This window comes from Kogia breviceps, chromosome 19 (genome assembly GCF_026419965.1).
Source record: "Kogia breviceps isolate mKogBre1 chromosome 19, mKogBre1 haplotype 1, whole genome shotgun sequence".
In the NCBI taxonomy this organism is placed as follows: domain Eukaryota; kingdom Metazoa; phylum Chordata; class Mammalia; order Artiodactyla; family Physeteridae; genus Kogia; species Kogia breviceps.
The window spans coordinates 9,965,701-10,108,371 of NC_081328.1; the positions used below are offsets into that span (position 1 = coordinate 9,965,701).

Sequence of the window (142,671 nt, forward strand, 5' to 3'; positions counted from 1 at the left end):
GGGGGGAGACGACAGAGAGCACGGGAACGCCCGGAGGGAGACCTATAGGCGGAGGGGCCAAGCAGTGTGAGAGGAGGATGGGAAGGGGTGGATGGGAACCTGGGCAAGGTAGGGGAGGGGCTACCATGTGACTGGGCTTCTAGGAGGTAAGGCTACTCAGGGCAGGGGAGAGGAGGGTGCTGGTGACAGCCTTGACCTTGAAGACAAACAAGCTCCCTGCTCTCGTGGAGCTAACCGTCTATACGTTCACACCTTCCTACTGAGCGCCTGCCCTCTGTCTGCCCACAACTCCTTATGTCCAGCTGCACACCCACAGCCCTTCCACCCACTTTCCACTTGTCCGCTTGCTTGCACACCCAACCTTCCAGAAGGCAGAAGCTCTAATAACTATGCAGGATTTTTAGAGTTCGTCTCACTTGGTTAGCAGACTTGGTTATTAGGACTTTGCTGATCCTAGGCTGGATATTGAGGGCTCACAATTTGGAGGAAAGACACCACATAAAAGGGCATAAGCGAGCAGGATTTGTTTTTGTACAAATAGACCTTATTTTTCTAACATGCGTCCAGAGGAAAGGGGGTCCTCCATTGGTTCAGACCCAGGCCTCTTCTGTCTTTCTGCTCTGTGCCACATAGAGGGCTGGCTTGTCATCTCACGGTCCCAAAGTGGCCACTCCACTTTCCAGCACAGCAGCACAGCTGTGTTTAAGGCGCTGTAGTAGAAGTCCCTACAAAGGGGAGGGAGAGGAAAGGGATCCGCAAGAACCAAACATGTTTCTCTTCCTTAAAAATACTTCCAAACAAAGGATTAATTTCCCCTGGTGACGATGTTTATGGAGGCTTTATGGTGTCCCCCGCCATCGGTGTGCTGTTTTCTATCAGGCTGAGGTGAGGGGAGAGAGCCAACTGTGTAAGCGGAGGAATCGGGGGCCCCACACAGGGTGGGGGGCGGAAGGGGTAGGGCTGCAGGTCGGAGTTCCGGGGGGAGCAGCGCTCCTTCCCCAGTGACCCTTCCCGTGTGGCCAGGGTACCTGGGATGAAGAGGAACACAGGTAATGAGCAGACCCTGCCTATCAGGTGTGCGCCTCTGGGAATCGACCATTATTACATTTGGAACTTGGAACTTGACATTATGTTTCCTCCAGAACTTCATTTCAGCCACTAGCCATCTGACAACCCCTGTGCTGTTGGAATTTCTTGCATGGTGGCCTCTCTTTCTTGTCTCCTTTCCTTGGGATGCTGACCAGGTCTCTCTTAATGGATCTCGGTCAGTAGGCTCACACACAGAGACAGCATCATTAGTCAATGATGTCACCAGGTTTAAAAACTCCTCTAGTCTGAGACATCTAGTTGTTTGAAATGAGCCGCCTGGACGTTCCACAGGATACCTGGCCAGTACTTCTCAGGAAAGGCAAGAAAGGAATGAGTAACTGTCACAGAGCAGAAGAGACTGGGGAGGTGGGATAACTAAATGCAGTGTGGTACCCTGGACCCTGGAGTGGATCCTGGAACAGAAAGAGGACGTGAATGGAAGAACTGGTGAAATACAAATGAAGTCTGGAATCTGGTCAAGCAGTGTGCCTATGTGAGTTTCTCGGCTTTGACAAAGGTTCCCATGTCATATAAAATGTTAACAACGGGGGGCTTCCCTGGTGGCGCAGTGGTTGAGAGTCCGCCTGCCAATGCAGGGGACGCGGGTTCGTGCCCCGGTCCGGGAAGATCCCACATGCCGCGGAGCGGCTGGGCCCGTGAGCCATGGCCGGTGAGCCTGCGCGTCCGGAGCCTGTGCTCCGCAACGGGAGAGGCCACGACAGTGAGAGGCCCGCGTACCACAAAAAAAAAAAAAAAAAAAATGTTAACAACGGGGAAAACTTGAGTGAGGGGTCCACACGAATGCTCTGCTATCTTTGCAACTTTTCTGGAAATCTAAAGTTATTCCAAAACGAGAAGCTTATTGAAGTGAACCCATCTCCTCTTTAATCACTGCCATCTGCTTGAGGTGCGCCAGCAGCTTCACTGAAATGACAACTTGCAAGTTCAAGGTCTTTGATGAATGACTTCCAGGGAAGTTCATAAAAAGGGAACAAAGATGAGGTGTTTCTTCTGCTAAGCACACACGTGCACGCCAGGCCGACAGGAGGAGCAGAGCAGGGGTCCACTCTGCCACCCTCTCCCCCAGAGCCTGCTTGCAGCCCCTGCACCCCTACACCTTCCAGCTGATGACTGAGCCCAGAAGCTCTGTGTCTAACCCGACATACTTCCGCACTCGTCCTGCAGCGCCTCAGGGCTTTCTGTCCCTCAGCCCCAGCTCGTTGCTGCCTCTGTGCAGATAGGAGGACTGGTGGGGTCGGGCAGTTCTCAACTGAGTCCCACAAACTCTTTGCCAGCACCTGCCACATCAGGCCCCACACCGGAGCCAGTTAGAGTCGTCGTCATAACTACCACCGGCTGGAAAAATCATCCTGGCGGTCACTTCCTGAATATATACCGTGTGCCAGAAACTCTGCACTGGAAGGGAGACCCTTTCCCCATTTTGCAGATTAAAAATAACTACTTCTGGGGAAAATGATTTAATTTGCGCAACTAGAGAAGCAGAACTGACCTCAAAGCACCCTCATTTCGTTCCCCTGCCTCTCTTAAAGAAAGGCCCTTGAATTTCAGTTAGACAACCTGCCCATTTTACAGAAAGGCAAACCAGGACACAGAGAGGTAGGTTTTGCATGATGCCACACAGCCTATTCTGGTCTGGTCAGAAAAGAAACTCAGCCTTCCTCCTCGTTCTAATCCCAGACTCTCTCTGCTACCTCTGAATTCCTGAAACTTTCAGGGCACCTCTGGTCCATGCCTAGGAAGTCCAGATGCTTCCAGACCAGACCAGGCCTTCCTCCCAGGAAGGTACAGATTCCCACCTTCCCCCAGCCTGGTCTACTATCTGCAGGCACAGCTCAGCAGGGGGTACAGTGACCATCTGTGTGGCTGGAGTCTTCACAAAGGCATATTTAAGTCTCTGCAGTACTCAGGGGAGAAAGCAACTAAATAGGCAGCACAGCAAAGTGCTGTAGCCGGCTGCAGGTCTGAGTGCATGGAGGGGGCACCAGTAAGTCCCAGCCCTACTACGGGGGAAGAAAGCAGAGGAAGAAAGCAGAAACTGCATCCCCTTCTTTTCAGATGTTGCCCGAGGTTCTCTCAGTCTCTGAACGATGCTTGCTCCAGTGATGCAGGGTTCCACCAGGAGTGAAAGGCAACCTTCACAGGCTACTCTGGGACAGTCAAGTCCGTGTCACCCTGCCAGGGTATTGATGGAGCAGCAGCCAGAGCTAGGTAGTCAAGGCAGGAGGATGCTCGGATGCAGGCACTCGCGGGTATCGGAGGGGCCCCTGGCAGGGGACGCGGTTCCATGAGCCCTCCACACTCTCCCTCCTGGTCTCCCTGATGGTCAGTAGAACCCGCTGGGCCATTGTAAGATGGCCAGACACAAACGTGGATCTGTCTGTGGACCCGAGCAGGAGGAAGCAGTCTCTGAGTTCTTGGGAAGACACATGGTGACCACTGGGAAACTGCTTGAGGTCATTAAAAATATGTCATGCTAGGCACATTGCGTTTTTTTTAAAAAAATAATTAATTATTTATTGAATAAATATTTAGTGGGCATGCCGATGTGCTCAGAATAAGGTAGGCACGAAGGAAACAGTTCTGAATGAGATAGAAATTTGCGTGGCTTTGTGGGGGCTGGGAAGAGGAGACAGACAATAAAATAAATCCACAAGGTGAGGATGGGGCAGTATGCTTTATGCAGCCTGGGAACTGGACAGGGTGGTGGGTGCTTCAGCTGGGACGTCTGGGCAGGCCTCCGGGGAGGTGACATTTGGAGGACAAGAAATCACCACAAGCCTGTGGATCGAGAGAGCATTGCACAGGTGGTATTTCTGGATTGTACCAGAGCCTTGGGAGAAAGCTCTCCGTATCATGTTTACTAAAAGGCGTTACTTGTGTACCCTGCGGCAGACAGTGTGCTATGAACTCACCAGGCATTTTATTTGATTGTCACAAAAGCCCAAGAATGGGTGTATTTTCTCTAATTTGCAGATAAAGATGGTGAAGGTACACACCACTTACTGTGAGTTTTAAGTGAGACCACGTGCATGAAAGAGTTAGGGCCAGCTTCACCAGCACAAGAACTGCAAGGCATGGGGCCCACGCTCAGAAGGGTTCCGCACTGGGTTTAATGTTCTCTTCTTGCTTCTTGAAGTTTACTCATTCTTTTTTTTTTTTTTTTTTTTGTGGTATGCGGGCCTCTCACTGTTGTGGCCTCTTCTACTGCGGAGCACAGGCTCTGGACACGCAGGCCCAGCGGCCATGGCTCACTGGCCCAGCCACTCTGCGGCATGTGGGATCCTCCCGGACCAGGGCACGAACCTGTGTCCCCTGCATCAGCAGGTGGACTCTCAACCACTGCGCCACCAGGGAAGCCCTACTCATTCTTGATCAAAGGGCTCACATTTTCATTTTGCATTGGGTCCCGCAAATTATGTATCTGGTCCTGGAGAGGACTTCAAAAATAAAAAATGTACAGTGGGTTATTGTTGTTGGTAATAATAGCAACACACCCATTCACACTCTGAAAGGGACGTGCATGGGGGCTTTTCTGCAAGCCAGGAACACCCCGCACGCCCTGTGCCCTCTCCCAGTCCCCCCAAGGACTCCAGAGCTCCCCACCTTCGTCCCACGGAGGGGGTCTGATTCTCCTAATTCCGGCACTTGGCCTGACAAACTTAAGCGCGTCCCTTTCCCTTCTGGGTGCCACTGGACTGACCTACATAAAGCGGGGCTCCAACTGGTCTCCAGGCTAATCCTCTCCCGGCCCACCCTCCACCTGTTGAACATGGGCTCCTCTGAGCCTTGCCAAGCTGCGCTGCCCCTAGCGGGAGTCGGAGGCATGAAACTCCCTTTCAGGAAGACCGGGTTTCGAGCCATGCCATCGCCTCCTGCTCCCGCAGCCTCTGCTGGTCCCCGGCCTCCCGAGCACCTCAGCAGCCAGCCCTGGGTGAGGACAGGGGCCACCGATGCACCTGGCAGGGCAGGGGTAGCACTGTGGCTTGGGGGCTTCCGAGGAGCAGGGGTGGGGCGTGGAGGGGAAATCCTTAAGGTTGGATCCAGCCCTTATTTTAAGAAGGGGATTGTGTACAACAGCATGGTTGTACACCCGTGTGTCTGTATCAGCGCCTGTCCGCCTCGGTGTGTGTGTGTCTGTGTGTGTGCCCGCAGGCCAATGCCCAGTATGACTCTCTGTACAACACTGGGTCTGCCGGTGGACTCCGGTGCGTGGGCGGCTATACCTCGGTGTGGGTTTGTCACCGTAGGTCTGTGTGGGGCAGTGTAGCCCTGGGGGTAGAGTCCTGAGTGTGTAGGCATAGGAGACAGTGTCCGTGTATTTGTCTGTGGGGTCGTGATTCTGTGGGTGACCGTCTCAGACAGCGGTGTGTGTGTGCGTTTGTGTGTGCGTGCAGAAGAATGTGGGTGTCAGTGTCTAGCTCTGCATGGGACAGTGATCCAATGTGTGTCTGCTTCTGTGAGTTGGTATCAGAGCGCTACAAACTGGGTGGCTGGAGGTACAGGTGTGCCTGTCACAGTGCCCCAGCAAGTCAGAGCCCAGTGTGTGTGTGTGTGTGTGTGTGTGTGTGTGTGTGTGTGTGTGTGAGACAGAGAGTGTCGTGTGAAGCAGTGATTCAGTGCGTTTGAATCAGTGTGCGTGTGTCCCCGAGGGTTTGAGCGAGTGTGGCGGCATGCTCCCCTGTGCGACAGTGCCCTGTGTGCTTGTGTAGACTCGTGTTGGTGTGAGCGCCAATGCATTCGCCCGGTGTGTGTATTTTACGAGAGCGAGGCTGTGTGTGTGTGTGTGTGTGTGTGTGTGTGTGTGTGTATGGGAGTGAGTGTCAGCGTCTCTGCTCCCCAGCAGCGCGAGTGGCAGCGCCAGGTGGGCTGGTCCCCAGGACCTGGGATGGGGGTGGGCGCCACCCCGCCCCGCCCCGCCCCGCCAGCCACGACCCCTCCCACGGGCGGCGGGCGGCGGTAGGACGGCCGCCTCTAGGACCCGGCGGCGGCCGGCCGCCGTCCTCGGGCCGCGCGAGTGAGCATGTGCAGAGTCTGGCGCCCGCTCGCCCGCCGCCCGCCGCCCGCCGCCCGCTTGGCGCCCGCTTGGCGCCCGCTTGCTCCGCCGCCGCGGCTCAGCCGGGACGTCCGCAGCCCAGGGAGCCAGGTGGCGGCGCCCTGTGCCCGGGGCGCGTCGGGCCGCTCCTCGCCGCGGGGCGCCCGGGGGCGTGCGGGCGCCGAGGGCGCCTAGGCTCCGGGCACTGCGGGGTTGCGGGCTCGGCGCCCCGGGGAGGCGGGCGCGTGGCCGCCGGAGCGGCCGCCCCAGCTGGCCGCTATCGCGAGGTGAGTGCGTTCTCCGGGTGCCCCAGCCGGGACCCCCGCGCGGGCTGCGGGCAGGGTTCCCCCAGACGCGGGCCAACAAGTTTGTGTAGACGCGGCCGGGAGCGCGGCGGGGCTGCACCTGCTCCGGCTCCGGGGCGCGCTGGCGGGGGGCGCCTCTCGCGGGGCCGCGGCGGCTTCGCCCGGGAGTGTGTTTGAGTGGAGCCGGGGTCGGGGGCCGCTTCGGCACGAGCGGGATGGGGCGGGGGTGCGCAAAGCAGTTTCCCGAGCCGCGTCCGCCTCCTGGAATCCTTAGAGACCGTCCGTTTCCCCGGAGGGAGCCGTGGATCCGGGGAGGGGGCGAGGACAGGCTTTGGGGTGCGCACTGCCTCTTCTAAGAGGAGACGTTTACCACAGGCAGCTCCCTCTCGTTCCGCCACCACGCCAGGCTTCCGGTCAGCGGAGGGTTTTCTCTGTTTCTTGGTGAACTTGAGGCACGGGCAAAGGCGAAACGCACGTATTTCGTCCAGAAAATTACTCCCAAGTAGAACTCTGCATTTTCCTAAGAGTAGACGGAAACTCACGACTGGAGGCTACTAATTGCGTTTTTCGTTTCTCATGGGAAGCCTCCAGGGGGTCTTCTGCCTCAGGGTAACCAACCTCCCGGGTGTCTGTTTTCCTGAGCATCTGTGCCCACGGCTGATGCCTGCTCGGTGCTGGCTCGCCCGTAGGGAGGCGGGGGCGGAGAGGGAGATCTCTGACCCTTCTCTGAGCAGTGGGAGGGCTGGTTGTAAGGGTTCCAGCCCCCCCCCCCCACCGTCCTGGCCTGGGGTCCCACAGCTGCCCACGCTCGCCTGCTCCCCCCCTGCCCCCAAGATGGACAGACTCGGAACTCCTCTCTACTTTTCTAACAGCGTTAGACGCTGTCCTCCCTCTTGCCGCTGGAAGGGCATGCTTCAGTTTATGGCGCACTCGGGTTATCCCAAGGAGCTGGGGCGGGGGGGCCTTTTCTTTTTCTCCTTTGCATAGCCTAGGTTATCGGGCACAGAGAGTGAGGGCTCGTGGCGAGTGGAATACAGGAGGCGGAACGCTGGCTGGCTCCGCTCTGTCTGCAGCCGACCCTGCCCGCTGGTTGCGGGGAGGTTTCCCTCGAGTATTCCCCTCACCGCCCCCAGCCCCACGCCATATCCTTAGCTCTGGCCTCACCAGTCCCTTGGAGAAGATGCCCCGATGGGCCATCAGAGCCCAGCAGTTCCATGGGGAGGGGCAGCCGTGTTCAGCCGTGATGCGCACCCCCTGAAGGAAGCGTGGCCGGTAACTGGGCTGGTGCGCTGAGCCCAGCAGCCTCATCTTCCCCCAGGAGAAGCCCCCTGGCCCTCACCTGCAGCTGCATCCCCGCCCCACCCGTCTTCAGCAGGACCATTGCCACAGCTCCTCTGGAAGAATGCCTTATTTTGGGGTGAGGGGATCCCTTATTCAGTGGGCGTTGGAGCCCTGTGGGGCACTGTCCTGTGGCCTACAGCATGTCTGGCCAGGAGTGAAGAGACGCTAGGATTAGGCACAAGGCCAGACCCCTGCCCCTTGCCTCCTGTTTGCCTAACCAGGCAGAAGTGGATATTGTGGGCCACCAGTTGGTCGGCTGCTAAAGCCTGAGCCTCTGAGCTCTGGGCAGTGAGTTGCAGAGCTGCTTCGCTGTAGAGTCTGCCTGAACAGGCAACCCAGAGCCTCTCGACCAGGACTGAACCATGTCTGAGCAGCGCCTCTCAGGAGGGCTTGTTTCTCTTTGTAGACACGCCCAGCTTGCGATCCTATCCGGCTCAGACTCAAGTCAGCCATAGTGAGACCAGTCTCCCGGACTCTCCCTCCGGAGCTACACTGAGGCCAGGGCAAAGCTCAGTGATTAGACCTTCGGGGTCTTTAGCCATAGGATGTGAGTGATGATCAGACCCACCAGCAGGGACAGAACTGGGTTGGAGGCAAGCCCTGCTCATCTGAGGAGTGAGTGCTTGAACGTGGCTTTGGACTACCTTCCCCCCCCGCCCCCCCGGGCCTCTTTTCACACTGTGGCTTTTAATCTCTCTTCCTCGTGGTTTTAATAAACAGCATGGTGACGTATCACCTGGAAAGTTGTTGGAAGGGTGGCACTTTTGGAGAACGTATTTAGGGAGGAACTCTATCTCCCAATGCGGACGTGAGGGTAGTTGGAAAAATGGGGTGAATTAATTGTGTACATCATAAAACACTGTGTGCCTCTTGGTAGCTGTTAAGCCTTTCCTCCTCCACTTTGATTCTCTTTTTCTTGCTCCTGGAAACTCATGAGGGGGCCAGGAGGGTGCTGAGGACAGGAGGGCCCAAGGTGTCTTGGCCTCCCCCACCCCCGGCATAAGTCCCCCATCCCAGTGACCTGAGGCACGGCGGGCACAGAGCCAGAGGAGGGCAGGGTCCGCTTTGGCTGGGTACTCCACCCACGTGCCCAGATTTATCCAAATCACTCAGTGGGGTTTGGACAAACCTCGAGAGTTTGCCACTCAATGGGAGAAACATACGAACACATGAACAAAATCGGGTTCTACTAAAGAGGTGGCCCAGAGATAGCCTAAAAGTGTCTGTGATTGGCTCTCGCAAGGATGGGCTGTGCTCCAGATCAACCAACTAAAAAGGCAAAATGCCTTTTAGTGCATTTGGTGGTATTCCTGTCTTTCTTTGCAGCCCTGGCCCCTAGAGGGCTGCCTGGAGGAATATCCATCCCTGGAGTTGAACAGTTGAAGACCATGTGATATGGTAGGTGATGCCCCAGACCTGGAATCCGAAAACTTGAGTTCAGTGTAGCAGTAGCTATTTGTCTTTGGTCAAGTTAATTTGCCCTCTGTCTTCCTCAAAGTCTGCATCTCCACGATGGAGATGATAATGATTTGACTTCACGAGTTTATGGGAAGATCAGTCATTCATTTGATGATCTGTTGATTCATTCAGCACACTTGAGAGTGTGTCAGAGTACCTTGCAATCTCTAATGTGGTACATAAAGATTTATTCTTATTTATATGAACCCCAGCACTGGGTTTGCTGGAGGATTCCCCCCTCCCCCCACCTCCTTTGCATTGAGTGGAGTTTCAGCCTTACTATTATGTTTTATACCTTTTTAGCGATATTTCTTATTTTGGACCTTTTAAGTTCTGAAGTTCAGAAGATCGAAAGATTTGCCTCCTCAAAGGCAGGGACCCCACCCCATTCCCATTTCCCAGACCTTGTCCCACCCCAGGGCCCAGCAGATCTATATTTAGTGGGCCCTTTGCTCTCTTTCTGAATCTCCAAGAGCCAGAGGCATGGGACCCTGGGATGAGGAGAGCATGGCCCTGAGCCTTGGAGGGTGGCCAGTGGGCACAGATTTCTGGGGTCTGCCCTGTGCCCCACCCAGAGGTGGCCAGAGGCACTGCCTCTGTGGCTATGAGGGGCTCATAGGCTGGGAGGAGAAGTGGGCTGCGTAGCCAGGACTCAAGGCAGGACATGTCGCCCAGAGCATCCAGCCTTGCCGTCGAGCGCTGGGGAGTGGCTCTGCTCCTGGGATCGGGAAAGCTTCTTGGAGTGGGTGGCATCAGAGCTGAGGCTTGGTAGCCACAAAGCCTTTCAGAGCCACAAGATGGGGCCCGCGTTGGCATATCTGGCCGACGGAAGAGTATGTGTAAGGGGGCACGAAGCATTGCACGCTGGCCAGTGGGGCGTCGAGTTCTGGAAGGAATATTGAAGGGAAGTTGTTGGGAGACTGAACCAGGAAGGGCCACTGAATGCCAGGCTGAGGCGCTTGAACTTGGTCGTCTGAGTCCTGGGGAGCCATTGCAGGCTATAGCATTGCTAGTTCTTGGTGTTAGAAAGATCTCTTTGTTAGGGTGCTGGGAGGGGACGGCGTCTCGGAGAGGGGGCGGGGTCCAGATGACAGGCACCGAGCCTGAGCAGGGCAGAGGCAGGGGTTGAGAGTGGGAAGAGACAGGGGAGGGCTAATTCAGAGCCCCGAGCCCAGCCGGAGGCTCCCCGGTGTGGCTTCGCTGAGGTCCTGAGGCTGAGACACCCACCTGCCCCGCCCCCCAGCTGCCGCTCATGCAGGCTGGGGCCCCGAACTGCTGGACCAGGAATGCCCGTCTCCTTGTCTGGGGAGCGACGTGTCGGCCCCCGTTCCTTGAGCTTAGGGCTCTCGCCCTGCTGAGAGCGCGCTGCTCTGGACCCCCAGAGGGTTGCTGCCCTCACTGCAGTGGCCGAGATGCTTCTGGGGCAGCTGGAGTGGTTCTCCCCTCACCTGCCTGTCCTCTCTGGCGGCAGGGGGGCGGGGGGTGAGGGATGACTGAGTCACATGACTGAACCCCAGTGGCCACTGGTCAGGCCCAGGCCATCCCCGACCTCTTTCTCCAGCCCCCGGGACCTAGGGTCCGCCTTCTCTCCTCTCCCGGCTGTCGCCACCCCTCTCCGGTTCAGTCCCTTGGAGACCCCAGCGTGGTGCCATCTGCCCAACCCTTGCCCCTTCAGGCTGGGCCACAGCTGCCCCCTGGGGCCCAGACGACAACAGAGTAACAGCCAAGGGCTCAAGTTGTCTTAAGTCCCCGCCTGAGACCCCCAGAAGCCCCTCTGTCCCAATATTCTCCTCTCATTCCTGGGAAGAAACTGAGGGGCTCCCTCCCCTGGGCCCCGGTCTCCTCTGGGGTGACACTTGGGCCCCTGGCAGGCCACCAGGCAGGACAGCTGGTGTCCACCGTGGTCCAGCCTGAGGCTCAGTGCCTCCCTGGTGCCTCCTCCCTCCCGACAAGGCCGGAGCCTCGGGTAGGGGTGGGCCCCCTGTCCCCCCATCGCTCCCCTGAAGCACTTTGCATGATTCCCAGACCGGCGGTGTCACGTGGGAAGCGCGCCTTGAGGAAGAATGGTCCAGACCTGCAGAGGAGGGGAGGGGCCCCGAGGCTGTGACCGCATGGCAGCATCTGGGAGGTCTGACAGGGGTGGGGCGAGGGGGTGTGACACCATAGGTGGTGATGGAGGCGCACTAAACCCCTTTCGGGAATCAGCCTTGCCTCGTGTGAAGCTGGTGTGGGGAGAGAGGCGGGAAGCTTAGTGGGCCTGGGGCGGGTTCCGGCAGCAGGCAGCCAGGTCTGAATTCCGGTCCTGGTTTGTCTGGCCTTGGCCAAGGCGCTTCACCCAGCTGAGCTTCAGAGCCCTGGGCTCTCAGATGGGGGTGATCAGGGCATCTGCCTCCGTGGGAGATGGGAGTAAATGACGTGGTGCAGGTGACATACACAACCCAGTCTAGCCGGATTATTCAACGCCGCAAGTGCTTCGTAAATGGTGGCATTGAAAAAGCAAGCAATTGCTAACAGCCGTCCTAGCGTGGGGGCAGCTTCAAGTAAGACTGGGATAGTGTGCCCACCCCAGGGAGTTGGAGGCTGAGAGGAGGTGTGGGTGGCTGAGTCCCCCCACCGCTCAGCTGCTGCAGGCCTCTCCTCCAGCGTCTGCATGTTTGCCTCTTTTGCATTTTTAAGCTGAAGGCTGTAGGTAACAGGTTTACTCCCTGATCCCATCCCAGGACAATGCCTATTTACCCCCATTTAACAGATGAGGAGCCTGAGGCTCTGCCCTGTGCCGGTGGCTTGCTCAAGGTGGCTTTGTTCTAATGGAGGGCCTCCTGGCTTTGGGGTACAGCAGGCACAGCTGATGGGTAGCGGCTACATACGCGCCCCAGGCGCTGGCTGCTGCTTCCGTGCAGCTGCCTTGTGGCTTAGCTGTGAGCCCTTGTGCAGGTGCTGCATGTAGCCCAGCCCCCCACCCCAGGCCTCTTTCAGGTTCAGTCACTCAACAAACATTTTTACGGGCACTGCCCTGCCGGATGTGTGCTGGGATCTGGGGATGTGGCGAGAATGGGAGATGGGGTGTCACCTGTGCCCTGGGGGAGAGGTGAGCGTGGCAGAGGGTGGGGGACGACTGACAAATGGAATATCAGTGGTAAGTGGGGTGGAAGCCTGGACAGGGGCACAGGTTCCTGATGTGGCAGGTGTTCTGGGCTGGGAATCGGCTTCGCGATGTTAGAAGTTCAGAGTGGCAGCCTGCCTTATAGGAGGCCAGGGTCATTGAGCGCTGGCGTGAAGGTAGCTCCCCCCTGCCCCCACGTCCAGTGCCCTCCTCCCCAGACCAGGGGAGGCCCCTCTGGGAAGGGTTGGCTCTAGAGAGGACTTGGTGTGTGGGGGGTGCCTTGGGGAAGCCGGGTGTGATCAGCCCTGACAGTGCCCCATCCCACTGTGCCCTTTGTAGCAGGCTCCCAGAGCCTGTATACAAATGCGTATGGAATTCTGGCCGGGTCTTGGCTTCAAAATTCTGAACTGCTGATCCATCGCCCACCTTTTGGCTCCATCGCATCAGAACCTTTCTTCCCAGGCCTCCTCTCTCCCCTTATATTTTCGTTCTATAGGATTTTTCACTGGTGGAATCCCAATCTTGTAACCAGAAGCCTTTTGCAAGCAGATCTGGAAACCTCTCTTCCTGGAATGACGACAGGAAGGATAACATGTAGAGCTCAGGCACCCTTATTAATTTCCATGTGTCTGTAAGACCTGAACTGGTGAAGCTGTGTCCTTTGTGCTTACGTATCACTCCATCTCCCGTGTTTGCAGCGAGGCCCCCGCAGCTCTGGATGACCAGAATTTGAGATTTCACTGCCCTGACCTCCACAGGAAGAGGTTTCTGATAGCATGATTCGCCCATCAATGCATCTTCCCGTTCATTTTTACAAAATGTATTCAGAAACAGATGGCTGAACATCTGTGCTGCTGGGGCTCACGCTGGGGGCCAGGGTTACTCAAATGACCTCTAGCCTTGAGTCAGTCACAGTCCTGCAAGGATGATTGACAAGTACAGGGACAATTAAAATCATCTCGGGGTGGTGAATGCTGGGATGGGGGTCAGCACAGGCTGTGGGAAGACAGAGAAATCTACACCAGTGGGTGGGTGGTGGTCAGGGAGAGCTTCTCGGAGGAGGTGGCACCTGGGCTGATTCTCGGAAGATACACAAGGATTCACCAGGCAAAGAGGGAGGAAAAGACATCAAATGCACTGTGTACAAAGGCACCAGGGCAGATGTGCTGTGTGGTCACTCTGCTGGACTCTGTGTGTGTGTGTGTGTGTGTGTGTGTGTGTGTGTGTGTGTGTGTGTGTACACACACATGTGCACACGTCACGGGGAAGCAGAAGGAAAGGGCCCTGCGAGAGGTGAGCTGGTTGGGCTGGATCAGGAAGGGGGCCTCGTATGCGATGCTAAGGAGCTTGGAGTTTATCCCAAAGCCGTGGGGAGCTACTGAGAAGGGTTTTAAGCAGGGTTTTAAGCCGTGATCAGATTTGTGTGTTAGTAGGATCACCCAGGCAGCCTTGCAGAGGATGGATTGGAGGGGCCAAAGCTAGAGGCAGGGAGAACAGTCAGGATTTCTTGGCATTTTCTCTGCGGTTCTACAAATGTGACGAGGCTGGCTGGGGTGGGCCTGGCACACACCAGCTTAGAAAGAAAAGAGAAGCTCTGGAGACCCGTCTGGAAGGGCTCCCAGACTCAGGGTTTAATTCCACCTTCATCTGCTGATTCCCTGGCCTGCCACCCCTGCCCCAGCCTAAAGGACCCACCGGACCCCCATATTCCCAGATCCTGCCCTCCCCAGAAAGCTCAGAACCTGGCAGCTCTCAGCATTGAGTCAGAAAGGGTCATGCTGGTCTGGGCCCCTCCTGGGCCCCTGGAGTACCAGGCCACAAGAGCCCAAACATTTGTCTTTCCTCTCACACCCAGCCGCCGTCTGTAGGGCACAGAGCAGCCATTGAGGGGCCGTGGGGCCCTGGCGGGGGTACCGGGCCTTGTTACAGGCAGCGGCTTAGTCACGCTCCTAGGACTCTTTCTCCCCGGGACAAGCCTGTCCTTGTGTTAAGGGCTGTCCTCACCCAGCAGCCCGGCTCACAGCAGCTGCAGGACCCTCTGCAAACCCCTGACAGTGCACTTCAGAGGCACCGCCAAAGGAAACCAAAGCCCAGCGTGAGAGCTGAGTCCTGGGGCGCAGAGGGGCACCCGGGAAGGCTGCTCTAAGAGCCCTCCCCGCTTCAGCTCACCAGGTGCCCAGCCCCGTTGGCAGGTGCGTGGCCTGGGGCACCCCTGCACTGGCCTCCTGCCTTCAGGAAGCCTGAAGCCCGCTCCCTCCCCGTGTGCCCTCTCGTGTGTTAGAACTTACCCACGTCTGCAGAAGCATCTCCAAACGACAGTTTGCAGCCCCAAGGCACCCGGGGAGTCAGCACGCGTGTATTGAGCACCTGCTGTATACTTGTGCCTTGGTCTGGGTGCACCCGTAGGTGGTGGGGGTCTCATTATAGGCTGGGGCCACATGTCAGTTCAGAGTCCAGGCTCCGAATACAGACTGTTCCAAACCTTGGCCCCTCTGCTCACCAGCTGTGTGACTTTGGGAAAGGTACGTTGCCTCCTTTTGCCCCAGTTTCCTCGTCTGTAAAATGCGGCTAGGACGGTACAGTATCTACCTCGCTGGGTTGGTGTGAGGGTTAAATGAGATGATACGTAAAGCGTTTAGCTCAGTGCCTGGCATGAAGTAAGGATTCAGTACAAAGACACAGCTGTGGGGTTTTTTTTTGATGGGAGTGGAAGGTGTTTCTTTCTTTCTTTTTTTCTCCCCCCACACTCCCCCCCGCCCCAGGCATCCAGGCTGCCATATAACATTGAGCAGAGTTCCCTGTGCTCTACAGTAGACCCTTGCTGGTTATCCTTTTTAAACATACCTCTGCTGCTGTTTTGCCTCCTTACTGCTGTCGTTATTGGATCTTTCTACCGCTCCGGGATAGAGTGTTAGCCCCCCTTTTACAGATGAGGAAGCTGAGGCCCAGTGAGGTGAAGTAACCCACCTGATATCACACAGCCATGCAGTGGCAGAGCTGGGACTGGAAGCCAGCTCTCTGTCCTGTGCTCTTGCAACACGGCTGTTCCCTTTGGTAAACAGAGCCCCGGAGTGCAGGGTGCCTGGCCCTGGGACAGTGGGAGAAGTGGACCCTCCTACTGCATCTAAGTGCCCTTTCTCTTCTTTTCCAGATTTATAAGCTGGAGATGAGGGTCGCTAGAGCCCAGGCATGGCAAAGTTTGTGACACTTGGGCAGAAGCTGCAGCTGCAGGGTCCGGGCCGGAGTTAAGTGGTGGTACCGTCTGAGCACCTGCTGAAAACCAGGCAGGAGGAACAGTAACCCCAGGAGAGCACAGGCTGGAGCCGGGGTGCAGGGATGACGCCTCCGCAGGCCCCAGCCTCCCTCCCGCCTGGGTGCTAGGAGCTGTCCCTGGGCTCCAGCCGGGAGCCCTGCCGCCCAGGGGCATGGCCAAACCTTTCTTCCGACTCCAGAAGTTTCTCCGCCGGACGCAGTTCCTGCTCTTCTTCCTCACAGCCGCCTACCTGATGACCGGCAGCCTGCTGCTGCTGCAACGGGCCCGCGTGGGCCTCCCGCCGGGCCCCCGGGCCCCCGGCCCCCTGCAGGCCCTGCCCGTGGCCGCCGTGGCGCTGGGCGTGGGCCTGCTGGACAGCAGAGCCCTGCACGACCCCCGGGTCAGCCCAGAACTGCTGCTCGGCGTGGACGTGCTGCGGGGCCCCCCAGCCCGGCCCCGGCCCGGCCCCCGCTGGCTCCGCAGCCGCAACTCAGAGCTGCGCCAGCTGCGGCGCCGCTGGTTCCACCACTTCATGGCGGACCCCCAGGGGCCGCCCGCCCTGGGCCCTGAGGCCCCCAGGCCAGCCGCCAGCAGCCAAGGTAGGTGCTCAGCCCTGGGTCTCCTTGCCTATATGGGAGCTACTCCCAGAGGCCCCATTCGGGGTCACAGGACTGGTGTCCCCTCTCCCTGGCCCCGGCGGCAGCCCAAGCAGTAGGCACCGAGAGCCCATGGCCTTCCCACACCGCCCCTTCCCCCGGCTCCGAGGCAGACAGGAGGGGCCTGGGAGGGGAAGCCCTTTGGAGTCTCGCTCGCTCCCCGGCTGGGCTCGCACGTGGCTGGAGGTTGAGACGTGTGAGCATCTTTGAGCTGAGACAGACCTCGGCTTGAATCCTGGCTCAGCCCCAAGTTTATCGGGTGACCACGTCTCTTCATTTCCCTGGGTTCCTCGGAAATGGAGATTGAGATACCCGCCCCAGGGTTACGGTGAGGATTAAATGCGATAACATAGAGCGGCGGTTTGCGAAGCAGAGTCCCAGACCAGCAGCCTCAGCGTCACCTGGGAGCTTGTTGCAAGTGCAGATTCTCAGCTTCTCTCAGACTTAGCAAGTCCCAAACTCTGGGGCGGGGGCCGGCAGTCTGGAGCAGCACCGTCTGCAGGTGGTTCTCATGTGTGCAAAGGCTGAGGCCCGCTGGGCTAGGGGTCCTGATGTATTCCCTGGCGCTCGGGAACTGGCAGCTATTATTCTTTAAATTCCCCAAAGGTCATTCTCTTGGTTTGGGTTCCCCGGAAGCAAACCCTGAAACCGGCATTCAGATGGACTTGGTTAATTTGGGCTGTGATCCCAGGAACACTGGGAGGGAGTGGGAAGTGAGACAGGGAAGAGAAGGTGGTCAGTAAAGGGCACGTTAGGGAACAGGTGGGGGCTTGGAGCGAGGGTAGAACATGCATCTCAGGGTGCAGCCTGGAGGCAGCAAGCCTGTGGGGACACGGGCGGGGCACTGATCAGACCGCCAGAGTCATGCAGCTGGGACTCCATCGTGGTGGGGTCAGCCGGGTTCCAGGTCGGGACTCTTTACACCAAGTTATCCAGACTATGCGGGGCCCAGTTAACTGAGCCTGTGTGAAGTGGGCACCCACGGAGTGTCACAGCTATTGTTGGGTGGAGACTGACCTCAGTCAGTGTCTCAGCATCCCTGGCACCAGCCTATTTGGTCCTGTACCACAGAGCACAGGAGAGCTGCTATCCTGAGTATAAGAAGTGCAGTTGGAGCTTAGAGTCCTCAGTGGCAGGATATAGAAGAAGATGAGGCAAGAGCCTTAGGAGGAAGAGTCCGGTGGCCCAGTACAATGAAGACTGGAGGACTCTGCCTTCTACAAGAAAGAAACTTCCTTGGAATGAAGTTTCATCTGAAATCCTCTAGGTCATAGCCCTTGTGTAGGATTCCTCAGCAAGGCTTCCACGTAAGAATGAGGGAGAATTGAGGAACTGGTTCTGTAGCTCATTTCACGCAGATACAATTTCTTTAAACTCTCCCCAACACATCTAGAAGCTGGGTCTCTATGCAGGCTACACCAGTGTAACTCATTTAGACTAAAGTGTAAGTGACTAAACAACGTTGCCATGGATTTCTTGGAAAGAAGGCATGGAAAGAGCACAAGTTTTGAAAACAGACCTGGGTTTCTCTCTTGGTCTTGCCAGTTATTGGCTCTATGACCTTGGGCAAATTAGCCATGATTCCTCTTTTTATTTCTCTCAGTCCACGCTTACTGGGGACCCACATATGAGTCTCCATGTGTGCTATTCACTGTGCACTTGAGGAGCTCAGTCTGGTGGTGGAATCAGATATGCACCCAAGTGATTACCCCACAGTGTGACTGAGGCATCATAGAGGCACGTGCAAAGGGCTTGGGGCTCATGAGACAGAATTGACAAGTTCTTTGTAACCTGGCTTCAGGGTGACTGGGCAGCAGAGGGGAGGACTCAGGGTGACCTGGTTATAGCCCTGTGTATAGAATACGTATATCCAGGAGAACCAGTGGGTACCCCCTAAGTCATCATTCAGAGAGGCGATGGAAGAGGCTGCAGTGAACGCTGAGGAGATCATGGTGAGATGTTAACAGGACCGCTCGTCACCCATTATACACCCCCAGTTTCTGCCCTGAGCCCCTGAGTGCCCTCCACGCTCTGATGCTCTGGCTGACCCTCCCTGGTGACCCCCAAACCTAGCAAGTGAAGGGTTAATGCCTGGTTCAGCAGGAACAGTCAGGTTCTGGTGTTGAATGGTGATAATTCTGACAGGTTGGTGTCCCCCCCCCGCCAATTGGTGGTTCGATATTTTGAATATCCCCCAGGATTGGAGGAAGAATTAGCCCTCTGGGAGAGGCCATGGTATCCTGGCTGGAGATCTTCAGAGAAAGTGGGGAGAGGCAGGCACTGGCCTGAAGACCCTCTGGGAGCCCCCTTCCCTTCTTGAGGCTCTGTGGGCCCCGCACAGCCAGGCGGGCCTCCCTGGTGGCGAGTAGATTGCAGGCCAGCCCTCGGGACAGCTGCTGGGGTTGCAGACAAAGAGAGCGTCTCTTTGCGGCCTGGGCAGCCCGCCATCCCCCTGTAAGGGGATCCGGCAGGCAAGCCTTGGAAGCTGCAGGAGGCCCCATCAATCACTGAGCATTTCATTATACCTTGGACAACATCCATAATGGAATAAAATGTCAGTAAGTTTACTAGGGGAAAAATAGTAACTTCTCCATAGCCAGTTTGTTTTTTATTGATAGTAATTTGCAAAGACATTGCAATATCTCCAAAGCCATCGTTAATAGCGTCACGGCATGTCCATTTTGATGTGCAAATGAGCAGATGCGGAGTCACAGACAATAATATATCGCCTCCGTTTCAGCCGAAGGTAATAAATCCGTCTCAGAATGTGTCCCAGTGCAACCCTGGGAAGTCCTTTCTTTTTGCACATTCTCTCTTTCTAACTCTGTCAGGGAGTTAGAAAAGCCATTCATTATTTTTCCAGGAGAAAGGGCTCCCCTCCTCCTCACAAGCAGAGGGGGAGGCGCCTGCGTCTCAGGCCTTTGCTACAAACTGAGATGGGACCAGCGGGGCGTGGGCGTCCCCTCCAGACCGGTCAGTTCCATCCGATGGCCACCTGGTAGCTGGTTAGCCTCTTCTTGTTTTTGAAGAACCCAAGCCTGACCTGCTCAAAACCATTCTTTCTCTCTTATCAATGTGTTCTGCTAATATTTACGGAGCCGGGACTTCCCTGGTGGCGCAGTGGTTAAGAATCTGCCTTCCGGACTTCCCTGGTGGCACAGTGGTTAAGAATCCGCCTGCCAATGCAGGGGACACGGGTTCGAGCCCTGGTCCGGGAAGATCCCACGTGCCGCGGAGCAACTATGCCCGTGCGCCACAACTACTGAGCCTTCACTCTAGAGCCCGGGAGCCACGACTACTGAAGCCCACATGCCTAGAGCCCGTGCTCTGCAGCAAGAGAAGCTACCGCAATAAGAAGCCCATGCACCGCAATGAAGAGTAGCCCCCGCTCGCCTCAACTAGAAAAAGCCCGCGCGCAGCAACAAAGACCCAACACAGCCAAAAAATATATAAATTAAAAAAAAAAATTCACGGAGCCATCGTCACGCTCGGCCCCCAGGTTAGAGTGAAGGATCAGAGTAATTACAGCTGTTACTTCTCCGAGCATCTGTGACGTGCCCAGATGTACATCTGTTATTTAATTTAATCTTTGACCAGCCTTATGATGTCAGCGGTGCTATCACCATTTTAATGACGAAGGATTTTGCATTTCAGGGAAGGAAAGTCATGTAAAAATGTTTATTGTTAATAATGACATATAAACAATAAAAACAGTCACCACTGAGCCCGTACTACATGCCACGCCTGCATTAGATACTTTCTATGTTATCTCGTGGAATTCTCACAACCACCCCATGAATTCCATGAGACCATATCCCCGTTTTACAGATGGGGAAGTGGAGGCTCAGGAAGGGGAAGCTGCTCATGCCAGGCCACGCAGTCAGAGAGTAGTGGAGCCTGGATTTGAATCTAAGGCAGCCCGTTCCCGAAGGCTGTTTGCCCACTCTCCCCACAAAATGTGTATGCCCCGGTCTCAGCCTTCAGGGCTCTTGAGCCCGGGCACCTTTAGAACCTTCTGGCTAATTTCCCATCAATGGTGACGAGTGTTTAGCAACCCCTGAGCTTGTTTTGGATGTTTACTTGAAAGCTATAATAGAATTTCTTCTTTGTTGAGCAACACACATCAGAAATGTCTTAAATACTAGGTTTTTTTTTTACTAAATAGGCAGGCTAAGGAGAGCGATTGATTCTCACTGACCTGGGTGAAGGCTTTCTGGTCTTGGTAGTCCTGAGATTTATATAAAGAGAGAGAAGCTTGTGGGGACTGGGTGCCTGGGGTCCCGAGGAGAGGAGTGGAGCCTGTGTCCACGGACAGACACTGGGTGTGGCCACGTGTGTGCTGGTGGCATCCGCGATGAAGGTGACCTCAAGAGGCTCCTAGCCTGGAAGGGGGAGAGACCCTTTGGCAGACATTGAGAAGGTGACTGTTGCTCTCTCCTCAGCCCCAGGTCCTCTAACCTGAGGTGTCTGGGTCTTTAACCATTCCTGGCATGGCGGAGAGTGCCATGTTCCACCATCTTGGTCATCTCCCTCTTGCCTTGCCTGTCTTAACCTGGGGCCCTGGGAGTCGCTCACTGGTGCAGCCAGTGGGACCAGCCCCTCCTTGCATTTGGGCTCTGTGCTCCCCCTCTCGCACCCTCACAGGATGTCAGTGTGGGTTTTAGGAGCTCTAACCCACTGTTGGCATCGTGCCTGACCCTGCCTGGTGAGTCACCAGCGAAGGGGAAGGTGTGGTCCCTGCCCGCAGTGAGCCTCAAGTCATGGTACAGAGACAGGACACACAGGTGTACGCGATTTTTAACAACAACAGTTAATGATAAGGATTTGGGTGACAGCAAGTTTTTCAGACACTCAATGTGACAATTCAGAGAAAGGAGAGACCAGAGTGGGCTGGAGTGGTCAGGGCTGTAAGTTGTCAAGGACAGGTAGGAAGTAAAGTGTGGACATGTGGGAGGGAGCAGGGACGTGACCAAATGTGGCGAGAGAGATGAGCTTGGGTGGGGTGGTGGGTTGCATTTATGCATTTGAAAGTTGAGGAAACTGAGGCACGGAACGTTGAAGTGATTTAGTCAAGGTCAGAGATGGATTTAGGTGTGGTGTCCACACCCAGGAAAATCACTCCCTGATTGGGGCCCTAGGAATGAAGGCTGGCAGACCCACTCCAAACCACTCAGCAGGCGGCCCTGAGCTTCTGCTTCGGGCCAGGTTCTTGGCAGCAGTAAAAACCGGGCTCGCCTGATCAGGGAGCTCCTGCACTGGTGGTGGATGAGATCGTTACTCCTCCCCGCAGAGCCGCTTGCCCAGCCGGCAGGCTGTTGGGAGGCCTTGGGCACGCTGCTTCCCAGAGACAGCCTGATTTCCGGAGGCTGCGGCGTATACTGCTCAGGCGCCACTTGAGACATCCTGGAACTGAGTGTAGACGTTCCCCTGGAGACGAGCAGCATCTTTGTCACGGGTGCCTGATCCAGATCTCGGCACAGCTATCGTGGGTGTGCAGTTCACAGCTCGGACTATGTGATGGCGTGTTTGCAAACTCCCAATGCACAGTTCCTTCAACGCACTGTGGTGCACGTGACATTTACACACCTGACACACTTGCTTAGTGCTCGAGTTCTCCAGGCTTTGATGTGCATTTCTGGGAGGCAGCTCCCTCTCTTGAGGTGACAGGTCAGGGCTGTTTCCCATTGACACGTGCACGGTTGGGTCAACACCGTCACTGCTTTGTGGAGTCTTGTCCCCTAGTGTCCCTTTGCAGGGATGTGCCAGAGATGCCCGGACCGGGGAGGGCTCAGCTGTCCCTTGGTGCTAGTGATTCCCACACAGGACAGCCCTCTTAACATGTTAACAGATGCTGCTTACACACCTGCAGTGATGGGGCCTTAACTCCCTCCCGGGGTGGCAGATTTTCTTCTTGAAATAACTCTCCCTGTTTGCAAGATCTTTGTGTTGGCTAAGGTCAGACTTTCCATAACTCATTTCTTCCCTCTGGACCACGAGGAGGTGACAGAACCTGCCTATCGAGACATTTTTGGAGGCAGAGAGGCCTTTTCCAGCCTAGGAAGGGTAGGGATGGAGAGGAGAGGGGTCCCCGGGAAGCAATTCAACCAGCCAGCCTCAGTGGGTGAGGGTCAGTGGAAGAGAGTTGTATTCTGGCTGATGCCAGGCTCCTGGCAGGGTGTCTGGAGGGACAGTAGGCCATTCACTGCGAACAGGGGGAGGAAGAGAGCGATGTGGAAGCGTCGGAGGCGCTGCGGGGAGGGTTGGTCCACAGCCTCATCCCCTGGGCTCCTCTGAGAAGAGCCTTAGCCAGGAAGGGCAATGCCAAGGGTGGAGCCAGGCCACCTTCCCTCTCCGGGGCCTCTGAGTCTCTGCCGTTCTTCCCCTCCTGCAGGCACATACATGGGGTGCTTCAGTGACGACGGCCAGGAGAGGACTCTCAAGGGGGCTGTGTTTTTTGACTTGAGAAAGATGACCGTCCCCCACTGCCAGAACGCGTGCGCTGAGCGGTAAGTGTGGGACCCTGACCATCAACTCCACTGGAAATAAGGTCCAGAAAGTGAAAGTGGTGTCCCTGAGGTGATGCGGGACGGCAGGGGGTTAGGGAGAGAGCTCTGGGCTCAGTGTCAGGAGACCCCGGGGTTCACTTCCTGCAGTGCCAGGACTCACCCTTAGCCTGGCCGCAGACCCAGCTGCCATTCCTGGATCCAGACCTCAGTGCCCTGGGCCAAGGTCGGGACTCACCCCAGGCCCCGCTCTGCCTGCAGGTCCTACGTCTATGCCGGCTTGGAGGCCGGGGCCGAATGCTACTGTGGAAACCGGCTCCCGGCGATGAGCACGGGGCCAGAGGAGTGTAACCACGAGTGCAAAGGGGAGAAGAGCTCCGTGTGCGGGGGTGTGGGCCGTCTCTCCGTGTACCGCGTGGAGCAGCTGCAGCCCGGCTCCAGGAAGCGTGAGTATGGCAGTCTGTCCCCGCTCTGCCACCACCCCCGCATCTGCAGCCCCTCGTCCAAACCACGTGGGACCGAACGTGTGCTCCCCCTTCCTCACCACCTTCCCCAGACAGGCTCGCGGCAGGGGTGTGGGGTTAGCCGGAGTTCGCTCGAGGTCATGACCGAGGCACATCTTTCCTTATCCTCTACAGGAGAGAGAAACCGATCAGGAGGCCCAGGGCCTAGGTCTAGGTGTGTCTCATACATGCTGTGTGGCCTCAGGCAGTTTGCTTCCCCTCTCTGGGTTCCAGTCTAGTTTGTGAAGTACAGAGACAGACTTTGATTTCTAGCAGTGGGGCAGACCAGGTAATCTGAATGTTTCCTAGCTGTGAAACACCTAGAAATGCTGGGTAAAATTGTTTTAAATGCACAGCTGAACTAACAGCCAAGTAAGGAAATCCCTGGCTCTAGGAAAGAAGTGGGAACTGGGAATCACAGTGGGGAGATGAAGGTAATCGGGGATGCTGTGCAGCCCTGGGTCTCCGCCAGGGGAAGTTGCTGATCTTGGTGATCACAGGGCTTAGGTTTTCCTGTCCACAGAGGACAGAAAAGGAGGCTTTGAGCCTGTCAGGGTAGGGAGTTGGATTGAAACTTCTGTATATAGTTGGATCCAATTTCACTGAAGTATAAATCAGTGAAATTTTAGATTAAAAAAAAACAAACACCTACCAGAAATAGAAAAACTTGTCTGTTTTGACCTGAGCTTCGGGTGAAAAAAAAAAATTCCTAAGAATTTATAACCTAAGAGTTTATTATTGCAGGCCTGCAATTATATGAGTTTTGAGGTTCAGATTTCTGCTTTCTGCCTGGTCCTGAAAGCTCCAACATGAAATTTGGCTCTGGGCCATCTGGAGGTACCGACAGAGGCAAATGCAGACTTCTGTCTTGGGAGCTGTGCCACCAACCCAGGTGTAAAGAGTTGCTGTAGATAAATTCTCACTGAAAATGAGTTTACAATACAATTCAAAATTATAGAACTCAGGAGGAGATAATCAACCACGAGGGAGAGTAAGCTGATGCATCAAGCAGCAAGACTGAACCTCCCAGAATTTCACCTGAAAGTGCTATCAAACAGAGAGGACATAACTGAGGGGGCCCCAGCTAGATGTTTGGGAAACTCAGATTTCTCCTCATTGCAAGACGAGCTGCAGATCCACTTGATGTAATTATAAAAGGCCCTTTTATAAAATAATATGGCTGTACATTTGCACATTTGGGGAGCCATCCTCTTCCTGACTGGGAGGGGCCAGGCTGGGAAGAAGTCAGAGCGTGAGAGACCTCCCCCCACCACTGGCAAGTGTGAGACTGCAGGTGATGGAGGCACAGCCCAGCGTCCAGGAACATCAGCTCATGAACTCAGCCACCTCTGGCCAGGGACCAGGGCTCCAGGAGAGCTGATGGATTAGTTCAAGAACTGGCCAGAGCTCAGAGAAAGGTGTCAGGTCAGAAGCGAAGACTGCAGAGGGGTTTCTGGGAGAGCTTTCCTAGTGACGAAGTAGTTTGCTAAGCAGTCCAGAAGCCCAGCTCAGAGAAGCATGGGTGAGCTTCCAAGCCAACACTGGCTACCATCTACGGGGTCAGAGTGATGGCGAGAGCGGCTCAGTGCTCAGACCCGGCCAGCTAGGCTATTCTGGTGCTTCCTATATTCAGACAGGATTATCTGGGAACCAGGGCTCCAGATGGGGGAATGGGGACAGGGGTGGAGACCCTGACAATACACTCTACAGATTCACCAGTGAGCCATTAACTCAACAGATATTCATTGACACCTACTCTGTGCCAGGCCCTGTCCTGGCTCAGCAGTTTGCCATGGTACCTGGATGTATCAAGTCCTGCCCTGTCATCTGGGCATCCACATGGGCTTCCTGAGGACCAGATTGCTCCAGGAGGGCTTCTTGGGCCTTTGCTTTTCGTGGGTTCAAACAACATTAGCCCCCCCTGACTCCTCAGCCCTGCCCGCCAGGAGGATGAGGTCTGTATGTGGGCTCTGGGCCGCCCTGGCAGCTTGTCCTGCCTGCTCAGCCACTGACCCTTAGAGATCAGTATTTGGCTCTAGGTTGCCCACTGGTTAAGGGTCAGATGGTCCAGTCACTCAAGCCAGCCTCAGATCCCAAGTCGGCTAGACTTGTTGTCATAGTTGACGTTGAAACGGTTTAACAGCCACCCCTTCTGGCAGGCTGTGGAGCCTGCATGGCTGACCTTTGCCTGCCTGTTCCCATCTCAAGGGCGGGAACCGACAGGATCTCTGTCAAGAGGTGACCAGGTGACTGGCCATCTGAAATTTCAGCTTCTCACTGGCGAGGAGCTCTCACAGGAGTAAGACCCACGAAGGTGTTCCCCGGGTTGGGCTCAGAGGGAGGTGCAGAGCAAGCCCTCCGCGGCCGCATCTTGGCTGTATCTTTCCGCGGCCGCATCTTGGCTGTATCTTTCCGCGGCCGCATCTTGGCGGTATCCTTCCGCCGCCGCATCTTGGCTGTATCCTTCCGCGGCCGCATCTTGGCAGTATCCTTCCGCGGCCGCATCTTGGCGGTATCCTTCCGTGGCCGCATCTTGGCGGTATCCTTCCGTGGCCGCATCTTGGAGGTATCCTTCTGCGGCCGCATCTTGGAGGTATCCTTCTGGCGTAAGTGCCCCCGGAGCTGTCACCTGGGGGGGGGGGGGGAGGGTGTGGGATGGACTGCCCAGGGTGACAGCCTCTTCCCCGACAGTCACAGCGGTGAAGCCTAGAGGCAGCTGATGCTGCGCTTCTAGCAGCCATCTTGTATCACTGACCTGTTACAGCTTATGCCGCGCCCTCACCTATCCTGTCGTGTCCAGTTCCTTTTTCCGTCAGCACGTACTGGGCACCTGCTGTGTGTCAGGGTCAGGGCTGGGTGTGGGGAGCGTTGGGGTGACCCAGATGCAGCCTCCTCCCAGGCCACAGGGAGGTCCTCACCGGGACACTGATCGCCCCACTCTCCCTGCCTGTCCTGCTCACCCTCCCTTGCCGCGTGGCCCGGAGCCTGTCTCCCTGGAGTCTGTCCCGCCCCAGGGCAGCTGGCCACGACCACCGCCCAGTCCGTCTAGATATTTTGTCCTTTGGAGAGCCGGTCATGCCACAGGACAGGACGGAGTTCTGTGGGTCCTGCACAAGTCATCCCCCCAGGCCCTTGCACCAAAATCCAGGGCAGGAAAGTGACTCTGGGAGATTGGCAGCCCCATGGGGGCTGGCATGCGGGTGCATGTCATTCCTCAGAACAACTCTAGCCCCCAGGCGTTACTTAGGTGAGAAAATGGAGAGTCTCTGAGTCCATGACACGCCCAGATTGCTGACTGAGGCCCTGGCAGTGCCAGGGCTTGATCCCAGGCCGTTAGCATGCTCCGCCTGGACTGTTTTCCCAGCACCAGGCTGCTTTCCTTCATTTGTGCCCTGATAGGTCCGTGCCCTGACGCCCAGACCACTGGTGCCACGGTCGAGAGGATGGGCTTCCAGACCCAGAGTTTGGTCCTGCTTTGCAGTTTTGCGTGGAGAGAGCCTCCCGGCATGGTGCCGGCTGGCTAGAGGGTTTCTGCTCTCTCCAAGAGGTGTGGCAGGCGGAGAGAACCGGGAGAGATGCTGGGGCCCAGGAGATGTTGTTAAAAGGAGCATGGGATGAGAATCAGGATGCCATCCAGAGAAGCTCTGAGGAGTCTGGAGGAAATAGGAACAGTTGGTGTCGGAACATTTCAGAAGGTTTGTCCCCACACCAAGGAAGCCAACTAGGGAGCTGAACTTCTGCACCAGAAGGTCTGTAGAACAACTTGGCAGCCTGTGTACCACGGGCTTGAGGAGGATTCCTAGAATTTGGCAGGAGTTCAAGGTCAGAGAGAAAGCAAAGCAGTGGTAGGACTCGACGGTACAGCAGGAGGGAGTGTGGCAGGGTTTCAGGTTTCCGATCGACTTTTCTTTTCGTGCGTGCGTGGGTAGGACAGAGTTTTCCAGAGTATCAATCTCTTGGGTCACCTAGTGCAGAATCTAGCACAGACTGGATGCACAATCCCGATTTGTGGAAGGAAGGAAGGGAGGGAGGGAGGGAGGAAGGAAGGAAGATAGGGAAGGAAGGAAGAGAGGGAAGGAGGAGGAGAGAGAGCACGCTGTCCCCCAAGGGCTGGCAGGAGAAGCAAGACATGAGTTCAGAAGCTTCAGCCAAATGGTCCCTTGTCGGTGACCCTGGCGACCAAGGCTAACGAAGGTTCTGGTGCCTGGTTTCTCTCAGGAGCTTGGCTTGACCACAGCCTCTAAGGGCAGTTTGCCCTCTCTGATTGGAAGTCTGCCTTTACTGAGTGTACTTCCACCTGTTGCGGCCTCTGAAGCCACCGTTTTCCTCTGTGACAGGCACCAAGAACTGTGGGCCCCATTTCTCACCGGAACCCTATTTCCCTCCCCGCAGGAAGGACCGTCACGTACCGGGGCTGCTTCCGACTGCTGGAGAACGTCACACACGCCTTCCCCGACTCCCTGGTACAGGCCAACGTGACCGTGGAGACCTGTTCAGGATTTTGTTCCCAGAAAGTAAGAGCAATTATGATCTCACAGCCCTGTCCTTTAACCATCCAGCCCGAGTGGTGGTCTCAGGGAGGGGCAGGTGCCCGTGCGGGGCCGCGGCTGTCCGTCCTCGGAGCTTGGGTGGGAGCCGAGGAGGGAGGTCCGGGAGGGCGATGATACAGCAGAGTCGCCGAGGATGCCCGCAGGGACCCCGCTAGCCAGGTGATCCGGGGCTGGGTGGGGAATTGTCAGAGAAGGCTGTAAAGCTGAAAGGATCGTGCCTTTCCCGACGTGAGCTCTTGGCACAAGTGTCAGGTGTTAAATTGACTTGGTTTGGAAACAGGAAGACGCTGGCTTGGGATTTGGGGAGTGCAGATTTTCTGTTACTTGCGCCGACAGCATTGGCCATGAATCTGACTTCAGGGCTGTAGTCACTCATGTACCTTTGGTTCAGCCTGGGCTGAGGAGTGGAGCGTGGCTCCGTGCAGGGGCCGGGCTGGGCACCAAAGGCCAGCGTCCCTGCGTTGCATGCCAGCTCCAGGGTAGGAGATGTCGATGAAGGCCACGTGGGGCTTGCACAGAGCAGGACCGGGGATGGAGTATGAAGCGAGGCTGGCGGGACCCGTGGGCCGCCCAAAGAGCTTTGAGAGCTGGGGCTGGAGACTCGTGGTCTCCAGATTGGGCTGGATGCTGTGGCCCTGGAAATAGCCCCGGGTGGCAGTAGGCTGGGATTTAGGGCTGCTCCGATGTGCTGGGGTTCAGTAGTCTTGATGGGGCTGTGCTACGTGGCAGTGTAACAGGGTAGGGCTGGGAGAGAGGAGGGCCTTGGCAACGATGATGATATTTATCAACAGAAGCTAACAGGTGTTGATCATTTACTGCAGGTTCTGTTCCAATTGTACAAGTGTTAACCCATTTAATCCTCTTGGCAACCACAGGTGCTCTGATTAACTGCATTTTGCAGGTGAGGGAACAGAGAGCTCAGGCATTCTGCCTGAGGTCACACAGCCAGGAAGGGGGAGATCCAGGATTTGAACTCTGCCCAGCTCCGTAGCCTGCTGGTTGTTAGAAGGGTATAGGGCGTGGGCCTCAGCAAAAGCACATGTAGTTGGACACAAAGAGGCACTCCCTCCATGGCGCCCCGACCCACAGGGAGCTGCCGTGCTCTCAGCCCTCTTGAGATGCTTCCCTTGGAGGTTGGGGGAGACAAAGCCTTTTTCCTTCTCGCTTCCCTCTTGCACAGTCGTGGCCTTTGAAGTGGCTCTCTGACATCTCCGGCATTTCCAAAGCCACTGCCAAGGATGTCTTAGGCGGCAGGGCTCATGAGACACAATTCCGGGAGCTGAAAAGACTGTTTGTTGATTCACAGACATCTGGCCTGGGGACCCCTTCCTCCCCTCTCCCCCTGGTGGGAGCAGAGCCAGTAGAGATGGCGGGGACACCCGCTTGCCCAGCAGGGAAGCAAGCCGCCCTCTCTGGGCTTCCTCCACACCTGCAGTTCAGAGCGGCTCCCTGGAGAGCCGCCCACTGGAATCAGAGGAGCTCAGCTGGTCTGGGCCTGCTGAAGGCCAGCCTCCCAGTCAGCAGACACAGAGGCATCTTCCTGTGTGCCGGGCGCTGGGTTGCAGCCTTCCCACGGGTGGTCGGCTCTGATCCTCCCAGAGCTCCGTGAGCAGGGATAGCCTGACCCCTGCTTGCTGCGGAGCCAGTGCAGGTTTGCAGGAGTGAGAGCTCTTACACGCAGGCACGGAGCGATGGGCTCTACATCCCACTCTCGACACCACGCCCCGTGCTTTTCATGCTGCTGCCTCTCGGTGTGACATCGGCGGGGGAAGGGGACAGGCGAGGTAGCCGGAGGAGACAGGAGACAGGAAAAGAAGCAAGAGGAAGGGGAGCAGGCAGCATCAGGGCTCTGCCTCTTCGATGTTTTAAGTTATTTTCAACAGATAACACGCTCACGTGGAACACAGTAAAAAGACACCAAAGGGGGTCGAGGGGAAAGTCCTCCTCTCACCCCTGTGTGTCGTCCACTCAGTGTCCTTCCTTGGACACAGCTGACGGACCTGACCTCGGCCAGCCAGTCTCAGAGAGAGTCTATGAATATTCAAGCGGTCGTTCCTTTACAGAGTCCTGATGCCTTTACAGACCCCACAGATAGTAACGAGCCAGACACGCTGCTCTGCCCCACAGCCCCCTCCTCTCTCGTAGAGATCGCTCCACGTTGGCACAGAAAGCGCTTTCCCATTCTTTTATTCGATTACGTGGATGTCCTATAACTTATTTAACCAACGCCCCGCTCTTAAGCATTTAGGTTGTTTCCAGTCTTTTGCGTTTACAAACAAGGCTGTGATGACTCTGCTTGTAGGTGGGTTGTTTTGTGTCGGTGGTGGACCTGCCAGATAAAACTCTTAGGAGGTGCCAGGTCAAAGGCCGTCTGTCCTTGTCCTGTGGGTGACCTTTGCCATGCTGCCCTCGGCAAAGGTTGTGTCAATTTTAGGCGCCACCGGAGCTCTGCGTGAGAGGGAAGCAAGGCGTCCCTGCGCCTCTTCTTTTGGAGAGGGTGACTTCAGGGCAGCATCCCTGGTAGGCGGCCCGGTATTCTGGGGATGCCTCCCCTGGGGCAGCCCTCAAGGGCCCAGAGAATTCTGCCTTGTGGTTACAGACACAGAACTTGACGATTTTAAACTCTTCAACTCCTATTTCCAGCCATTCTTCATATTTACTGACAGGAATCCAGGTCGCTGCAATCTCACATTGCAGCGTGTGCCAAAAGATACCTGAGGGGTGTTGATAGCTTATGCCGTTTTGCACCTTTGCATTTTGTACGTCTCCCCTCGAGATGCGTTTCAAGGACGGGTTACTTGCTTGGCTCTGGGCAGTGATGCTGCGAATCGCTGAGGTCAGAACAAGGATGAGAGGGCGTCCAGGGTCCTCAGAAATGGCCTTTGCCCTACAGGCGTCAGAATCTGTGCTGACAGCTTGGCTCATATCCTGGCCTCCCGTGTATTATCAGATGGGGCCGGGAGAGTGGCTGTTTCCTTGAGTCCCATTGTTTCGATCCACAGAATGTTGCAGCTGTGTGAGGATCAGAGTCACCATTTCCGGCTTTCAAGCTGTAAGCAGGTCTTGGCAGGACATACTTGTGGGACAGGGGCCAAATACGTACACTGACACTTATGGGGGGATGCCAGCTCCCCCACGAGATAGAGCTCACCCCTGAAGAAGGGCTAAGATAGGAACTGGGTGATTCTGACCTACAGCCGAGGAAGGTCAGTGCCTGGTGGGGGTGAAGGCGGCTTGGAGGGAGGCTGCGGTAGGAGGGCTGCAACTTTGGGGAAGGGTTAGAGCTGGAGGATGTGGGGCGGCGTCAGCGGGCAGAGGAGGGGCGTGAGGAGTGCATCATAAATCCAGGCAATGGCTGGGCGGGGGTGACGTAGTGGGAAGGCAGCCAGCCCGCCCAGAGTGCAGGGCTCCGTGGTGCCATGTGAAAGGTAGGGCGGGGACAAACTGCAACAGGCCTTGGATGCCCGCCTCCAAGTCCAGATGTTTTTCGGTGGGTAAGAGGGAGCTACTGATGGTGTGGCAGGGAGGGGGCTGTATGACTGGTGTGGGGCTTCGTAGCTGTGGGTAGGATGCTCTGGGGTGAGGGGTGTTCTCTGTGGTTCCCTTTGGGAGACAAGCAGTCCTCAGGGCCACCCCCAGAGATGCCTTGGCAAAACTGTGACCGAAGTCCACCTGCGACCTGGCTCTGGGATTAGGAATTCCAGGTAGGGCAAGGATGATGCCCCAGACGTCATGCTTGTAAGTGAAGCCGCCGTCTGCCTGACAGAGTGAGCCCTTGGTTCCCGGAATGTCTGTTCCCCCCTCCTCCCCCGTCCTGCTCTGCGGTTGTTGGTGTGACTTGGACTCCAGCCTTCTGGAGGATTGCATCAGCTCTCAGGTTCCCAGTGGGAGCCAGGCTGGGACCCTGATCTCACTCTAGGGCAGGGTTGCTCATCCTTGCAACTGCGGACATTTCGGGTTGGATCATTGTCTGCGGATCTGTCTGTACATTGTAGGATGTTTAACAGCATCCCTGGCCTCTAGCCACTACACGCCAGCAGTCCTCCCCACTTAGCTGTGACAACCCAGACTGTCTCCAGACAGAGCCAGGGGTCCCCTGCAGGGGAGCCACTGTCCCAGAGGGCCGCCTCGAATGTGCTGGCTCAGCCATCCTCAGGCCCGGGTCACGTTCCCCACGCGTCTGAATCCTGGTGATCGATTGTCTTTTACAACTATTTAGGGAGGATGGAGAAGCAAATTCCCCCTCCGGCGTTGAGGTCTGGTGGATCCAGGATCAGCTGCAAGTTCAGCTGACTCAGGCCTGCAGAGGCCAGGGATCTGTTTGCAGGAAGGGTCTTCTCTCTCCTCTCCTGGACGTTGAGGGTGAGTGAGAGAGGTGAATTTGGAGATTTCTGGCTCTACTTTCCTGACCGACACGCCAAGCACTTCCTCTCCGGAAAGGCTGGTGGCACCGAGACTGCAGAGACGTCCCAGTGGCAGCTTCGTCTCATCCTAATTTGGCTGCAAGACAAGCTCAGATGTCCCACGATGTGGGAATGCTTACATTATGCCCTGGCCATACAGTGGACTATAATACAGCCATTGAAAATGTTTTCAGTGACTTTTATGATGGAAAATGCTCACAGTGGGCTGTTAAATGGGGCAGGGCTAAACCTGAGGGTGCTTAATGAGGGCTGTCTGGGCAGGGGGGCCGGAAGCAGCAGATGCCAGAGGTGGAGCATATGCGAGCAGGAAAAGAGGGGGAGCCTTCTTTGTGCCGTGCCCCAATTTCGAGCACCATCTGAGATTTATTTGTGGCTCCCGATAAAAATCTCTACTGTTTTTTTGCTAGTTAGTTACAACGGATTGGGGGAGCTCCCAGAGTGTAGTTTGACAGGGAAAGAACATTTGGGGCCACACCAGCATCTTAATGATCTGCCTCTCCGCCAGCAAGGGCGACTTGACCTATGTCATGTGTTTTTAAACACGGGAAAATGATCTTGTCTAATTTTCTGCGATCGTGTTGGGGACGGAGGAAAACCTGCTCGTTCTCAGGCCTCTAGATGTGATCACCTCCTTCACTGGAACAGAAGGGGAAAAGGATCTTAGTTGTTTGCGTTGCTACCCATTCGGATGAGGGCTCGTTAATTCTGAAGCCCGGTGTTGGTGTTCGAGTAGATAGGCCGTTCGTGGGAGCGTGCCATTCCTGCGGTGGGACTGATGGGTGAAATCCGGCACCATCTGCAAATAGGTTACTAACGTGTGAAGCTTCGGCTATTACACCTTGTGATCTGAGGTTTGCTCTCGCAGCAACTGCTAGTGGTCCTACTGAGAAAGGCATCGCGGGGAGAGAGGTGTTGTCCTTTCTGCCTGCCCCCCTTTAGCCTCTTTGGGGTGTATAAGTTCTTCATACAGAATAGTTATCACCTGGACGGTTTCCCAACGACATTTCTTTTGAGGTTTTTCCTTTGTCCGTTTAAAGGAGGCGCTAACCCAGCTGCCTGTGGGATGGAAAGGCACGCATGAACGCAGGGCCGGCTTGTTCTCTGCGGGGCGGCGGCTCTGGCCACGTCCCCTTGGATCCCGATAGATGCAGTCCATCCTGCGTGGGTCTGGGTTTTGTGAATTAACGACCTCTGTCTGCTGTCTGGGGCTCCAGTCTGCGGGAGAGCCATCGCCCAGGGGGACATCCCCTAGGGGCCCCTGGAGACACTCTGACATTTAGCTCAAAGTTATCCTGAGGCAGCACCTTTGAGGCAGGACACGTGGAAGAGGGCTGGTGAGTTAGCTCTTCCTGTGGAGAAGGGTGAATACGGAGAGATGGCCTAATGCCCCCACCCCATGCCTTTGGCCTCCTCCGGACTCAGACCAGCCAACTTGGCTGAGAGTCTGCTCTCTGAAAGGCCCTGTAATAGTATAGCTGTTCCTTGAAGAACACAGGTTTGAACTGCACTTGTCCACTTACGTGTGGATTCTTTTTCAATAAATTCGTACCGCAGTATACAGCATCAGCCATTGGTTGAATCCACGAACACGGAACCACAGACTGGAGGACCCACGGATCTGGGCATCTGTGCCAGGTCCTGGAACCCATCCCCTGCAGATAGCAAGAGATGACCGTATCTCACTGCATCCTAAAATCCCCCTTACAGCTGGAGACATCAAGACTCAGGCCGTCTAAATTTAAACTCACACCAGAGCCCTTAATCATTAAGCTGTGCCCCTTTCACAGATGATAAAACCAAGGCTCACAGCTGCCCAGTAGCTTGTCGACAGCCACACGAATGAGATTCAAAGCCCGGGATTCCTGACGACAGGCCTCAAACTGGGTCCACCTCCCATAGCTGCCCCTCCACACCACACAGCCCCGCACCTGCAGTCAGATCAGAGGGAGACACGTTCTCAGTTACAGGATCAGTGAACGGGTTTGCATTCAGACTGACACTTGCCGGAAAGCAAGAGTCGGTCCTTTCATCCCCATCCCCACCTCCCCTTTCGTGGGCCTCTCCTCTCCTTTCTGTGTCTTGAATGTTCCCCAGTTCTGCCTCTGGAGGCAAGAGACTGGTCAGAGGCAACCTCCATGCCCGTTCCCGAATTGCATCCCAAACCCACCGCGTTCACGTTTTCGCCTCCCAGGGGCCGAGTGTGGGTGTGGCAAAGCTGCCGGCCTGGGAGTCCGGAAGGCTGGCTTCTGTTCCCACACACCCTGATGGTCCGAGGTCGTGGGCTGCTTGCCGCCGGCCTCCAAGCCTCAGCTTCGCCTTCTGAAACCAGGAGTTCTCATCTCTGAAGTTTTGGTAATTCTGTGTCATCCTGGAGATCCCGAGAAAGGTGCCCAAGGAGGAGCGAGGATGGAGAGGAGGAGATCCCAGTGGGGGTCCTTCTTGAGGCCTCACTCCTTGCCTGTTGGAATGTCCGCTCCTTGACCCCTTGGCCATGGCCAAGCCTTGGCTTGTGGATCCCCGCCGCCCGGAGAGCCCAGCCCTGGCTGTATCGTGACCCGGCTCCAGGCTGAATGCCCAGACATACTGCAGACCCGGTCCCCGCCTGAGACCCCATCCTGGACACCCAGGCTCAGGCTGTAGAGAAAGTACTGGGATCGGGGTGTGCACGCAGCCGGCCCTCAGAACTCCTCATCTGTTTGAAGCAGTATCACGTCTGTGTTCCTGTTTCTCTGCCTCGTCTTGGTTCACTTTCTCCTCTTCTCTCTCTCTGTGCTTTTGTTCCTGCTCTTGTTCTCTCTCTCTGTCTCTCTCTCCCTGCAGCTTGAGGTGGAGGTACCGGGGAGCAGCGAGGTTGGCAGAGAGATAAGATTTATCAATATTTAATTTTTATGGAAATCATGTCTTAGAAATCCCCAAGGGGCTGAAAATTATTCTGTGTTTTCAGAATCCAATGGTGTTGCTGAAGAGGTTATGTTGTAAATAAAACCACATTAGTGTCTGCAGCTCTCCTGTTGCTCTGCAGACCGCGGGAACTTGACAGTTTAATCCACTCAAGGGAGCAAAAAGGTTCGGGTCACGGGTGGGGGGCAGCCTAGCCCCAGCCCTGGGATACAGGATTGTGAGGCGTCGAAATCAGCCATTGCCGCCGGGGAGGGAGACAGACCCAGCCTGGCCTGAGCAGAGCTTTTTTTTTTTTTTTTTTTTTTTTTAAATTACTTATTTATTTATTTATGGCTTCGTTTCTGTGCGAGGGCTTTCTCTAGTTGCGGCAAGTGGGGGCCACTCTTCATCGCCGTGCGCGGGCCTCTCACTGTCGCGGCCTCTCTTGTTGCAGAGCACAGGCTTCAGACGCGCAGGCTCAGTAATTGCGGCTCACGGGCGTAGGTGCTCCGCGGCATGTGGGATCTTCCCAGACCGGGGCTCGAACCGGTGTCCGCTGCATTGGCAGGCAGATTCTCAACCACTGTGCCACCAGGGAAGCCCCCTTTTTTTTTTTTTAAACTGTGTTGGTGAAATGTTCTAGTCTGAACAGGAATCTCAAGATGGCAGAGTCTCCTGGGGTTCCTGTTGTCAGGGAGGGTTTGCTTAGATGGAGCGGGCTCTCCTGTTTACTCATGGCCGGGCACAAGTGGCCAACAGAAGGTTCATGTCCAAGTCTGTTGCCAACAACTCGGGGGCAGTCGGGGTCTGGAAAGGACATTCATTCATTCGTTCATTCGTTGGTTCATCCATCCAGCATTCATTAAGCATCCACCATGTTCTAGACTTTGTTCTAGGTACTGAGAATGCAGCAAAGCACACCAGACACACAAGAATCCCGGCTTATATTCTGTGGGTAAAGGTAGACAGTAAACCGGGTAAAATAAGTAAAATATATAGTATGTTGAATGGTGACAAGCACCGTGGAGAAAAATGAAGCAGGAACCTTACATATTTATCCATTGGAAATGAAGATGTGTATCCACTGAAAGTCTTGCCCAAGAATGTGCATAGCAGCATTACTCGTAATAGGTAAAAACTGAAAACAGCCCAGGAATCCATCAAGTGAAGGAGTCCACACGTTGTTATGTCCACACAGGGAATGATGCTCAGGGATAAAGAGCAACAATCCACTGCCAGATAAAAAACAACATGGGTGGACTTAACAAATATTTTGCTGAAAGAAACCAGACTCACAAAAATGTGTGCTGAGTGATTCTATTTATAGGCCATTCTAGAATAGACAAATCTCATCTGTGGTGATGGAAGTCAGACTGGGGATTGCTTTGGGGGAGGCGGGTATGACTGGGAAGGGACCGAGGAAACTGGTGTGAGGGAAACGCTGTGTACCCTGATAGGCATTCATCAAAACAGACTGGGTGGTACATTCAGGGTCAGAGTTTGCATCGAGGTAAGTTACACCACTGAAACAGAAGTAGAAAACACAGCAAGGGATTGGGTGTATCGGTGATATAGCAGGAGGGATGTTGCAACTCGAAATGGGGTGGCCAGGGAAGGCCTCACAGAAGAGGTCTTGCAGAAGGTGAGGGAGAAAACCATGAGGGTATCTGGGGGGCTTCCCTGGTGGCGCAGTGGTTAAGAATCCACCTGCCAATGCAGGGGACACGGGTTTGAGCCCTGGTCCAGGAAGATCCCACATGCCGTGGAGCAACTAAGCCCGTGCGCCACAACTGCTGAGCCTGTGTTCTAGAGCCCATGAGCCACAACTACGGAGCCCGTGTGCCTAGAGCCCGTGCTCCACAACAAGAGAAGCCACTACAATGAGAAGCCCACGCTCCGCAACAAAGAGTAGCCCCCGCTCGCCACAACTAGAGAAGGCCCGCGTGCAGCAATGAAGACCCAACGCAGCCCAAAATAAATAAATAAAATTAATTAATTTTAAAAAAGAAAGCCGTGAGGGTATCTGGGAAAGGACATTCCAGGCAGAGGGCACAGCAAGTGCAAAGGCCCTGAGGTGGGAATGAGACTGCAGTGGCCAAGGACTGGTAAGAAAGCTAGTGTTAGTTTGCTCAGCCTGTCATAACATAGTCCCACAGACTGCTGGGTGGCTTAAGCAATAGAACTTTATTTTCTCTCAGTTATGGAGGCTAGAAGTCCAAGATCAAAGTGTTGGCACAGTTGGTTTCTTCTGAGGCCTGTCTCTCTGGCTTGCCAGTGGCCTTCTCCTCCATCTCTGTGTGTCTGGGTCCTAATCTCTTCTCATAACGACACCGGTCAGATTCGATGGGGGCCCATCCTAATGGCCCCAGTTTAACTTAATTGCCTCTTTAAAGGCCCTGCCTCCAAAGACAGTCATATTCTGAAGTGCTGGGAGCTAAGGCATCAACATATGAATTTTAGGGGACACAATTCAGCCCATAACAGCCAGCGTGGATAGAAGTGTGGGAGTCACAGACGCAGACAGCTGCGTGCTCTCTGCTGCCGCCGTGGTACCCAGGCTGCTGGTTCCTGCTGCTTGCTGTGATGAAGGTATTGATCTGGGACGAGGCGGGATGAGGGCTTTTCGGGAGAGGATGGATAGCAGTGGAAGAGGCCAGAGGTTGCAGTTCTTGTGATGGCTTTTCACTAACTCACATCAGCAGGAGAACTTGCTTCCAGAAAGCCAACGACATTCTGATGCAGGGTCAGGACACAGATTCGCTTTCTGTTGAGAAATGACATGGGGGCCCCAGGGTGGGTGGAGTCTAGCCAGAGGTACTGATGGGGTTTGTCCAGCCTTTTGTCCCCTCACTCCTAGCCCAGAGGCCCCAGCTGCCCGTGATGGACGTCACTGCAGCTCTGACAGTGATGGCAGCTGTGGCTGAGTGGGTCCTGGTTCCAGGGTTAGGGCCCCATTGTGGCCACTGAGCCCTCAAAGCAATGCTTTTCTTTTTTAAAATATATTTTTTGGCTGCATTGGGTCTTCGTTGCTGTGCGCGGGCTTTCTCTAGTTGCGGTGCACGGGCTTCTCATTGCGGTGGCTTCTCTTGTTGCAGAGCACAGGCTCTAGGCGCGTGGACTTCAGTAGTTGTGGCTCACGGGCTCTAGAGCGCAGGTTCAGTAGTTGCGGCGCACGGGCTTAGTTGCTCCGCAGCATGTGGGATCTTCCCAGACGAGGGCTCGAACCTGTGTCCCCTGCATTGGCAGGCAGATTCTTAACCACTGCGCCACCAGGGAAGTCCCAGCGATTCTTTATGTGTCTGACTGAGATTAAGGATCACAAGGACTGCTTGGGGGAGGGACTTCCAACCTGTGCTTGATCCTGAGCTTTTGGGGCCTTGTTGGGGGAGCCAAAAAGAGGAATTTTAGGAACCAAACTCTCAGGTGCTCTGAGTGCCAGGAGGGTGGTCTGGGGCCCGCCTCTAGTACAATTCAAGGTCTTAAGAGTTAAGAGTAAGCGAGCCCTTACTATGTGCTGGGTCCTTTTCATGCATCATCCTCCCTTCATTCTCCTAGCACTCTATGGTGTGGAAGTTATTGCCCCCAGATGACAGATGAGACAGCCAAGACTTGCGGGGCAGGTAGTGATGGGTCCAAGGTCATTACAGATATTCACCTGTGGCCCTGGGATTCGAGTCCAGGTCTATTGGATTGTAAACCTGGTGCTTTTTCTCCTACCGGGTGCTTCCTCCCTGGTGCCTCTGGACATGAGCCCATGGACACCCAGAATGACTGCCTACTGCTAGCCCCCTGTCCTGGGAGACATTTGCAACTCAAGCCTCGTCCAGGAAAGACATGGGGTTAAATGTCCTAGTCTCACTGGCCCTGACACTGGATCAGAGGGAGAGAAATGAGATCCTCCGACTCTTCCAGGCAGGACAACTCAAGGAATATGTCCATTTTACAGATGGAGAAACTAAGGTTCCAAAAGGGGAGGTGATTTGCTTATGGTCCCATAAAATGTTTAAGGGCATTTCTAATGCCAAAGTGAGTGCTGAGCTCTGGAAGCAGATTTTGTGTGTGTGTGTTGGGGTGTGTGTGTGTGTGTAGTGTAAGAATAGTGAAAGCATCCTCTTTCCTGTCCCCACATGGCAGCTCAGCCCTGAGAGAGGGACACGGGGCTGGCAGAGGCAAAGCTGCCCCTGAGCCTTGATGAAGGAGGAGGAGGGTGGGGAGAGGCCTTCGTGGGGGCTGTGAGGCCTCTGAGAGAGCATCCCACCTAGGCTTAGGAGAACAGCCCTCCACTGGAGGCAGCCTCCCCTCCTACCTCCTAAGGGACCGCCCGGCCCCAGGCTCTGCATCGCCCTCCCCTGGCTGGGACACCATCCACTGTCTCTTCTGAGTGCCGAGATCCTGGGCTCTGCCAAGCCACGCTCAGAAGACGCTATTGATTTTCCTTTATTTATTTATTTATGAGATGTTTGCCGTGGGCAAAAAGTAAAAAGATTTGTTCAGCGTTTCCCTTAGCAGTGAGAAGTTTTCTCTGCCCACTGCTTCCCTCGCCCGCAAGCACACACTCGATCGACTCCTCTCCTCTCTCTGTGCTCCAGGAGGCCTCGCATCTCCTGTGTGCAAGGTGCACGGAGAGGCAGAGCGGGAATGGGGCTGAGTGTCCTACCTGGTGCCTGGTACACAGTAGGTGCTCAAGTAAAATGTGTGGGAGAGGTGAGTGGAGGAATTGCCCACCAGGGAAAGGAGGCCGAGGATGGCCCATTCCTCCGTGAAGAAAGCACCTACTGCGTGCTGGGCCCAGCGCTGGGCAATTTGGACCTTTCTCATCTAGTTTTCACAACCGATATGCAAGGTGGGTTTTATTCCCTTTGTTCAGTGGTGAAATTCAGAAAGGTTCAAGGTTACCCAGGCTGTGAACCTGAATTCACATTCGGGCCCTCCCAATGCCAGCACCCCAGCTCTCGCTGCAGTGCAGTGGGTGCAGCCTCCTCCCCAGAGGGAACCAAGAAAACATATGTAAAAAACTGCCAGGAGTTGGCTGGGCCTTTTTTTTTTTTTTTTTAACATCTTTATTGGAGTATAATTGTTTTACAATAGTGTGTTAGTTTTTCCTTTACAACAAACTGAATCAGTTATACATATGTTCCCATATCTCTTCCCTCTTGCATCACCCTCTCTCCCACCCTCCCTATCCCACCCCTCTAGGTGGTCACAAAGCACAGAGGTGATCTCCCTGTGCTATGCAGCAGCTTCCCACTAGCTATCTAATTTACATTTGATAGTGTATATATGTCCCTGCCACTCTCTCACTTCGTCACAGCCCACCCTGCCCCCTCCCCATATCCTCAAGTCCATGCTCAAGTAAGTCTGTGTTTTATTCCCGTCCTACCACTAATCTCTTCATGACATTTTTTTCCCTTAGAGTCCATATATATGTGTTAGCATACGGTATTTGTTTTTCTCCTTCTGACTTACTTCACTCTGTATGACAGACTCCAGGTCCATCCACCTCATTATAAATAACTCAGTTTCATTTCTTTTTATGGCTGAGTAATATTCCATTGTATATATGTGCCACATCTTCTTTATCCATTCATCTGTTGATGGACACTTAGGTTGCTTCCATGTCCTGGCTATTGTAAATAGAGCTGCAATGAACATTTTGGTACATGAGTCTTTCTGAATTATGGTTTTCTCAGGGTATATGCCCAGTAGTGGGATTGCTGGGTCGTATGGTAGTTCTATTTGTAGTTTTTTAAGGAACCTCCATACTGTTCTCCATAGCGGCTGTATCAATTTACATTCCCACCAGCAGTGCAAGAGGGTTCCCTTTTCTCCACACCCTCTCCAGCATTTATTGTTTCTAGAGTTTTTGATGATGGCCAATCTGACTGGTGTGAGATGATATCTCATTGTAGTTTTGATTTGCATTTCTCTAATGATTAATGAGGTTGAGCATTCTTTCATGTGTTTGTTAGCAATCTGTATATCTTCTTTGGAGAAATGTCTATTTAGTTCTTCTGCCCATTTTTGGATTGGGTTGTTTGTTTTTTTGTTATTGAGCTGCATGAGTTGCTTATAAATTTTGGAAATTAATCCTTTGTCAGTTGCTTCATTTGCAAATATTTTCTCCCATTCTGAGGGTTGTCTTTTGGTCTTGTTTATGGTATCCTTTGCTGTGCAAAAGCTTTTAAGTTTCATTAGGTCCCATTTGTTTATTTGTGTTTTTATTTCCATTTCTCTAGGAGATGGGTCAAAAAGGATCTTGCTGTGATTTATGTCGTATAGTGTTCTGCCTATGTTTTCCTCTAAGAGTTTGATAGTGTCTGGCCTTACATTTAGGTCTTTAACCCATTTTGAGTTTATTTTTGTGTGTGGTGTTAGGGATTGTTCTAATTTCATACTTTTACATGTAGCTGTCCAGTTTTCCCAGCACCACCTATTGAAGAGGCTGTCTTTTCTCCACTGTATATCCTTCCCTCCTTTATCAAAGATAAGGTGACCATATGTGTGTGGGTTTATCTCTGGGCTCTCTATCCTGTTCCATTGATCTATATTTCTGTTTTTGTGCCAGTACCATATTGTCTTGATTACTGTAGCCTTGTAGTAGAGTCTGAAGTCAAGGAGCCTAATTCCTCCAGCTCCATTTCTCGTTCTCAAGATTGCTTTGGCTATTCAGGGTCTTTTGTGTTTCCATACAAATTGTGAAATTTTTTGTTCTAGTTCTGTAAAAAATGCCAGTGGTAATTTGATAGGGATTGCATTGAATTGGTAGATTGCTTTGGGTAGTATAGTCATTTTCACAATGTTGATTCTTCCAATCCAAGAACATGGTATATTTCTCCACCTATTTGTATCATCTTTAATTTCTTTCATCAGTGTCTTATAGTTTTCTGCATACAAGTCTTTTGTCTCCTTAGGTAGGTTTATTCCTAGATATTTTATTCTTTTTGTTGCAATGGTAAATGGGAGTGTTTTCTTAATTTCACTCTCAGATTTTTCATCATTAGTGTATAAGAATGCCAGAGATTTCTGTGCATTAATTTTGTATCCTGCAACTTTACCAAATTCATTGATTAGCTCTAGTAGTTTTCTGGTAGCATCCTTAGGATTCTCTATGTATAGTATCATGTCATCTGCAAACAGTGACAGCTTTACTTCTTCTTTTCCTATTTGGATTCCTTTTCTTTCTTTTTCTTCTCTGATTGCTGTGGCTAGAACTTCCAAAACTATGTTGAATAAGAGTGGTGAGAGTGGGCAACCTTGTCTTGTTCCTGATCTTAGTGGAAATGGTTTCAGTTTTTCACCATTGAGAACGATGCTAGCTGTGGGTTTGTCATATATGGCCTTTATTATGTTGAGGAAAGTTCCCTCTATGCCTACTTTCTGCAAGGTTTTTATCATAAATGAGTGTTGAATTTTGTCAAAAGCTTTCTCTGCATCTATTGAGATGATCATATGGTTTTTCTCCTTCAGTTTGTTGATATGGTGTATCACGTTGATTGATTTGCGTATATTGAAGAATCCTTGCATTCCTGGGATAAACCCCACTTGATCATGGTGTATGATCCTTTTAATGTGCTGTTGGATTCTGTTTGTTAATATTTTGTTGAGGATTTTTGCATCTATGTTCATCAGTGATATTGGTCTGTAGTTTTCTTTCTTTGTGACTTCTTTGTCTGGTTTTGGTATCAGGGTGATGTTGGCCTCATAGAATGAGTTTGGGAGTGTTCCTCCCTCTGCTATCTGTTGGAAGAGTTTGAGAAGGATAGGTGTTAGCTCTTCTCTAAATGTTTTGATAGAATTCGCCTGTGAAGCCATCTGGTCCTGGGCTTTTGTTTGCTGGAAGATTTTTAATCACAGTTTCAATTTCAGTGCTTGTGATTGGTCTGTTCATATTTTCTATTTCTTCCTGGTTCAGTCTCGGCAGGTTGTGCATTTCTAAGAATTTGTCCATTTCTTCCAGGTTGTCCATTTTATTGGCATACAGTTGCTTGTAGTAATCTCTAATAATCTTTTGTATTTCTGTAGTGTCAGTTGTTACAGCTCCTTTTTCATTTCTAATTCTATTGATTTCAGTCTTCTCCCTTTTATTCTTGATGAGTCTGGCTAATGGTTTATCAATTTTATTTATCTTCTCAAAGAACCAGCTTTTAGTTTTATTGATCTTTGCTATTGTTTCCTTCACTTCTTTTTCATTTATTTCTGATCTGATCTTTATGATTTCTTTCCTTCTGCTAAATTTGGGGGTTTTTTGTTCTTCTTTCTCTAATTGCTTTAAGTGCAAAGTTAGGTTGTTTATTCGAGATGTTTCCTGTTTCTTAAGGTATGATTGTATTGCTATAAACTTGCCTCTTAGAACTGCTTTTGCTGTATCCCATAGGTTTTGGGTCGTTGTGTCTCCATTGTCATTTGTTTCCAAGTATTTTTTGATTTCCTCTTTGATTTCTTCAGTGATCACTTCGTTATTAAGTAGAGTATTGTTTAGCCTCCATGTGTTTGTATTTTTTACAGATCTTTTCCTGTAATTGATATCTAGTCTCATAGCGTTGTGGTCGGAAAAGATACTTGATACGATTTCAATTTTCTTAAATTTGCCAAGGCTAGATTTGTGACCCAATATATGATCAATCCTGGAGAATGTTCCATGAGCACTTGAGAAAAATGTGTATTCTGTTGTTTTTGGATGGAATGTCCTATAAATATCAATTAAGTCCATCTTGTGTAATGTATCATTTAAAGCTTGTGTTTCCTTATTTATTTTCATTTTGGATGATCTGTCCATTGGTGAAAGTGGGGTGTTAAAGTCCCCCATTATAATTGTGTTACTGTCGATTTCCCCTTTTAAGGCTGTTAGTATTTGCCTTATGTATTGAGGTGCTCCTATGTTGGGTGCATAAATATTTACAATTGTTATATCTTCTTCATGGATCGATCCCTTGATCATTATGTAGTGTCCTTCTTTGTCTCTTGTAATAGTCTTTATTTTAAAGTCTATTTTGTCTGATATGAGAATTGCTACTCCAGCTTTCTTCTGATTTCCATTGGCATGGAATATCTTTTTCCATCCCCTTACTTTCAGTCTGTATGTGTCCCTAGGTCTGAAGTGGGTCTCTTGTAGACAGCATATATATGGGTCTTGTTTTTGTATCCATTCAGCCAATCTGTGTCTTTTGGTGGGAGCATTTAATCCATTTACATTTAAGGTAATTATCGATATGTATGTTCCTATTACCATTTACTTAATTGTTTCGGATTGTTCTTGTAGGTCTTTTCCTTCTCTTGTGTTTCTTGCCTAGAGAAGTTCCTTTAGGATTTGTTGTAGAGCTGGTTTGGTGGTGCTGAACTCTCTCAGCTTTTGCTTGTCTGTAAAGGTTTTAATTTCTCCATCAAATCTGAATGAGATCCTTGCTGGGTAGAGTAATCTTGGTTGTAGGTTTTTTTCCTTCATCACTTTAAATATGTCCTGCCACTCCCTTCTGGCTTGTAGAGTTTCTGCTGAAAGATCAGATGTTAATCTTATGGGGATTCCCTTGTGTGTTATTTGTTGTTTTTCCCTTGCTGCTTTTAATATGTTTTCTTTGTATTTAATTTTTGACAGTTTGATTATTATGTGTCTCGGCGTGTTTATCCTTGGGTTTATCCTGTATGGGACTCTCTGTGCTTCCTGGACTTGATTGACTATTTCCTTACCCGTGCTAGGGAAGTTTTCAACTATAATCTCTTCAAATATTTTCTCAGTCCCTTTCTTTTTCTCTTCTTCTTCTGGGACCCCTATAATTCGAATGTTGGTGCATTTAATGTTGTCCCAGAGGTCTCTGATACTGTCCTCAGTTCTTTTCATTCTTTTTTCTTTCTTCTGCTCTGCAGTAGTTATTTCCACTATTTTATCTTCCAGGTCACTTATCCATCCTTCTGCCTCAGTTATTCTGCTATTGATCCCATCTAGAGTATTTTTCATTTCATTTATTGTGTTGCTCATCGTTTCTTGCTTCCTCTTTATTTCTTCTAGGTCCCTGTTAACTGTTTCTTGCAAATTGTCTATTCTATTTCCAAGATTTTGCATCATCTTCACCATCATTATTCTAAATTCTCTTTCAGGTAGATTGGCTATTACCTCTTCATCTGTTAGGTCTGGTGTGTTTTTATCTTGCTCCTTCATCTGTTGTGTGTTTTGCTGTCTTCTCATTTCGCTTATCTTACTGTGTTTGGGGTCTCCTTTTTTGCACGCTGCAGGTTCGTAGTTCCTGTTGTTTTTGGTGGCTGTCCCCAGTGGCTAAGGTTGGTTCAGTGGGTTGAGTAGATTCCCTGGTTGGGGGGACTAGTGCCTCTGTTCTGGTGGATGAGGCTGGATCTTGTCTTTCTGATGGGCAGGTCCTCGTCTGGTGGTGTGTTTGGGGATGTTGGTAACCTTATTATGATTTTAGGCAGCCTCTCTGCTAATGGATGGGGCTGTAGACCTGTCTTGCTCTTTGTTGGGGATAGGGTGTCCAGCACTGTTCTTTGCTGGTCCTTGAGTGAAGCTGGGTCTTGGTGTTGAGATGGAGATCTCTGGGAGATTTTCGCCGTCTGATATTACGTGGAGCTGGGAGGTCTCTTGTGGACTAGTGTCCTGAGGTTGGTTCTCCCACCTCAGGGACACCGCCCTGGTGCCTGGCTGGGGCGCCAAGAACCTTTAATCCACACGGCTCAAAATAAAAGGTAGAATAAATAGAAAGGAAAGAAAAGGAGGGAAGGAAGGAAGAAAGGAAGGAAGAAATGAAGGAAGGAAGCAAGAAAGGAAGGAAGGAAGGTGCAGAGGAAGAAAGGGAGGAAGGAAGAGAGGAAGGGAGGAAAGAAGGGGGGAAGGAAGGAAGAAAGGAGGGAAGGAGGGAAGAAAGGAAGGAAGAAAGGAAGAAAGAAAGGGAGAAGACAGAGTAGTATAAAGTATAGTTATTAAAATAAAAAATAATTATTAAGAAGAAAAATTTCCTTTAAAAAAAAAAAACAGAAAAATGGGTCGGTCTAACCCTAGGACAAATGGTGAAAGCAAAGCTATACAGACAAAATCTCACACAGCAGCACACACATACACACTCACAAAAAGAAAAAAAAGGGGAAAATAATAGTATATCTTGCTCCCAAAGTCCACCTCCTCAACTTGGGATGATTCGTTGTCTATTCAGGTTTTCAACAGATGCAGGGCACTTCAAGTTGATTGTGGAGCTTTAATCCGCCGCTTCTGAGGCTGCTGGGAGAGACCTTTGGACTTGGTCCCGCCTCTGCGTGTAGGTTGTCCGAGGGCAACTGCCCTTCGCTCAGACAGGACGATGTTAAAGGAGCAGTTGATTCGGGGGCTCCAGCTCACTCAGGCTGGGGGGAGGGAGTGGCACGGGGGCGGGGCGAGTCCGCGGCGGCAGAGGCCGACGTGACGCTGCACAGGCCCAAGGCGCGCCGTGCGTTCTCCCGGGGAAGCTGTCCCTGGATCCCGGGACCCCGGCAGTGGCGGATTGCACGGGCTCCCGGGAGGGCCGGTGTGGAGAGTGACCTGTGCTCACACACAGGCCTCTTGGTGGTGGCAGCAAGCAACCCTGGCAGGGCCCCTCCGATTTTAGGAAGCCCCCATCAGCCGAGCACCTCGGAGCGGTCAAGGCCTGACCTTGCCCACCCCTCCTGTCCTGGAGAAATGCTGGGTGGGAATCTGTCACCGGCCCTGCACCCCACCCTGCAGCAGGACTGCAGAAGCAGGGGTTAGGTCTGTCTCTTTCCAGGGAGGGCTGGCGGGAATTCCAGACCTCACTGGGGGCTCACGGTCTGTTGGTTAAAGATGTTGAATGCTGAGCGGCCCTGGGTGGGCCTTTCTGTCCCGTTCTAACCCAGACACATGTGGTTTCCCCACCTGGAGTGCTGTTCCCTCCCCGGTGCTCCTGACGACCCCCTAGATGTCTCCAAAATCCAGGTCCAGTCCCCCCAGTGGAGTCACCCCTCTGTAATAGCACCGGTGCTATTAACAGTGGGGTTTTCTGGACTTCCCTGGTGGTCCAGTGATTAAGACTCCACTGCAGGGGGCATGGGTTCGATCCCTGGTCGGGGAAGTTCTGCATGCCGTGTGGTGTGGGAAAAAAAAAAAAAAATTATATACACACACACACATATATATAAAGAATGGTTAATAGTAGAAGGTAGTTATAAATACCAGCTATGACTATGTGACCAGTTACATAAATACTGTAATTATCATAAAAAACAAAACCAAACAGACAAACAAAAAACAGTGGACTTGTCACCGGCCAGAGGTGAGCTGCTAGAGGGCAGAGGTCCCATCTCATTGACCTTTGTCTCCCCTGGGTTTGGGCCCAGAGCCCAGCGCCGGAAGGATGGACAGACACCCCTGTAGATCCCATGCAGCTGGCAGGACATCCCCCGTGCTCACCCTGGTCCCTGAGCAGTGAGGGCGTGGCCCCTGCATTCACCCAAGCTGCTTCTCTTTCTCTCCTTCCCTGGCAGGAGTTCCCCTTGGCCATCCTCAGGGGCTGGGAGTGCTACTGTGCTTACCCCACCCCCCAGTTCAACCTGCGGGATGCTGTGGACAGCTCACTGTGTGGCCAGGAGTCTGAGGCCCAGAGGCTAGCGGAGTACTGCGAGGTCTACCAGACACCCGTGCAGGGTGAGTTCTGCCCTGGAGGTGGACAGGCGTGCAGGGCCCTCCTCCTGTGTCAACCACTGGTTGTGGCACTTGGTCTGGGGGTTTGGACTGAGGATGCGGTCCTGGGGCGGGGAAGGCGTCTTGGTGGGTGGTCCTATCTTGGGAAAATGGGAACAGGAGGCCTCCACCATCCCTGGAGGCCGGACACAGGATGCGGGACTCGGTTTGAAGAGCACCTGACCTTTATCTGAGTCTCTCTGGGGATGCAGGTGGTTTGAGGACAAGCGGAGAGGCAGGGTCCAGAGGGATAGCAGTGGCAGGGTGGTGGGGCTGGGTGACATGGCAGCCCAGTGGCCACGGGGGTCTCCCTGAGCCAGTCCAGGACCTGGGGACCAGTAAGTCACCCAGGCTGTATGCCCAGGCTCCAGCATCTTCCTTGTGTGAGAAGCAGGTCTGCCCCAGCTGACCTTGGGAGTCTGCAGGACGCTGATTCCCACAGCGTCATCGCTGGGGCTTTCTCTGGCCAGCTGCGGACCCGTGCAGCCAAGGTCCAGGTGGCAAATCCCTTCCCCTTTTTGGGCCTCAGTTTTTCCCATTCATCTCCCAGTGTGAGTCTTGGGTTGGCATTTCCTATCTAGGGAAGTCTGAGAGAGAGTCTGGGAGTCGCAGTGGAGGTGGGTAGCCCTGAGACGAGTTCTGGACTTTCAGATACCCGGTGCACGGACCGGAGGTTCCTGCCCACCAAATCCAAAGTGTTCGTGGCTCTGTCGAGCTTCCCGGGAGCCGGGAACACATGGGCGCGGCACCTCATCGAGCACGCCACCGGCTTCTACACAGGGAGCTACTACTTTGATGGAACTCTCTACAACAAAGGTTAGTGAAGGCTGCAGGGCAGGGAGGAAGGCAGTTCCCAGCGCCCAGACTGCAGCTTCTCCAGCCCAGCTCCTCCTCGGAGCACTGGAGCTGTGCTTCTCAAACTTGAACTTGCATAAGCATCACCTTGAGGGCTTATTAATTCAACATAGCTTCCTGGTTTGCACGCCCCCTCCACCAAGAGAGTGTGATCTAGTTGATCTGAGATGGGGCCTAGGAATTGGCATTTCTAACAAGCTCCTAGGTGGTGCTGACACAGACAGCCCTAGGGCCACACTTTGAGAGAAAATTCACAAGATCTGTTCTGGATTCAAAGGGAAAGCCTAGTAGCTTAGATTCCCTCTCTGTAAACATTTCTTGAATTTTCCTTAATTTTTAGAACCCTCAATAATTAGGGGAAACCGTGTGTTCATTTCTTTTTTTTTTTTTTCTTTTTTTTGAGGCAAGTGTAGCTTATCCAAATACGCTTTTTTAGGGGCTCCCCTGGTGGCGCAGTGGTTGAGAGTCCGCCTGCCGATGCAGGGGACACGGGTTCGTGCCCCGGTCCGGGAAGATCCCACATGCCGCGGAGCGGCTGGGCCCGTGAGCCATGGCCGCTGAGCCTGCGCGTCCGGAGCCTGTGCTCCGCAACGGGAGAGGCCACAGCAGTGAGAGGCCCGCGTACCGCAAAATTAAAAAAAAAAACGATTTTTTAAAACGAGGTCCAAAAATCTTCAAGAGTTTAATGATTTCTAATATTTCTCGTGTAGAAATAAGAGGCCTCATTATGTGAACTTTAAAATGGCTCAAATCTGTGCGCTGTTTAAGACTAAGAACCTCAGATAAGCCAAGTGGGGTCTATATGTGGTGAAATATATTTCTCTGTTGTCAAATGTTACAACATTTTCTCTGGGATTCTTAGAGTTTGGTTGAGGAAAAGAGGATACTATCAGTAACATCCTAGAGAAAACACAAACTTCCTGAGGTGGGCAGGGGTTCTAGAATCGCCCACAGCAGTCTCGGTCTGGTTGGGAGAAAGCCAAGGGTGTCCATATGACCCAGTTTCATCACCCCCGGGAGTCTTGAGCGTTATGGCAGCTACAGGTGAAGTGGCCAGACGAAGCACATGATCCTTGCACTCTGGCCTAGTCCCTGGGGAACCACCTGACGTGTACAGGCTGCAGCTACCCACTGTATTCATCTAGAAAGAAGGCCTTTAGCTTATGCAAACAGCGGGCTGTCTCAGGCTACAAATGGCTAAGTGGCCCAATGGCTTGATAGCTGGGCATAAGGAAGGATTGGGTCGACACTGCCTCAGAATGGCTTTAGAGAGCCCCGATGCATCTTTGAGCCTCACGAGACTGGTTAGACGTCGCCACTGGCCTCAGAGCGCTGTCAGAGCAGTCACACGCCCAGTGCACACACGTGAAATTCGCAAGGAAGCTCCAATGCCAAAATGCCAGACCGTCATGGGTGAGCATGGCCTGAGTTATAAGGAAAAGTGGTGCCTGCTGAAATAGGCCAAAGCAGTACAAAGCCACCCTGGGCCTCAGGGTGTCAGAGACCAGATCTCATGATCTCATGTTTACTTGGCTCATGGTTTGACTCATTCTTTCCTGGAACTTCCCAGCTGTTTGACAGAATGAATCAAAGAAAGACTTTCGGTGTTTGGCCCATGGCAGAGATGAATTTTTGAAACGTGTTGAGTTTCAGCTGGTGACCCCAGACTTACAGACTCAAAGGACACTTGCATTTTCCAACCATTCATGAAGGGGGTTGGGGGGATGGGACTCATTTATGTTTCCAGGAGCCCGAGGCAAGCTCATGGGCAATTTTGGAGCTTGTCCCCAGAGCTGGATGGCACGGGCTATGTTGAGATGTGGCCAGGAGACCAGGTTCAGGGGACATCTTTCCAGGAAGCCTTCTGTGACATCCCACTACACTCCCAAACTAGTCCCCCTTATTCTTTGTTCCCATAAGCCCCTATGCTCTGTATTACACTTGGGCTATCCCCCCAACTAGACCGTAAGCTTAAAGACAGGGTCTGAGTTTTACCCCTGTATCCCCAGCGTAAAGTCCAACACAGAACGGGCACACAGCGATATTTGTTGATAAATGTGTGACTCTGTGTAGGGATGGGTAGGGTCTCCACAGATGTAAGACTGGAGCCCAGTTATAGGGCTGTGGCTTAAGGTCAGAGGGTGGGGCTACAGCTGCTGACTGCCCTTGAGCCTGATGACGGGGATCCTGCCCCTTCTGTGGGGAGGTGAGTAGAAGACAGAGGCCTCACAGGGACACACAAAGCCACGTGGAGAGAGCCCTGGCTCTGACGCTGTGGTGCTGTGTGATCTTGAGCAAGTCACATACCCACTCTGAGCCTCAGTCTCTTCATCTGGCTATGCCTGCCGCCGTGGTCAACTCACAGGGCTATTTGCAATGCTCGTGTGACATAGCCATGCGGATGCCCAAATGGATGCATCTACAGTGTCTAGAGAGAGGGCATGGTCGGGCTCTGCCTCCTGACTTCCTCTTGCAGACGCCATCTTTCCCCACTTAGATGCCTCCTGCTCTCACTGTCTCTTGGGCAGGGTCAGGCCGTATCAGCCATCCATAGGCCAGCCCAGTGCCCTCTGCTGTGCCCCCAGTGCCGGCTCTCCCTTGGGTGCAGGTTAGCGTTCAGACCGGTCTGCCGCCGTGGCAGCGGGGGCTCCACGATGCCTTTCTCCCGGGCAGGGTTCAAGGGCGAGAAGGACCACTGGAGAAGCCGGCGCACCATCTGCGTGAAGACCCACGAGAGTGGCAGGCGGGAGATTGAGATGTTCGACTCGGCCATCCTGCTGATCCGGAACCCGTACAGGTCCCTGGTGGCCGAGTTCAACAGGAAATGTGCCGGGCACCTGGGCTACGCTGCTGACCGCAACTGGAAGAGCAAAGGTGAGCAGAAGGGGCCGGCGGGGTGGGGGAGCGGTTGCAGCTTTACTGAAGTCCTCCTGTGTGCCAGGCCCTGGGCAAGGCGCCCGGAGCACAGTCTCTGCCCTCCAGGCACGAACGGTCTAGCCTTTGGACACAAGTCAGGCGAGTGAGGAGTACAGCTGTGTCCAGCAGAGCGGGTGGCATGAGGAGACACGGGGCCTGAGGCTGGGCAGGCTTCTGCTTCCATCCCTGTGTGACTCCGGATCAGCTGAGGCCGCTGGGTGTCCCCCCCCTTTGCTTATCACCCTCCCTCTAGAGCAGCCCCCGTCAGCCATCCCTGCCCTCCTGCTGACTCCCCTTGAGGACGCAGGGCAGGCTGAGCTCGAGGGACTCTTACCAGCCCGGTGACCCCAGGCGAGCTGCAGACCTTGTCTTCTGAGCCTTGGTTTTCTCACCTTAAAAACAAGGGTGGTCCCATCTCATAGGGTCGTTGTGAAGATTAGAGAAAGCAGATGCTTCCCACAGCATTTGAGGTGTCTTAATAGCCCAATTATGGAAGCTATTTTGTTGGGGTGATTCTTGACATTTGCACCCTTCTCCCCACTTAAAAAAAAGACCCACCGGATTTCTAAATTTGCTGAAAAAAAACCCCTCGTGGAGCAGATCACCTGCCAGAGATTGCAGCGGCCCTGTCTGTGGCCTCACTGGTTAAACCGGCAATCGCACCCACAAGACACAAGAAGCATCGCTTAGGCACCCCATTCACGTAGCTGTGTAGGAGGCCCCAGGACAGGTAATCCGGCCTGCATGGCATCTTCATCTGACTGGGAGGCATGGCAGCTGCCCACACACACACACACACACTGCTCGGCCCCCATTACCCAGACCGGATGTGCGGAGCTGCCGGGGCAACATCGAGGTGAACCGAGGGTCGTCTCGACAGAGAGGCCCTGCCTTGGTTGTCCCATAGGCCCGAGCTCTTGCCAGGCAGGGACAGTCCCAGAGGGTAAGGTCCACCCAGAGAGAGAACCAGTTCTTGGAACGCACAGTCCCTGTTCGTCTTAACTTGGTGTGTTTCCAAGGAAACTGCTGGGGGAAGGTGGACCTGAGGTCACGGCTCCTGGGCGGGCTTGCAGCTCTGCAGAGCCCAGCCTGATAGTAACCCTCCCCAAGAGGGTCTTCCTACGTGGGAGATCGGGTAGGTCGGCCCTGGGCGGTGGCCGATGGAGCATCCTGCCCGCCCCCCCGGGAGGCCAGCAGCCCCACCGGGGCCGGGCCCTGACACGGCGCCCCTTCTCTCCCACCCAGAGTGGCCAGACTTTGTCCACAGCTACGCGTCCTGGTGGTCGTCGCACGTGCTGGACTGGCTCAGGTACGGCAAGCGGCTGCTGGTGGTGCACTACGAGGAGCTGCGGCGCAGCCTGGTCCCCACGCTGCGGGGGATGGTGGCCTTCCTCAACGTGTCCGTGAGCGAGGAGCGCCTGCTCTGCGCGGAGAGCAACCAGGAGGGCAGCTTCCGGCGGCGCGGCCGGCGCCCGCGCGCCCTCGAGCCCTTCACCCCCGCGATGAAGGACCTCATCAACGGCTACATCCGGACGGTGGACCGGGCCCTGCGTGACCACAACTGGGCGGGGCTGCCCCGGGAGTACGTGCCCAGATGATAGGCCCCGGCCTGCTCTGCCCGCCCCGCCGGGAGCCGCCGCCCCCCCCCCCCCCCGCGGGGCTACGCACGTGCTCAAACGCTCGGGTGCCCCCCTGGGACGCTCGGGTGCCGATGCCACCTGCAGGGAGGTCCCCCCACCCCAGGGCTGCCTGTCTCCCGCACGGGGAGACTGGACGCGAGCCCCGGCCAGGCGGACCCGATGTCACGGGATGGACGCAAAGGGACGCGCGCTCCCAGCCAGACCCGCTTAGACCTGCCGCTCGCTGCTCACGGCGCCCTGACACGCCTAAGCCACCACCCCGGCTGTGCCAGACACTCCCAGACTTGCAGACGCGAACGTTGATGCAGGCGTGCAGACGCCAGGTTGTGCGTTCCTAGGGGCTGCCCGTCCGACTCTCTGACACACACGTGCACCCTGGGCTCTCGGAGGCCCTGCAGGCTTGCCTGTGCTCAGGGGCTTTGACTGGGGGATACTGGGCTGGGCGAGCTTAGTGCTCTGAGGACCCGGGACCCCGGCCTGGAGATGGGCTCACAGTGTGTGTGGCGCGATGACCGGGCCCCGCCAGCGCTGCGGCCCTGCCTCTTCCTTCGCTGGGGGTGGGCTGGTGGCACCACGGGTGGAGTGGAGCTGCCCACACAAACCCCGCGCCTCAGGACCGGCCACAAGCTCTGTGCACCCCCGACCCACCGTCCAATATCAGCACTCCTGGAGTGGGCGCCTCCTTGCCTGGCTTCTTCCTCCCACTGTCCCCATAAAGCTGGGGATTCGTGCCATGTCCCAGAAGCAGGGTGTGGGGGGCGAGGAGACCGCAGGGCAGGGAAGGGGCTGGGCCTCCGGGGGAGCCCTAGACCTGAGGGCCCTGTACGCCAGCAGTGCCAGCAGGAGGGGCTCGGGGTGGGCGTGGGCAGACCCGGGAGGGGTGAGTCTTGGGTGCCACTGGGGCTGGTTGGCCCCCTATCTTGACGGGCCCCTGCTCTCCACGGGGTCGCCCCTGGGTTCATGAGGAAGGGGGTGGCACGGCCTGTCAGCAAGACTGCAGCTTCTGTCTGACCCCCACCGGCCCAGCCCTCTCTGTTTCTCTGTTATTCACTCACCACTTCCTGTTCCTGGGCCTCTTTGTCACACCATCTGTCTCCGTCTTCTGTGAGGCTGACATCTTTCGCACTCGTTCATCCAAGGAGGGGAAAGGGAACTCCCGGGCGCTGACGCCTGCTGCTGTGTACAAGCCTACGGGCCGAGAAGGTGGAGTCATAAGGTCCCCTCCCTGGGAGTGAGAAAACCAGTGACAGAGGAGTGTGTGTGCTGTGCGGGCTCACAGGGCGTCAGGGGATGCATCACAGCGGCTCTGCACTGGTCTTGAGGAACCTGTAGGAGTTATTCCAGCCACGCAGAGGGGAAGGGTAATGGAGACAGAGGGAACAGCATGTACAGAGGCTCAGAGGCTTGGGAAACCCTTGTACGTTTTGCAGAAGAGGTGAGTGGGTGTGGGGCGTGTGTCTCTCTGAGGCTGTGCAGCAGGAGGATGGGAGTGGGTGGGTGAGGACAGAGAGGGGACACAAAAGGGGACTCTCCTTAACAGCCACTGAGTGCTCAGCCTGGGAGGAGCAGAGGCGCTGATGCTAATTACCTTCTTGGGTCGCCCTTTGCTACATGTCTTGGGCTCAGAAATGAGGCTGCGGAGACCAGGGGGCTCAGGTCTGGAGAGGGGCTGTTGAGCCCAGCAGCACAGCCCAGGACAGCTGAGACCCAGGGCGGGCTGTGGAGAGCTCGGCTGCACACTGACCCCTGCGAGGGAGGAATGTGGGCGGCCCTGAGCCCCTCTGCAGCTTCTCCAGGCCTGCCCTGGGCCTGCTGGTCTGCCCTCTGCATCAGCAGGAGAAAAGGGGGTGAGGGGTTTGGGAAAGCTGGGCATGGGTATGTCAGGCCCTCTGCTCCCAGGCTGGCTGTGGGAACTGAGGGCCACTCCCAGTGGGGAAGGCAGGGCCCGGAGGCCTGGCGGAGCTGCCCTTCCTCAGAGGGGAGCCTCTCACGCCTTCCGTGTTGCCAGTGAGTGGCCTTGAGTGTCTGTTCCTGGTGGCCCCAAGTTCTTCCTGAGGCTCCACCAAACCCACACTGATGCCAGCGCTGTTTTAGATCCTCCTAAAGCATCACTCGGCTCAGCTCAAAGCTGGAAATGCCAGGGTCTTTATAAACAATTATTGATACAGCATGGCTCCGCGGCCAAGTCTGTGACGGCCCCTGATGAGGCCAGTTCTCCTGAGTTGTAGGTGTAATTGAAACCCAGAGCTTCCACACTGCCTTGGAAGGGGGGCCGGGGGATACCTGCATCCCAGAGCAAACCTAAAGTCTCATAGGAGACCATAGCACTGAGTGATGGAGAATAGGGAAGCTGGCCTCCTGCGGAGACTGGCTTCCTGGCTCTGGCCCTCACTGTCCTGGTCACCCAGACGACCTCCAGGGAGAAGACTCACATGCCAAGGAGCCTGTGAAGGGCACTGGAGTAGCTGAAGGACCGACCAGCACCGCAGCCAGGGCCTGGCCCCCTGGGGTTCCCCCAGCACCCCAGGGGGTCAGGAGAAGAGCGGCACCGGCTCGTTCTTCCTGGTAGATGCGTGAGTCCGTTCCCTGCTGCCAGTTACCCAGAAACCTCCTCTCCTGCCAGGTGGAGGGCCACCTGCTCAAACGGCCTTGTAGTTTCCTTTGCACCTTAGCCAGGCACACAGATGAGTGAAACTATGGGATCAGGGTGCATCCAGGTCGTGTTGAGTCAGTCCACCCAACAAGGCACCTGACCCCCGGTACGTGCTCCCAGACACTGGGTGAGGAGGTGCTAAGGCCCTGTGTGTGGCTGGTTCTCAGCAGCTGTCGCCCAGCTCCTGAGAAGCACAGGAAGGGAATTTGTCCTTTTGGGAAAGTCCACTTGTCTCACTTGTCTCACTCCACGTTAGGTCTCATCTATAGCTCTCAGCTTCTCCATGAAGACGATACTGTCCCAACCAGCCACAGAGTAAAAGAGCCTCTGTATTTAGAAGCGTGACAGGTGCATCGGGAACCAGTCAGACCAGAACAGGGAAACCCTGACTGTCTACAGATCCCAACTTTAATAGTAAGGCTGCGGAGTTACACAAACCTGTGCTGAAACATGTAATTCTCATGGATTTCACCTCCCGTTGTGGATCAATTTGGAAAAACCAAAATATATAATTTTAAAAAACTAAAACTCATTCTGATAATCCCAGTGATGTGTAAATGAGAGAGAAGAATAGACAGGCTTCCAAACCCTGGGAAGAAAGCTGCTTAATCATGTGAGCATCTTATAATGAAGTCTCTTACAGCTAAAATTAGATTTTGAGTGCATGAATATGCGATAATGTTTGCATACCAGAATGCATTTTTTTCCCTTAAAAGTAGCAGGAGCTACTTGGTCCTTAGGGGGTCCCAAGAGGGGAGCTGGAAGTGCTGAGACTGATCTTTGTGGTTGCAAGAATTCTTGGGGCTGAAGTTTGATTTCTTTTGGCTGGAAATTTGTTGGAGGTGTTTAATTAAAATGTGATGCCTCCGAAGTAGTTCATTAGCATTTAGGGAGAAATTGACTGGTCTGAACCCACATTGATGACCACTCAGTATTTGCCGAGTTGGCCCGAACAGGGCTGTTGGTTGCTTCCCCAATATTCATTCCCCTGTTTCCTTTCCCAGCAGACCCTGATGTCTGTTGGCAGGGGCGGGTTATGATCCGCTGGAGCTGTCTCTACCGTCACTTCTGGGGTGGGACGCATGACCTAGACTAAGCCCACACCACACCCCATCTCTCTGGCTACAGTGATTTGTTCAGGTATGGTCATAGGAGCTAAGGCAATGGAACCAGATGGAATTTCAAGGCTTTCTGGGAATGTTTTTATGCACTCAGCTGGATGTGAACAAGGAAGTAGGTAGTCCTGGGTCTCGATGGCAGCTGTCTTGCCATCCTGGGGCAGGAACCACTGCCAGCATGAAGCTGATAACTGAAGGGAGAGTCAGGAGGGAAGGAAACCAGGTCCTTGGTGACACTGTTAAGTACATACAGGATCTAGCTTTGCCTGTGATTGGCCCTGCCTGTGATTGGCCCTGCCTGTGATTGGCCCTGCCCGTGGATGGTTTTGTTACATGAGCCAATAGAGTCCCTTTATTGTTTAAGTCGGGTTGAGTCTGGTTATTGTTACTTACAACCCAGAGCTGTGTACAAAGGGCTTGGGTTGAGAGGCCCTGGGGTTCTGACATTCTCTGTCTCTATGGCTGAAGTAGAAAAAAGGCGGAGGCTCAGACAAGAATGAGCTGTCAGATTAGGAAGCTGCCTTTTACGGGAATGGGGGTGGGTGTGACATCCTCAGTAGGAAGCTGTGCTCTGTCAGCCAGGACAAGTAGCATTTTAAAGTCAGTACATTATGAGGTCACCTGCATATCCGGAGAATATCATTCCTCTTGACTGCCCAGCCCACACTAGAAGTTGTCTCCTTTAATCCTTAACCAATGTTATGTGATTATCTCCACCTGACAGATGAGAGGACTGGGATAGTAATCTGTGATGATTAGAAAACTGTGGTCCTGTTCTATTTACCATAACTCCCTTCATGGAGAATATGATGTCGTGTTGGAAGGAATGCTTTGACAAGTTACTTGGATTGAGTGTGAGAGCCCCTTCGAGGGACATGTTCAGGTAACAGCTGACGGGCAGTAAACTGCCTTCAGAGGAGGGTAGGTGTGCTTAGCCCTATCGCTTTGCTTTTGCTGAGTTGGACACGCAAAGCCGGGGCAACGCGGAATTGCCGCCGTTGGCGGGGAGGTGGGATGACGCCGCTGAGAGTTCCCCTCCTCCGTCTTAACCTCTCTAACCCTACTGTGCGCTAAAAAGTGGAGGGACAAAGGGAGTTATATGTGACCCTTATCTTCAAACTCTCCTTGGAAAGTCTGACCATACTACGGTGTGCAGGACAGAGGTCCAGAAAATACGTAGAGGGAGTCAAGAGTCCCAGGAAATCGATGTGAGTGTATCTTTCCCCAGAGCTCCCTTTGGTGACTGAAGACAGATTTGGGGCCCTCCTGAGAGCTACTATGCAAAAACACTGCAGAAATCTGGGTCCCTGCCATGGGAAATATGAGCATATCTACCCAAACAACAAACATAATTGCTTATATAAAATGAGGAATCCTGATAACAAAAATGAAAACAATTCCAGTTTGGGGGTTTTTTAAAAAACATATGAAGACACTTCCAGTTGACACTGGATGCATAAGCATGAGCTGAATGAATGAACTTTCCAAGGTGTCTTCGGTACCTGCAATATTCTTTTCAGGTTGAGACAGATCCACGGCTTGATGACATAGCCAATGGTGATTGACAACAGTAGATAGTGTTCTTACAGGCCAGAAAGTGTCACCGATGTCACCCCACATGTGCCTCAGTGAGGTGGACATTATTTCCTACGAGGTTAGGCTGTGAGAATGGGTGGGGGAACGAGGGCCGGAACGTGGGCTCCTTCCCCGAAACCACCTGCCTGCCCCTGTACTGCATCCCCGTAACCCTTCAACAAGTTGCTGGAAAGGAGGCAAGCATGCACGTTCAACTCATTTGGAAGCGACTCCATTCATTTCACTGCTAATTCTTTGCCAAGGTACCTTTTGGTGGGCGCCTAAGTTCAGTGTTAAGGGCCATTTATCAAGCATCCCCAGTACTTGAACATCTGCTCAGAGGGAGTAGGACTTTCCAAAGGACTGGGGTTAAAGAGAGGGACCGTAATTGGCACAAGACAGGAGCCCAGAGTTTCCAGCCTAAGTTACAAGCATCCGAGGCGACGGAAAGGCCCTGCTCCTCCAAGATATTAATAGATGAGCATCTTTGGTGGACCTGAGCCCAGCAGTCTGTGTGTTTATGTATATGTGTTTGTGCAGGTCTGTGCTCCAGTTGCTGACAAACAGCTGCCCCTCTGAATCACATGCCAGCCATCCTGACCACTACAAGTGACAACAGCCTGGATACTTGAGAAGCCAATCTTCGTCAGGTCTCCTCCAAAATGGAGAAGAGGAAAAATAAAATCCTCTTAACATAAAATAATTTTTGTTTATTCCTTCCATTCTTCTTTTTTTAAATTTGATAATCAATTCACCAACATTTTTTCATTCACTTGAAAGGCTATATTTATGTACTTTTTTTTCCCACTGGCTTTTAAACCAGTGAAGACAGGAACAGTATCTATCTTTGTAACCTCAGCCCTTAGCCCAGGACCTGCTATGCAAGAGGCACAGGAAACATTATTGGAAGGAAGGAGAATGCGTGAAAATCTTAAATCGACTGGCTTGTAAAGTTTCCAGGAAAATAACATCTTCCTGGAAAACGATACCTTGTTCTTCCTATTTGTGAGCTGAGGAGATGCTGCTGAGACACTTGTTGAATTCTTCCATCCCCTGTCTGTTGAGACGCTTGGGGACTGGATTGATCTGTAAGCATTCAGTGCTACAGGTTAAAAAGGTGAAGAAATCTGGCAGCCCCCAAACTCCACTGCAGAGTTGTTTTGAACTGTTACGTAAGTTCTCAGTCAACCATCTGCTCCAGACTCATAGAGAAGAACAGGAGACAAATTGGCAAGATTCTTGTCAAAAGCTCTTCCCTGGATGTTCAGGTAAATGGTAGGATGGCACCATCCCCATCTCTGCCCCCCGTGGGAGTCTCCACTGCCAATGGACGCCCTTCTTGTTTGCCTTGGGACAGGTAGCTGCTCTACCGCCTCCAGATCTGCAGCTCATTCCTTAAAATCATTAAACCTCTAGCAAAACGTTTTTCTTCTAACTAAAAACCTTTCTATTGGAGGCTCCAAGGTATAGCACACAGAACACCCCCTCACCCTGCCTTTTTCTCCCGAGAGCAATAGAAGAGGAAGAGTGTGTTTGGATGGGTGGCAAGAGAGGGAAGGATGGACGGTATATCCTCCTTGGACCGACCCCCATGCCCTGGCTCAGGCAGGAAATGATGCAGGTTTCTCACCCAGCCCCGCTTCCCAAGTTAGGTGAGATAGAGCCTTTCTCTCTATGAGATGGCGCAAGGGTGAGAAATGCAGAGACAGAGCAAGGAGAGTGCCTCCTAGGGAGCCTGGAGCTCCTTGATCCAGCAGCCTTATAGAGTCTAAAGCTCACTGTATCCATCATCTATCAGCACGTGACAAATTACCACCAAATTTAGGCATAGCTTAGAGCCACAACTTTAAAGAAACATTCATTAACTGAGAGTTCCTCCGGGTCAGGAATCTAGGCACAGCTTCATGGGGGTCCTCCCGCTCAAGGACTCTCATGAGGGTGCAACCAAGCAGTTGGCTGGGCTGCAGTCTCATCTGAGGGTTCAGCTGGGAGAGAACTCAATTCCCAGCTCCTTCGTGTCGTCATTGGCAGAATTCAGTTTCCCATGGGCTGTTGGACCGAGGACCTCAGTTTCTCACTGGCTGTTGGCCGGAGGCCAGACTTGCTTCCTTGCCACGTGAGCGTCTCCGTAAGGCTTGATTCATCAGAGTGAGAATGTGAGAAGACCTTAGGAGAGTGTGAACAAGATAGAAGTCACAGTTTTTTGTAACCTAATCTTGGAAATCACATCCCATCACTTTTACTGTAGTGTATTTGTTAGAAGCAAGTCCGTCCGTTCAGCCTGCATCCAGGGAAGGGGCGCATATAGGGGCACGAATGCCAAAAGGTGAGATCATTTGGGAGCCGTTTCGGGGCTGCCCGCCAACTCCAGTGGGGGACCTTCTACCGTTGAGTCAGTCCCTTCACGGTCCGCCCCGCTGCTGCTTCCGCTGGGTGTCTCCCCAGCCCAGAGCCACGCCACAGCCCTCAGCATCCTCAGCAATCCTTCCCTAGACCCACAGGCTGGCGGGGCTCCTGCCTACATCACTGTTAACGGTGAGGGCTCGTTTCCTGCCGTCTCCTCCCTTATAATCACAGGCAGCACTTCTTGATACCAAGGAGAACTGTCCTGGTCCCCACATTCAGCCTGGCGGGGAACCAACGAGTCAGGAGAACTCTGGCCAGACATCCTAATGGGATGGTCCACTCCTTAGGCTCACCCATGAAACCAGCTCTTAACGTAATCCACTACCCGCTGTTCTGCCCGGGCTTCCCCTGTTCCATGGCCACATCAACCTCCATCAGATAATTAAGGGCTTGGCTTTCCATGAGAGGCCTTAAATGTCACCTTTCTGCCACCCAATACGTCTTCGAATGACACAGACGCTAATGAGATGTTTAAATATAGAAAACGGAATGACTCCTTGCCTTCATCGTGACATTTATTCAGCCGGAGTGATCTGACTACACCACTACATTACTTATAATTTCCACCTGACCTTGGGTGGTGGAGTGTAATCTGTAAGGAAACTATCCATTTATTCCCCCTCACCTTATTAGCATTTAATTACTATGACAAATTTTCAGATGTACCAAGCATGTTAGGATTATAATTCAATTTTCCCTTCAAACGGCCCAGTAGCCAAGGACCATCTCGGACACCACTGAGTTCTGACTGAGGACGCATCCTGGACCTGACTTCGTCTCCTGCCCCTCGGAGCAACAAGCAGGGCTTATCCAACCATGGCTGCCCCGTCCAAGGACCCTCTGCCCACACATTCTCTCTCTGTCTTTCTCATCCCTGGGCTGAGGGTTCTTTTGCTGCTCAGGGTCAGGCCAAGTCATGGGGCCAGGAAGAGGATGTTTGCTGCAAAGGGTGCCAGCAAACCCTCAGATCTGACAGCTGCACCGGACAGTGGATTCCATCATTGAAACTTTTTATGCAGATTTTTGATTGCAGAAGAGCAACAGATGGAAATAATCCAGAGACACGCTCATCTAGTCTCACTCCCTTAAACACCCACATTCTGTTTCTGTGAATTACTCTGCCATTTTCCCAGAAATGCCTTGTTTGATACCTCTTGCATGTCCCAACCCCGTAAATCATTGAGCTAGTCCTCGGATGTGGAGAATAAGATAACTCTGAGGAGGGGAAAGCTCGCCAGACCTGGGATCTGCAGGATTTGGGCTCCAGAACTGTCTGGGCCACCAACCATCCATCCATCTGCGGAAGATTCCGTCCCCTTCTCTATCACTCAAACATGGGGGTGGAGGTGACATCTGGGTTTAACCTCACGACCTTGTCTTCCCAGCCAGAGTTCACTGGGACTCTCTAACCTGAGCTGGGGTGATCTGATTCTCTCTTTTGGTCACTTGGACTTGGGCCTGCCTGAGAGACACAAGCCTGTCTGCCAGGTGTGTGAAATGAAACCATGGGAGCGCGGGGTCCATGCAGCATGGGCACCGGGCATGCACAAGGTCTCTGCAGGGAGAACAGTGGGCGATGTCATTGTCCTGGGAGAAGGAGAGCCTAGGAGTAACTACCCCAGAGGGAGACGAGAGGGTAGCTGTGAATATTAAGGTTAAATGAAAACCAAAACACAAGACAAAAGTTAAGCACCTAATCCAATCACTACCCTCATTTGTCCATATCGTTTTCTAGTCCCTTATCATATGCTAATTTAATTTTTTACCTATGTGAATCATGTAGACTTTTACTTTCCTTTTTGTTTAGCATTGTATTATGAACATTTTCCCATTTTGCTATAGTCTTTTTATATCTTCCCTCCCACCAATTTCCTCTCTTTCCAAACTTTCCTGTCCTGCCCACAATAGAGTCCCAATAATGACAGCCTGCTGTAATCCATTCACACTGTTCTCTATATTCCTATGAGTATGTAAAAGCGTGTGTGTGTGTCTCTATACCTATATCCATATATCTATATCCACAAATATAGTGCATCGTTTGGTGGAAGATACAAAGGAAGAACAATCACATTTTTGCAAAATCAAATGATGGCCCCCAAAATTCAATTTCACTCTTTTAGGAAGGTAGCATAATATTCTCTAGTAAGGATCTCCAAAACAGGGTGCATACACCCCACTGGCACAAGGAAAAAGTATTCAAAGTTTTATCTCTCCTTATTTTTAATCTCACTTTTTAAAAATTTCTATTTTGTATTTGTTTATCCTACACTTAAGATATTCATACATGCAAATAAATATCCATATTTGGGAGGTGCATGCAATCATCAAATGAGCAATCAAAAATACTTAGAGAGGGCTTCCCTGGTGGCGCAGTGGTTGAGAATCCGCCTGCCGATGCAGGGGACACGGGTTCGTGCCCTGGCCTGGGAGGATCCCACGTGCCGCGGAGCCTGCGCGTCCGGAGTCTGTGCTCCGCAAGGGGAGAGGCCACAGCAGTGAGAGGCCCGTGTACCGAAAAAAAAATAAAAATTACTTAGAGACCACCAGTCTACAGAATCAGAGAACACTTTGTTCACACATTGCCCTTTTGATGGATATCCAGGCAATTTCTAGTTAGGGCCACTACAAACTATGCTGAAAAAAGTATCACTCTACATATGCATTTCTATGTGAGTGCTTTTAGATCTATAGGACAGATTCCCAAAAGTTAAATTGCTGGTTCAAAGGGTGTGTGTACTTATAATTTTAATCAATACTGGTGGCCCGCTCTCACAAAAGTCTGTAACAATTCATATTCCCATCAGCAATGTATAAAATGCTTATGCCCCTGCGTCTTCCTGGACTTTGGGAATTATCACTCTTTCTCATGTTTGCCAGTCCAGTGGATGGGTTGAGAAATGGCATCCAATCTTTAAGGGCCCATTATGTATAGGTGAGGGCATTGGACAAGATGACCTCTACGCTCCTTCCAGCTCAAGGGTCCATGCTTCTCTAATTATCTGTTTTCGGAGCTTACCTGCTCCAGGTGTGTCTCTAGTCCCCATTGACTAGCCGTTTGTGAATCCCAGAGACACCTATGGAACAGTTGCTAGAAACCAACGAATCAAGGACTAGAAAGAAAGCTAGCTGAATGCCGTCCAGAGGATCATCTGGACAATACTGTTCAGCTTGTAAAGACCAACTAGGCTAAATCCCTGCAATTTCACCCAGAACAAATAGTAAAAAGCAGTGTGTAATATTTCTAGGATGAGCACATTCATAGTAAACATTCTAAGATCAATGGCTGCACAAAATGCGTTTTCCCTGGCGTTTCACTTTTCAAATGGCTTTGTATTAAAAGTGAAATTTCAATAAATACTCATGGGGAAATTAATTGATGTGTTTTACCATTTACAGCTAAAATGTGTAAGGTTCTGGGGGGAAAAAAAGATGTATGATGTGTATTTTACCCTCTTAAGAGAAAAGTGGTGAAAAAATGCACGATACGCTTTTGTTTTCTCTGACCGTAAACCCTCCAAGGCACAGAGCTGTGCTTTCGCGCTCACGCTCCTCTCCAGCCAGTCCTGGGGCAGTTTGCAGCCTGAGCAGAGGGTAACTGCAAGAAGACCTGACAGAGGAACGGGTGCTGGGAAGTGAGGAAGGCCTGTGTGCTGTGTCTTTTCCAAGTTCCCAAAGCCCCTTTTAACATCTACCATTTGATGAGCACTTACTGCATACCTGGCGCTGTGCTTAAAACTTCCCGTACGTTCTCCCACTGAGTCCTTACCACGACCTTGTGAAACGGTTGCCACGATTCCCATTTTACAGATGAGGAAACTGAGCCTTGGCAAAGTGAAGCAATCGGTCCCCACGGTCACACAGCTAGTTAAGTGGAAGAATGAGCGTTCAGACTCAGGCCCATCTGGCTCTAATGTGCTTTGTCCCTCAGTGTCCCGCCTATGATTTCCCCAGGTTGCCAGGAGCCCACTGGGGCCGCGGGGATTGGAGGAAGCTAGGTGTCGTGCCAAATGCCTTCCTGTTTACCTCCCCTGCCTCACGGTGCCTGGTAGGCGTCGTTTGGCTACCTGCTCTGAGCACGAGGCATCCCACAGCCTCCGTGACATCATTCTTCTTGGCCCCCTTGCCTGTGGCAGGAAGCTAACTCACACAGGCAAAGCGCCGAAAACCTGGCTGCTTATTCCTGCCAGTTTTCTCAGAGTCTCAGGTGAACGTATTTATTCTTATAATGGCAAGTTGTACCCTTGGCAAAGATCAGATCCCATTGTTCCTTTGCTTAAGATGCTGGAATCACTTCCCATGGCCAATGGAATAAAACCCAAATGCCCCCCCACCCCTGCCTCGGCTTGGCATTCAAGGCTTTCTGTCACCTGGCCACATGACCATCCTCTTCACTTGATGCTCAGCTACCCTAGATGGTTGGCTGTCCCTTGCCCATGTTCATGGGCTTCCATCTGCCTGGAATGTCATTCGTTCACCTCTTTGACAGTTAGCATCTTAAACACCCTTCAAGGCCCGCTTGAATGGACTTGCGTCCTCCGAGTGGCCTTCTCTGTGTCCCCAGGCAGAGTTCACAGGTCTCTCCTCTGCAATCCCCACAGTCCCCTTCAATCATTCCGCCACGGACCCTCACTGGCACTTTTCATATCAGCCTTTGCAGCTGGGCTGTGAGCTTTGCGAGGGGGCAGGGGCCATGCTATTTATCTCTGTTTCCCCAGCATCCCACTCGACATTTGGCTAAAAGTAATAGTGACAATGACAACATCAATTACAGTAATAGTAGCTAACATTTATGGAGGATTTAAAACGTGATCTTACTGAATCCCTCAGAACAACCTCATGACGCCGGTACTATATTTACTCCTATTTAGCAGATAAGGAATCGGGGGTTTGAAAAAACTGTGTGGAAATGAGGGAGCTGGCATTTGAACCTAGGGTGCCCAGTTCCCGAGCTAACTTCTCTGACCCGTTGGCTTCATTAGGCGTTTGTGAAATGTTTGTTGAATGAATAATCAAACACATCAATGAACAAATGAGTAATGAGGGGAAATATCTCACAAATATAGAAAAAGTATCCACTCCACTGACTAAAGCAAGGCATTTCCTAGCATCTAAGCAATGATCATAAGCATTTTCCTCCATCATCCAATGGTGGCCCCCCTGCCACTTGGGAAAATTCCATCAACACACTTATTACAGAAGCCACACCAGTGGGTGTCATTCCAGACATATTCCTAAGGGGTATAGAAAAGAATGTCTCCTCTTCTGGGGTAGAGGACAATGCTGTGATGATCCCCAGGAGGACAGGAACTTAGAGCTGCCCCCGGGACAGGAGAGGTGGGTGACTCTGGCTCATTCACAGCCCCTCCCATGATCCTCTGGGGACAAACAGTGGTTCGAAGACTGCTACATAGTGTCAGAGAGTGGTACAGGCAGAAAGTGTTTGCAGAGCCCAAGAAAGCCAAATGGGATGTAGGAAACAAAAGAAAGGGCAGATAGAGAGCCGCCAGGGCAAAGCAGACACCAGGCTACAGCTGGGGCTTTGCCTGTGGGGAACCAGAGGTGCCAGCAAAATGGAGGTCATGGTGCAGGAATGTGGGAAGGATACCCTGTGCCTTGGTCTCAGAGACACCTTGGGTGCTGGGTGGGCACATGGCAGACAACCTTAGCTCAGGGAGGAGCCGTATTCACCTGGCGTTCAGCCAGGAGCAAACACACAGACTGGGGTGTGGCCCACAGGCCTGCTGGCAGCCACCCAGCCCCGCCTGATGCTCAGAGGAGCGGGACAAGCCCTAGAGCATTCTCTATCCTCCCTTCTGCCCCCCTCCCGCCCACAGGAAGAATTCTGGAGACATGGGAGCACACAGACTTTCACACACACACACACACACACACACACACACACACACACACACACACACACACACACACACACACACACACACACACACACACACACACACACACACACACACACACACACCTGCTGAGAAGGCTGGTCAGGCTTCCAGCACTTCACAGCGTGAGTCAGTTAGTGGATCTTGTTTCTGGACAGAAACCAGCATGTCCGGAAGGTCTCTGAGCTTCTGAGAGGCCTCCAATTGGATTTTCAATCTCCATTTTCACCCATGGCGATTTTCTGGCCTTGCACATGATAGGAAAGTGAACCTAGAGGCCAAGGATCTGACAGGGGGTCGGAAAACAAAATTGCAGAGCCAAAAGGAACAAGGAGGAAAAGAAAACACATTTCATACAGAGGACTGAATTTCTACTTAGGAAGACTGAAACAATTTCCTAAGGTGGTTTTGGAAACACATGAAAGCGTTTTCCTTTGTGAACCTGAGAGATGGACCCAGAGGCTGTAACTAGCTCCCTGGGAGCTCACGATTCTGGTTCTCTTTCCATAAGAGCTGGGAACCAATGGCAGTGAGATATATATACAGTCTCTGCAAGAACCACAAGGAATGGGATATGGGAAGTCCCATCCAATGCAGTGGAATCCATCCATCCACCCATCCATCCATCTAACATTCATTCATCCAGCAAGCCAGCCAGCCTAGGGGTCATTTGCTCATATACTTAACGTTTATTATCACCTGTTTCTGGTCTACCTTTGGCCTGGCCCTGGAGTCCAATTACCCTGAAAGGACCTGGAGTCCCCTCTTGATTATCTATGGAAAGGAAGGGATACTAATGACAAGGACTCTTCTAGTTCTAATTCAAAGGCAAAACAGAGGATAAACCCTCTCAGGTGTGAAAAGTCTTGGCTTGAGGACAATGCAGCAGTTCATCTGGGGCCTGGCCCAAGCCAGATTCTTGGGAAAGACCTGTTAATTCAGGGTAAATTGTACCAATTGTTTAATGCCCTTGCTGAACTCTACACTTTCCATCTTTGAAAATCTTTCATTAAGGTTTCATGATGGGAGAAGGCTGAACGATTATTTAAGAGTGGGGTGTTTTTTGCAACAATTTTATGGATATATTTTGAAGGAAGCAAACATATGCCTATTAAACAGGGGGAGAATTATCAGTGACTGTTTTTAAATGACCAATAAAAATGAAATTATCATTGCTCATTGTTTTTTATGGATCATAATGTGTTGTTGTTGTTTTTTTCTGATGGAAATATCCAACAAACTCCCCTCCTAGACGCTGGCCGCTAATTACACAGTTAGCTCACAGTAATCCAGGCAAGTGGGTTCTCGCCTGTCGTAATTCATCTTCATAAAGATAATTGGCCCAGTGAATGAGACCACAAAATAATTCTGCAAACAGGAGACAGATTCGATAAAAACTGATTTTACTCTTCTCTCTTCCAAAACTACAAGCTTGAGAGAGGAGTTTTCAAGAACATATCAGATTTCTCCCCAGATTGCAACCCCCACCCCCATTTGTTTATTACCGAAAGATTTACTGAGGACCCACTCTTTTCGAATCATTAGCTAAATACTGAGGAAAGGCAAAACTTGGAGCAAATTCTGCATGACAAGGAATGGGCAATCAGGTAAGGAAATACATAAGCAGCGGACAGAAGTAACGTGACACGCGGTGAACAGTCAAAAAAATGCTCCAGAAGAGATGCAGAGAGAGGGCTGCTGGAGTTCAGAGGCAAAGCGGTTGCTTCCGGCTGGAAAATCAGCAACGGCTTCATGGAAGAAGCTGCGTTTGAGCTGAATGCTGAAGGGGTGGGAGAGGGTGGGGAGGCGAATGGCCATTCGGACAAACACGGGAGCAATTTCAGTGCAGCACGGACAGGTGACGGGAGGAGAGATGGAGTGCAAAGATAGGTTGAAGGTTGTCGTGAAGTGGGAGACGCAGATTGTTAACTCTTTAACTCATGGCTGTGCCCCTTCCCCTCTGCATATGTGACAGACGTTAACTTGACATACTCAGTAGAACACACCTGCTACGTGCCAGACCCCATGCTTGGGCTATGTGGGAGACCCAGAAGATTTAGCTACAAAATCTCCCCTCAGAAACTCAGAAGGGGGTCAGAAATGTTGATGTGGCCGATGCTGGCTGAGCTCGCGCCTGAATTTACTATTGGAGGCGGCGGGAGATGGGGGTGGGGGTCACTGTTCAAATGAGGCAGGAGGCCCCAGATGAGCCTAGCATCCATCCAATTCCACGTCACAGCGGGCACGGTTAGCATCAGGCTCTAGTTGTTTCCAAGGCAAAAAAATTTTGGACTATTTACCGCCAACTATTTCTTTTCCCTATCTGTGTCACCAAAATTTCCCTCCTGGAAAATCTGAAAGAGCCAGGAAAAGACAGTGAGAAAAAAATGTTCAGGGAGATAGGAGAGCAATGCAAATGAGAATTACAAAGCAGAATCCCAGGGGACGGGAATTTCCGGAAGGGCAATGTTGACAGTGTCACATGGTGTAGAGAATTAAAAGGAGAGCTGGCAGGTGTCCGTTGGACTTAGCATGGAGAAAATCATTGATGAGCTGGTGAGAGTCACGTCAGAAAAGCGGGGCCTGTGGAGCAGAAGGTAGCAGGGGCGTGAGGAGTGAGCTGGCTGGGGTGGGGAAGGAGTCACACGGCTGATACAGGGTGGGCTATTTACCTGACCACCATCTTACCTCCACTTTGCTGTTTGGTCTCTACTCTCATCAACAGACCTAATAAATTACAATTTTACAGGATAAGTTATGTGCCACTATGACATGTTTACATTGGAAGATCTTTGAGATGCCTTAGGAAGTGTCCCGAGCTAGGGGATGCCCAGCCTACTGTAGTGGTTCTTACCCTTTCATGGTACTAAAATCTTGACTCAGTAACCTAGATGTATCATAGACTTTCCCCCTGCTCTCCCCACTTACATCCCATCTGCTCCCAACTTCTATTTATTCTTTCTGCCTATCACCTCATTTATCCGTTCTCTCCTCTTTACTCCTACAGCTTCCATTGTGGTAGACTGAATTTTTGGTTCTAACTCTTCACTGCTTTGTAATAAATTTTACTTGCATGCCCTTTCCACGGCCTCATGTTCTTCCTCACTCCTTGACCTTTGGGTGGACCATATGACGTGTCGATAAGATGTTAGTAATGTGACACAATCAGAGGCCTGAAATGTTCTTGTGTAATTGAGTTTGCTTTTTTGTACTCCAGTGATACACCTGAGAAGTTTATGTGACAGATAGATGCTGCCACTTCTGACTGGGCCCCAGAAGAATCACATGTGAAAAAGATCCGAGTCTATCCTGTAGCCTGGAGCTGAGCCCATCCTAGATCAGCCATACTATAATCAATCTGCAGATCCAAGATTGTGAAAATAAATACTTCCTGTTTTAAACCACTGAGTTTTGGGGTGGTCTGTTATGCAGCGTTACTATACCATTAGCTGACTGATACAACCTCACTAGTTCAAGTCCTCTACTCTCACTCCTTAAGTCCAGCTGCCATGTAGACTGTTAGACAACCTCAAACACTACAAGCAATAAAATCTTCCCCTTCAGGGTGTTCAGTTTTTCTTCCAGAAGGTTTATTCCTTTATTCATTTTGTTCATACACTCAATAAATGGAGACTTGTGCTAAGCCTTAGCAAGGGCAATGGGGGGCAAGTAAGGGGAAGTTATAAATTGGAATGAGATGCATTCCATTTCTTTAAGTGAGAGAGACAGACATGAAAGCAAATAATTACATCGCAAGGTGTCCGCCATATTTCTTATCCTAAAACAAACCAAGTGGAGATAAAGTAATCATTGTTGCAAATGCCCTTGTTTATACTTAAAAGCAATTATCTGTGGGTATTTAAAAAATAAAATCTGTAGTAATTATGAGTTTGCCTTTTTGTTTTTCACATATCACATGAGCCAGTGAGGAAGTGGAATGCAAGATAGTCTGACCATATGTCAATACCAAATACATTTCCTTTAAAGTTTGCTTTGCACATCTGTTCTGGAAGATGGGGAATGAAATGTACTTGTAAACAGACACAAATGATTCACAGGATCATGATTGCTTTCCATCAGCTGCATCAATTATATACAGCAATGGGACTTGGTGAAATACATTTATAACTTGTTAAAAACACTCCTCGAAACAATTCAGACCTTGTTAAGTCCTGGTGTGCTCAGCCAAGCACGGGCTGGCAGTCGGCAGACCTTAGTCCTTGTACCAAATCTGAGCTGACCTTGGCCAAGAGGAAAGCATGTCAGGATGGAGTTTCTTTCTGATCTCTCTTTCCATTGTCATGAGATGGAAGACAGGGAAGCCAGCTACGAAATGAGTACAGACTTCTATTAGGTTGTCAATAAAGCACCCAATCAGTCATCAAACCAATTAATACTCTGTCAGGTGATGGGGATAAAGTAATGCAAGTAAAAGAATAAATACATGGTCCTGTCCTCAGGTCACTTACAGCCTCATAGGAGTTTACCATTTCCAGCTCCTCCTACTAACTATGTAATCTTAAAAAAAATTCACCTAACTTCCCAGTCCCTCAACTTCCTCATCCATAAACTTACAAAAATAATAAAAATAATAATTAAAAATAATAAAATTACAAAAAGTACATCCTGGGATTATTGTGAGAATTAAAGAAATGAGTACATGGCATGGCAGACACAGCCAGCTGCCGACCCAATATTCATGATCCCCTTCTTTTTTTACTACGAGAACCCTGATTTTGTTGGAATCACAAGGCATCCTGCCAGAATACTCAACTTTCCGGCCTCCCTGGCAGCTATGGTAGCATGTGCCTCCGTTCTAGCCAGTGAGAAGTAGATAGAAGTCTTGGCAAGGGCATTCTTTCCTGAATAAAAGGACAAAGTTTCACGACAGATACTTTTCATTCATCTTCTTGTCAGAAACACATGTATGGAACATCCAACCGCCTTGAGACTCTGAGGATGAAACTACATGCTTGGGATGGTGGAGCAGAAAACGGGAAGGAACTTGACTTCCAAATGATATCCTTGGACACCTGCATAAACTCTATTCCACTTACTTCTAGACTCGTCATAGGAGGAATAGTTCTTGCTTTGGCCACTTGCTTGCTGAAGTCACTCTGTGTGTGTGTGTGTGTGTGTGTGTGTGTGTGTGTGTGTGTGAAGGGGTTCTGTTCTACACAGGTGAACAAATTCCTAACTGCAAACAAGTAAAATGCCTGGCATATGGGAAGCATTCAATAAATGCCCTTAGTCTTGTTAATGGTATGACCACACCGTGTGACGGTGGCATGGTGAGAACACGGGGAGCTGGCAGACCACTTAGGACGGCTTCTAATCCAGACCAGATGGAAAATTCTTAGAGAAAGAGACATCCAAGCCAGACCTGAAAGGCTGGATAGGAGTGCTGTCAACTCTAAGTCTGAAAGGTCTTTTCAAGTGGACCCCTCTTCTTATTCTCACTGTCCTCCTACTCCACGAAGCCTCTACTTTGGACATTCCAGCAGGCTCTCAATAGGACTCCTGCTTTCGCTCTTGCCCAGACCATCTTCCCCAGTTGTTTCCAGAGAAATCTTGCTAAATGGGTCTGGCTATATCACACCCCCAGGTGAAAACCTCTTGAGAGCAACCCCTCTCCTTCACGGAGCTACTCAAAGTTTCCATCAAAGGGCCTCTAAGCAGCCTGTAACCTCCCTGGAGACTTCAGCAAGACCTGAAAAGGTATGAAATTTATTTGAACTTTTCTAATTCGATCCTTAAAAAAATCATGTAGCTTTTGCATTTATTAGTTTGTAATATATTCTTGTTGGTTTTAACACGAAAAAGTTTTAACTGACTTCCTAATGGGCTTAATTCATATTCTAGGAAGATGCACTATATTCAGCCAGTGATTCCGAGTAGCCCCTTGTACGCCGCTCCACACCTCAGAGGGCGTGCTGGAGCTACCCATCCTGGCATCGAGACCGCTCCTGTTTGGCCTCCTGTGATGCCTCCTTGCCTTTCCACGCGCCCTTCCTTCCTCACTGAATGGCCTTCCTCCCTGACTGACTGGCAAACTCCGACGTGTGCTCCTGTGTTAAAGCACCACCATGTCACAGTCTGGGCAGTGATTACAGCGTCCCCGATCTCTAATGAAGCTGTGAAGCTGTCAAGCACAAGGGCTGAGTTCTGTTCATCCCTGAAAGTTGTCCACTGACCATTGCGTAATGAATTATTCCCAAACCTAGAGGCTCACAACAGTCGTTTTATTTTGCCCCCAGTTTTGCGGGTCAAAAATTCCAGAAGGGCTCAGCTGGGCAGTTCTTGCTTGGAGTCTCTCAGGCAGTTTGCAGTCACATAGCAGCTGGGGCCGCAGTCATCTATCTGAAGGCTTGACTGGGCTGGAAAGTCCACGATGGCCCCCTCCTGGGGCTGGCAGTTCATGCTGGCTGTTCGCTGGGCGCTCAGATGGTGCCGTTGACTGGAGGGTCTGTGTGTAGCCTCTCCAGCCTGACGTCCTAAGGTGGCTGGCCTCCCCCAGAACAAGTATCCCAAGAGAGCAGGAGGGGGCTGTATCTGACCTCGCAAATCATGCAATGTGTATGTCCAACCATATCATACTGGTTACGAGTGAGTCACAGGCCAGCAGAGATTCAGAGGGGACTTAGGCTACACCTCTTGACGAGGTCTCGTTATAGAAGAACGAGTGGGATGGAAGCTATTGGAGCAGCTGTCTTTGGAAAACACCGTCTAGCATAATAAGCATCTCAGCTCTGAGCCCAATTTATGGCGAATGAATGAATGAATGAATGGATTTTAAGCATTCTGTGAACTGCCACCATTCCCAGGATAAGATTTTGACATAGAGGGGAAGTGAGATCTCTACTTTCCTGTTCACACCTTCTTTTCTCTAGGACCGCCTGTGCCTCTCCCTACCTGAGGATAAGCGTTGAGGCCAGGAGATGTAGAAAGAGGAACAGAGGGAGGGAGAAAGAGAGAGAGAGAGAGAGAGAGAGAGAGGGAAGGGAGGGGAGAGAGAAGGAGAAAAGAAAGGAGGGAAGGAAGGGGGTGAGAGATTTCCAACTCTTGGGAAGGTGAGAAATAAATTCCCCTTCCTCCGTATTTCCTGCTCACACAGCTTCCGTTTTTCTTGCCCTCCCCAAATAGGAAATGGAGTGATTGGGTTTCATCCTGAACATAAATCAACAGTTGGGAAAAGCTTGAAAATAAATCAAACTTGATATCCCATTCGTCCCCATTGGAATCATTTCTGCCCTCCTCCCTCCGGGCTTTGGACCAGCTCATCTCCTAAAATCCCTCCTGCTGAAACCCTGGGATTTCACATCAACCACCCACACCCAGCCCAGCAGGGCATTAGCCCCCCGGGGAGCGGCAGCCTGTCGTTCAGAGAGCTCTCCTTCTCCAAAATCGAATAGCCCCTCATCTCCCATTGCGAGCTCAGTTACGGGAGCCTTCATAGCAGCATAGCAGGTGTCATTAAATAGACATTAAGACCCAACAGGGCATGTTTTATGGGACCATTACCACATGGCTGATGTTTGCTGCGACAAATGGAGATCCAGCCAACCACACCATGTGATAATGGGCAGGAAACACCCCCCGGGGTGAGGTAATGTGACTAGGAGATGATGCACTCAGTGTTTAATGCCACACATCCCACCGGAAGAGGGCCTTTTCCTCTTGGCTGACTCGGTCTGGAAAGTCAGGCTTCACCCCTGTCTTCCTGGGTCCATCAGGCACTTGGGCCAGGAGAGAGGGAGCCCACCGTCGGGCCAGCCTGGCCAGCCTGAACATGTTCCAAGGAGATTAGCCTCCTGATTTAAAGACAAAGGGCTACCCTGCTTCAGTTTCCCCCGAGCTGATCGGTCTTTGGAAGCCAGGGGCCCAACAGTAAAAGTGAGATGAGCTAATTGACCCTTTTGCTCATCGGAGTAGGAAGTCAAGCCTGTCGGGGCACGGAGAACTCACCTTGATCTAAACGTCACCTCATTACAGGTGACTGGATGTTTCTACCATGCTCTCTTCGCTGGAGCGCTTTGTGTGCTGGAGGCAGCACCGTGGGGAGAGCACGTGAGCTTTGGAGTCTGACCTCCCTGGGCTTGAACTCAGCTCTGCCCTTTGGTCTCATAAAGACTCCTCTTTCCCATCTCCTGTGCAGAGGTGTGATGAGGATAACTTGGGAAGACTCACCGAAGTATTCAGGGCCTCATTTAGCAAACGTAGTTCTCCTCAGCCTCCACATTTCTTTTTACCGTGGCTATCCCGTTCTTGGTCTTTCAGAGAATTAAAGGTCTGGGATCCCAGGGTCTAAGACCTGCTTGTGCCTGCTCCCTGGGGGAGTGGAGGTACCCAAAGCCAGACGCCCTCAGCTGCTGACTTACAACCTTGAAGTCCATGCTCTGCCGACTCTCCACTGCCTGCCCCCTCTGGGTCACACCGCAGTGACACAGCATCGCTGGGGGTGGTCTGCAAACCTACCAGCCCGCTGACTGCGCAGGTCTCTCACTCCCCCCACTGACATGTCCACCTCCCGGCCAGAGCCTGGGGATACTCCCCGGAGATGCCCTTCCTGCCCCCAGAGCCCTTGACCCTTTGACAGAAGTTCATCCGATATTCCAATGCCCACAGTGTGTCCGGCCCCTGCCTCCACACCTCCTTGGCACCCTGCCCTCATGCCTGCTCGACCATCTTCTCCCCTCATTTATCCTCACCCCACCCACACCCCTACTCTAGCTCCTCCTCTCAGAGACCATCAGATTTCTCAGACCACTCAGGTCTCCTCCATCCCAAAGAGAGCCTTTCTCAACCACTGCCATCCTATCCTGCGGAATCTCTACCCTCACCCCCTCCACTTCCTCTCACCACGTTTCCTCCTCAACCCCTTGAAATCTCCATTCCAAGGCCACCAATGCGTTACAATTACCATCTCCATCTCATGTTCCAATACTCCCTAGCAAGTCTAACTGCACCCTCGCGCCTGGACAATGTCTGAGGGCAGCAGTCACCTCCACTGCCTTTGGATTCTGGGTCACCACTGGTCCTCTTCCTACCTCTCTTCACGCGCTGCCTCTCTTTCCTTCACCAGCTCCCCTTTCTCCCCAGGCACCTGAGCCTAGGTGCTCGCCAAATTGCTTTTTCAGAGCTTTCCCCCCCTTTCCCTAAACTCTCTCTCTCTTCTCCCTTACCTCCGTCCCCAAGGCCTCGCCATAGTTCTAGGCTGCTGACTTCTCCACTCTCGCGCCATCCTTGCCTTCTTTCTCTAACTCCAATCTCACATTCCCAGTGGCCTGTGGGACCGGGTAGGTGTCTCACTGGTATCCCAGAGTCTGAACGTCCCACACTGAGGTCATCTCGTTTCTTCTGCAAAATCTGTTCCTCCTCCTGGACCTCATCTGCACAGATGATGCCTCCTGTCCCACCAAGGGGGAGATACCAAGATGGCCTCTTGGCCTCCCCATCTCGCCTTTCCTCTCCCTTCTTCTTCCACCGAGGCCTCTATTATAAAGTGTCTCTCTGCTGGGCCCCGTCCTGAGCCTCCATGTGGTGCAGGGGGGCCAGCACCTTCCAGGAGGATGAACTCAGGTGCTCCGGGCTACGTTCAGGCATTTTCCAAGTTCCTTCAGTCTCATCTTTCCGAACTCTGTCATAGGCCAGCACTTTCTGCTGGAACAAAGAGTATCCCAGTGCCTCACCTCAGCCCCTCAGACTCTGAGGATCTGGCCTCTGCCTGCCTCATCAGCCTGATCTTTGCTTTCTTATTCTGGAACTTTCCAGGTCCAGCCATACCATTCATCCAGGGCCTCAAAGAACCAAGTAGGTGCCCATCTTGGGGCTTTCTCCCAGACTGTTCTCTCTCTTGAAATCCTCCCCCAACTACCCACTGTGCATCTGGCTGACCCCTACTCCCCTTCCTTTGCTGGGATCTCTCCATCTAAATCAGGTCCCCTCCATCATGTTCCACCGTGGAACCAGATTTCTTCCTTCGTTGAATGTGTTACAACTTATATTACACGCTCAGTGTTTATTTATTGTCCATCTCCCCCACTTGACTATAAGCTTCACAACGTCAGGGACAAGGTCACATTCTTGCTGGAACCCCAGGGCCTACCTGTCATAGTGCCTGACACATAGCAGGCATTCAAAAAGTGCTCGATGAATTAATGAGGTAGTGAATGAGAAACTAGCACTGGTTGACCCAACTGGTTCTAGGAGGAGGAATTTTATCCCCATGGATGGTGTCTGTGGACTCTCCCTTCAGTGTTTAACCCCCAGGCTCTGGAGTGAGATGGCTTAGGTTCAAATCTCAGCTCTCACAGCACAGGGAGATCAGCTGGGTGCTTTGTGACTACCTAGAGGGGTGGGATAGGGAGGGTGGGAGGGAGGGAGATGCAAGAGGGAAGAGATATGGGGACATATGTATACGTATAACTGATTCACTTTGTTATAAAGCAGAAACTGACACACCATTGTAAAGCAATTATACTCTAATAAAGATGTTAAAAACAAAACAAAACAAAACAAATCTCAGCTCTCCTCCTTACCACCCGGGTGACCTGAAGGAGCTTAACCTTTCCAACTCTCTGTTTCTACAGTCACAAGATAAATTAACAATAGTACAGGCATACCTCATTGTATTGCACTTCGCTTTTTTGTGCTTTGCAGATATCGCATCTTTTACGAATTGAAATTTTGTGGCGACCCTCTGTCAAGCAAGCCTATTGGTACCATTTTTCCAATACTCTTTGCTCACTTCATGTCTCTGTGTCACATTTTGGTAATTCTCAGAATATTTCAAACTTTTGCATTATTACTGTATTTGTGCTGGTGATCTGTGATCAGTGATCTTTGCAGTTACTATTACAGAAAGATTATGGCTCGCTGAACGCTCAGATGATGCTCAGCATTTTTTAGCAATGAAGTATTTTCAAAATTAAGGTAGGGCTTCCCTGGTGGCGCAGTGGTTGAGAGTCCGCCTGCCAATACAGGGGACGCGGGTTCGTGCCCCGGTCCGGGAAGATCCCACGTGCCCGTGGAGCGGCTGGGCCCGTGAGCCATGGCCGCTGAGCCTGCGCATCCGGAGCATGTGCTCCGCAGCGGGAGAGGCCACAACAGTGAGAGGCCCGCGTACGCAAACAAACAAACAAACAAAAAATTAAGGTATATACATTGTTTTCTTAAAGACATAATGCTATTGCATACATCACAGATTATGGTATAAATATAACTTTTCTATGCACTGGGAAACCAAAAAATTCATGACTTGCAATATTCGCTTTATTGCTGCAGTCTGGAACTGAACCTTCAATACCCAGAAGGTCTGTCTGTATTTAACATACAGGGTTGTTCATGAAATCAGCTGATATATGTATTGATGGTACTAAGCCTCAGGAACTGTTTGTAAATTTTGGAGCCAGATACCTTGTTGGTCACAGCATTTGCAAATATTTTCTCCCAATCTGTGGGTCATCTTTTAGTTTTGTTTATGGTTTCCTTTGCTGTGCAAAAGGTTTTGAGTTTACTTGGGTCCCATTTGTTTATTTTTGTTTTTATTTCCATTATTCTGGGAGACACATCAAAAAAGATATTGTTGCGATTTATGTCAGAGAGTATTCTGCCTATGTTTTCCTCTAGGACTTTTATAATGTCCGGTCTCACACTTAGGTCTTTAATCTATTTTGAGCTTATTTTTGTGTATGGTGTTAGGGAGTGTTCTAATTTCATTCCTTTTTTTTTTTTTTTTTTTTTTTTTGCGGTACGCGGGCCCCTCACCGTTGTGGCCTCTCCCGTTGCGGAGCACAGGTTCCGGATGCGCAGGCTCGGCAGCCATGGCTCAGGGGCCCAGCCGCTCCGCGGCACGTGGGATCCTCCCGGACCGGGGCACGAACCCGCGTCCCCCGCATCGGCACGCGGACTCTCAACCCCTGCACCACCAGGGAAGCCCTAATTTCATCCTTTTACATGTAGCTGTCCAGTTGTCCCAGCACCACTTATTGAAGAGGCTGTCTTTCCACCACTGAGTAGCTTTGCCTCCTTTGTAGAGGAGATTACTTGACCATAGGTGCGTGGGAGCTGATACATGTAAAGAGCCTAATGCCATGACTGGTGTGTGGTGAGTGTAGTCTTTATTATTATTACTGCTACTATTTTTCTCTCTCTGTGAGAAGAACGAACAGACATGCAGATAGGACTTGCTGGGAGTGTAGAGGAGCCAGGAGGAGGCGGTTTGGGAGGGCTTCTGGCTTAGGAGTGGATATGGAGAGAGGGAGGGAGGACGTGGTACTTGGGAGAACAGACCAAAGAAGGTGATGGAAAAGACAGAAGTTTGGAGCCATCCTTAAGTCTGAGGCTTTATACAGACCCCAAACACCTATGGTATTAATTACTGCTCTATTATTGTTTTCCTCCCTATGAGTTTTTTTTTTTAATTGAGGCAAAAAATTCACATAACATAAAATTAACCACTTTAGAGTACAATTCACTTGCATTTAGTACATTTCCCAGTATTGTACAACCAACACCTCTATCTAGTTCTAAAACATTTTCATTATTCCCCAAAGAATCAATTAAGCAGCAAGAGATTATTTTCACAATTTTTACTTGGGTGTAATTTTAGATTCACAGAAGAGTTGCAAAGATGGCACAGAGAGTTCCCTTCACTCGGCTTCCCTGATGTTAAAAGCATCCTGTGTAATCTGGGTACGTTTATCAAAACTGAGACATTAACACTGGTACAAAACTGAACTACAGACATTTATGTGGATGTCTCCAGGGTCTCCACGAATGCCCTTTTTCTGTTTCACGATCAAACCCAGGAGAGCAGCACACTGCATTTGGAGAGATTATTTTTGAAACCCAAAGAATCAAAATCAAGTCCACGACGCCTTGGGCCTGGAATCCTTCCTTAGTGGCAGTTTGCATCATTCCCTCCCTGAGGGCCCCTGAGACTCACCCTGATCCAAAGGACAGGTTTCCACTGGGCCCCCGGGCTATGAACCCATCCCATACCACCAAGGGCCGGCAGGGGAGCAGAGCGCAGTGTGTCCTCTAAGAACCACATCTCATTCAGGGTCCCTAATATGGTCAGCGTTTCCCCTGCACTGATTCCTGGGCACCTTCCAGCCCACACTCTCTCCCTTCCTCAGGCTGTCACTCTGGGGAGAGGCCAGGTCATGCTGCAGTTACAAACAACCTGGGAATCTCAATGGCTTAGGCCACCAAGGTACATATCTCACCTGCACGTCCTGTACGTCAGGACCGTCTAGACATTGTGCTCCATACCCTCCTCCTCGAGACCTAAGCTGATGGGTAACCACTTTCTGGAGCTTTGCGTGTATGAAAAGGACCCGTCGTGGGTTTTGCACCAGCATTTCAATGTCCCATCCCCAAACTGAGACACAGCACACCCATTCAAACTCGTTGGTTGGAGCTAGTCACACAGCGGCATCCAACCAAAGGGAGCCCAGAAGTGTGACCCCACCACGTGCCCGGACGCGTGGAGGGTGGACTGGTGGGCAAACAGCACCAAAAACCATCGCTCCCAAAGATGGCATTGAAAGGCGGATCTGCAAACCTGCCTCCCCAAATTCAGAGTGCCTCTGGAGTCTGGGGAGTCTGTGTGCCTCCTCTGGGGTCTTGGAACCACTCACAGGGTGGGTGGGGGACCGGGCTGAGGCGGACACGAGTAGGCAGGGCTACGGCAAAGATGAAGAAACCGTACTTGTAACCTCAGACCCCTCAGCCTGATGCAAGAGACCACAAACACAATCAAATAATCAGGGTCCAAAGCACTGAATAAACTAGGGCTCCTGCCACTCCCTCAGGACAGGGTGTAACGGTACCATTCAATTTCTGTGCGATTTCTTCCCCAGATAATTACCAAGTCCTGACCACACACCAAGCCCCACACCTCCTAGAGTCATCTAAGATTTACCAACTATCTCCATGGCTTGGTGCTTTTACATGTAAAATCCATTTCAATGATGCAGGCATCAGACCGGTAGTGAGCTGACTAGTGGCCCCCAAAAGATGTGTTTATGTCCTAACCTCCAGAACCTATGAATGTAACCTTACCTGGGGGAGGGAAGGGTCTTGGCAGATGTAATTAAGTTAAGAATCTCAACATGAGATCATCCTGGATTATCCCTAAATCCAATCACAAGTGTCCTTATAAGAGACAGAAGAGACACAGACACACAAAGGACAAGTCCATGGAAGACAAAGGCAGAGATTGGAGCGATGCAGCCACAAGCCAAGGAAGCCTAGAGATACCAGAAGCTGAAAGAGACAAATGGGGATGCTAAAAATAACCCTTTCCTCCCAGGGTTGTTTTGAGAGTGAAAGGAGTGGGTGAGGGGGCTATGAAAAGTACTCGGTACTCAGAGTCCTGCCTGGAACCCAGTGAGCACGAGGAAAGCACCTGTTATGTCTGTGTGTCTGCAGAATACTTGGTGCCCCTGTTCTCCTAATCCCACACTCTGTCTCCATCCCTGCACCATCCCTGCACGCCTCCCCGGCTGCAACTCTACTGACATTTTGGAATCTATGATTGCTTGCTGTGAGGGCTGCCCTGTGCCCTGTAGGACAGGAGCAGCTTCCCTGGCCTCTGACCACCAGATGCCATAGCACCACCCCCCTCCAAGCCCAAGAAATAAAAAACAAAATTGTCTCCCTCTTACCAAATTTGGGAGACCAAATCGTCTCTGGTGGAGAACCACTGCCTTTTGACATGGGCCTCTTGACGGGCACCCACTGCTTGCAGCTGGGTTTTGGATACAGGTCTGGGTTTTGGATACAGGTCTGGTCTGTGGGTCTGTCAGACAGGTGACCCTCAGTGAAGGGCTCTGAGACCCTCGGTAACCAGGGCAAGAGAGGCAGCATATTAAACAAATGGACGTTTGGTGTTGGAGAGACCACCCTGGAGCCCTGGCTCTATCATTGAACTTTTCTGAGCTTCTATTTCCACACCTATAAAATGGGAATAATAATAATATCAGCCTCACATAGTGATTATAGGCGTGAAATGAAATATGAGATATAAAGAGATTAGCAGCGTGCTGGGCACGGAGCTGGCATTTGGTCAATATCAGTTATTACTATTTTCACTATTAATATTATCCCAGTCTGGGAGCTGACCCATAAAGGGATAAAAGAGGAAAGCCTCTATGCTTAATGGCTGCAAAGGCCCCAAATCAAATCAGAGCATCTGGTGGCCGCTGTCAGATAAAATATGCATGCCCAGAATGGGGGTGGGAGCTGGGTGTGTAATGTTAATTTAAAGCAGTGTCTTTCCAGGGCAGAAGGGGACTGTGAGAGATGTCCATTGATGTGACAAAGGTTCCCCAAAGCAGCAGTTCTCCCACGGCCTGAAATGATGATATTTGCTGCTAGCAGATGTCGCTGAATTGGGAAAACAGAGACTGTGTCTGCTGATTGTCACTTCACTTTACTCTCCCCTTGCTGTTGTCCAAAGAGCTGAAGTGGGAACCCCTCCATGGGGGCGCCTCCCAGGATCTTTCCCCACCTGCTTTTCCCTTATAAATTGTGATTTATAACAAATATATATTGGGAGACTTCCCTGGTGGCGCACTGGTTAAGAATCCGCCTGCCAATGCAAGGGACTACTGAGCCTGCGCTCCAGAGCCCGTGCTCCGCAACAAGAGAAGCCACCGCAGTGAGAAGCCCGCGCACCACAACGAAGAATAGCCCCCGCGCTCGCCGCAACTAGAGAGAAAGCCTGCACGCAGCAACCAAGACCCAACGCAGCCAAAAATAAAAATTAGTTAATTAATTAATGGGGGAAAAAAAGCAATATGTATTTGGTCACTTCGATGTCTAAAGTGAATTTCTCATTTATATTTGGTCTTCAGCCACAGTTCCTGGCTCACAGCTCCAGAACCCTTGGAATTTCCTAAGCGAGGAGAGGGTGATCAAGGTTCCTTTTGTTATGTTAATGAGTGGCTTCTGGAACTCACCTAAGCCAAGGGAGCCACCCGTCTATTTAGGGTCTCACCTCTTGACTTCCTGGGAGGGGAGAGAGGCTGGAGGTTGAATCAATCACCAATGGCCAATGATTTAGTCAATCACACCCCTGTAATGGAGCCTCCGTAAAAATTTTAGAGCTTCTGGACTGGTGAACATGTGGCAATCTGGAAAGAGTGGTGCCTGTTGCCCACACCTTGGCCTGTGCCTCTCTTCCGTCTGCCTGTTCCTGCGTTGTAGCCTTTTATCATCAACTGGTGATCGATCTAGTGAGTAACATGTTTCTCTGAGTTCTGTGAACTGCTCTAGCAAATCAGTCAAACCCAAGGAGTAGGTCACGGGAGCCTCGGATTTACAGCCAGTCCATCAGAAGCACAGGTAACAGCCTGGACTTGCGTGTCAGAAGCTGGGGGTGGGGGGGTGGGGATGGGGGCCAGCAGTCTTGCAGGAATAAGCTCTTAACCTCAGGAGCCCTTAACCTGTGGGATCGGATTCCACCTCCAGGTACGTAGTGTCTGAACTGAGTTGAATTCTCGGACACCAGTGGGGTGTTACTGGTGTGGAGCCGTCCCCCACATTGGAAGCTGGGTCTCAGAAAACCGAAAGACCTCCTCTTCTGCATAAAAACCTACGGAAGGTGTGCAGGAAAAGGGCTCAGGAGTCAAGAGGTCTGAGTGTGAACAGTGGCTCTGCACCTTGCCAGCTGTGTGATGACGGCTCAGAAAACGCCGTTCGCCATCTGGTTCTACGAGAATGAAGTCACTAGCCATGCGGTCACTGACCTTTTGCACACCCTGAAGGAAGTACAAGGAGGAAACCAGGAATGAGGCCCTCTGTGCTCTGGGAAAACTGGCAGAACAGGCCTTCAGAGCGTTAGGTGTTTTCAGGAGACATTTTTATGAACCTGGATTCTTGCATCTTCCCATACTTGGAAACACACTACAACCATTACCTCAGACACCGGTTTCTCATGAGTAGCAGCAACTTTCTACTGAGATGTGCGCCGGGTTGCAAGCAGCCCCTTCACCAAAATCACAACTGTACTGCCCTCCCCGCTGTGAAGCAGTTCCTCGGAGCTATCTGAGAGGCTGTCTCCTGGGCTGTAGTCCTCAGTAAGTCCCCAGATAAAACTGAAACTCACAGCTCTCACACTGTGTAGTTTGTTTTGTTTTTTCAGTCGACAGTGACCTCGGGCGAGCCTCTTCCCTCATCTGTTGAAAAGGCAGTAAACTCATGCCGCTTACCTAATTCTGCTCTTATTTGCCTGGGCTTCTAACCCTGCTTCCCAAAGCCTGCCTGCTGCCCGCTACCCGTGCCCTGGTCCCCAGGGTTGATTACAAGTTGTGGTCTCCCCAGTAAAGTTCCAGGTTTGCAGCTCCATCTTGGAGGGGGAAGAAAACTTAGGCCTATAATGTCCAACTAGCAGCTTTGGATACTAAGCGCTAAGTAACTGGGCAATAATGTTGAAAAGCTGGGCTCCATGAAGGTGCCTATGCCACCTTTATGGAAATAATAGTAACAGCAACAACAGGCACCATTACCATTTATTAAGTATTTATTCCAGAACCCACATGAATTATCAAATCCTCAGGTAAGGGAAGTGCTCTGAGAGAGGTGCTCGGATGATTCCCATTTTACAGAAGAAATAGAGGCTTAGAGAAGTAAGATGAGTTGCCATCAGGTCCACCCTGTACAGTTGTTCAGGTTGTGTACTGCATAAGGGAGCTACACTTAAGAGGATGACATTTACATTGCAGACAAATACTAACTAGCATGACAGCATATAGTGGGCACTAGGTGTCCATGCTTCCCAGGTACATCCTAGAATGACCAGTCATTCGTATACACACCCAGACACCCACGACCAGGCCTCCACTCAGGAGCACAGGCACTCACACCTTCACTGGTACAGGGGTATAGCTGCACCAGGTCCTGACTCTGCCCCAAGCATCTCCCTGAGGTTGCTTCTCCCATTGCCCTGGCTCTCAGTGGTTCGATTCCTGTCCTGTAGCAGACTCCGAGTCAGCTATGATTGCCTTGTTGAGGGGATGGGGCAGGTGCAAAACAGTATCTATGAACTGAGAGAGCGGGGCTGTGTGTGTACATAAACCTGGGGCCTGATTCCTCATCGGATGATGTCTTGCCCGGGGTTCCTAAGAAGAGGCTTACGTGTGAGCGCGTTTTTGAGGAACGGGATGACAGCATGGTGAGGGATTGTTTGGCTGCTGTAACAAACTACCACAAACTTGGTGGCTTTTACGGTAACACACATTTGTTCCCTTACAGTCCTGGAAGTTGGAAGTCTGAAGTCAGTTTCACGGGCCAAAATCCAGGTGTCGGCAGGGCCGCCTCCCTCTGGTGTACCCTCTTCCCCATCCGGCTCTGTCTCCTTTATCCCTGATTCTATCTATCTTGGGACCGACCTTCTATCCATATTCAGACCTTCAGCCTGCCTCTCACTCCTCCACAGTGAGGATCTCTGGGTACTTTCAGCAAGTTCTACATAGACAAGATTCTAAATCTTTCAGGACCCACCAGTCTCAGGCCCAACCCTGACCCTGGCCTTGATCTTCACCTTGACCGTTGAGTCTCAGTCTTGCTTCAGACTTAGACCAACACTCATCCCAGGCTAAACCCTCAACTCTGCCCCAAATGTGCCTTCACCCCAGACTGAGTTCCATCCCCTATCAGACCGAGTTCCAAGCCCAGATGAGACCCCAATGGTCTCCCAACCTAATCCAGCCCATAAATGTAAATTACTGGTTTAAAGAGGAAAACTGACAGAGAAAGTGAATAGCATGGATAAGCCCCTTCACTTCGGGAGTTCAACTTCCATGTCATGTGCTTGGTGGGTCAGCTTTTCAAGAGCATCAGGGTCACGGTAGAAAGGCCACCTTGCTTGGGTCTGAGTCCGAGCTTTCTCACCAGCTAAGTAACCTTAGGCAAAATTCGAGAGGCAATTTTCTGGCCTGTTTCCTCTTCTCCTCGGGAAGGGATGTTGAAAGGTCTCTGCACCCTCAGTGCCTGGGTGTCTTTTGTAAATTGCAGAGAAACACAGGGATCTGCATTTTCTTTGTCCCGGATTCAGGAGTTCTCCGGAACTGATATTTACATCCCTCCCCAGCCAGAAAGACCAGTCCTTCTCCCAGCAGGGCAGGCAGGCACGCTGGGCCTTCCACCAACCCCCGACCTGCGGACAGTATGTTTAAACAAGACTCCTACAAGCCCTGGCCCTGCTGCCAGCAGCCGACCTAGTTTCATTTCACCTCCCTTAAAAGAAAGTGTTATCCCAGCTCACCCTGTGTAGTCTGACAAACGTGTCTCTTTATTAGGGTGAACCGGGCCCTTGGAAGCATAGGAGCAGGTCACGTGCTGGCAAGGTTGCCATGGAAATTATTCACTTGTATTGAATTATTCATTTGTGCAGTCCACCTAGAACGTCCCCCGGGGCTCATAGCTGTGACACAGACACCTAGACAGAGAGGTGGGTGCCCCCACCGAGCCCCTCCACGCGTTGTCACTGCCCGAGAGCTGCCTCATGACAGGACGAAGCAGAAACCTGGGGTCGGAGGCCCGGGCTTCCCTCCGCGCTCAGTTCCAGGCGACAGCCCTCCTACAGTGATTTCACGGGCTCACTCTCCCTCCAGACCGCCAGGGTTCCGGTCCCCTTTCTCCTCTCCCCCTGTTTTTGCAACTGGAAAAACGGGACTAGAAAAATGCCTACCTCCCAGGGTTGTTGTTAGATTTCAGACTTAAGATACATATAAAATTCTAAGAATAGCTTTAGCTTTTATTATTTTCTTCCAAATTGCGTGATCATGGGCCTCAATTTTCCCATCTGTAAAATGAAGACAGACCAAATACTCTTTAAGGAGCCTTCCAGCTCTGATATGCCCTGCAATCGGCAATGGAAACCGAATGGTGATTTCTTGCCTGAATTGGTAAGTTTCTCAGGGACACAGAAGCTATTTCCCCCAGTAGACTTTGTCCTCTTCCCAGCGGTAGCCACAGGTCAGAGTTGTGAAGTGAGAGTGTGCTGAAGACCCAGACGGGCCCAATTCCAATGTCAAAATCAGGGGAAGAAGAGTTGGTTCTGCATCCCTTTGACTCTCCCAAGCTAAGCGGTGTTGTCTAAAAGGCTGTTATACCATCACCAGCTTAATGAACCAGGTCATTTTTTCTAACATCACCACCACCTTCTGCGACCTGCAGGGATCATCTGGGCATGTTAGTAATGCCTACAAATACCTGATTCTCAGTAGACTGAAAAAAAAAAAAAAAAAACCTCAACAACGTGATATTTGTTTTTTGGTATTCGAAACCGAGACCATTTTTCAAAGCAGCCACCGCAACGTATGTGTAAAGATGAAAATTGAGGAATGTTATCACAGAAGTATGGGAAATCACCTAAATGCTGATCAATAAGAGAGTGGCTACATACACTGCTAGTTTCTCTCCAATAATTTGCCATCTAGACATTAAAAAGAGTGAGTTAGATACATACTTATTGGCAAGCCGTGACGGATAAGACACAGGACTGAGTTTGAAGAAAGATATAAAACAGCAGGTGCAAAAATAATCCCATTTAAATAAAACCTATAAACATAAACATATATCGCAGATGTCTAGGGCCAGCCTACAGCTTCATATGGAGAGAAGGTTGGCTGGAACGCCCATCCACAAACTGGAGAAGCCCTGATCCCAATATTTCGGTGAATTCCTGGAGGGCTTTTGTTCACATGGTCACACAGGGATTCTCCATCACTCCCTTCCCCCTCCCACCCTCATCCTTCTGCTGAATTAGCTCAAGGTTGGGGTTGTCTTACTGTCCCATGTGCCAATTTTGCTCCCACACCATGACAACTCGGATGTGAATTCAACCCCCTCCTTAATGCCCCTCCCTCCCCGGGGCCAATCAATCACACTAGAACCGTGTCTCTACCTAAGGCTCGTGGAAGCTCCTTGATCAGGCTTTTCATAGCAACAAAGCAAGCAACTGAAATTCAGTAATTAGGTGTCCCTGTTTCTCAAAAGTACCTTGACTACTCCCAGACTCCGGGCTCCAGCCTCCTGCTGGGTTGGGCTTTGCTCCTTTTTTTTCTCTTTTCAGCTGTACTGCTCTCTCTAACTCTTGATTGGCCCTGGGAGTGCCAAGCTCTTCTCACTTTAGGAAGCGGAGCAGTTCAGTCCTTTGCTGCCCCCCCCAAATTCAGATCTAGGCCACCCTTGCACATATCCAAACCCATCAAGAGGCTCAGGGTCAACTCACAGTGGACCTTTCACTAAACAAAACCCACCATCCTTAGAAAGCAGTTGGGGCTGTAGACAGCAAAGTTTTACACACACACACACACACACACACACACACACACACACACACACACGACTAAAGATCAGCCTGGAACCATGTTCACCCAAATGTTAACACCAGTCATTCTGGGGTAATTTTACTGGCCGCTTAGTCTTCTATATATATTTTTGTATTATTTTAATTTCCTAAAATGAGCATATATGAGTTTCATAGTCTCAGCGGGGAACAGGAAAGGAAATTTTCCTTTGGGGGAAAGCCACGTCCTCTGTGATGCAGAAGGCCTGCCCCCCAGTCCCCCATACATTCCTTTAGCATCTCACCGCCCAAAGCCCTGGACGTTATCTAGCCACTACCCAGACCTCACTCCCGACTCTTGATCAGACTCCTCTCAGCCCCCTCCTACCTGTCCCAGCCTGTGGCACCACGGCACCAGCCAGCCAAACCCAGACCTGCCAGGAGGCCAGGAGTTCAGTCGAAACTGCCTCCCTGCCCCCGGAAGCATTCCAGGAACAACCATAGCAAGGGCCCCGGAGTGCCAGTGACAGCACCGGCCCCTCCATTTCTGCAGAAACTCTTGAACTGAGCCACGCACAGAACAACTGAATTTCCCAGGAGCAGGGCTCATCGTGGGACACCTCAGGAGCAGAGCTCCAGCCCCCAAGGAAGGGGTGGGGATCTGGAGGGACACCTCAGCAGGAAAAGGGAGGGGCATCTGGGAGGCCTGGAGAGCACGCTGGGTCTCCAGTATCATACCCCTGATGATACATGTGGAATCGCCACTGTTACTAGGGTCCTATAGATGAAATGTCACAACTGCTCTCTTCCTGAAGCCACAGGAGATTGGGAAGGTTGCCAAGAAACTCAAGAAAGGAAGATTCAACCCATGGTCAAGAAGGGAAGGTGTAGGTTTGATGAATAAGTGTGAAGTTTGAGATCTAGAGGAAGAGGTTTCAGACTCCTCTCTGCCCCATTCCTCACCTGGCCAGGATTTCTACCTAAAGACCTATCTGAGACTGGATGAATCATGGAAGAAAAATAGGATTTAAAAATCCATCCCCCCATGATGCCCAGCCCTGAGCCATCAGCAGTGGGCACTCAATACCGTTTGCTGAACCACGCTCTTATAGAATGACCCTTCCCTCTTTTGAAAATCACCATTTATCCAGAGCCTTCAATGGATCAGGCACTATGTACTTTACCTATGTCATAACCCAGTAAAACATCACACAAAGCAAGTGTTATTGCTCTTTTATATATATATATATATATATAGACGAGGAAACGGCATCCCACAGAAATTAGCGTACCTAGCCAAGGGTCCCATAGCCCACTAGTCAGCTATTATGGCAATAACGCTACATAACAAATAATCCCCAGACTCAATCAACAAGCATTTACTTCTCCCTGACAGATGTGGCTCTGCTGGGCTTGGCTCCAGCCTGTGGGTTGGTCTGTTTCTGGAGTCTTCTCATTCTCCTGGGATGCGTGGTTACCCACAACACATGCCCCTCATGGCAGATGGTAGCAAAGTGACATGCCAGGACAAGACATACAAATACCTAACAGCCTGTTGGCAAAACGAAGCCTCGTGGCCAAGCCCCACATCGATGGGAAAGGATGTATTTCACCTCTTCTGCTGGGAACTAGTGCAAGGTCTCATTGCAAAGGGTGTGGATACATAGTTTTAGCGGCAAGAATAAAGGAATGGAAACAATAATAAAATCTACCTACATAGCTAGTTGAGAGGTGAAGCCAGGATCAAACCCAGATCCTTCTGATGCCCCAATCCATAGTCACCCCACTTCTGTCCTCTTGTCCCTCCACAGATGTGGGCGGTATAGAGGGAGGAGCCTGAGAGAGTTAGCAGCCCTCAGGAGGAACGTGAGCAAGTGCCCGGTGCATCTTGCTGTGCAATCAGTTGCCCTGGAGGAAGAGGGTGCTGGACCTTGGACTTGACCAGCTGGGGACCCAGGGAGTGGGAAGCAGTGTCCCACACCAGGGTCAGGTTCAGCAGCAGCACTTGTTCCCTGCCCACCAGAGGGCACTGAAACTGTTCACTCATCCCCAGCTTCTGGGTAAGACTGCACCCCGACATCTGGGACAGTGCCCCTCCTACATTTGGAGGCAACATCCCCCATAATAGTTCACGCAATATTCCAACATCTGGAACATTACTGGGGACAACACCACTAATATCTGGAACAATTAACTTCCAACATCTAGAGCTCAAGATACTCTCAAATGGACATGACAGTCATAAGGAATAGCCAGGGGCCTGGGTGTGGGGGCTGAAGTCTTGGGTTCCAGTCTCAGCCCTGATGCTGATTTGCACATCTCTGGGCCTCCAACTTCTTATTTGTAAAAAGCGCGAGAGGTAGGTTACTGTGTGTGTCTGAGAGCCTTCCCAGGCCGCAATTTTCTGGGTCCCGAGAGGCCAGTGTACTGGTGGTGGTATTCCAGACTCCGTGTGTGACTATGTGTGAGGAGTGGGCTCCATCTGCCTTTTTGTCTCTATCCCTGTCACTCAATATCCAAGCAACCAAAGTGTGCATTAACAGATGAATGGATAAAGAAGATGTGGTACATATACACAACGGAATATCACTCAGCCATAAAAAAGAATGAAACCATGCCATTTGTAGCAACGTGGATGGAGCTAGAGAATATCATACTAAGTGAAGTGTCAGACAGAGAAGGACAAATATCATATGATATCGCTTCTATCTGGAATCTAATAAAAATGATACAAATGAACTTATTTACAAAACAGAAATAGATTTGCAGACGTGGAAAACAAACTTATGGTTACCAAAGGGAAAGGAAGGGAGGGATAAATTAGGAGTTTGGGATTAACAGATACACACTACTATATATAAAATAGACAACCAACCAGGATCTACTGTGTAGCACAGGAACTATACTCAATATCTCGTATTAACCTATAATGGAAGAGAATCTAAAAAAGAATATATAAATATATATATTATATATATATGATATAAATATATATAATATATTTTATATAATATAAATATGTAAATATTATATATTATTATATATAAAATATATATTATATAATATATAATATATATAATATATAATAATATATATTATATATAATATATATATTTGTATATAAATATGTATATATAACTGAATCTGCTATACATCTGAAACTAACACTACATTGTAAATCAACTGTATTGCAATAAAAATTAATTTTAAAAACCTACTTATCACCTACAAATAAATAAATAAATATATATATATATATATATATATATATCTCCAAAGCTCCAGGTCTTCAATTCTAGAAGAATACAGGGCAATTGGGAGAAGCAGTGGCTCTGGGGAGGGGGCCTTGCCATCACTGTCCTCCTGGCTGGAAGCAGGGCTGAGGCTGGATTGCTCAGTCTGAATGGGGCTCAGAGCCCTCCAGTCCTGGGGCTTCCTCAAGAACCCCACATCCCTCTTGGATGGCAGGCAGCATCAGTGTAGCTCTTGTGGCTCCAAGTGGGAGCCACAGAGCAGCAACAGCAGCCTCATCTGGATGCAAGATAAAAGTGTGGAATCTCAGACCCCACCCCGGAACTCCTGAACCAGAATCTGCATTTAACAAGATCCCCAGGTGATTCGTGTGCACACTACAGTTTGAGAAGCTCCAGTGTAGCAGAACCCAGACCTGCTCTTATCTGCTCGGGTCCCTTTACCGTTACTCACTGGCTTCTCCCGTGCCTGCATCCCAGCAGCCCACCCCTGTGTCTTTGCTGGACGGCTGCCCTTGAGGCTGCTCCAGGCCACCTTTGCCAGCAGCCCAGAGAGCCAGAAGGGCCTTGAAATTTACATCCTCCCAGGAGTAGCCCCTTAACCCAGAGGTTCTGGAACTTTCACAGTTCCTGGAGCCCTTGATGTCTCAGTAATTTTTTAACAGCACTTACTCCAAGGCCAAAAGAACTACCTAACAGTTCCATTCATTAAGTAGTGAGATCCAAACAACAAGTATTTATATCCTAACAGTTTAGTAGCTATTTAAAAGTACAATGTATGCAAATTCAAACAAAAAATATTCTTGTTTCATTCATCAATAATCACAAGTTCACATTAATGGCACAAGGATGCCTGTTTGGCACTGCACAACTTTTCAATTCTTGGAATCAGATTGGACAACACCCTCGTTTCCTTTCCCACATTGATTTTCCCACAGTACTTGCTTTTTATCACAGCTGCCGGTTTCACCTAACAGCCAGTTTCACAAAGATATGACATCATCCGAAAGAATGTAGGGCAATCTAACACTGAAACCGTGAACTATGTCAAGTGTGGTGTCTGGCAGCTGTAGCTGTGTTGTCCTCAAAATTAAAATATCCCAAGGCACCCTGGGTGCCTTGGCACAGTTTGGGAACCATGGCCTAACCTTTGATGGAGGGTGCTGGGGTATAAATGCCCCAGCTCCCTCGCTCTGACAAGGCTGACTCTGAGGAGTGACCTGCACTGTCTTCTGCTAGACTGAACCGACTTACTGTCTGCAGAACTTGGTCTTCTTCCCTTTCTTTCTCTTCCCTTCCCAGTCTCACTTCTGCACTCCACTGTTTTTTCCTGTGAACGCTTCTTAAGTAAATCTCTTTGGCACGAACCTTCATCTTGAGACCTGCTTCTGGAGTACCCAGGCTAAGAAAAAGGTGACCAGGAAGAAGCAAGCCCGGGGTGGGGTGGGGACGGCCAGTGGCAATTAGAAAATATTGTCAGCAGGAGAGAATGTGGGTGCCTCACCTTCCTCCATGGCAGTGAGGCAGGGAGATCAAGTCAAAGAAAGCTAAGGAGGTGGAATTAGCAGCCTTGGTCACTGACCGGATAGGGATGGTGAGAAAATCTCAGGCCGCTGTGGGTTTGCCCTCACGTGGAGATGCCAGTAACAGCCACCTGGAGACTGAGGGCTGGGATGGGTCAGGGGCACGCTAGCAAGTGTATTTTTCTACCTGTTGAGTTCAAACCCTGAAATCCCAGTTCTAAAGAAAGGAGAAAGTGGAGCAGGCAAACTTCTCCACCCACTTTTTTAAAAGGCTCTGTTTAAACGTGCACTTGATGTGCTGTTCCCAGCTTCATTAACCCCCTAATAATTATACTAATGACTGCACACTCTCTGTGTAAGGATGTGTTCAGAAGCTCCAGCTCACTCCTGGCTTCAGAAGCAGACAATGTGTTCCTCCTGCACGGAGTGTTGCCGGTACACCCTATACTGTTGTCGTCAAACAGAAGCCACACCTGTTGAATGTCATCCCTGGGGAGTGGGGGGGGTGCAGCTTGAGTGGCTGGCAAGCGATCACAGTAGCAGAGCCACACATGCAACTGAGCCCAGATATCCAAGACCGGGGTCCACAAAGCTTTTGTTCTCTAAGGAGGCCGGTGAGCTTGTAGGACGTCATCTGCCAACAGCCCATCTGGGCACGGGAGCTATGCAAACTGTCCTCCAGCTAACAACTCATTTGTTCCTCCCAACAATCTCGAGATGGGGCCATTGTTGGCCCCATTTTACAGGCAAGAAATCTGAGGCTCTGCTACATCTTTGTATTCATTCCACTCGTATATACTCGTATATGGCATTGACCTCTCTGTGTCATCACCCAGTCACCTTTATAAATTCAGACCCGAACACAGAACACAGCTCCTTTTATTCTGGAAGGAAAACAGCAGAGGTTGCTCCTTTGCAAAAGGGCCAATAGCCCCAAATGGAAAGGGGCAAGGGGTGACCTCCCGGCAGAAGGGGACCCCCCCCCAAGGAAGACAGAGGAGACACTAGCTGTGATTCACAGGCCAGGCCAGGCCAGTGTCTGGGCTAGAACTGGATCCACAGATGTGATGGCCTGCGGGGCCCGGCGCGAGGGGCCGTGCGGGGCTGGTAGGGGCAAATCGAGAGCCACGTGGTGTGAGCTTTCCGATTCTTCCCTGTGTCTGGGCCAAGCCAATTTAAACAGGGCCTTGTTCCTGCCAGTCACATAAGCCAGGGGAGCCCCAGACAGGACAGGACAGGGAATTCTAATGAGCTGGATGAAAGTGCCTACATCTGGGCTTGGCAGGAAGGCCCTGGTCTTGGAGATGGCTGCCTGCACTCAGAAACACCCCTGGGGTCAGAGTGAGGAAGTGCTCTTGGCTGAGGCAAACTAGGGCAGGTAAGGGCAGGGTGCCTTTGCCAATTGGAATAAAGGACAGATTAGAAAAAGCTGTCCCTCTGGGCAGACACAGCCTCTTAAGGGCAATATCTGCCAAGTGCTTTAGAGCAAAGAACACGGCACCCCATCCTCCTGCAGACACACAGCTCTGCTGTAGGGCAGAACGGGCACCTGACAACAGCTTCCTCCGGGCACCTCTAAGATGTTGACAGCACGACTGCCAGGGCCAGCTTGTTTCTGCCCTCAGGGCATTGGCACCCCACGGACTGAGGTGGAAAATAGAAAACTGGCTATGGGCGCATAGATGAGAGAGAGCATCTCAGAGAAGGAGCTGAGCTAAGTCTTGGCAAAGGAGGAAGGGTCTGACAGGCTGACGGGGAAAGGGTGCTCCTGGCCAAGGGAACTGCTAGAGCAAAGGCCCAGAGGTGGGCAAGTGTGTGGCACATCTGGAAATCTGGAGGAGCTCGTGGCAGGGTCTGGGGAGAGGTGGGCCAGAAAGCTCTTCTCAGCCCTTCAGTACGTTGCCCTCTTCCCATATTTTGGAGTGACGTTCATCTCCCTCATCAGAATTAAAGCTCCCAGGGATCAGGGCCCCCACCTTCAAAAGAAGCCGTCATACTGCACCCCTCCACTGAGGCCCCCCAACGCTGAGGAGTCCAGAAATAAGCCTGGGGAATTAGGCCCTGAGTCAGTTTCAATTCCAGAATCTGCCTTCATCTCTAGTTCCCCATTTCCCTTTCTGCAGGAAACCATCCAGGACCCAAACTTCAAGCTGTTGATGAACTGTGGAAAACACTCGAGAAACTTCCAGCAAATTCTGGAACTGCATGTCATTCCTCAGCAAAATGTGGAGCCCTGGGGGTGGGGTGAGGAGTCCAGCTGGCTCCCTCCCCCTCCACGATGCCCTTGATGATGAATTCGACACCAGAAAAAATAAATCAATCAGTGGGCGTGTTTTCCCTAGAGGCTTGGCAACGACAAAATCGTAATGAATGTGAACGTTTCTGGGTTATGTGTTGGAAAATTAGCATGGGCTTGTATTAATTGAAATTCAGTTCTTTATGTATATCAGTTCCCTTTTATCCTTCTGGGATTTGCAGCCACGACAAAGATGCTGAGCAACAGATTAATCCAAGCGTTGTCAGTGACAATGATAAATGGAGATTTAAAAGCCTGCACTGAGATAAATTACTATTAAAACTCAGGCCTCCCCTCTCCTGTTCCGTCTGCAGAAGCAAGAATGTGTGAAAATACTAGGTTGCCTCTCATTATGTTCACTCCTAGACTTTGGATGGTGGTGTCTCCATCACTGGAGGAGTTTTCTTTGCCTCAAGTGTTATTATTCCTTCCAGATTGATCTGGCTTCTTCCTGCTCTCTGCACGCCCTTGGGCCAGTGGATACCTTTTTCTCACACGGCTTCAACAACTAACCACCTGCACACCCGTGCCCGTCCTCTGAGCATCTGTGCCCTGAACCCAGCTGCCTTGGGCACCTCCCAGGACCACAGAACAGCTGAGAATGAACATGCTGTTTCTATCCCCAGACTTGCTTTTTTTTTTTTTTCTTTTGGCCGTGTTGTGCGGCATGGAGGATCTTAGTTCCCCGACCAGGGAACGAACCCGTGCCCCCTGCAGTGGAAGCGCAGTATCTTTGGACCCATTGGACCGCCAGGGAAGTCCTCCCATATTTGCCTCTAAGTCCGTGTTCCCCGTCATTCACTTGGACCACCATCCACTCGGCTACCCAAGTCGGAAACATCATCTGACTCCTCTCTCCCTCTCAATCCCCTCCCTACCCAATCAGTCACTCATTCCTCCATCCCAGCCCACTTCCCTGGATCAGATCCTCAGCAGCTCACCCTGGGATGTGGTAAGTGCCTCCTCTGTGGTCTCCCGGGCTGGAGTCCCCATCCAACAGCCTCTCCAACCTCCAAGCCCATGCTCCGCCTCTAACACCCCTCTGCCCCGTTTCTCCCTGCTGTGGTCTCTCCGGAGACGCCCCCATGGTGCTCGGGGCGCAGTCTAAACGCTGAGGCTCTTCCTGATCTAGCCCCAGCCTCACGCCTCCTGCTGGGAGTCCACCTGTCGTCCATCAAGATCCCCGGTGTCTCAGGAACACACCGCACTGTTTCTTGTGCCCTTGACTTTGTACCTTTTCCTAGGAATATCTTCTCCACCCCTCTCTGCCAGCTGACCTCACGTTAGTCCTGAAAGCCCACACTCAACTGGGAGGGGGCTCTGGTTCCCGCCTCGGAGCACGTGGCCCAGTGCTTCTGCAGCGTGTGTCACACTGGCTTGTGTGTTTGCCATCACTTTCTTAATTGTCTCACCCAACTGTGAGCCTTGGGCATCAGGGCGTAGGTATCAGAGGTGTGTGTGTGGGCAGTCTGTGCCCAGCCCTGTCTGCGTTTGAGGCATGAAGGAGAGGAGAGCATCCTCTTGCAGTCAGAAAGACGCACAGGTGGCGACAGAGGAGGAACACTGCCCTCCCAGACACTAGGGGGCTTGCCTGTGGCCACCCCGTGACAGCTGAGAACAGCAGAGCCCTGAGGCCCTCAAGCGCCAAGCCCTCCCGTCTCAGCTCCAGCAGAGTTCCCAGGATCCCACTCTCTCCCTCGGAAGGCACAGGATTCCCCGAACAGCATCAGGAGCCCCTTCTAACAGTACCTCATGGCTGCTGTGGGGAGGGAGATGCCGCGGAGAGGAATGAACTCATATTAGTTTATTCCCAAGATTAACATACCGAAAGCTTCCTTCATTAAAACTGCAGCACTGTAAACACGTCCTGGTAAACTTGGACAGGAAAGCTTCTCTCCAAGGGATAAGAAGTTGTTTTGAGATGAAGGAGTTACCTGGTTTGTCGCATCTGATTATTTTTCAGGCAAAAAAAAAAAAAAAAAAAAGCACCTCTATCCCTTTTACTGTCTCCTGTATCATTCTCCTTCTCTTTTTCTTCCTCTCTCTGTCCCCCTCCTCTGCCCCCTCCCCCTCTTCCACTGTGCCCCATTCCCAGCTGCAATTTCCCGGATAAAAACCAAAGATGTGGCCTTATAAGTAATCAGCCGCTGCAGTCTGGGGGTGAATGTTCAATTAGTTCCAGGCCAGGGATTCCTGATCAATATTGCCTTCTCGAGGCAAAACAGTGTAACAAACCCTCTTATTAAGCAATTCTAAGGCCTGGTGCTGATACCCATGACTGGCAGCTAATCTGCGCTTTAATTAATACCTGCCCCTTGATTAGCTAGAGCCATCGCTCACTCAGGGACGGTTTTCAGCCCCCCACTCCCCCTGCTGTGAAGCTGGTAGGAGCGTGGCTCTTGTATGAGGTTGTGGTCACTTCGGAAACCCAGCCTTAATCTAGCCCTTTGGTGCCCAGCCCCAGGGGCTGAGAAGTAGAATAATAGACCGTCAGGAATGGAGGGGCCCACGGAAGCCCAGATTCAGGGAAGAAAAGTGCCCCAAAACACACCCATTCACACACTCACATTTCACATCTCTACCAAGTGACTGTTCATCATCTACTTGCACACCTTCAGTGATGGAGAGCTCACTACCGCACAAGAGACCCTGTTCTCCGGCCAGCTATGATTATGAGTAAACTCCTCCTGAGACAGACTCTGCCTCCATTGGTCCTGGCTTTGGACTTCAGTCCTGCCAGGCTCCCTCTCCCTTCAAATACGCCTGCCACTTGCTGTCCCAGTGCTTCCAATGGCTTCCTTGGCCTAAGGAAGATCCCGTAGTAGCTGGCATTAAAAGGCCTCCATAGTAAGAACAGTAACATCGACAATCATAAGTTGTTGAGTGTTTGCTCTGTGCCAGCCCCGTGCCGCGTACTTCATGTGTGTTTTTTAATCCTTGTAATAGCACCATGAGGAGGATGCTGTTGTTATTCTCTGTTTTACAGCCAGGGAAACTGAGGCAAGGTGGACCTAGGTAACTTGTTCAAGGCCAAGCCACAGATCTAACAAGGCTCCTGGGCAAGGCTTCCCTGACTCTGTCTAAACAGGGTGTCTACCCCCACCCTGGGCTCCTGCCACACCGCATATGTGACCTGTCACTACCCTCCTTTCTGGGTATTCACCTGGATGTAAATCTTTTGCGTGTTTGTCTCACGTACCTCTCTCAGGCAGGGACTGGCTGCGCCTCATTCACTTTGGAATACTCCACACTTAGAGTGGAGCTCAGCTCTTAGATTGTGCTGGTGTCTATGGAAGGGATGAGTGAGCTAAACTCCCGTGGAGGCTGCTGGGGCCCAGACTGAAATGCCCCCAGCTAAGATGTCAATCAAAGAAGAAGCTAAATGTCAGGGGAGCTCCACGAAGACCACGTACAGAGAAAAGGCCAAGCAGAGTGTCCAAAAGAGCCTCAGACCAGGGGAATCAGGAGCCCTGGGTTCTCGGCCCAGTTCTGCCAGACTCTTTATGGTATGTGGGCAAGCTCCTTCTTCTTTCTGGGCCTGGGTTCCCCGTCCACAAGCTTTGGTTTGCATTGACGGCTTCTAGACCCTCGGTACTATTAGCCAGAGGGTGGCACTTTGACTGGGGCTCCCCAGCTGTGGCTTGGATGGAGTCTGGGCAGCGACTCCCCAGCTGGCCCCGCTGCTATTGTCCTCAGACAGCACTCGCTGTGCATCAGGCATGCCTCTAAGCACTTCACAAGCCCAGTGCCCAACGGTGGGATGGCCTGGAGGACCTTTCCAGGGCGGACTGTCAGCCTGAGGCTGGGATCCCCTTTGCTCCCATGGCCAGGTCCAGAGGACACTCCCCTCTCTCAGCTGAGGGCCTTGCTTTCTGATTCACTGAGAAGATAAAAGCAACCAGACAAGACTTCACCCCTCCCTCTCCCTCCCAAACCTTTCAACCCATCTGCCTTTACACCCACTCTACGAAAGCTGCAAATCGGATCATGTCCTGGGCCTATGGCTCTCAGCCACGGCACGGCAGGGGGCGGTGACGGCGAGGATGGAAACTGGACCCTGAAGGGTGCATGATGAGTTGACAAGAGAATCTCTGAAACACACAAGGCACAGCGTCTGGCCCCGAGGAGGGCTGGGTGGTGGGCTAGCACAGTGGGAATGACACTCCAATGACAGCCATCAGGACGCATTCACCACCTGCGCGGTGCGAGGCCCTGAAGTAAGTGCTTTCTGGACACTTACTTCCCAACAACTTTGCACGTGAGCAAACAGAGCTCAGAGACACCAAGTCGGTCAGTGAGGAGGCAACCAGTTATCTGACACCAGAACCGCCATGTAAGCACCCCGCTAGACTGCCGCTGACTGGGGCCGCCCTTCCCTCTCTGACCCACGTCAGCGCCCACTGCTTTACTGACGGAATCAGGTCTCCTCACTCCTAAGCCATCACTCTTGCCCCTGTTACCCCATTACCCTTTTCTGCCTTTTTTCTCCTCAGTACTCAGATATCATTAACATCTGACACCAAGCATTCAGGCATTCCCTCGGTGACTGAGGCGCAGACTAATGATGGTAACGTGACACTTTTATAAGTCATGGGTTGGCTCCAGGCTGGGGGACCGATCCCAGTGGAACATGCCACGTGCAAAGAAGCCTCTGCTGGTGACTCAGACGGGGACAGAAGAGGACATCTGGGTCATTTACTGCCTCTGTGGGTCATCCAGCTGGATGGGTGTGAGTTACCTTGGAAACAGAATCTCCAGCCTCCAGAATGGCTTCCAATGACCCCGGCCATCTGGCTTCATGCCCTTATGTATGTATGTATGCGTGCATGTATGTTGTATCAGGACTGGTCTGTGTAACCAGCAGAACATGCAGAAGTAGTGGTGTGTGACCTCTAAGCCTAAGTCACAAAAGACATTGCTTCCGCCTTCCTCTCTACCATCACCCTGGTGGTGGCAAGGGAGGGGGGAGCTGCCATGTTGTGAGGACACTCAAGCAACTGTGACAAGACCCCCGTGAAAAGCAACAGAAGCCTCCTGCCAACAGCCAGCATCAATCTGCCAACTGCAGGGGGTGAGTCACCTTGGAAATGGGACCTCCAGCTCCAGCTGAGCCTTCAGATGTGAGACCCTGATCCAGGACCACCCAGCTAAGCTGCTCCCAAGCCCTGACCCACAGAAACTATGACAGATCATAAGCGCTTATTGTGGTAAGCCATTACTTTAGGGGTAGTTTGTTATACAGCAGTTGGCAAAGGATTTGGTGGGACATTTCCCCACCTGCACCCCAGATCTACCCTGTAATCAGATCTAAGTGGCGTTCGTGTTCTGAAGAATTGCTCATCCAAGCACATGCTTGCAGGAGAGACCATTTTCTTCAGTACCACCCTGCCCACTGGGAAGGAAGCTCCTTAATGACCAAGATTTGAGGGCACCACCTTCAATGAACCATTTCCATGCCACAGGAGGTCAGTAATGCTCCAGTTGTGAAAGGGAATTTTGGATTTATCTTGGATCTGGGGCTAAGAAAAACCAAACCTTGATCATGGCAAACCTCTCCATGTATATATAGATCAGTAAGTATAGGCAGTGCTTCTTAGTGTGGGATGTAAAGACCGTTTGAGGGGAGCTTTGCTTCAAATAAACATTAACAAATTTAGTAGAGCAGAGGTTCACTTACTCTTTCAAGAAATCAGCTCCAGGATGGGGCCAGCTGGTGTCAGATCCTCTGTAGAAGGAGTGCATTGAGATCTGGCCTGACTTTGGACTTCAACTTTTGGCTGCTGAGGCCGCTGCATGGGAGTTGGAGAAGCAGCCTCCAGAAACAGGCCGAAAGATGCTCTGGCTTCTGAGACCTCCCAGCCTTGGATCCCATACAATTCTTCGGTTGCCTTACGTTCATCAAATCCCGCACTGCATTTTGCCAAGTACAACGTGTATATTTTTAAGAGGAAATTAATGCATATGTTTCTGATTCATCTTATGTGAAAATGATCAAAATATTGTGTCTGAAGTAAAGTCATATCCAGAAGAGGCTCTGGGTAGATTTGCCAGGTTTTGATGAATCTCTTTTCAGGATTGGGCTCTGGCCTCTGTGTCTGCCAAAGTCTCACAAGTCGGTGCAAACACCATCTCCTCCAGGAAGTCTCCCCTGGGACCCCGGCCGTCTAGAGCTGCCTCTTCTCGGCGCATAGGGGGCTCCAAATCAGGGCCACAGCCTATGGAACTGTTCTTTTCGCCCGGGTCACAGTCCTCCCAACCAGACGGTAAGTTGCCCCAGGGCAGGGGCCAGACATGCTCCTCCCTGGGATTTACCAAGACGCACCTGCGCGCGTCAGGAGGTGAGGCCATACAAGGGAGGCTGGACCAGGAGGTGAGGCGGAGAGGCAGCCAGGGCTTTCGGGCTTTCCTGCTCTCGGGCAACCCCACCCAGGGTCTCAGTGGGTCATCTTACAGTTTCTGCCGACCTTGGTGGGGCTGGTCATAACGGTCCTGCCTCTTTCCTTCTTCTGAGGCGCCTTCCTGTTATTCCTCTACAGCAAAAAAGAAAAAAAACAGAACAAAACAAAACAACAGGGTCATTTCCTGAGTGACAAGGGCCCACAACCAGAGTCCTGTGTTTTCCTTCCAAAGTCCACTGGCGGTGTGTTCCAGTTAAGCACTTACAGTGAGCCTTCCGTGCTGGCACAACTGGGGGTGAGGTTAGGAGGTTAACGTCTGGGCAAGAGGAAAACACCCTCGAATGTCCTCTCCGGAAACAGAGAAACGTTGCCTCCAGAAACCTAGCGGGAGTTTCGGGAGAAGCAGCAGCCTGAGACGTCCAGGAGAGAACATTCAGGAAGGTTCCTCAGCCGGGCTGCCGCCTTCCACATAACCACGAGGAACCTTAGAGAGCCAGCATCCCGTTTGGAAAGACTGAGGAAGCTACTCTTGCAGAAACATCTCGCGACTCACGCTACGCTGCATCACAGAGCTCAGACGGAGGACGGCACGTCGGTTTCCGTCTTCCTTTGTAACTGCGCGTGCGTGTGCGTGCGTGCGTGTGCGTGCGCGTGCGTGCGTGCGTTGGGGGGGAGGGGAGTAGGATACACGTGTTTGCAATAGAAGACACAGAAAACAATTAAGAAGGGCTCGTAACCATCACACACAGTCCACCCAATCTTTCCCCTCCACATTTCCACAGGCTCGAGACGTTTCTCTTCTGCTTTTGTCACTTCACGTGATCATATCAGCATCATTTCCTGCCGTCACGAAGTGCTCGTTGGAAATACCATTTTATGGCTATGTAACATTCCATGGGCTGGCTATACCACTGTCAACTTTAGTTTTTCCCTGGTAATGAGCGAGAGTTGCTCTTCTTAATGCTAGAATTCATCTTTGTATGGAAGTCTTTGTTTAGATCTCAGATTACTTTCTTGTTCAAACCCTAAAGTGATATTATCAGTTATGACTATCTTAAGGCTTCTGATTCCTATTTCTGAATTCTACTCCAAAATGCCAATTTGGACCCCAATTCAAATCTCCTATCCACTGACTCTTCGGGCAAACTTAAAGGTTATGCAGACCAGCCCTTTATTTGGCAGATGGGGAAACTGAGTCCCGCGGAAGACAGTGCCGAAACCTCACTCTGGTTAATCAGAGCCTGGTCGCTCCCGAGCACCTGTGTGCGGCCGTGCCTCGGTGGAGGAAGCAGGATTAAGAGGAAGATGTCCCGGGGGCCCTCCTCCCGGAACCCTCACTCTTTCTGTAGCACAAGACATGAACTGACAAAGCACGAGCCATAAAAAACAGGCTGTGAGCAGCTGGGCCAGTGTGAGGAGAGACTGTGCGCATACAAAAAGGGGCCAGCCAGAGCCTCCACTTACCCACATCCCAAGTGGCATCTCCAGGGAAGATCTGAGCACCTAGGAGTCTGGGCTGTGGGATCCTGTCTCTTGCTCAGCTCTGATCTCTGAAGGGTGGTAGGCAGGGGCCTGCTCAGGGAACATAGCCAACAGAGGAAGGGAATGAAGATCCATCCTTTGGGAGACCCTAAAGAGGCTGTGCAGACTGGTGCAATCCAAGAAGGCTTCAGGGAGGAGGTGGTACATGGGCCAGGCCTTTTAGGAGCTGGGACTGGAGACTGGAGGAAAGTTTCAGAGGAGGGTGTTTGGGGTTCAGGCTGTAAATTTTTAAACGCAATTCTGGCTTTATATAATTTTAGGTTACTTCTTTATTTTTAAATGACACAGTGCTGAAGCCAGTCTAACAAACAGAATTCAAAGATACACCACTGCAAGGTAATTCAATGGGTCGCTTTTTTAACATTTTATACAGCAAAAACTCCCTTGATCACAATCTATGCCACACAATCACCCTGTCTAGTATGTAGGATGCCAGGGGAGCCCCTGCCAAGAGGAGAGCAGGGGTGCAGGCCCGGTGTGGGAGGGGGGGATCCTGGGGGCAATGGGCAGAATTTTCCTTGGAAGGACAGCGTGGGGGTCGGGAAATATGAGACCTGCAACCACAGGTTGCTTCCCGGCCTCCAGCTCAGCCTCTGACTCAGTCACTGGGACACCCTTCTCTCCCAGCCTGGCCTGGAGCTGTTGCCTTCTGTGACACTCTTTTCTCGGTGGTGCCAGCAGCCTTTATTGTTGAAAACGACTGTATTGGGCTTTAATCAGAGCCCTTGTCAAGTATTCGTCCCCTCCTTTTGTACTTCATTGTCCTCAGAGGGGAAAAATGTATTACGAGCATCATTTTACACAAACTTCTCGGACATGCTGGGACTGCACAACTCCTGATGCCACTGACTTGTTTTCTGCTTACCACCCAGAGTCACAAAAGACAGACAGGAAGAATACCCACTTCTCCCCTAACTGCTGCTTCAAGTCCTGGTCGGCTACCGACTTGCTGTGTGATCTTGAGCCTGTTGCTACACTCCTCTCTGGGCGAGTTACCATCTCTGCAACCAGTGGGCTGGCGACGGTCTCCAGGGGTCATTTCATTCCAATCTGCTATAATTCTGACGTTCATAAGAATAACCGGAATCATCCGGATGTAGGCCTCGGGTCCCCGCCTCTGGCCATGTTTATCTTCTCATGCTGATTGGGCTTCCTGACTGCACATCCGAGAACAGCATTCCTCAGCTCTAAACCTCTGACGGCCCCTCGTCTCCTGGCCTGATAGTCAAAGCCCTTCCTAGCTTGGCCTCCACTTCCCCTTCCTGCCTCATCTCCTGTCCCTGCCATCCCACCCCACTGCTGCCACCAGCAAGCAGCCTGCACTTAAAGTTTTCTTCATGCTTCTTTGATTTGGTGTGGAAGTCTTTATTTAGATCTCAGATTACTTTCTTATTCAAACCCTAAAGTGATATTATCAATTACAAATAGTTTAAGGCTTCTGATACCTTTTTCTGAATTGTACTCCAAAATGCCAATTTGGTCCCCTATTCAAATCTCCTATTACCTGGAGTGACTTCTCCCCTCTTTCCTTTACCTGTCTGACTCCTAACTTTCCCTTCGAAACCTAGTTCAGATACCAAAGCCTCGGGAAGGTTTCAGGGGGAATCGGTCTGCCCCTCCTTTGGGCTTCCCTGGCTCCTGGACACCCCCCAAGCCCAGAACCCCCCTCTGTGTGGCCAGTACCTCTCAACTCCAGACCACAGACTCTTCCCGGGCAGACACCACGGTCACGGTCATCTCTGTGTTCCCGATGCTCAGCTTGGGGCCTGGCACGGAGGACATATGGGTGCCGGTTGGCTGCATCACTGGGACACACAGGGAAGGCCAGAATTCAACTAGACAGGGCTGGTGAATCCATCTTGGCTCTGGGCTTGCAAGAGCGGTGTGGCCTAGTGGGAAGGACACAGTCCTGGAGTTACTTGTTTCAGGGTTCAAATGCCGGTACTGTCACTCTGGGTACGTGCACTTAGGCAAGTCACATAACTGCACTTTTCCGTCTATAAAATGGGAATAATAAAGGCAACTTTGCATGTGTGCTGTTAAGAAACAGGTAAGAGACATATGCAGAGTCCAGCAGGTAGTAGGTACTCAATAAACGGTAACCCTAGGGCCCACCCATCATTCCATCCATCCATCCATCCATCCATCCAATATTGATGGGGGGTCTTCTGTTTGCTGGGTGCAGTGCTAGGCTGGGGATGTACAGTGAGCAAACACGAGGAGGTGGCTCTGATGTATGCTTCCCGTCCCTTGCCTGCTCTGGCGTTTGAGGCTGCGCCCTTGGTTTCCTTCCGGCCTGACCTGGTGCTGCTCTGGGCTAGTGGGACGGACACCCTGGCCTGGCTCAGGCCACCTGCAGGAGGAGTGCTGGCTGCCTCTGCACCTGCCTGCCTGGGGCCTGCAGGCCTGGGCTGCCTCCGAGACGGCTGAGAAGTCTCAAGAGGGTGCTGGGGCCCAGGGGTCAGTGCCGACCACTGTGGCACACGGAGGCTCCGGCAGCATCCTGCAGGGCCCTGCCGCCACCTGGCCCCCACTAACCTGACCAGATCCCACCCAGCCCCCACCCCCAGGGCTCCTACTCTTCCACCCACCCTCCCCTAGGGCTACTATGAGGATTCAATGAACGGATGTAGGTGAGGTTCTTGAAAGTTTCTGCACGTAGTGAGCATTGCAGGAGCATTTGCTTTCACTGTTTCATCGTTTAGTGCTCAAGGCAACTTGTGCAGGGGTATCATCGCTCTCTGTTTACAGTTGAGGAGACAGACTGAGGAAGAGAACAAGAGCAGCCTGAGGCCAGGGGCTGGGAAGAGGGGAGGAGCCGGGGGGGCGGGGCCAAGTCCGAGGGGCTGGCAGGGCCTCACCCTCTCCGGCCCCGCCCCGCAGTGAAGAGTCTCCAGGTCAGGCGCTGTTGATGAAAACGTGTTATTATTGCCCTGAGCTGTCTAGAGTTCCTCCATCTGGAGGCAGGGCCAGCATGCGGAGCGGAGTGGGCCTGGAGACAGTGGCACGGCCCCTTTGTGCGGGATTGAGTGTAACACACGCACGCGCACACGCACACGTGCGCGCACGCACACGCACGCACACGCACGCACACACTCCTGAAAGACCCTCCCCAGGCAGCTCCTAGACAGACCCCCGCCCGCCGGGACGTGGGCCCGAACTCAGCCATCAGCCTCAGCTGTGTTCAGGCAGCTCCTGGATGGGGGGGCCCTTTCAGAAACGCGTCGCAGCAGCCCACGCGGTTCACATGCCCGGATGCCTCGGTCCCAGACACCAAGTGAGAGGATTTACAAACACTTCCCGCCCCCGCAGCTCAGGGTTCCGTCTCACTCTTCCCACTTCCCAGACAAGGGGACTGTAGCTCAGAGACGGGGCTTGCTTAAGGCGCGAGTGGCCCAGCCAGGATGAGAGCCAAGTGTCCTGGGCGCTCAGCAGGCTCGGCCCCCTTTCCCAGTTCTCGGGGACTCAGCTGTCTTGGGAACTCCCTGCGGCCATGGCCCCTAAATACCAATAACGAGCAAGACCAGCCACCCCAGGGCTCTTCCGGCTGGACTGTACCCTCCACCGCAGCCCCTTTCGGGATTCACTCCACCCTCGCATCGCGTGTTCCTTCACTCAGGGTCCTCGGCAGCCTCTTTCCTGATAGATCTGTCAGCACCGGGCACACCCCCCCACCTGGCAGCCCTGGGCATCTTCCGAGCTGGCTGAGACCTCCCCTTGCACATGCTTATTCCCTCCAAAGGTGACTGGATGACACTGTTCAGTGAGGACCCACCTCAAGCTTCAGTTATCTGTGATTTAATGAGGAGCCTTTTAATGATAACATCTGTTGTTTTAATTACCAAAGGAATTATAAATGAGGCTCCCGGAGGAAACTGCTGCTGGGGCAGGAGCTGGAGAAGAATTCTCAACATCGGCGGCCCCGCTGGGTCCTTGACACAGTGACTGCCACGGAGCGTGACCTGTCACAGAGAGCACTTCGTCTTCATTTTAATTAAGCATTAAGGGTGAGGCGGGCACCCTCCGGATCCAAGGGGGCTGAGCAGCCCAGATCCTGGAAGATACTCCGTGTGAGGGAGGCTTCGGCTCTGTGACAAACCAGCCATTTTTGCTGATGCTGTCGAGGTACATATCTGTTACCCAAAACTGGGATAGGGAAAGGGGCTGGTCTTCCCCCTAGCCCAGCTGTGCGACCTTCACCAGATGAGCTGACCCCTCTGGATTCCAGTTCCTTCCTGTAGAAAGCGAAAGGGATGTCTTTCCTTCTTCTCTCAAGGAAACGGTTCATCCCTGACATTCGATTCTGGGTGTAGAGCTGGTGAGACGTGTTCACACCCACCCTGGAAGAAGAACTCGGTGAGGTGTAGGATGAACGCCACGTGGATGGAGGGTTCGAGACGGAGGAAGGGGTGCTTCACTGTCATTGGTGACGATGATGCCGGAGTTCGTGATGGTAATAATCCTGCCGTTCCGCCAGTTTCTTACCCCTCCCGTATCCATGCCTTTTGCAGTTCCTCTCCGTATAGAGGGTGAGTCTCTTTGCCCCACTGAATCCGGACAAGCCTTGTGATTTGCTGTGTTCGGTAGACTGCAGCACGAACGACATGCCTATTCCAAACCTATAGGTCTCTGCCGACCTTGCATGGTGCTGTCCTCTCTCTTGCTCCTCCACCATGACCGAGAGAACGTGCCTGGACTTGGCTACAGAGGATAAGAGTCACATGAAGGAGAGCCAAGTCGCCCTAGTGCCCCAGCCAAGGCCATTCGAGATCGGCCAACAGCCCTGCATGCCCCAGAGTGCTTATCACAACTCTACTGACATCTGGTCTACCCACCTTCTTCTCCAGACACTTGAGGGCTAAGAATACATCTTACCCATCAATGGATTATTCATGCTCCGCATAGGAACTGGACAGTAGTATGTGTTTCATAAATGCCTGTTGTATTGGCTCAGCCCCTACCTGACCAAGCATGGATGGAAGAGGAAGGGGGTGACCTCCTAGGAGCGGCTCCAGGTGTGAATGTGGAGGCCAGTGAGGTCCGGAATACGGATAAAGATGTGGGTCAGGGGCTCAGCGACACTGACGCATCAACCAGCCCTTGTATTTGTCTAGGAATTAGGTTTTTTTAAACAAAAAGTTATTTTAACATAAAGAAGCAGGCAGGTCTCACTCGACAGGAGACTGACTTCCTGTAGCCCATTTTATTAAGACTCATCAAGACTGGCATTCTCTGCATCCTCTGAGCAGGCAGTGTGTTCGGGAGGTAGAGTGATAGGGAAATTAAACACAGCAGCTACATCCTTTGAAGCTTTTTTGAGCAGCAAGGCCAGCCAATTCCACAGTGCACGTGTCTGGAGAATACCAGATTTGCTCCCATCTGAGCTTTCCATCCAAGCAGGGAGATAGCTCTTCTAATTAGCCCAGTTAGATAAATATTCTTCCACCCAAGCTCCTGTTTAGAGAAAACAGATGGATGCTCGTAAACACGGTCATGGAGTGAATTTGTGTAAAACTACCCTTCTGCTTGAAGTGGCTTCCAGTGTTTAAACACATACATGTACACACGTGCACAAGAGCGCACACACAGAGCTCTGATGCCATACAACAGGGCAAATTCAAAAGGGCTTAATATAGCCAAAAAAAAGGAGAGATTTCAGGTGGTAATAAGAGCCATGACATAGTGGGAGATCAGGATCTACAAACGTTTTCTTCCCTGGGGACTGTCCCTCCCCCAAGGTTGACCTTCACGCATCCCTCCTCCCTTTGACTAGATGATGCCCCATTTTATTCAGCAAGTCCCAACTCAAAGGCCTTTGATGTCTCCTTGGCATGGCTAGAATGAAGTCCACTTTTGGGGTGACATTTAAGGCTCTTGCCAAGCTGACTCGACCCTGCCATTCATCTTCATCTTCCAACCTTCCTCTTCCACCCCATCATGGTGTGCTGCCGTCCTGCCGTAGTTAATCCTGACGATTGTCACCGTCCTCACCACCCCCACTTGCATTTATTGAGTGCTAACTCTCTGACAGGCCGTGGACCAGGGGCTTTACATCCCTTATCGTATTTCCTCTTTGCAGCTTATGAGGTAGGCACAGGGATGATCCTCAGCTCGAAGACGAGGAAATGTGGGCTCAGATTGGTTAAGAGCCTTGCTCCAAGTTGCACAGCGAGTAAGAGGCCAACAGCCACCATACCGACCTCTTTGCCTCGGCGAATGCTGGCTCCTCATCGGTGGATTCCCTTCTCCAGCTTCTTCATCTGACGATCACCTGCTTCAGCCCTGGGAAATGTTCTGCTCTCTGACCTCTGACCACTTCTTCTCCCATCAAAACTTCCCTGGCTCCATGAATCACATCAGAACAGACGCCGCCTGGTGGAATGCCATTTCTCAAAATTCAGTAAAAAGAGTCTTAACATCATGACATGTTCTTCTCCAGGTTTTCGTTCATCTCTGCAGGTCAGCCAACCTCTAAGAGACTGCACGGTCCCAGGTTCTGTGCCCTGCGCTGTGGGAATGTAGGTGCGTGAAGAAGCATCCTCCGGTATTTCCCTCCAACTGGCACATGGGGGCTCACTGTGTTCTTCCAAGGTCAAAATATCTATCTGTGCACCTTTTCCTCTTTTCGTTCTGAATGTTGTTCATTTAAGCCTTCTTATTTTCTGGGTCGGTCTTGACAACGTTTGTTAAAGTATCGACCTTTTCAAGCAACTCACTTTTAGTTTGTTGATGTCTTTATTTTTGTGGATGTTCTATCTGCTTTATCGTTTATTCATTTTTATCATTAGCTTTATTATTTCCTTCTTTCTAGTTCCCCTTATTCTCTTTCTAGATTCTTGAGTTGATTGCTTGGGTTGTAAGTTATGTGCAGGCTGTTCTAATTTCCTAATAAATGCATTCAAGAGTATAAATCACCCCTCTAAGAATCAGTTAAACTACATCAGACAAGCTTGATTATGTAGTGTCTTCCTTATTTTCAATTCAAAATACTTCTTAATTTCTGTTGTAAATTTCTTTTGAACCCATGGATAACTTAGAAGTGTGTTTTTTGTTTCCAAACATATACACAGATCATCTCTTTGTTGTTGATTACTAATTTTATTGCATGCTGGATAGAGGATCTGTTGATAATGAAGATTTTTTGAAATTTATGGAGACTTCTTTTGTGGTCTAATACATAGCCTTTTTCCACATGTATTCGCTGTTTGTTTACATTTACATTTATATACATACCTGAGCATACATGGTTTTTAATCTATCAGCTGCTGAGAAAGATGTGCTAAATTCACCCACTGTGCTTGTTTTGTCAGCCTTCCCCTGTAAATTATTTCAGATTTTGCTTTATATCTTTCAGGACTGATGTTGGAATCACAGCATGAAATGCCTGTCCTTGATACTTTTAATACCTTTCACCTTGAGTTCAATTTTATCTGATAGTAATTTCTTTTACAATTCTTTTATGGTTTTATCTCTTTATTTTTAATATTTTGATACCTTTTGGTTTTAGCCATTTTGCTCTTAAATAGCATGCAGCTGGCTTTTTTAAAACCAAATTTAAGAATCTCTTAATTGGTTAGTTTAATATGCTCATAATTACTGTAATTGATGATACATTTACACTTATTTCGGCTGCCTTATTTCGTTTTCTATTTTCCCAGCCTCTTCTTTTTTCTTTATTTTCGTTTCCCAGTTTCCATTGGCTCGACCAAGTTTTTTGTCGTTATTGAAGAGATTTCTCCTCTACTGGATTGGAGGTCGTATATTCTATTTTTAGCTTCTGTATCTTTAAATTATTATATTTCAGCAACTCCTAACATTAATCCGTAAATACATCCCTCTACTCGACTGAGACAAAACCTTAGCACCTTTCTTCCCTGATAATCATTATTATTCCACTCTCTCTCTCTCTCTCCCCACCTAGACGATATCACTTAGAATTTTCATTTCAAATTGTCAGCCCTGCTGCACCTCTGTGTCAGCCCTCCTGAAAGTAGAGGCGTAACCACGACAAAAGGCAGGCAGAAATTGACCAAGTTTCCACTACCCAGCTGAATGAAGGTTTGAAAGAGAAATGAGGTTGAGTTTTAGAAAAATTAAGTTTCTTTTGTTTGCACAGCCAAGTTTGTGAACTGAGGATGTTCACTAGTGATTGGGTCGGTCCCCATTCCAAGACTAGGGGTCTGCAGACGAAACAGTCTCAGTTATCGCCAGGGAGGCTCCCCTGGTGTTCTCCTCTTCAACAATTTCACAGGACATCAACAATAGACAAGGAGACTGTGTGACTTCAAGACAAAACCAAAACTCCTTATAATCGTGTCGGAACACAGACAACACGTGAACATTAACCAGACCATGAAAATCACCAAATATCCCCCAATCCCAGCTAATGTGTGTGATTGCTGTTGCTTTCTCTCTTCCTCTCACCTTAGAGAAAAGAATTATCAAGATACCAAACAAACCCAGAATTATCTTCACTTCCTGACAGCATCCAACCCAGAACAAAGCTCTACGTCCTTGAACCCTGTCCAAATCCTCTAAGTCCTTTCTAACACCCTCTAACTGGGATGCCTCATGGTTCCGGGTAGCGAGGACTCCCCCTGGCACCTGAGACACGTGGCCCTAGTACAGCTATGATCTTCTTATAAAGATGCCTGAGTCCCCTGATTAGGTCTAGACTCAAATACAGACTAAACATATATAACTGAGACCCTGGAAGTGGGGGCCAACGTGTGAGGTGCCCTGATGCCAGTTTTGCAGATGAGACTCCCAGAGAAGTTAAGCAACCTAACGAAGGCTGCACAGCTGCTGAGTGGCAGGTCTGGGACTCAAGGCAACCCCAGAGCAGTCTGACCCCAAAGTCTACCCTGTGAACCCTGTCCTCACATCATTATGTGCAAACCTGGTCTGGAGAGACATCCCCGGAGCCAGGGGGCAGGCTTGGGCCTCTACTGCTCTCCTCTGTGACCTCTCTGAGGGCAAGGGTGCTGACACTCCTCTTACCCACCAAACCCCCAGCACAGAGCAGCACAGACGGGGCTCCAGGAAGTCAACCTGATGATGCCAAGTCGATCCGCAAAGGCCTCTGCTGACCCCCCCTCCCGCATAGGCCCACTCCAGACAGGTCCAAGGCATCTGTCCTCTCGGGTGATGCTCTGACTCCCGTCCATCTTTAGGGAATTCACAGAAAGTGTATCCACGTGGAAAGGGGGAAGCTTTAGCTTCCTTCACTGCAACCTGAGAGCCAGCCAGCTTCAGGGTCCTGCCACCCCAGAAAGTCCCCAGTTTCCTTTGGCCGAGTCCTTTTGACATTTTCAATGGTAAAATAAACTTGATTTACAGAAGCCATGGAGGAACCAGGGCGATGTGATTTCCAAAAGGCACTGTGCTATTGGATATGATAAAAGATTGAATGAGTCAGTAAGTGTAGCCGTTTAGTAACTGTTACAAAAAATCGATACCCGTGCAGTCTGTGCAGGAGGAGAAGGCTGTGAGGAGGGAGGATTCACGCCTGAACTCACGAACCCACGGCCCCCCCTAACTCCCTCCCGGACATGCACAGACACATGACTCACGCTTCCCACTCCTGCACAGATACTCACAGACACACCAATATAAGTTGTGTGCACAGATAAGCACACAACATATATGCACGCGTCCGGGCATGTCCACTAACAGGAATAATAATAGGCACCATTTATTGACTAGCAAAAATGAGCCAGGCACTGGCATAACTGCTTTGCATATCCTTGTTTCATTACCATCCTGTACAACTCTATGACGTAAGCAGATGACTGTTCCCATTTTACAGATGAAGAAACTGAGGCACAGAGATCCTGAGCAACTTGCCCACAGTCATTCCAGCTAGGAAGCCGGGAAGCCAGAATTAGAACCCCCACCTCCACCAGGCGCTGCCAGGCATGCCCTGGCACCACCCACAGAGGGGATCAATGGGGAACCCTGCTGACAATAAGTGGCCGGACAAGTGCTCTCTTTCCCCATTAGGCCAGGGACTCCGCTCTCCTGCCAACATATATTGGGGCAGCCAGCAGCACTGGCCAAGAAGTCCCCACCATAACAAGTGGCCTGGACCAGGAAGCCTCTTTCACCCTGTGGGCATGAGACTCCCCTCTCCAAGCCAGAGCCACTGGGGTGGCCAAGGGACCCTGGCAAGAGGACCCCACCACAGCAAGCATCCGGCCCAGGAAGTTACTTTGTCCCCATGGGCCTGAAACTCCCTTCTCCACTGAGACACACTCAGCAGTCAGACCTTGGGGAAACCCTCTTGTCCCCTTAAGCAGCAATAGCAAAACCCAGTGAGAGCAAGAGTGACACCAGACAAACTGAGCAGACCAACATAACACAACAAAAGCTCCTAACATTAAACTGCCATTAGAACCACAGCCCACAAAAGTAAGTCACAAAAGTAAACAGGGTGGGCTTCCCTGGTGGCGCGGTGGTTGAGAGTCCTCCTGCTAATGCAGGGGACACGGGTTCGTGCCCCGGTCTGGGAAGATCCCACATGCCGCGGAGCGGCTGGGCCCGTGAGCCATGGTCGCTGAGCCTGCGCGTCCGGAGCCTGTGCTCCACAACGGGAGAGGCCACAACCGTGAGAGGCCCGCGTACTGCAAAAAAAAAAACAAAAAAAGAAAAAAAAAAAAGAAAAAGTAAAAAGGATGACTGCCTGCTAAATTAGAAAATTAAATATGACCCAAAGTCCTCTAACATAATAGATGAAATATCCAGTATACAATCAAATATCACCTGTCATACCAAGAACTAAGAAAATCACAATTCAAATGAGAAAAGACAATCAACTAATGCTAACAGTGAGACAAATGAGAAGGTGGGATTATCTGACAAGAGTTTTAAAGCAGCTTCAACAAACAATTACCAGTTCTCTTGAAACAAATGAGAAGGATAGAAAGTCTAAGCAAAAAAAAAAAAATTATAAAAAAGAACCAAATGGCAATTATAGAACTAAAAAACACAATAACAAACAAAAAATTCTCTGGATGGGCTCAACACTTGATACAGTCAGTGAACTTGAGGATGGATGGTGAAAATTCACCCAATCTGAACAATAGAGAAAACAAATAGACTGACTGAAAAATAAACAGAACCTCAGGAATCTATGAGACAATAACAAAAGAACAGCAGACATTGCATTTGTATTATCAGAGTCCCAGAAGGACGGGAGAGAAAGAGTAGGACTGAAAGGTTATTTGAAGAAATAATGACTCAAAACTTTCCCAATCTGGCAAAAGGCACAAACTTTTAGGCTCAAGAAGTTGAGCAAAACCTAAACAGGAAAAACGTGAGCAAATCCACACCAAGACACATCATAATAAAAAATTTGAAAACTAAAAGCAAAGAAAAGTTCTTGAAAGCAGCCAGAGAGAAATGATGCATTACTTGGAGAGCAATACAAATTCAAAAGACAGTAGAATTCTCATCTGAAACCATGGAGGCCAGAGAAAGTGGGACAACATTTTTCAAGAACTGTAAGAAAAAAAAAAAAAAACTGTCAACTGCAAATTCTATACATGGCAAAAGTATTCTTGAGGAATGAACGGAAATAAAGATATGCTCAGACAAAGGAAACCTAAAAGAATTATTTCTAGGAGACCTACCCTTAAAGATTGGCTAAATGAAGTTCTTTAAACACAAAGGAAATCATAAGTAAAAGAATTTCCAAATCACTGTGAAGGAAGAAAGAACAGAAAGAGAAGAAAAACAATTTTATATATATATATATATATATTTATATTTATATATATATATTTATATATTTATATTTATATATATCTCCACACCCAACAACAGCAGAATACAATACACATTCTTTTTCAAGTCCCCATGCAATATTCACCAAGATAGACCATTCATCAAAATGGGCCATAAAACAAGCCTCAACGAATTTTAAAATATTGAAATCATATAGAGTGTGTTCTCTGACAACAATGGATCAAAACAGATATACAACAGGAAAATCTCTAAACACGTGGAAATTAAATAATTTAAATTTCTCAACAAGCGACCAGGCAAAGAGTGAATCTCAAAAAATAACGATAAAAATAAATAGAACTAAATAAAAATAAAAATACAGCATATTAAAATTTGTGGGATGCAGCTAAAGCAGTCCTGAGATAGCGCTAGCGCTTGCATTCGAAATGAGGAGAGTAGCACCCTCCCTCTACCCCACCCCACTCTCTCTCTCCTCTTGACTCTGCCCCAGCCCTGGGTTTATATCACTGCCCGTTCAGGGGTCCAGCTGAAACTCATCGTGGTCTCTTCACAATTCCCTTTCCTGGGAGAGAATCTGACTGGCCCAGCCTATGTCAGCTGTCTACTCCTAGTGTCCTCAGCTACGACTGGGCTTGTGGGGCAGCCACAGGGGACAGGACTGCCCAGGGCCCATACCTGTGGATATTGGGAGGAGGGCAGACCCCAAGAAGGGGAATGGGCTGAGCCTTCACACCAAGAGGTATTCACTCCCACCAGGATGCCTCACCCGGAGACCATCCATACCCACATCCCAGTTCTGAGGATACAGCAGCCCCCTGCTGTCCGCTGGCCTTGGGATAATAATGCTGGATCCTGGACTCCTATTTCTTTATTCAGCCTGTATATTATGTCCTGCTGCATGAGTGGGATATGAAAATAACTTTCTATTTCCCTTAAGATGACCTACCCAGAGCCAGAGGCTGTCTCGGGGAAAGCCTTTGCTGGCAGAGTCTGCAGTTTTAAAGAAGCCCTGAGCAGCGCAATATAAACCACAGGTTTGGGAGGCCACGGGGCACGCTGGGAAGATCCCTGGCTTTGGAGTCAGGCCGTCCCGTGTTTAACTGCCAGGGCACTTCACAAGTTCACCTAACCTCTCTGGGCTTCCCAGAACAAATCCTTCCTATGTCGCAAAGATAAACCCAATGTTATAGGTCAAGTGCCAATCACCATGCCTGGCTCACTGGAGCCCGCCAGACCCTCTAGACATCGAAGGGGATGAAAAAACTGTGGGTATCATGAATAATCTCCTTGAGGAAGGATGTCACCAAGCAAGGTATGGACCCCACACACATTGCTGAAGCTTCGTGTCCCAGCCCCTTGGTGATATGAGCATGAAGGACGTGTGACCTCAGACCTTGGTGACCTCACGTCTAAGGGAAATAAGTAGGATAATGGTTATCTTGGAGGCATAGCGGTTGCAAACCCAGACCCAGAACCCAGGCTGCCAGGGTTCAAGCTGAGGCTCTGCCACTTCCTCACCGTGTGACCTTATCTGTGAAAGAGGGCATCATAATAATACCTACCTCCCTAGGGTTGTCATAAGATTAAGTAATAAAGTGCTTGAGAGTGCGACACTCGGTCCACGTGATGGGTCACTTTCAAAAATAGAAAGAGAGGTACATCCAGGGTCCGCGAGAGCACGGGGAAGGCAGCAGTGAATGCCAGGGTTGAAGTGTTTGCGGAGGGAGCTGGTGAGTGAACTGAGTAGAGGGACGGTGTGCAGGGCTGGGCAGGAGGGGTTCAATCCTGGGCGGAGGCCACAGCCCGGGCGAGGCTGTCAGGGTGGGTGTGCAGAGCACGGCAGGTCCTTCGGGGAGCAGGAACAGGAATCGAGGGTGACGTGGTGCTTGGTTTACAGACTGAGCATCCCTATGGGTGGTGGTCTCACCTGGGGGGATGAGGGGAGTTCCGTCTGAGACAGGAGTGGGTCGCAAGGAAGGTGCTACGTGAAGTTCAAGTGTAGAGTGATGCCTGGTGCTTTGCTCCTTCCCCTAGACTGCCTCTGTGCTGCTCTGGCGCCTCTGACACCCCCCCCTTGGGAGATGTTCCTCCCTCCCAGCCAGCACCACCGAGGGCCCTCGGGAGGTCCTTGAATGTGCGCCTTTTTATGGTTCACATTTATTCTGCTGGGGAAATCAGCTCTCGACCGCGGCGGTGCCCAGGCATGAATCATGATGTCCATGGTGTGGGGAAAACGCAGCAAGTCAGCACTTGTGGGTGAGACCCCAGGGTTTTCATTCACAAAGAGATTTTTCAATTTTATTAAAATCAATAAGAGATTATTACAGTATCAATGAGATGAGGGCCCCTAGCTTCTGAGATAACAAGCTATACCACCCCAGCTGCTGACCTGAGAACCCGCTTCCAGGAGAGGCCCTCCTTGGAAAGGAGGGGGCTTTGAATCACACGCAGGGTGGAGGCCAAAGAAACATGCCCACCGTAAAATTTCCAGCAAAATGCCTCACACTGTGTGGCCTCTCCCTGTGTTCTCAGATCTTCGGGAAACCTGTAAAACTCATGACATAATAGGTGGGGTGAAACTTCTCTGTGGAAACCAGGGATGAGTCCATTTCAGAATTAAGGTCAGCTCGGCGCTGGGATTATCCTTCTGCAAGAAGACGGTAAGTGTGTGTGAAAGCATTCTGTAAACTGTAAAGCACTGTCCACCTGCTGGTGGTTATTCCTTTATTCTTACTCATAACAATACGCTCAGGCCCTATAAACAGTGTCTTGGAGAAGGAGTGACAGGGGCTACAAGCTCTGAGTTAATGGTTGAGGCCCAGAGGGCAGGCCCCACAGAAACCAGGACAGAGGAGGCGATCGATAAATGCACATAGCGTGAAGGAGAGAGGACGTAAGAAAAAGCCAACCACACATGCGCACACATACTTAAGCAGCTCTTGGAGTGGGAGGGGCAAGGCGGGGTCTCAGAGCCCAGCCTGGAGTTCCCGGGTCTACAGACCCAGGGTGGGATCTAGAAAGCTTGGCTCTCAGGGATGGCCTGATTCCCCCTGATGGCTGTGGGCCGTGGGCTCCTGGCTCCCTGCACAAGCTCTGCTTACCTGTCCCTGCCCGGGACTTGGAGGGGGCTGAGTTTGGGGCAGAAGGTCTAGGTTGGGCACCAGAAGCTCCTGTGCTGGCTCTAGAGTCAGAGGACCTGGCCTCATGGCTGAGATGCTCTAGTAGCCCCGGTCACCGGGCCCAAGCTGGTCAATTTGGGAACTGCAGTCATAATTTGGTAGGACAGCCAGGTTCTAGCACCTGGGGGCTGGTGCTGCAGAGGTGGCAGGTCTCCCAGGCCTCAAAGCTGCCATGAGTGGGAAGCTGCTGGCCTGCTTGTCCACATCCAGAGGGTATAGACACACTCTTGTTTCACAGAAGCAAAGCCTGGCCTAGGCTTAAGGAACTAGGCATCCAGGCTGTCCCCGGGGGCACAGACTCCAGCCAGAGAATGGGCCGTGGTTGGGAGAGAGCATGTGATGTGGCTCCCACAAGACTTGGAGGGGTCCCCCAATTTTAAAAAATTAAAACAACAGTAACAACCAAGGCACATGAAAATCTCCACCCTAACAAAGCTATTTTCATTTTTCTGTATCTCCTTCAGGCCCCCGTTCATAGAGACACACACTTTTCCTTCACTGCAATTATAACATGTGTGTAATTTGGTGTACAAGAGGGGTTTTGGTCCACTTAACAATACCTAATGAACATTTTTCATGTTTCCACACAGCTTTTATAACTGAATAACTGCATAAAATGAAATACTATAGATTCCCCCTGATTTAAATAATTCCCCTATTACTGGGTATATAGGTTACTTCCAAATTTTTATTGACTAATGCCACATTGAACATCTTCAAAGGGGTAATTTTTTTCTTTCCAGAGGCAAACTCATAGAGCAGTAGGACATAAATATTTTTGACTCATTCTACACTGTTCTCTTAAAGAGCGGTGGCATCTACACGACTTCCAAGGGTCACCAAGTTTGCATCCCCACCCATACCCTATACCCTGACCCCAACCTCACCATGGTGGCTTGTTATAAGTGTGCATTTGAAGGGGGGGCTCTTTTTTGCTAGTTTAATATTAGATAAGTAGGTAACATATTTAAGCAGAGTCGTAATATTTTTTCTCATACAAATCTTAATGAGCCCTTTATGTGGCGTAGCTATCCTATGTGTATTGCAGTTGGTGCAAACTACCCGCCATCAAGCATCTTCTCATTGTGTTGCATGTTTTAACGTAGAGGAGTGTTTATTCCGTTCTTGCTGTCATCAGTCAGTCTTTTCCTTCCCAGTTTCTTCTATTGCTTCAAAGCTGAGAGTGGTCTTTCATCGTAAAGAAAATAAAGATTTCATTTTGTGCTAACTTATCTATTTTTTTAAAGATAGTACTTTAATCCATCTGTAGTCTCTTTTAGTATAAGGGGGAGCTCTAAATTAAAATTCTTCAGTGCTTTCCAGTTTCCCAATGTCATTCATTTTTATTTTTTTAATTATTATTTTATAAAGCGTTCTAATGATGAACAGCCTAGTCTTGTTATTTGCTTTTTAAATTTTTCTTCTTTTTTTTGAATATCCTTTGAAAGCCTCCTCTGTTTGTTTTTCCAGAATCTGCTGCGTTCAGAAAAATACTGTTGGGGTTGACTTGAGGTAGGTTATGTTTGTCAATTAACCTAAGGTGATGAGACATTTTCACAATAGCCAGTGTGCTCATCTTGAAATATATGATATCTCTCACCCTGTCTCCATCCCACAGAGTTTGCAATTTTCTTTATAAAGCTCAGGCATGGGCTTCCCTGGTGGCGCAGTGGTTGAGAGTCCGCCTGCCGATGCAGGAGACACGGGTTCGTGCCCCGGTCCGGGAAGATCCCACATGCCGCGGAGCAGCTGGGCCCGTGAGCCATGGCCGCTGAGCCTGTGCGTCCAGAGCCTGCGCTCCGCAACGGGAGAGGCCACAACAGTGAGAGGCCCGCATACCGCAAAAAAAAAAAAAAAAAAAAAAGCTCAGGCATATATTATGTTTACTCCTAAGTATGTTAGATCACTTGCTTCTGTTATAAGTGGATGTTTTCATTGGATTTTCTAGCTGTTGTTAGTGTTCAGGAAAACCATCATTCTAACGCGTGTAGTCTGCATTCATCTTCCTCCTTTAACTTAATTCATAAATTTTTAACGATCTTTTTGAATCCACTCTCCGTACAAATGTTGTGTTGTCTCTTTTTCCCCCCAGTTTGTTTTCTCTTCCCTTACTGCACTGACGGGGACGTACGAACAAGATCAAGCGGAACTTCTCTAAATCTTTTGAGGAACTTGGTAGGTTGTCAGTTAACTTGTTCATTAATTATCACTGTGATGATAACAAGAATTCATTTTTGTCTCTAATTTTGAACTTACTTTACCAGTGCTGATTTTTGGTTCAAAATAGGTATGCTTTATCCTACTGAAGAATCCTTTAATTCTTAAATTACACTTTTTAAAAAATGTTTGAATGTCATCCAATTATTTGGGGCGTAACTATTAAGATGATTTTACGCCTTTCATTTTGGTCTTCATGTTGCGTGGATCATGAAATTTTCCCCTGGTGACAGAGCTGGAATCCCAGCCCAGGTCTTTCACTTTTGACTCCCATGTTATTTGACCAAGCCGTCATTTTAGGAAGGTATGTTCTAGTTTATGAAGGCTTGAGCATTGCTTCTAGCTGTGTAATGACCAGCAAACACAGGCAGATAAAAGATGCTTTCAGACAGAATTCCTACAGCCTTTTCTGGGCACCTGGGTTTCAATGACAGTCATGAAAGAGGCAGTACCAAGCATCTGTGAGAGTAATTCTGAAATTTTAAAAACTTGTAAAGACCAGAGGACTAATAGAAAACGACGGGGATCTCTCACTGATATCCGATGTCCATTTCCAGTCCCCCCTCCCTCTGCAGACGTGACAATGCCGCCAGAGGCTGTTCCAGTCCTTTCTAGACTCCCCGTCTGCTCCCCTGACACCCACCCCCCTCCCCCTTGCATCCACAGCAGTCTGCCCCCATGGCGCTCTCTCTGGTTGCTTTCTTTCTGCCGCGCTGGGGGAGACTTTTGTTCTGCTCCAATTCGCCGGAACAGTTACCACTTCACCAGAATCCAGGCTGAAAGTGCGGCTCTGCACAGCACCGTGACACCTCCTGGCTAAACACCTCTCAATCCCTCACCGCACCACCCATAGGCCACCCTTTCCCAGAACAGTCCCACAGACCCCTCACTTGAATTTCATGCCAAACCTATGAGGCAGGTAGACAGGAGTTACTGCTAATATCCCCATTTTACAGACGGAAACTGAGGCACAGAGAAGATGACGGAATTGCCTAAAACTCATGCAGCTAGGAAACGGCAGGACACAAATTCCAAAGTAAACTCCCCTGTGATTCCAAATCCCGTGTTTCTTTTACCACATCACACTGTCTTCCTGCAAGATAATCTCTCCTCTCAAGCTTGAGATAAGAGAATTCAGACATCTACAATTGACAGAGTTAAGTGTGCATTTGTTTTAAGTAACTGGAAGCTTCCAGGCATGTGGAATTTGCGGGGCCTGTCCCCTGTCTCAGACTGGGTGGGGGGCAAGGTATCCTTTGCTTCCCCTCACTGTGTTATTTCTCGCATATTGAATTGAATGTTCCTACCCTTTGGCGACCCAAACGCTGAGCAGGGCGGAGGGTGGGTGGGTGTAGGAGGAAAGGGCGGGGAGGCCCAGACTCCCCCCTGGAAAAGGCTTTGGTTCTGCAGGTGGAAAATGTGTTGGCTCTGCCCCTCGGATGCTCAGGCGAAGCCAGGAGTTCCTGGAGTTTCACCTGTATGCAGGTCCCCCTTCCTGTGGAACGTAAGGAAGAGATGCTGGGTCTACCTCCTGCTCCAGGGGCCCTTGGAGGGAGACTGGGGTTCACTCTGCCTCGCCAGGGCAGGAAGGGCTGGGGGTGGGAGGAGAGCCTCGCTGATCTCATTCTGAGCCGAGGGAAGGCACAGACTTGGGCACCCTAGGATGCTCTCAAGGGAGGCTTTGCGGGGCAGTGACCTAAGCTGGACAAGGAGCGAGGGCAAGGATGGGGCGGTGGGGAAATTAGGGAGAAGAGCATGAAAACAGCACAGAAGAAGGCTGGGGGGCTGTCGACATCCGGGGTCACACCGTTGGCGGGGAGGCTGGAGCCGCAAGAAGTGGGCCCTGAAGAGGGCTAGTTCACACCTTGGCAGAGTGGAGAAGCGACCAGCTCAAGGTCACACAGTTAACTAGCGGCAGAACCAGGAAGAGAACCCAGCGCTCCTGCCCCCGGGCCCACGGCTCTCGTGATCAACTGCCCCACAGCGGCCGGAGCATCTGTGTCCGCGGTTCCCCTGGCAGGTTCAGCAGTCCAGGGCTCTGAGCCGCCCACCCCGGGGAGTCCTGCAGGCTGTTCCCCATCCTGGGGTGGGTGCTGTCCGGGGTGGTGAGAGGCAACCAGGACCCCAAAGGCAGAGGAAATACACCTGGAGGTAATTGTAACAGATAGAAAGGGACAAGCAGAGACTGCAGCCGGCACGTCAGACGCTGCACCACAGCCCTGCTCCCTGGCGAGTCACTACAACATTAAGATGTGCGCCATGATTTCTCATCTGAAAAGAACCCACCATTGTGCTTTGGTCCCGCCTGTCCCTCCAGCTCCCATCCCACCTCTCTGCTCCCTCTCACAATAAAGCTTATAAGAGAAAGCTTGTAAGAGCTCTCCCCACTCACTGTCCGCACTTCCTGCTCACCCATTAGCCCACGTTGGTCTGGCTCCCATACCGTCACCATCGAAACTGGCTTTGACCTTGACCCAGTGTCCACAACTGCCCGTTGCTTACCCTCTGCTTTGTCCTGACCACACTTCAGGCAGACTTCTCTCCTTCCCTTATCTCTGCTTGGCCCCAAGCCTGAGCAAGCAGCAAAATAAGTAGAATGTTCCCTCCCCCGAGGCCACCGGAAGTCCACCACCTTATCAGTTCCTCCTGGGAATCGCTGACCACAGCAGGACACTTTCCTGTCACACCTCGTTTGTCCAGCTTCCCCTCCAAAGAGTCTGCTTATCTCGGCTTGCTCCCCCTTCACCCTATAAAAGAAAAACCTTCTGCTATGTGATTTTTGAGCTGCTTGCAGATTTCTGAGCTCAGAGCCTTTCCTATTGCAATAGTCTTTCTTGGCAATAAAGTCTCCCCTCTCTAAGTCCAGCTTTGTTTGTATCTGACATCATAGTCACCAACTGGCCACAACTGGGCATCCAGTAGAGGGAGAGGCCTCACAGAAGATGCTGTGAGCCTGCAGAGACACGGACCGGTAGCAAAGCAGACATTGGCCTTGGCTAGCAATGGAAATGTAGGTCCAGTTAGACCAAACCCCTTAAGAGTCAGACCCAGAAGATACTGGGGAGATTATGCAGATGGGAAACTGAGGCCCTGAGGCCGAGAGGGCAGAAACTCCCCTAAGGGCACTTGGCTTGTCAGTGACAGAGTCAGGCCCGGATCTCCTGTTTCCTGATCCTCCCTGGACGTATTTTCCAATGAGAGCACAGGAGCGCCAAGGGCAGCCTGGGAAGATCCCAGGCACAGACGACTCTTCTGGGCAGAGACAATTCCGCTTCTGCAGGGAAGAGCTCAGAGGAGCGAGCTCGAGGCTTCCTTGTCTCTCCTGCAGCCCCCATCCCTGCTTAACTCGTGCATTTAGCCATTCTGATTAATAAGCAAACATTCTTTGCAAAACAATGTTTAAATACCTTAGGATTAATTTAATCAAATATTTAATTGCCCTGTAATTAATCATCTAAGCTTAATGCACTGAACCTCTGTCTCTGCGAGATGGGTTTATCCCAGTGACTTCTGAAAATAAACATGTGACGGGGCCTTTTGCAATCAGACTTCCCCCTCCCATTTGGAGCTGCTGGGGGGAGGGGACCCCGCTGTGGCCCTTGGGGGTTTCCTGCTCCCTGTCCCCAGCCAGCAGGCTGAGCTCAGCGTTCACTGAGCTTGGTGGGCTAAGAGGCAGCACTGGGGACCACGTCACTCTGGGACTGGGGAGGCTGAATAAGCTGGACGGCTGCAAGATGGCCCCACCACCTTAGGTATGTGTCTTTGGGCAAGCTGAATCCCGCTGCAAGCCTCAACATCTCCATCTATGAAATGGGGCGAGTTACTAACTTACCAGACTCCCTGAGCTCTGAACAGGTTCAAAAGGGATCTCAAAAATAGATTAAAAAAAGGCTTTGTAGGGCTTCCCTGGTGGCGCAGTGGTTGAGAGTCCGCCTGCCGATGCAGGGGACACAGGTTCGTGCCCTGGTCCGGGAAGATCCCGCATGCCGCGGAGCGGCTGGGCCCGTGAGCCACGGCCGCTGGGCCTGCGCGTCCGGAGCCTGTGCTCCGCAACGGGAGAGGCCACAACAGTGAGAGGCCCGCATACTGCAAAAAAAAAAAAAAAAAAAAAAAAAAAAGGCTTTGTAGACTGTAAAGTCTTATGCACCGGTGAGGGGGGCACTGTGTCCTCTGGCGCTTGAACCCCCTCTCCACTGTCCTCTGAGTCCCCCAAGCATGGAGCTTAGCAGGCAGCTTGCGAGGCGATCCAACGCAGAAGATTCGATCCACTGCCTGCAGCAATGCAGGATGGTGAGGGCCACCATCAGAGAGCATCTGAGGAGCTGAGGGTTGACCCACTGCCTGTGCTGAGACCTGGAAAATTCCCAGCTGAGTTGGTAGGAGCCCCAGAGCCCGAGAAGCGAGGGCCCTAATTCTCAGCTTTGCCTTTCTCCTAGGATGCTGGGTGGAAGACCAGGGCAGTCCATGGGCCGCCGAGGATACTTCGCAGCAAACCAGGACAGATGAAGTCCCCAAGGGTAGAGATCTAATAGTAGTTGAGAATGAGGACTTCTGATGTGCCAAGACCTGGTCTAAGACTTTACATGTGGTCAGTCCTTAAGTCCTTATGATAAGCCCTGTGGTTGGGTAGGGTCAGGCTAGTTCATTGCTCTTATTATTCCCCACCGATCTTACAAATGAGGAAATAGAGACTCAGAGGGGTTAAGTAACTTGTTCAAAGCCTCAGAGTAAGAGATGGAGCCAAGATCTGGCTTCAGGGGGGAGTCCTAAACCCTGTACCATCCTGGGAGAGATGAAGGGTCTCATAGGGCTAGAGGCGGTAAGCCGTCGATTGGGGATCCATGCAGACAACAGACAGACAGACAGGGAGCGTTGGAACTTCTCTGACAGGACCCCTCCTCCTGGCTGTGGGAGGAGGAGCCAGTCTCTCCTAGGAGGCTGGCGAGACCATGGGAGGGACAGCCAGACAGCTGCCCTAACTCCCTCCATGAGCTGGCTGAATTTCCGTCTGTCTCTGTGCCAAGGAGAACATCAGAGGCTAGATTCCTAACTTCCCGGGGCTGCCTTCCTCCGACCAGAGGGCACCCAGACTCTTTGGAGTGGCATTAGGAGGGAATGAGCCCTCGACAGGGACAAGCTCTGACCCAACATTGGAACTTCAGCTACACGTCAGCAGAGGATTGATCAACTCCAGCCTGGCTTGGGAGCCGCCAGGCCAAATGCTTCCCCTGGAGTTATTTATGCCACCCCATTAGCTCAGGAAGGGCAGGATTCACAGAGCCATCACGGCCTGAGAACTCAGTGAAATTCATATACCTGTGACTGAAATACACGTGAAGCCTGAGCCTCCTCCATTTAACTGGGAAGAAAGCAGGGGAGGAGAATTCCAGGCTCCTGATCAGAAGAAGGCGTATCCAGAATCCAGCCCTCCCTCTCCATCCGCACAGCCCACATCCTGGTCTCGTTCTCCACATCTCACTAAGCCATTGTCACGGCGCACGGTGCCCTCCCTGGTCTCCCAGCCTCTGAGCTCACCCCACCCAGTCACCCTCCATGAAGTTTCAGAACCTGGGACAGAGCAAAGAGCCAACAAGGCTCCGCGCCTTGAAGAATGACGGCTGGAGCCAAGCTCTCTGTCTTAGGCAGTGCTTTGAAAACCCTTTTCTGATAGGTACCTTTAAGAGCAGAACAATGTGAGCTTGGTGTGATCAAGAGCCCTGGCTATAAAGTCAAATATAGCTGTGTTCAAGTCTGAGACCCTAGTAGTTGTAACAGCAGAACACAAAGCAATTTAAATAGAGGGACCGGGGGAAAAAATGATCATTTATCCACGCTGCAGAATACTATGCAGCTATAAAAGAATGGGGGTTACCTCTATTTACTGCTACGGAGTGATATTCAGGATATATTCTTTTTTTTTTTTTTTTTTTTTGCGGTACGCGGGCCTCTCACTGTTGTGGCCTCTCCCGTTGCGGAGCACAGGCTCCGGACGCGCAGGCTCAGCGGCCACGGCTCACGGGCCCAGCCGCTCCATGGCACATGGGATCTTCCCAGACCGGGGCACGAACCCGCGTCCCCTGCATCGGCAGGCGGACTCTCAACCACTGCGCCACCAGGGAAGCCCAGCAATAAAGTATTTTTAATTAAGGTATGTACATAGGGGTTTTTTAGACGTAACACTATTGCACGCTTTATAGGCCGCAGTATAATGTAAACATAGCTTTTTTTCAATTTTTTTAATTGAAGTATATTTGATTTACAATGTTGTGTTAGTTTCAGGTGTACAGCCAAGTGATTCAGTTATACATGTGTTCTTCTTCAGATTCTTTTCCATTATAGGTTATTATAAGATCTTGAATATCGTTCCTTGTGCTGTACAGTAGGCCCCTGTCATTTATCTATTTTATATATAGTGGTGCGTATTGTTAATCCCAAACTCCTCATTTATCCCTCCCCACCTCTCCCCTTTGGTAACCGTAAGACTGTTATCTATAAACATAACTTTTATATGCACTGGGAAACTGAAAAATTCGTCTTACTCCCTTTATTGTGATATCTGCTTTATTGTGTGTGGTCTGGAACTGAACTTCAGTGTCTTCGAGGTATGCCTGTATGTTCCCTTTAGACTGGCCCAGAGCAGATATTTCCTGGGGCAGGGAAGAGGAAGCAGAGCGGAGAATAACAGAGCCTTCTGGGCGCTGTGGACACAGGACACACTGAGCGGGCAGCACCCACGGTGTGGAGTCCATGGCACCCCGGGCACAGCCAACCCTGTGGGGACGAGGCCACTGTCCTGCCTGGAGCTCCCAGAGGGAGGGCTGGGGCATGGCAATGAGGTGCAGTGCTCAGAAACAGAGGGGAACTGTGGGGTCCTGGAGCAAAGTTCCTATGTTCTTTCCACCTTCCCCCTTTTTTCCCGAACACGAAAGATTCAGAGGAGATTGAGACAAAGTCTCACAGTCTAATGGGAAGGCAGAGGCAAACCCCCAAACTCATCATTTACAAGGTAAAGCAAGAGAGACCAGGCCATGGCTACACTCTGAATCAAGCCTGGAGGAAAATAAAGCTGCTTGGAACACATGGGGCCTCTGTAAATGTGACCTGCTGTGCATCTTTTCTGAGAAACTTACCTGAAGATGTACTTCAGTAAAACGAGGAAAGAATAAAAATGAACAAGGAAGGGGAAGATATAGAGTAAAATGAGATGACAAACTCAGGGGTCAAATGGGGAAAAAAAAAAAGAAATTCAAGAGTCATGCAGCACACCTGGGCAGCGCCAATTTAATGTAGAGCAGAAATGTATGAGTTTCCAGAAAACAAGATGACACGAAGAGAGAAGACATCCTGGGCAACGTTTGTCACATGTGCAGCAAAGAATGTAAAAGCCTAGAATAAATGAAGAACCCCAACAAATCAATAAGGAAACAAGAACTAGGCAGAGGTTATGAAAAAGCAATCAACATACAGTATGAGAAGCCATAAATGTCCAAGAGCACAGGATAAACTGCTCAATCTCGTTCGTAGTCAAAGAAATGCAACCTAAAGCAACAGTAAGGTTCCCTTACTTGCCTATTTTTAAAGTAACAAAAAGCGCTGGTTGGAACAAGGTTCTACTGCAGAGCACAGGGAACTGTATTCAATACCCTATAACAAACCATAATGGAAAAGAATATGTACGTGCGTTAAGAAATAGACACAGATGTAGAGAACAAACGTATGGACACCAAAGGTGGAAAGTGGGGGTGGGGGGGGCGGGTGGTGATGGTGGTGTGATGAATTGGGAGATTGAGAATGACATGTATACACTAATATGTATAAAATAGATCACTAATAAGAACCTGCTGTGTAAAAAATAAATAAGTAATAAGGAAAAAAAAATATATATATACATGTATAACTAAATCACTTGGCTGTACACCAGAAACTAACACAACATTGTAAATCAACTATACTTCAATTAAAATTTTTTTCAAAAAAGCACAGGTTGGGGTGTGGAGAAATAGGCATTCCTCTCTGCAATGGTGGCAGGATAAACGGGTGCAGGTTTCTTTAAGGACAATCTGTCAAAAACATCTAATAAAACTGTAAACGGCTTGGTTCCATCTTCCTCACATTCCCATCTCTGGCCAGTGGACCAACTTAGCTGGATGCCCACTGCAAGGATGCCTGGGAAGCCAGTGTGCAGGGGTCAGCCATGCTGCCATGCAGAACAGGCCAGGGACGGGGAACAGATATGACAGCAGACCAGCAAATGACCAGCTCAGTTGTTTTCACTTGGTTTTGTTTTCACGGATACCGCTCATTTGAACCGCTGGGCAGTAGTCGAGCACAGGAATGGCTGTCCATTTTCCTGTGGACGAGCATTTAGATTGGTTTCTCGCTTGATGCTATTTCGAGCAGTGCTGTGAAAACCGTGCTGTGTGCGATTCCCCGTGTACACATACACATTTCTCTCTCGAGGAGTTGCCTAGAAATGGGATTGCTGGGCTGAGAAGATTGGAAAGGGAGAAAAAGGAAAAAGCAATGATGTTTCTTCTTCCCACTCTGCTGTGGGTGGAATCTCCAGAAAATGGCTGATCTCCTCTGCTTCGAGGCTCCAGCTTCTGCTACCAGGCTCGTCCACAGCCCCTGCTCCCGCCGGGTGGTCCTGCCTCCTGGGCTCCGGTCCCACCACCTCCTCCCTCTGTCCCCTCAGCTCCAGGGCTGGTGGTGGCTCCATGCAGTGACTCATCTCTGGGTCACCTCACCTTGCCCTGCCGCCCTGCCGGCTCTTCCTCCACCTTCAGAGCTCATGCCCTGTATTAAGGTCCCCTTATTAATATGCATCTGGCATGGATTTTGTTTGCCTGGCTGAACCCTAACTGATCTATAGACCGCGGACAGGAGTTTGGATTTTAGTCTAAGTGCCAAGAATTTTATGCAGAGGAGCGTCGTGATTCAGCGTCTGACCTAAAACCATTAAGCTGGTCACCGTGTGGAGGCTAACGTGGAGAAGGACGGGAGCAGAAACACGGCGCTCCAGTGGCAGGCTGATCCGCTGGGGCAGGGCATGGGGGGAAATGCAGGTCCCTGCAGAGCACTTGAGTGGTAGATGTAAGAGAGAGAGAAGGAGAGGGCTCAGGAATAAAGCCCAGATTTCTGGCTTTACTAACTGGATACCAAAGCTGCCAATTACTGTGGTGGGAAAAAATAGGGTTTCCTTACCCATGGGGTCCTGAGACTATGAGAATCTTCCTTCACTAAGCACCTACCCTGCATGAGGTGCCCTCCTGCCTTATCTGTGGGGAGGTATTAATACTGCATCAGAAGGCACCTTTGTAAACCTCACGGAGCTTTTCTTAAAAGAAACAATGAGGGGGCTTCCCTGGTGGCGCAGTGGTTGAGAGTCCGCCTGCCGGTGCAGGGGACACGGGTTCGTGCCCCGGTCCGGGAGGATCCCACATGCCGAGGAGCGGCTAAAAAAAAAAAAAAAAAAAGAAACAATGAGAACAAAGGGGAGCAGGAACCACAGCAAAATGGCATTTCTGGGGTCCAGCATCTCCCTTCTCTGCTGCTCCAAGGGCAAGATTTCCAACACTAGCCGGCTTGGCTGCATGACAACCACTCCACTGCATGCCTACTGTGTATCAGGCCCTGTGCCGGGTGTTTTCTATCCATTCCTTCACAGTTTCACCAAAGGCCAATCTGTCCGCAGGGCTGGAAGGGGCTGAGTGGCTTCCTAGAGACGGTGAATGACTGGCCTCGGGTTCGCACCGCGGCATTCCCTATGATCTGCTTGGTGCCAAATCACTGGGCAGAGATAGGAAGCAGTTTGTCATGTATAAATTTAACAGGCGATAATGCCGGCTACTAAACGGTGTATCATTCCTAATGATGCTGTCAGCCCCTAATCAGTCTAATTTATATTGTCAACACGATATAACAGTCCCACCCAGTGTGAGCCTTCAGAAGGGCAGGATCCAACAACGTGCGAGACCGAAGTGGATTTCCACTGGTTCTGACTCTGGAAATCAAATGAAGACGGCCGACCCCCACTTCAGAGGGTCAGAAGGCTGGGAGCTACACGGCAACAGCCCACACGATTCGCACAGACCTTTACAGGAAACCAAATGCTTTTATAGATGCAACTCATTTTTCACCTCTAAGTAGCTCTTCATCGTGCGCATTTTACCGATAAAGGAAACTGAGGCTCAGAGAGCCTCAGGCGGGCTTCCCTGGTGGCCCAGTGGTTGAGAACCCGCCTGCCGATGCAGGAGACACGGGTTCGTGCCCTGGTCCGGGAAGATCCCACATGCCGCGGAGCAACTGAGCCCGTGAGCCATGGCCGCCGGGCCTGCGCGTCCGGAGCCTGCGCTCCGCAACGGGAGAGGCCACAACAGTGAGAGGCCCGCGTACCGCAAAAAAAAAAAAAAAAAAAAAAAAAATACAGAGAGCCTCAGGCGACATGACATGACATGACCTAAGTCACACAATAGGGAGCGAGAAACCTGGGATTTGAATAACGACCTTCCCGATTTCAGAGCTCAACTAGCCCAACCTTCCTTCCCTCACTCTCTGAACAGGTCTTCTGCTGACCACATCCTGGTTCTGCCTGACTCCACAGCACACACACACACACCCCCCACACACACACACACCCCCCCCGCCTAATGTAATGTCAGGCCCATGTGACAGCCTGGCCACATCCAGGATGGTTTAATTTCTGCCATTTATGTGAACAGAAATTACTCACTAAAATTTAATTTGGTAAATTTCAATCTTTGTAAGCAGCTAATTCAATGCAGACACGGCCCAGCCAGTCAGCAGTTACTCTGGCTATTTCCGTGCGGCCAGCCCCCCCAGATAACAAAGAACGCTCCAGCATCCCAGGCTGTTTTAAATTCACATTCCTTCATTATTATGTCAAGGAAAGTCATTATGTGACTGAAGAAAATGCTTCCTGTCTAGAAAAATAAAATGAAATCTTGTGAGGCAGATTAGCATTTTCTGTCGGGTATTAAATGGGGAGCTTTTAAGGAGCATGATTTCTGAATTACGTGGTTTGATGATTATTTAACCACGTTGGCTGGGGGTAACTATGTATTGAGCCCGGAGCAATGCAGTTCAACAGACCCATCCTTATGTCCCATGGATCCCCTCAAGGCTTTTGCCAAGAACCGGACCCCTGGAATCCTCTGGGGCAGGGTGGAGAGTAAGGGGAGATGGAGGTAAGTTTCTTGAGTCGGAGGTGATGCCTAGAACATGAACAGATTTGCATGTATGGATCAGAAGTTAGCAGACTCCCTGAAACCGATATGTTGTATGTGTGTGTGAAAGAGAGACAGACAGATTCGATACAAACCTATTAACCAGTCTGTTTAAGCCACTGGGGCCATGAACTTTCGGGGGCAGGAACAATACTTATTCATCTTTGCATCTCCAGCACCTAGCACAGTGCCTGGAACTCACATATAACCACATTTTTGAGATTGGTTGTCACAAACACTAGTAAGGGAGCAGAGCCGTACAATGGTAGATGCAGTGGGCCAGTGGGATGTGGCCTCTACCTGGATTAGTGTCTGTTGCATTCTTAGTTCCTGGACCACTGCCTGGAACAGAGGTGGTACTCAACAAATACTTATTGAATCTTCTGAATCTTCATTGAGGTGTAGAGGTAAAGAGTCTCTAGGACAAAGAAACTAGGACCCATCTTGGGGAGGAGGCCAGGACAAAGGAGGTACCCTGGGATGATACAGGAAGTGGGAAAGTTGATGTTTAGCCTGAAGAGGAGCAGGCTTGGCATCAAGATCACTGCCTTTGCCCCCCTGAATGGCCACCCTGAGGTAGCACTGGCCCTATCCTGGGTAGCTTTGGGGGAAGGAAGGTTATGGCTGGTAGGAAGTTATTGCTGGTAGGTAAATTTCGAGGGAGAAAGGGAAAGAAATTCTTAAAGTATCTGTCCAAGGAAGGAATGACTTTCCCTAAGAGTTGGTGAACCCTCATGTGTCAGAAGAGACTCAAGTTTGGGGAGAAGACCGGAGAAGAACGAATAACATCAGACAGAAGATTGAAGTAAAGCAGAGTCATAGACTCTCCTTTAAGGTCCCAGGAAAGTCTATCACTCATAATACATATTTGATTGATTTGCTTCTTCCGGTTCAGAGAAAGCTGAATCACATCTCCTGAGTTAAGGAGAGATGTTGAATTTGACCTTGAAGATCCTGAGATGGAGGTAACTACAGTCAGAACAGTTAAGATGGGGGACCAAGTGTGAGAAATCACATGCTGCATTGCATGGTAGAGGAACAGGTCACAGGCACACAGTGGGGGGTTCAGGGGACGAGGTCAAGGTGACTGTAGCTTGGAGAAGTGCAGAGCAACCCGGGAGATGTCCCTGGAAGTGGTCAGGTTGAAAAGCTGAAGCATTCAGGAGGCACTGGGGAGGCGAGACCCACGGGCCATAAATAACAGAGCTGATGGGGTGAAACTGGGAGACTGGGGCTCTGACCAGCAGGGAAGGGGTTAAGGACAGTCCAAAAGGAGAAACACCCAAGCAATCCAGGTCATTAGGAAGGGTAAGAACTGAGACTAGGGATGAGAGAGCAAGACAGCTATCCCGGGATCAAGCAGCACCTGGTGGCATCATTTTAGCTGTGATGGAGGCAACCATGAATTCTGACAGAGGTAGAAGGCGGAAATCAAGGTTTTAGAAGCAGACAGTCCCGGCCTGAAGTCCCGACTCTACCACATCCTGCCCTGAAATCCTGACTCTACCACGTCCTGGATATGCGGTCTTGGACAAACGAACCTCTGGGCCTTAGTTTCCTTGGCTATAAAACTGGGCTAGAAAAAAATCTCTCCAGCCCTCTGAAGACTGGTATGAGTATTAGCTGGGGTCATGGATGTCAGCCCAATTTGTAAACTCTGAACTGCTCGGCGCTCACAGGGGCAGCCGCTAACGCCACGGTATTACAGAGGCTCAGAACTGGAGAGTGACAGGGGCTGCCTTCGGAGGCTGGGGCTCTGAGTCAGGCCTTGAACTTACCACCAAATTGGAGCAAACTTTATCCTTCACTTGAGGGGTTGGTCTGATGGGCCTGGCCATGGTCTCACATGGGAGTGACTGTCCTGGGGGCAAATTCATGCTAGGATGTTGACTCCCTTTCCGTTCTGCAAGTCGGTATCGGAGACGTGTTGACAAGTGCCGACCTGCGGCCTGACCACAGCTTGCTGGCAAACCCTCCCCCGATGGCTGCCACTTGGATGGTGCGTCTACCTCTCCCTGGACCCTGTCCCAGCTTCCCTGGCATCTCATGGTGACATCACACCAATTCAGTGATTCCCCCAGGAGACAGCCACCTACCTGCCAATGACTTCTGGACGTGTACCTTCAGCCCTAACCCCACCCCTAAATTCCAAACTGATACATTATATTCAACGGTTTACTTTGCTACTGCCATGTAGATAAGGGTCTCACACAAATACAACCCACAGGTAATTTCTGGATGCCCCCCCTTCCCCAAACCTGATTTTCCTCTAGTCATTTCCTGCCACTGCCACCCCGGCCCCGGCTTCTCTGGCCAACCCTCTAGATGTCTTCTGTCAGTCTGCTCTCCTTCCTTCACCCCCTTCATCCAATCCATCCGAACACCCTGCCAGCTCTATCTCCCAAACATGTCTCCCTTCCACCAAGTCCCCACATCAGCATCCTCTCAGCTGGTAGCACAGCAGGCGCCGGACTGGCCGTCCTGCTTCCTTGCTTGGCCTTTTCAAACCCCTTCCCTTCAAAGTAGCCAGAGGGATCTTTCTAAAGCATAAATCAAGCTATGTTCATCTTCTTAAGACCCTCTGGTGGCTCCCAGCGCAGGGAGGGAGGGAGACGCAAGAGCAAAGAGATATGGGAACAAACGTATAACCGATTCACTCTGTCGTACAGCAGAAATGAACACACCATTGTAAAGCAATTATACTCCAATAAGGATGTTAAAAACAATAACAACAACAACAGCTCCTGAGTGGAAGCCAGATTACACTGGGTCCAGGTGTGAATAGCATTCTAGGACATGAAGACAAAGAGCACAGAAACACTTGCAAGAAGCATGGCCGGGAAAGGAAAGAGAGACACAGAGCTGCAAACGGGCGGACTGTCAAGAAAGTGCTTTTGGTACTTTAGAAGGGATCACTTAAGCATGCTAAAAGCTAAAGGGAAGAGGGGAGGGGTGAGTGATTTATTTAGGTAACTGATGGCTCCTGTACTCAGGAGAAGAGATTCGTCTCGGAGCTAACTTATATCATCCATGATGGCATTTCTGCCCCCAGATAAACTTACTTTTGTCAACTCTTTTCAAAACTCAAATAAAATTGAGCTTCCTTAGGAAAGCCTACAAGACCCTCCAGGGCTCGGCCCCGCCCACCTCTCCAGCGGATGCTGTGGTGTTCACCAAACATTAGACTGGGGTCGCGTGCAGACTTCAGCACGCATGCGTACAAGTCCCCGGGAGAGCTTGTTGAAACAGGTTCCTGGTCCTCCTCCTCCTGTGTCCCTCCTCGTCTGCCCTTCCTTCCTGAGGTTCAGTCCTAAAGCCAATAGGTGCAGCACAGCAAGGCAGGCACATGCAGGAAGGGGAGGGCAGAGGGGAGCTGGGGGAGAAGGGAGATGGCACCAGACGGCTGCCCCACGCAGCGCACCAGAACCCTAATGCGGTGAGGAGGGAGGCAACACAGGATATCAGTACCCAAGCAAGTGAGGAGGATGCCACCCCAGAGGGGCATCCTGGCATGAGGTGAGAGAACCAGACTGACTGAGAAAGACATCTAAGCAAGGGATGAGTGACTTGGCAAGGGGTAGAGTGATGGGGCAACCGTGGAGAGGACAGCCTGGTGTGGGATGTCTGGGTCCAAGCAAAGCAAGAGGGGCGTCCCCACAGACGGGTGACTGGCATGAGGTGCCAGAGCCCATGTGGGGTGGATGGCATCTACACAGGGGTAGAGATGATAGCCTGGAATGAGGGTTCAGAGCCCAAGCAGGATAAGAGGGTGCTGTGTAAGGGACAGGGTGGTAGCTGAGATGGGAGGTTGGTCACATTCAGGAGGACTGACCAAGAAAATATTCAGGACAATGGAAGCCAGGTGTCACGGGTTGAACTGTGTCCCAGGAAGAGCCATATGTTGAAGTGCTAACCCCCAGTCTGCAGAACATGACCTTGCTTGGAAATAGGGCTGTTGCAGATACAATTAGTTAATGAGGTTATACTGGAGTAGGGTGGACCCCAATCCAATATGACTGATATCCTGACAGGAAGGGGAGATCTGAACACAAAGACATGCATGCAGGGGGAACCAATGTGAACATGAAGATGGAGGTCAGGGTGAAGCATCTGCAAGCCAAGGAGCACCAAAGATTGCCAGCAAACCACCAGAAGCCAGGAGAGAAGCATGGAGCAACGTCTCCCTCACAGCCAACAGGTGGAGCCAACCGTGCCAACACCGTGATCTTGGCCTTCCAGCCTCCAGAACTGTGAGACAATACATCTCTGTTGTTTAAGCCACTCGGTTTGGGTAGTTTGTAACAACAGCCCTAAGAAACAACTACACCATGTTTGCCATTACTGGGGAGGGGGTTATGAACACCAGAGGGGAGAAAACTCGAATGAACCCTGTGATTTTGAATTTGAATTTGATGTATTGATGTGAACTCATGGTTTCCTATATTTAGAGGAAGATATAAAGGTAGAAATAAAGAATTTATTGAAATAATATTTATTAACTATTTAAAGGTAGAAATAAATGTAAGTGTAGTGTATGGGTGTGTAATATATATATACATATATATATATATAAAATCTAAAATCTTATGTATATTTCTTAGCTCTGTCCTCCGAGAAATCCTTAAAGCAGTGACACCCCAGTAGCAATGAACATATCTAGCATCTTCTGCTCAACATTACTAATTATTAGAGAAATGCAAATCAAAACTACAGTGAGGTACCACCTCACACTGGTCAGAATGGCCATCATTAAAAAGTCTATAAATAACAAATGCTGGAAAGGGTGAAAAGGCAACCCTCCTACACTGTTGGTGGGAATGTAAGTTGGTGCAGCCATTAAGGAAAACAGTATGGAGGTTTCTCAGAAAACTAAAAAACAGAATTATCGTATGATACAGCAATCCCACTCCTGGGAATATACCCGGACGAAACTATAATTCCAAAAGATACATGCACCCCTATGTTCACAGCAGCACTGTTCACAATAGCCAAGACATGGAAACAACCTAAATGTCCACCGACAGATGAATGGATAAAGAAGATGTGGTACATAATATACAATGGAATATTACCCAGCCATAAAAAAAGAATGAAATACTGCCATTTGCAGCAACATGGATGCAACTAGAGATGATCATACTAAGTGAAGTAAGTCAGAAAGAAAGACAAATACCATATGATATCACTTATGTGTGGAATCTAAAATACGGCTCAAATGAACCTATCTACGAAACAGAAACAGACTCATAGACATAGAGAACAGACTTGTGGTTGCCAAGGGGGATGGGGGGGAGGGAGAGGAATGGACTGGGAGTTTGGGGTTGGTAGATGCAAACTATTGCATTTAGAATGGATAACCAACAAGGTCCTACTGTATAGCACAGGGAATTATAGTCAATATCCTGTGGTAAAACCATAATGGAAAAGAATATAAAAGAAGAATGTATACATGTGTATAACCGAGTCACTTTGCTGTACAGCAGAGACGGGCACAGCATTGTCAATCAACTCTACTTCAATATAAATCAATCAATCAATATTAAATAAACAAAAACATATCTAACATCTTGGTTTCTAAATACTCTTTTCCACTAATTAAAAAAAAAAAAAACAACTCCTCAGAGAAATGGCTGATGCCAGGTCTGGGGCAGGGAAGGTACATGATGAACCTGAATCTTGTTGTACCTGAAAGCAGGGAAGTGCTCAAAGAATGATGCGGGGGGCTTCCCTTGGTGGCTCAGTGGTTGGGAATCCGCCTGCCGATGCAGGGGACACAGGTTCGAGCCCTGGTCCTGGGAGATCCCACATGCCGCGGAGCGGCTGGGCCCGTGCGCCACAACTACTGAAGCCCGTGTGCTTGGAGCCTGGGCTCTGCAACAAGAGAGGCCACTGCAATGGGAAGCCCATGCACTGCAATGAAGAGTGGCCCCCGCTCGCCGCAACTAGAGAAGGCCCGCGCAGCAACGAAGACCCAACGCAGCCAAAAATAAATAAGTTAATTTATTTAAAAAAAAAAAGAACAATGGGGACATGTCAAAAGGACCCAAAGGCAGTTTGAATGAGCTCCCACTGGTCAAATATGAGATAATCTGAGAACTAATGAAACAATGGTGGTAATGGATTATAATCCACTGAATAAAATAAGAAACCATGAGTTCATATAGAGATATACAGATCAATGAATAAATTGAAAATGTGATGAGGAAAAAAATAATGACATAATTTCAAAATGCCATCCTGCAAAACACTTATTTATTACAAAGAAGAAAAGAGTCACTTTGCAGTGGAGAAGCCCGGCAGACACCATCTTAAGTCATCAAAGTGATGGTCTCCACTAATAGGACAAATTGAAATCACATGCCACCAGACAGGATGCAAGACGAAGACTGCCGTGTCACTTCTGTCCTATTCCTGCCAACGACGCATAACCTGAATTTAATCATGAGGAAGCACCAGACAGACCTAAAATAACTGTCCTGTAATCTTCAGAAGTGTCAAGGTCTTGAAAGTCAAGGAAAAATTGAGGACCTTTTCCAGACTCAGGGACATGAGCACTGAATGCACACATGATTCTGAAATAAATCTTTTTGCTTTAAAATACATTATTGGAACAACTGGAGAAATTTGAATGGGCTCTCAGAATTAGATGCATCTGTACCTATCCTTGCTAATCTCCTGGTTTTGATGGCTGTATTGTGACTGTGCGGGAGAGTGTCCTTATCTATAGAAAATATACATTAAAGTATTGAGGGTGATGGGGCATCAGGTCATCAGTTTGCTGGATCTCATCTCTCTCTTAGAAGGACCCTTGAGATTACATTGGTCCCACCCATCTAATCCAGGGTCATGTCCTCATCTCAAAATCCTTAACCTAATCCCACCTGCAAATTCTCTTTTGCCATAGAAAATGACCTACTCACACGTTCCAGGGATTAGCATGTGGGCATCTTTGGGGAAAGGGGGGGCATTATTCAGCACCTTCCTTGAACCAGCCTTTCATGCATGGGAAGAAACTGGCATCTGGTTCAGCACTGCTCCTGGTATCTTTCTGCTAACTCTGAAATGAGCTGTTTGTGGGAGAGCATGTTCCTTCATCCCTTCTGTCTAAGTTTCCTCATCTCTAAAATGGATAGAGCAACATCTACCCTGCAGAATTCTTTGGGACAAATGACAGAAGCAGTGAATGCAAAGCTTTCAAAAAGCTTTCTTTTTTCTTTCTTTCAAAACTCATTCTTTTGTGCAAAGATATGCTACAAGCCGGGTGCAATTTTAGGTTCTAGGCATGTAACAGTAGATAACGTAAACAGTCTTTTCCCTCATATGGCTCACAGTGGAGTCCACCTCTTTGGCTTTTAAGGGGGAGAAGCAGGGTGGGAATGTGGGTAGCAACTTTTGCCAGGGATGGCTGAATTCTCTAAATCTGTTCTCCTCTCTCTATCCTGTAGCTCTTAACTCATTTGAAAGAGTCACAGGACTGTCAAAGCATCTGAACAAAGTTATGTGCTTGCCCTCCTGAAACATGAACATGCACATTCACCCTTACACACACACACACACACACACACACACACACACACACACCATTTTGCAAATAATCTCTGGGCATCGAGGAGCCACTGAAGCCTCTCGTGAATCTCGGGTCAGAAACCACTTTTCTCCACAGTTCTGTTCAATCCAGGCAAAACCCTAGCCTCTTCGAAACAGTCTCACTTTCCCAGAAGCCATAGAATTGATTACTTAAGAATTTTAGATTTCTGAATAACGGTTTAGTTTCACATCCAGCCCTATGGATGCTCACAGGTGAAAAGGAAAATGACAAATGCTAACTCAGGCAGCCAAAAGGGAAAGAATGCCTCTTTAGATGTGCCAGAGAAAGAAGGGTTGTAAAGCAAAGGCTGTTGGAAATAGCTATTATTTCTACTTCATGTAAAAAAAAAATTAATGTTCAAATGAGTTATAATCTCAGTGAGTTGAGAATTTTCAACTGTACTTTCTGACTTTTACACTGTAATGAGCAGCTTCCTTTTGTGAGGCCCCAGCTCCAAGCTGAGCCCAAGGGCTCTAGTCTCTGAGCTGGTGCATATACCCAAAATGATAATTAAAGCCCATCATGGAAGAGAACATTTTCATCATATGATACAACTGGGGCCCAAGGTTTGGCTCTTCTGTGCTTCAGAAACAACTATGTCTTTATGTTCAGGAAAAAATGCCTGCTAATTCTACCCAACTTTGAATCCCAGAGTCAACTTCTCAACAGCACCCTCATGCACTAATCCATGAATAATTGAACACGCACACGCTCTTCATTATAACCAGGTTCTGAAGGTCAGCTCTCCAGCCACTTCCCACTTTCTATCCCTTTAGTGCCTCGGGATCTTAGGGCAGCTCAAAATCAGAAGTGGGATGGCTGCTGGCCGTGGTGCTGAAAGAAGACCTGTTCTTCAGAGCTGCTGGTCTGCTTTTCTCATCTCTGAATATTGTCTCCTTCACAGAATTATACTAGGGTGCACAAGGTGACTTATTCCCTGAAAGCAGATGTTTCCCAGAATATTCCCTTGGACTCCTGATTTGCCCAGTCCTCTTCTCACTCTCCGACCCCCTTTCTAGCCACTCTCCAACAAGAATCGCATGTTCCAGCCACACTGCACAACTTGCAGTTTCTCTCACACATCAAGCTGCCCCATGTATGCTATTTATTTAAATATTACACACACACACACACACACACACACACACACACCATCCCTTCACTTTGCATAACTCCCATGGACTACTGATTCTTCAAGACTCTGCCTAAGTGTCACCTTTAGGAAGCCTTCCCTGATTACACATGAGTTGAGTTTCCTTTACCTGGAAAATTCTTATCTCTACTACTTCAAATGGAATTAATCATCCTCAACTCTACATCCCCACAGTGTCTTGTGCTTCCTTCTATTACATTGTGTACCACTGTCAATTATGATTTTCTTTTCCACATTGCTTTCTCCATTAGACTCTGGTTTTCTTGAAGTCATGGATCCTGTGGATATAGCTTCCATACAAGTGCAGTGTCTGCCACATATCAAGAACTTACTGCTTGAGAAAAATGTGGTATAACTCTGCATCTCCCCCTAGAATTACAGAAACGGAGGCCTCTGGGTACATTTCTGCCAAGGTTACACATTATTTTCAAGAAGGGTAACATGGAGGGAAGAAACAATAAAACCGATGATATATGTGAGAGAAGGGAGGATAAATGAAAAAATTTTTACTGACAGTCTGACTTGGAAATGGCGAGTGGGTTCTCAGATAAGGTAGAAAATAGAAGACGCTTAAAGAGAAAAAATCCAAGGTATTTACAGTTACAGGGGAAAGACTTTTCCTGTCTCCTGATTCCCAGGTAGAGGGACTTTCTCTAAATGCACTTGGCCTCTTGAAAAGTCTTAACTCCACCCCCATGAAGCTACAGTGAACCACCAGTTTGGTGGCAGCTTTCATGTTCCACTGTTTCTCAATTAAATAAATCAAATACCTTGGAGGAGGAATTAACTCCCTTTTACCTTTGCCCCTCAACCCACACTAGCAGGAGATGGTGACCTGGTCTGCAGATTTGATTTTTGCTCTCAGCTGGGTGGTCCCAAGTTCTAAACTGGAGGTAAGGATTAACAAGCCCTCTTGATTTTACTAGATTATGATCCTCTAACTTGGCCATTTGGGGTGATATTTTGATGCTCTTTGTTCCATTCTCTTTTAGTTCTGAACTCAGCTGAGGGAGAGAGGTACTATTTACCAGATTCCTCTCCAAAGCCCCAGCAGGTACCAACAAGTTTAGTCATCCATCCCATGAATATGGATGAGGACCTCTGTGCCAGGAACAGTGTTATACCCAGGACTGAGAATTCCAGAAGAAGATGTAATATGTCCCCACTCCTCAAGGAGCTAGCAGACCACTGAGAGAGACAGAATGAAGGGTAAACTACTGACATGCAATATGAAGAGTGTTATAATTCAGTCTGAGCAAAGTGTTATGAAAACACAGTGATGAGACAGCTTGATTCTGCCTGGAGGAGTATGGAGCGGCTCTGACTGAGAGGGAACATTTGTGTCAGGTCTTGAAGAACAATTAGGGGTTTTCCATACAAATTAAAGGCTGAAGGCTATTCCGAGCAGTGCAAAAGTTCAGCCATTTTAAAGTGCGCAGCATTTTGAAGGCATAACCAATATTTTGTGCAACTTCCTGGAATGCAGGGAAAGGGAGAAATGGTTACAGATAAACATAGACAAGACGTTGGAATCCGATGAAAGGAGTCTTCAATGCCAGGGTAAGTGATTTGGAATTTACCCTAGCATCTGCATGCAAAATGGGCAAAGCCCAGGGGCAAGGAAGGCTCTGTAATTTATAAAGATGCCACCTTCTCAGCATCTGACCCACTGCCCCAGCAATCAACTCCTTGTGGTCTCTCTCAGCTCCTCCTGTTACAAAAAGGAAAGGAGGAAAAACAGAAAGGTCTGAGAAGGCTGGCGACCTTGTACAATTACCCTTTCGACAGTGATTTTTCTCAGAAGTGTTCTCCTAGCTGTGGCATGATTAATCTTTCTGCAGCCATAATCTAGTATTTCATCAAAGCACAGACGGAGTGACAAGGGCCATGTGCACTTCCCAGATCATAGGAACATGTTTAGGATGTTGAATACACCCCCATTAGATTTGGAGAAGACAGGACACAAATGAGAGAAAAGATACGCTAATTGGCTAGAGAATATCATCTCTAAGAGGTTATCTATTCCTGCAACTAAAACTGAAGTCCTTCCAATTCAGATGACCTGAAAGATGTCTTGTCTGTGTGGCGGGGACACCCAATCCTGGCCCCAGCTTTTGATGCTGGCCTCAGGCAGAGAGGAAGATAAAGAGAAGGAATGAACGGCTGCCCCAGGCATCTACCCCAACCAACTGGCTCATGTCCCCAGTACCCAGGACCCCCTCCCAGAGCTAGTTAGCAGCAGGAAATGTCAGCTCCAGATAAAGGGACTATCCTTCCCTTGACTTCAGTGAGTGAGGGCTGCCTGGGCTGGACCGAGATCACCCTGTCCGTCAGTCGTCCAAAACGCCACATCCTTGAAGATGCAGTACAGTGTGCCCTACATC

At 50.6% G+C, this 142,671-nt stretch overlaps 1 protein-coding gene and 1 long non-coding RNA gene across 6 annotated transcripts; one reads left to right on the plus strand and one right to left on the minus strand.

Annotated features, from left to right (window-relative positions):
• The first annotated feature begins 4,954 nt into the window (after positions 1 to 4,954).
• On the plus strand, positions 4,955 to 59,251 carry WSCD1 (WSC domain containing 1). 5 transcript variants are annotated; one of them, XR_010838346.1, is made up of 11 exons: positions 6,291 to 6,429; positions 15,501 to 16,201; positions 22,650 to 22,764; positions 23,023 to 23,207; positions 27,657 to 27,778; positions 47,596 to 47,755; positions 48,443 to 48,607; positions 51,320 to 51,520; positions 52,808 to 54,637; positions 57,698 to 57,856; positions 59,089 to 59,251. XR_010838346.1 is itself a non-coding variant. In XM_067022146.1 (10 exons), exons 3-10 carry the CDS (start codon positions 15,775 to 15,777, stop codon positions 53,158 to 53,160), a joined length of 1,728 nt encoding a protein of 575 aa, XP_066878247.1. In that variant the 5' UTR covers positions 4,960 to 5,041; positions 9,115 to 9,186; positions 15,501 to 15,774; the 3' UTR covers positions 53,161 to 56,729. The 5 variants fall into 5 exon arrangements, 4 of the variants coding, with proteins under 4 accessions (XP_058902703.1, XP_066878247.1, XP_066878246.1 ...); XM_067022146.1 differs by lacking the exons at positions 6,291 to 6,429; positions 57,698 to 57,856; positions 59,089 to 59,251 and adding exons at positions 4,960 to 5,041; positions 9,115 to 9,186 and having other exon boundaries at positions 52,808 to 56,729; XM_067022145.1 differs by lacking the exons at positions 57,698 to 57,856; positions 59,089 to 59,251 and adding an exon at positions 9,115 to 9,186 and having other exon boundaries at positions 52,808 to 56,729.
• On the minus strand, positions 49,031 to 102,246 carry LOC136793277 (uncharacterized). Its single transcript, XR_010838347.1, has 4 exons — positions 101,883 to 102,246; positions 100,897 to 101,749; positions 54,258 to 54,390; positions 49,031 to 51,644 (listed from the first exon to the last, which is right to left on the minus strand). It is a non-coding gene; the product is annotated as an uncharacterized lncRNA (long non-coding RNA).
• Between the last annotated feature and the right edge of the window lie 40,425 nt (positions 102,247 to 142,671).

Excerpts from the sequence above, each read along its gene's own strand:
- WSCD1 (XM_059046720.2), top strand. The coding sequence starts at position 15,775 with ATGGCCAAACCTTTCTTCCGACTCCAGAAGTTTCTCCGCCGGACGCAG. Across the intron at positions 27,779-47,595 it reads CAGGATTTTGTTCCCAGAAA|GAGTTCCCCTTGGCCATCCT; the intron begins GTAAGAGCAATT and ends CTTCCCTGGCAG. Across the intron at positions 47,756-48,442 it reads CTACCAGACACCCGTGCAGG|ATACCCGGTGCACGGACCGG; the intron begins GTGAGTTCTGCC and ends CTGGACTTTCAG.